The 122,187-nt window shown below is 35.6% G+C and overlaps 2 protein-coding genes across 3 annotated transcripts; one reads left to right on the top strand and one right to left on the bottom strand.

Annotated features, from left to right (window-relative positions):
* The first annotated feature begins 59,475 nt into the window (after nt 1-59,475).
* On the top strand, nt 59,476-87,612 carry LOC149778323 (serine/threonine-protein kinase Nek7-like). 2 transcript variants are annotated; one of them, XM_089939132.1, is made up of 8 exons: nt 59,476-59,570; nt 64,149-64,332; nt 66,974-67,036; nt 68,342-68,452; nt 71,910-72,126; nt 76,393-76,487; nt 77,455-77,568; nt 79,222-87,612. In XM_089939132.1, the coding sequence occupies exons 2-8, from the start codon at nt 64,162-64,164 to the stop codon at nt 79,531-79,533; spliced, it is 1,083 nt and encodes a 360-aa protein (XP_089795258.1). In that variant the 5' UTR covers nt 59,476-59,570; nt 64,149-64,161; the 3' UTR covers nt 79,534-87,612. The 2 variants fall into 2 exon arrangements, with proteins under 2 accessions (XP_089795258.1, XP_089795259.1); XM_089939133.1 differs by having other exon boundaries at nt 59,498-59,603.
* A 4,149-nt stretch (nt 87,613-91,761) lies between these two features.
* LOC149778322 (proteasome subunit beta type-7-like) lies at nt 91,762-121,396 on the bottom strand. The gene is made up of 8 exons (XM_089939131.1): nt 121,291-121,396; nt 114,369-114,450; nt 112,029-112,126; nt 108,919-109,059; nt 106,429-106,544; nt 101,364-101,422; nt 98,176-98,327; nt 91,762-93,279 (listed from the first exon to the last, which is right to left on the bottom strand). The coding sequence occupies exons 1-8, from the start codon at nt 121,350-121,352 to the stop codon at nt 93,165-93,167; spliced, it is 825 nt and encodes a 274-aa protein (XP_089795257.1). The 5' UTR covers nt 121,353-121,396; the 3' UTR covers nt 91,762-93,164.
* Nucleotides 121,397-122,187: the final 791 nt, after the last annotated feature.

The following is a 122,187-nucleotide window of genomic DNA, read 5'->3' as shown; positions in this document are numbered from 1 at the left end:
CCACTTACTATTGAAATACGAATATTAATAGGAATAACATGGAAGGAAATTAAGACCTTTAAGAAATTATGCTGTCTGTTCTCTCTCGGCATCTGCTTTGACAGCGAATTCGGTTGATTGTTTGTTTTGTTTTGTAGGAGTTTAGCGCCACTTGTCAGCACACGACCACCGTCCCACGGGAAGCTACTTGCAAGCTTTCTCACACGGACCGGTTGCTTGAGCTGAGACTCGAACAGCAGCAGAGGAGGCGAACAGACCACTTGCTGGAAGGTCCATTTTTGAAAACTAAGGCTTCCTAGGAAAAAATAAAAGAAAGGGGGGTGAAGATTTTACTGCTGGAAGGTTTATTTTTGAAAACTAAGGCTTCCTACGAAAATGAAAAGTCAATAACGTCAAACTGTCGTTTTTTTACCCGTCGGGACACTTATTGGAGGTCGCGCCTCCTCTGCTGTTATAATTAGATCATTATTTATATCAATAATGGCACCTGGTGCTGAATCTAAAACTGCTAGATTAGCTAGACAAAGATTAGAAGTAATCAAAAAGTTTTTGTCTGTTCGTGATTCTCTTAGACAAAAACTTCAAGAACGTCAAGAATATGCAGATGGTACAGAAAAATTATTTAAACCCATTACAAAGGTTACATAAGAGTTGCAGAAGGAGCTGAAGGTCTTCGCCCAACGTTAGAGTAGACTGCTAAAGATACTAAGAAAACAAAAAACTTTTAAAAACACTTCCAACTGATATAGTTGCTGCTCAGCCACCACCCGCAGATGAATAAATACTTCAAGGTATTAGTGAAATAAAAAAAGTTCTCACACCTAAATCTGAAGTAAAAAATGAAAATATTGAACTGATTAAACGATTGAGAGAAAGTATTGTTGAAGAGCTTAAAAATATTAAAGAAAAAGATTTACCTCGTGTGACATTAAAGAGCATTTTTAATAAGTCTAAATATTTAAAACTCGATCATGATACTGTAAGCGATGATAATTTCGTCAAGTGGGTGTATTGCATATATAATAACAAAAAGTAAGCCAGAGATAATAATCTAAAATATATAAGTTTTGATAGTGAACTAAAGGACTTTATAATGAGGCACTGAAACAATCAAAACCACAAACTCCTCAGCAAGAACCTTCTTTTCGACTTCCTCCACCGCATCAACAAATAGAACGACAACAATCAAAACCACAATCTCCTCGACAACAGCTTCCTCAACTTCCAACATCTCTTCCAATTACTCCACAGCAAGAAGAAGATCCAGAATTGACTATTATTAAAAAAGATTTACATCTAAGGTCTCAAAAGAGCACTTAATTTAACGAGGGAAAGTTTAATAGATTCTGCTGCATTTACTACTGAAATAGTAAATTATGTAGAAAATAAATATTATCATTATTATTCTAAAAAAGAATCAGATTGGGCTAAGGATTTATATTCTGTACGTTATGGCTACGTTCCAGATGATGATAGTCAGAATTTTATTGGTTTTAAGAAAGACGTAGAAGATTATAGAGGAAAAGTAGTAGAAAGGATGAAAAAGAGTAAAGCTAGACAAGAAAAATTAGCAAAACAAGCAAGTTTATATAACCCTCCAGAAATATTGGAACAATTTGGCGCTGACATGCCTCCCGGTGCTACAGGAAGTGCTTTTTCTACTCAAGGAATTCGTTCTGACAGTGTTGTCTCCCACGTAGATAGACTAGAAGTTCTGATTGGAGGAAAACATGCTGGAAATAATTCACCGGAAATAATTAATGAAATATCTGATATTTGTCGAAGATTATTTACTAGCGGTATTGTGGATATCAATGTTTATCGCTCTCTCATCGATGAAATTGCTGATGATTATCACAGCGTCTAAACAACTAATTAATCAGTATGTAATAAACAAAAATGATTATACACAATGCATAACATGGACCTGTAATGTTCTGGATAGTAAACTCACGATTGCCAACTTACAAAGCGATTGATGGAGATGGACTTGGTGATAGTGTTATGTTTTGTTTCAGAAGGATGGCTCCAAAAGCAATACCGATTGTAAAACAATTAGGGATGAAGGCTATTCAGGTTATTCGTGATGAAGGTGTTAATGCTATTGGTAATCTTGCCGGTAAAGCGTTCTCGACAGTCAAGGATAGACTAGCTCGATTAGTACGAAAAGAACCCACAACCAGTTAAATTACCTAGCACCGAAATTATGCCTGCAAATGTCAGTAAAATAATAAATCAAGCTGCAAATCAAAAACTATAAGAGTTGGCTAGTGAAGCAGAAAGAAATATAAAGGGAAATTTAATAGCGGAAAATGATTTTCGTGTTAGACGATAACAGTTATAATAAAATAATCAAACGTGTGTCCGATCCGGCGTTCGATAGAGACGCACCAGTTCTCAAAGATGAATCTATACGTGATTATCAGTTTTCTTCTTACGATGCAAGACAACCAAATCAACGTGGAAGAATCGAATTACAAGTTCAGGATACAAGCAGACACTTCTTGCCCGCTGAAGCATTTATTGAAGTAGAAGGGGAACTTGTAAAAATTTTGCAGCCGATACGCCATATGGTGAAAATCTACGTGTTGGTTTTGTTAATAATGGAATCATGGCGTTGTTTGATAGCGCTACATATATGATTGATGGACGAAATATTGAATCAATTCAGAAAGACGTAGACCTTGCTACAACGATAATAGGTTAAGCAAGATATTCTGATGATTATACAAGATCAGTTGGTCCATCAATGATGTTTGCTAAAGATGTTACCGACAATGCTAATCATGTTCAGTATACTAAAATACGGACACCACATAATACTGCAGTTAATCCACAATTTGATATTATAGGAAGTGTTAATGCAAATTTCAACTTATGATTTGCAACACGTGTATCAATTTTGTTAGGAGCACGTAGAAGATTTTCGTGCGCGATTCCACTGTCACATATTTTTGGATTTTGTAGAAATATTAGAAAGGTTATTTTCGGTGCTAAGCATACAGTTGTACTTGTAAAAAAGGCAATGAAAACGACGCAATCTGGCTGGGCGCTGGTGTTGCTGGTGATGGTAAAGTAAATATAACAAAACTGTCTTTGTGGATGCCAGTAATGACTCCAGCAATTGCTGAAGAACAAAAATTAATTTATTTTATGGACCAAGGTGGTAAATAATAATAATAATAATAATAACAAAGAGGACCTTGTATAGCGCCTAATCTTTACAAGCTCTAAGCGCTTAAAAAATATTAGACAACACCTATAAGATAAAAAAACATATAATGATATGATTATAAAAATAAACACCATGAAATTAGAAAACATTAAATAAAATATGCTGAGAATATTTAAGGTAGGAAACATTATTAGGTCTTTAAGTTTGTTCTTGCAATCGAAATAAGTGAGTTTGAGAGCACTCTTGAATGTGATCACTGTATCTTTGTGTCTAAGTTCAGTGGGTAATTCATTCAACGTTGCTGGGCCCTGGTATGCAAAAGAACGCTGTCCATATGACTTTGTTTTCATAGTGGGAATAATGAGTATACGATTGTCAGAAGAGGAGCGTAAGTATCTTGCTGGTGTGTACACTTGGGTGAGGTTAGATAGGTATGTCGGACTAGAGTCCGACAGTGAAACGTAACACAGAGAACAAATTTTGTGTTTGATTCTGGATCGAATGGATAGCCAGTGTAGGGTACAGAGCAGCGGGGAGGTGCACTGATCGTGGTACTCTAAGTATGATCCGAGCAGATATTGAGATGAACCAGACAGAATTGAGTTACGATAGTCCAGTCTTGAAAGTACTAATGAACACACAAGTGTTTTAGTGGCATCACCTGAAAGATATTTGCAAAAATCACTGTTATCATGGTTAACAATGACCACATGTAGCGTTCAAAGCACCGTTCGAGGTGTATTTACATGGCATGTAGCATCACAACAGGGTGTTTCTGCACCGCGTCACATTTGTATTCTGTTGCAAAATAATAATCGATTAAACTCGCAAGAACGTAGTCATATGATATTTGACCAACTCAAGGTTACCGAGGTTTCTTTAAAGATAAACGGTTAACAAGAGCCAGCTGAGAATATATTGTTATATTACACCACAAATTATGTAGCACGTGCATATCATTGTTTGATGACATTTATGGGACGTGATCAAAATATAGATACTGGTTTACAAATATCACAAATAGATTTGACAAGATTATATCCAATCTATTACTATTCGCTGGAGCATCTTGATTTAGCACGACAAACTGTCGTTGATATACATTTTCGAGCTCGCGTAAACGACCAACCCGCTGATGGTTACTGAGCCATTGCAGTTATTCTTTCAAATAAATCAATGTTACTTGAAGGTGCTGGTTGAAGAATGAGATTTATTGACGCTCTAGTAGAAAATATGTAATTAAATCACTTATCATATTATAAAAATATCGTATAGTCACGTTAGAGTCACTTTGACTTCCGGTCAGGTGAAAAAGTTACAATCAAAATTCGCGAGTAAATGCGGAACAAAAATATCACTAAAAAAGGTCAAATTTCCTATGGTGGACCAAACAAATTATCATTAACCAAGACTCAACTTAAACATTTTAATAAGGTCTTGGAAACAAAAACCGGATTTCAACTTCATCTTTCTCAGAGCGCTAATAAAGTCTCAAATAAAACAGGTGGAATATTTTTACTTCTTGCAGCTATACCAGCGTTGATAGCCGCTGCAGCCCCAGCTGTAGCAAAAGCAGCCGTGTTAGGTACTGTTGGAACCGCTGCTGGAGTGGCATTAAAGAAACCAACAAGACAATGATATAAAAAAGGGAATGTGTCTAAGATTACCGTGAACCCCTTATCGATACGGGAAAGGTTTGAGACTTCCAGGAACAATTCGTTAATCGATCCAATGTCTAACTTTGATTTACTTGATGCTGATAAAAAATTAAATATAAAAAATTTCGGAGGTGTTTTTATGCCTGATCAATTACCAGAACGACCAAACAGTTTTGAAACAGGAACATTAAATCTTGATATGCTCATTGGGTGGCATACGCAATTGATCCACGTGTAATCACTTATTTCGATTCGTATATTTTGGCTCCACCAATTGAATTTGTAAAACATATAAACACAATAAAATCTCCAGTCTGGTATTCATCATTACCAACACAAACAATGACAGATCCGCCGATATGTGGTCCTGACGTAATTAATGTACTTGACGCTATATCAAAGTCTTCCAGTGCACCTCATAAAGTCGTGCATGATTATACATGTAACAGCGTCGTTTTAAACAGATCTTAAAGTACATAATGGTTGATATTTACGAAAGATCTTCTTCTATCAAGTGCAAGAAAAAAGATGATATTGATTTGGCAAATTACGCGACTAAAGTTGAACTCACTGATAGTATGAACCTCTCTGGAGTTAATCGAGATGAGGTCGCTATTTTTCAGGATAAAAACGGTGATTTAAGGACGAGTAATATCAAATGGAATGACATAATTCGTAGAGATCTCGGTGCTACTACGGATAATATTCCAGTATTTACCAATGACGGTAAAATCAGAGACTCGAGTATATCAATCGCAACTATTATAAATAAAACTACAAAAAGTGTTGCTAATCATTTGCGGAATACCGGTGATATAATGACAAGTGAACTCAGCATGAACGGAAATAAGATAGTTGTTTTAAGAGATCCAACATCTGATGAAGATGCTGAGACATAAAAATATGTACATACAGCAGATACTATATTATCCACGCTACGAGCTGAGTATGATTCTTACATAAGTGCGTTTACAAGACTTCGTAGAAACTTTCAAAAACTTAATGAAATCGCAGATGATTTCTTTGGAAGTCCGTTGACTGTTGACGAAAAACTAATTGATATTAAGACGAATATTGAAACAATTAGAAAACAAATAGAAGATGTCATAAGTGGGATTCCTGATATCGTTAAAAAAAATTAGTCTAATTAAAATCCCCCACGGGTAGATTACCAACATAGTATACACAGTATCATCAGGATTCTCAACATAGTCACAGCAAAATAAAACTCTCAAACATACTGCAGAAGTCATTGGTGTGTACAAGCTGTGTGTGTTCAGTGCTGCGAAATTTGAGATATTTACTACGTATCCCTGGCGTGATTGAACCGATAAGTTTTCTGGAGTTGTGTCTATCAAATTAAATAAAGGAAACGAAGAAATATGTATTCTGGAAGCAGCTGATAAGAAATTAACCGCAACATTTTACTGGTGGTGTCTGGAATTTGTGGCTGAAACACCTCAATTGGTTACTGTATAAAATATAATGTGCACTTCAATCAACTTTCAGAAATATAGGTATAATCAAGCACGTGATTGACAAACAAAATTGAAAAATACCGTTGACGAGAATGTAGTTAAAATAAAGAAATATCCGAGACGTGTGGTTATTGATAATATAATTATTTATTCAGGATTTGCTGTTATTGCTGGAACCGGCGTGTTATTATCAACAATAACAATAATGGCACCAGTAGTTGTAACAATTTATGTCTCAACTACAACAACGATTGCCGGTATTCTCGATATCATTGCGAAAAAAAAATGTACTTGCACAAATGCAAAATTGCATGATTATATAATAAAATAACACACAGTAACAGTAGCATACTCCAAATTATCCTCGTTATTACCAACGAGCCTTAGCGATGGAAAAATATCAGATTTTGAGTTCATGGAGATGATCAAAATTTGCAATGAAGCAATGACAGTTACTGATTTAGAAAATCAGGATTTAAATAACAATGACATCGCCAAGCAAGCTACTACATCGAATCGTAACGAAAAAGGCTCCAACAAAAAAAAAACGATGATATCAGTAAGCTCAAATAATCAAGAATTTAGTGTTAACTTTCGAACTGCAATTTCAGTGAAAAAAATCGGATTAGCACAATAACGAATATATTATAGTTGGCCAAATATCAGATCAAAATCATTTGGTGGATTACAGGCGAATAATTCACTTGTATTTGCAAATAGAAATAAAGATGATGGAACCCTCGATTAGTTAGTTGTTTCTGTTCCTACAGGAAGTTATCAGATAGAACAAATCAATGATGCATTTCAACGGAGAATCAAATCTGTAACCGGAAGAGAAGCGAAAATAGTTATAACAGTTCACGAACCAACTTTATCATCCGCGATAGAAACAAATTTTCCAGATTACCTTGCAGATGTTTATCAATCATCAATCAGATCTGTTCTAGATTGGCCTGAAATCCCGCCAGAGTATCATGGGCCACCAGAACCAAAACGAGATGATTTTTCCACAAACGAAATTTTTTAAAATAATAAATCCAAAATATCAAAATACGTGGACATTTCGTCGTGCTAAAGATCCTGGTGCTAAATTTGTTACAGCGCCGTTTGCAATAACCGATTTTGATCGGAAAACTCTTGATTATATTGTTTATGAAGATAATTTCAGACCACTGGCTAATAATATTTAAAGTGAACATATAACTATATCCACGATAGTAGTGCAATTGTTTCAAAATTATATTCTGAAGTATCCTAATAACGAACTAAAGAAGAAATTTATTGAAACAATACAACATTTAAATCGAATTATGTCAGACCTTAAATATGCTAATCAAGTTATTATCGAAATAATAAATGCCAGTCCTTATGATGTAGAAAAAAAGGAAAACAAAATAGGCATCAGGCAACTATATATTGATCATTATAAGATAAATGAAGCGGATTTACACAATTTTATATTAATAACTAATAACTAATAAAATCACTCAATGATATTGTCAATAAATGTTTTCCCCAAATCGTTTAGTCATTGGAGAAAAATAGCCCCTCCTCCAGTTTATTCTAAGACACAATACTAATCCGTACGGTGAAGGTCCTCATATTTCACCAGGAATCGTTAATTTAACATCAACGATTGCAGTCAGACTTGTATGTGACGTAATTGATGGCAGCTATCAAATAGATCTTGAAAAATCAAATCAAGCTCAACAACGATATATATTATATACATTTACCACAAGTACCTCCTGGATACTTGATTTTACAAGAACCGATTAATCCTGTTTATCTACGATGTCATAATCCGTTATTATCAAGACTAAATTTCAAACTTACTGACCAATCCAAACACTTAATTGATCTACGTGGAGAATTTCTGAATTTAAATCTGCATGTCAAATCTTAACAATTTTCAACCTCAGCATGAAATTTTATTCTGATGACAAAAATATTTTTTTTTATATAAAATTGTCAAGGAAAATCTGTCAGATTTCTTAATTCTTGAGGGTGAAAACCCCAGCGATTCTCTAATTGGTTTTGACCATTTTATTTTTATAAATTCTCTTTTTTTTAAACTCATTTTTAGGTGTGTTATACAAGAATTTATCGAAAAAATATCGATTTATCGATAAGTCATTTACAGAATCCATGGGGTTTTCACCCTCAAGAATTAAGAAATCTGACAGATTTTCCTTGACAAAAATGACTAAAACAGGTGAAAAAACGATGATTTTTGATTAATTTTTATGAAACAATAACTAAATTCAGAAAAAATAAAATATTTCAGAAAAAATAAAAAATTATTATAATAAAAATATTGTCCGTATATTTAGTGATCATGCAGAGTGGTTTTAACTAAATCAAGAATTATATTATATAATGTACCAACACGTGAAGTTTTCATACACGAGAGGGAGGTATTGAAAATGCCATCGGAAAAAATAATGACACAGTCTCCAGTAAACACAGAACAATTTAGTGTTGACATAGTTATTGATGAATACGGTAACGAAGACTTTTTATTGACGCAGGAACAATTAGATCAGTCCGGCGAATGCATATTTCTATTATCACGTGTGATAGAGATCAGATTCTGAATTATACACACTTCTGCATTAAATTCGATCAACTATAAAAAATATTGTCTAGTTCTGAATTTTAAAAAATAAAAATATTGTCTAGTTCTGAATTATTTAGTACATTTTAAATAGTAAAAAACTTTTAGAAGTATATTATAACAGAATATTGTATTACTGATTTTTGTTAATCACTCTCACTGTCCCCCTCACTCTCACTGACTTTTGCTAATCACTCTCACTGACCCCCAAGATGAGAAACAGACACTCTACCTCTGCGCCATGTTCCAATCTTACAAGAATCGTTTTCATAAGCGAGAGTATTTTCGCTTATAATTTTTTTCAGTTGTCTCACACGTATGTTTATAATCTTTTTGTCTCGTATTCGTTAGATAATTTTGATCTAATATTCTCAATCGCGACAGAATGAGGGACGAATAGCTCTACTTCTGTTGATAAAGATGGTAACATAATTTCATATATATTTTTTATCAGTTGATCTTCAGATATCCACCCTGAAATTTACGATTTTATAATGATTCAAAATCAGAAATCATCTTTTCAGGATCAAGTTCACCGTCCTTTTCTATTTTTTAATTGCAGAAATAATAGCTCATAATAGTTCATTTTATTATATATATATATATATATATATATATATATATATATATATATATATATATATATATATATATATATATATATATATATATTATATTTAATTTGTATTTTTAACCAAAAGAAATAAACGATAGCATGGTGAGCGGTTCATGGGGTCCCTTCATTGGCCTTTGTGCCTTCGATAGGGTCCTTTTTTGAGTCCTTTCTTATGGCCTTCTTGGCACCCCAGGAGGCTTTTTTTGGCCGACATTCTTTCTGAATGTCCTTGTGCCCTTCAGTGAGATTTAGAGCTCACATCACGCCACGTTTTATTTTTGGGGGCGCCACAAATTCTTTCATAAACATATCTCTACCGAATTTTCTAAACGAAACGAAATTTTAGGATATTCAGAAGGTTGTCTATGCTTTTCAATTTCGTGTACACTCCCCCCAATATCGTACCCCAGGGAGAGTGCAAAACGCCATTCACCACGTTGTTCCACGTGGTGAGGAGTGTACATTATACGCTTTTATGTTAGCGCCGCCAACTTGTATAGAGAAAACCACTATAATCGGTACCGTCGACAGTATGCCGGTCAAGAGATTCGAACTCTGACCCCCAAGATGTGAATCAGACACTCTACCTCTGCGCCATGTTCCAATCTTATAAATATACATTTCAGAAATTATTATAAAGTTACCTATGCTACATTACTATAAATTACAGTGTGGATTTAGTTCTGTTTAGAAACAAACTGTATAGATATATTTCTGCCTTGACAAAATCAGGTTTATTTCTGCGTAACATATATCTAAAAATAGCTTTGTTGTATTGTACATGTTACTGTAATGTAACCACGTGTTCTACCTTGTTTCGCTTGTAAGTTAGAAACTATAATATCCCTTTTCTAATTTGAACTGCTATACAATCATGTTACTTCACTGATATTAATTATGATAAAGATAGTTAAATAAGTGTTTACTAGGACAAATTTAATTACGATCTACGCAGAAAACATATACTACAAAATTATCTCCCTTCCATCATGTCGCTGACCTTAAGAAAGGGAGGTAACAGCTAAATTACTCTATGTCAAGGAGAGGAGAGTTAACTGTCTTGGGAGTAGTATCTAAAAGGGTAGATATGAAGAAATATATACTACAGAATTATCTCTCTTGATACAGAAATATCTCTCTTGGAGTAGGAGAAAAAGGGGTTTCCATTTTTTCCATCTACAAACCCTCCACAATGATTTTTTAGTGTCCCATCGACATAAATCAGTTTAAAATGATAAACTGACAGTTGTATCATAATTAATTGATTATTAAACAATGACAAAAAAGAAATTAAATAAATAGTTTAGTAAATATAGACGGCATAACTACTTAATACCTCTGCAGGAGATATCTTAGCTTGACAGCTATCTCTAACAATACTGAAATGTAATTTTTGTTTATATTTATTAGAGAGAGCAGATTTATATATTTCATTTGCTACAAGTTGTACCGAATTCACTAGAATATCGAAATATTTGGCAGCTGCATTCATTGATTGAAATATTATTTCTTCGCCCGTCTCTGTATTTATAGATTTTACCGCCCTTTTATCAATTGTTTTATATTTACCATTGCCACCACATGCAGAATTCTGATTCTGCGTGATAGCTCTCAGATGAGATAAATTATTATTTTGGGGATTTGAGTCAATATGATTGATCACAAGACCGTCTTTGATCAATCCATTGAAACATTCAAATACGAACCTATGACAAAGATATGGTTTATTTCCAACAGTAAATCTTAGATAAACAGTATTAGTGATAGCATCGACTGGTCTTTTTATTCGACAGTTTCTGATTACACCATCAAGAGATGCTTCGTAATTCCTTATGATAGGATATCTTACAACGTCTTGGTTTGGGATGTTAGCAGAGTTTTCGCTCATTTATATAATAATATTATTTATTTAAATAGTAACTTGTCTGAATCATTACTTTGCATATCTTATTAGATAATCTTCTACGCTTTTTATAACCCTGTCACTGTCAATATTTTTTTCTCATAATATCATTTCAGTTCTCTGTATTTTTTACCACCACCTTGCATACACAATCAAGTGTTTCCTCTAACTCCAATACCACATTTCAAACACGGTTTCGGTCCTAAACTTCCGTTACGAACGCTTTGCAAATGATGTCAGCAAAAGTCGTTTTTACGCAAGATTTGTTACAAGGAGTGAAGGAACCTATCACTAACCATCTGCATTTGTCTTTTGTTTGAGTCATTATATATATATATATATATATATATATATATATATATATATATATATATATATATAATATTTCAATTTAAATATTTGTCTTAATTATAATATGAATGAATTCGAGAGATTATCAAAGATCAAGCCTTCTAAACATAAATTTAATCTTGACAGAATATTTCCTGACTTAACAATAAAAAGTCTAGTTGATCTGAAGAATAAAAGTGTGATTACTAGAATTTACGACGCCAAGAATGAATTTAGCAAAGATGGAGCATTTCATGTCTGGTCAACGTTCAAAATCACCGATGGTGTCGATGCTACGATGAACGACAAACGAACGGCAACTATCATTAATTATCTCGACAATCAAAAATATTTTTTCAAAGTAAAATTTGTTGTACTGACAGAAATGGATAATTGGATTATCCGTGACAAATATGATCCTGTCTTTCATACGAAATAATTGCCATACTGAGTAAAAATTAAAAATTCCTAACCAGGAATGTTGACTGGTATTGACAAACCGTATTATGAAAGAGCGTATCCTGTGACCACGGTTATTTATTGAATTTATCTGATAAATGATAAACCCAGCGCTGATAATCTGACACCGATGAAATTTTCAAAATAAATTGTGTAGCCGAACGAGTAACAGAACATGTTACCGTTTCAACTCGTGGAAACGGTTTAAAAGATAAGAAACGTAAAATAATAAAAGAGTGGGAAGAAATAGTTTAAGATACCGTAGCGTCTACCAAAGACGTCGCTGAGTTAGGAAAAAAACTAAAATTCCCAATATCAGAAAAATACTTCCGGATGGAAGTATCTGCATTGAAGAAAAAAAGCAAATTTGATAAATTTGTAAGGCGTAATGGCGTCTTGCATTGAAATATACGAATGAAAGTGAACAATTAATAAGCAATTGTTTTACTGTTCCGTCGGTTTGATTTTCTTAATGGTATAATATCGAGTTGTATCGAATACGGACACGGTGAATTGTGGAATAGTAAATACGATCACAGATATGATATCTCGGTTGATATGGTTGCATGATATCCAGGAAGTTTTCTTGTTATGGGAGAGTGTTCTGCATATTTTTAAAAATTAGGTCATCCGACACACGAAATGACCAGAGTATTGATAAACGGACCATTGCCAGATTTTGACCTGACTATATTTGCCAAGTATTAATCATTCGAGTTTGCTAAAGGTCTTCATCATATTTGTTATGTTTGGCAAACATTTTTCAGAAAAAATGTAGGCACCAACAGTACTATTACGAAATATGCTCGATGTAAAAGTACTGATATTTTTGACAGTAACTAAAGCAATTATACCATATCGCCCGCAGAAAGAAGTTTGGTTACCACAAGAACAAAAATATATTCTGATCATGAAAATCCTGATACAACCGATTATGAAAATAAAATCGCAAAAGATCTCGGCAGAAAAATAATCGGTAAATTCTCACAAGGGGGATCATATGATCATAAACGACCTTGTACAAGATTGATTATGGACGATGCTGAGTTAGATTTTATAATCGCTGATGCAACGTAGAAAAATACGTTTATAAGTCGAGAAATAGCTTTCTTGCCAAATGGAACTAATTTAGGTAAAATTGTGAATTATATGGACGGTGAGTCACCGCAATTTACTCATTTAAGATCCTCAAGGCTCGCATGCGTTTCGATAAATCTATTATGGATGATAAACGGAGTTTCTAACTTTGCTGTCAGAGTAGCCACGGATTCGTTTAATATCAATACAAATATTCAGGATTGTTGGAAAAATCAAATATCGACACTTATGCATCATGGGGCGAATGGAGAATAAAACAAGAAAATATACTCGATTATTCTGAGTCCGCTGATGTTGAAATCAAATATATTCATTGCAGAAAATATCAGACATTAAAGCTATCATCTGCACCATCAGTGTATGATCCCCTAGCTAGACATAAAACAGTTTATCTTAATGGACCAGGTGGGTCTGGTAAAACAACTCGTGTGATTGAACTATTTCGGAATTTTGATATGATCGTTTTAACCCCTATACAAGACTGGCAAGAGAAATGAGAGAAAGAAATATTAAATCATCTACTTATCACGACTTTTTTCGATTAAAAGGCGAAGCATTGACTCCTGATCGAATGGGAGAGAAATATATTCTAAGGCTAATTGTTTGAAATGAAATATGTACAGTATCGTTAGATACATTAAAAACATTCCTTGATTGGTTATTGACAAAAAATACCGCTGTGATAATGTGCGGCGATCATAGACAACCACCACATTTTGTTGGATTCTCTCTACACGAATGGTTAAAGAGCACTTGATTCAGAATTAAGAGAGTTTAAGAAATTAATCAGACTACAACCGAATAAAAATCAGTGTGAAATAATGCTTGATATAATTTCAGAAACACCTATGAGCAAATTTTGAAATTTATGGAGACCAAATGATTTGATAGTGGCAAGTAGAAAGATAGTTTGTGATACACTTCAACAACAATTATTTATGTTACATAAAGAAAAGTTTTCAAATCTACCCGTACCATTATGTTATCGACCGCTTGATACGCGACGACCGAATATTGACTTTGATAAGAGAAACAAAATCTCGTTCTTAATGATATTGTTTTAGTTGATGTCAATGTTGCTGAAGATGCGCTAAAAATAGACAAATCTCCGTGGACGCTAGGATATGCGATGACGATTCATTCATCTCAAGGGTTAACTATTTCTGATACGCGAGTCTGGATCGTCGATAGTCGCATCGAATGGTCAAATTTAGTTTATCTCGCGGTGTCTAGAGTTAGAAAAATATCTCAATTGCGGAGGGTTATCATAGACGTTACAGAAACCACTGGCGATGTTATTGACATTGATATAATAAGAAAACAATTAGTTAATTATAAACAATGTGACAAAGAAAAACAAGCGCGACCTTGACTTTGATGCTGAATTTATAATGATGCTGAAACAACAGCAAAATAATCATTGTGCAAGCTGTAATACAGTGATATTGTGGCGATACTCGAGTAATGATCCAAGACAATTTACCGTAGACATAATTAATAGTAAGTTTGGTCATAGACGCGAAAATGTGATGCTAACCTGTCTTGAATATAACCGACGTCGAGGTGCTAGTTAACTGAATGTGGTGGTAATTGTGTGTCTTCAGGAATTACTTGTAATTGTTCACGCACAAATCCACGTTGAGGAGCAGTTGAATCTAGTCTGTAGATTGTAGGTCTACCAGTAGATCTTACCACGCTAGATATTTTATATATCGTTACACTCCAAATAGGATTAGTTGCTCTTTTTTACCGCCTTCATGTTCACCGGGTTCATATAAATACCTCACAGTAACATTACCTAATACTGGCTGTTTTGAAACATCATTTCGTTTTATTGGCATGTGCTTTTTTGTAACTGCATTAATTGGTTTCATGGCAGTTGTTCGAGTAATTTCATTATTTAATGCAGCTATCACACTTGGTAATCTTGCAACCCATTCGCGAGATCTCGTGTCCTAAATTATTTCCTTCGCATACTGATATCCAAATAACCGCTCAGCAAGTGTTCGATTAAATTGTTCAACAATTACCTGATCATGATGAATTGCAGTATGTCCTCGTCTAATTTCGACATTAAGTTTTTTCATCAGAGATGATACTGCACCAAGGAATTCCTTGCCAGGATCAACTTGTAATAGTTGTGGCCATCGTAAGTGTCCTCGTTGATAAATTCGCTCAAAGGCAGGTACAACTTCACCAGCTGTTTTAGTTGGTAGTTTATCTGCTTCTTTATACCTACTTGCAACATCAACGACAGTCGACGCGTATTTGTATGTTAATTGACGTCTCCCAATTTTGATAGCATAGTATGGCAAAAATAAAATATCAGCCTGATGAACATCATTAGGAGTGCTGACACCAAAACGTGCGTGCTGAATTTTTTTAGGTGGTGGTGGTACATTTGCCATATTGCCTGTCGTGATAACCAATGTGCGGCGGCAAAACGTTCGACACCTGCTGCATCAGCAAGTTTACTGATTGCTGCTCTACCTCTCCAATATCGTCTTGGACTATAATAAATTGATTCCATTATTTCAATGATTGGTTGATTAATTACCGGCTCCTAATGCTAGTTTACCTTTCATCGCAGATCTTACTAAGCAATTATTTTTATTTTTTTATGGAATCTAACGAATGAATCAACTTCACATCTGCAATTTGTCTATCTTGTAGGTTTATATTTTTATAAGCTACATCATGAGCGTGACATGTTTTATCAATATCATTTATGGGATACTCTCCAGGTCTTGGCTGATCTTGGTTATCAAGTCGGATATCAAGTCTGGTTCCAGGAGCACAATAATTATATCCAGGAAGATGCTTTTCTCCTGGGTATTTACCCATTGAGTTGCTGGAAATTTTAACATTAATGTAGCAATATCACCACCATCTTTACGTTAAATTCTGGGTAAAAACGGAAAAAAATTCTGTTACATATTGCACATCTTCCATCATATGCTATTTTTCTATTTTGCTGTTGTAACAGTGACTAAATCAGCGGTTGGAGTTTTAACTCTGCAACGCAAACAATATAGATTCATACATGTTTATAATATGGATGTAATTGATTTTTCAGCGACACTAAAGCAAGAGCCAATAAAACATAGTTCAGCGTTACCAAATGCTATCAGAATGATTATCATAGGTCCATCTGGAAATGGGAAGACACACTTACTGCTTAATCATATAATGAGATGGTTAAAGTGGGACAAGTTGTATTTAGTTGCACCATCTGTAGATGATCAGAGATGTTATGATGTACTTAAAGATTTTAATGAAAATGCAAATTGTTAAATGAAGTTGGTGACGACATTATTAATTTTATAACCGATATTGATGAAGCGTCGAGTGTTGATGAATTAGATGGATTTATTAATAATTTAGTTGTATATGATGATGTGATGCTGGACAAACAATCAAATCCAGCTAGAATATTTTCCAGAGGCAGGCATAAAAATACAGATATAATCTATGTCACTCAACGATATACACAAATACCTAAAGTGATCAGAGATAACTGTAATATTTTAGTTGTATTTAATGGAGTTGATACAGATACTCTGAGAAATATTCACCGGACTTGGTGTAGTGAGGATATGGACATAATTAGATTTAGAAATTTCTTCTCAAAAGCACAAACTACCCCACACGGATTTATAACAATAAATTTACACGACCCCCGATCACGATATCGTATAGGCCTTCATAAAACGTTTGGTTGATAATTATAGCAGCAGAGGGGGCGCGACCTCAAATAAGTGTCCCGACGGGTAAACAAAAACAATAGTTTGACGTTATTGACTTTTCGTTTTCGTAGGAAACCTTAGTTTCAAAAATGGACCTTCCAGCAAGTGGCCTGTTCGCCTCCTCTGCTGCTCGAACTCAAATGGACGGAGGCGACACCTTAGACTACATGGTCAACAGTGGTTCTAAAGGGTTGATTTATGTCCTGAATGAGGAGTAGCAGATTATCAGAATGGTGCTTATTGTCCTGTGTTAGTTCGCAACACATATAAAACTACAATTTTCTTTCAATCTCTAAAAGGAAACGCTTTCACACGCTGTGTACCTGAACTGATTCAGCGACCTGCCAACTGATTTGACGTACGAAACCGATGGCAAGAACCATCTAAATTCACCCTCAGAAACGGGATGAATTGTATCCTTGGCGGCGACAAAGTGCACCCAAATTCCAGAGATCGTTGCCTCTGGCGACTTACAGACCATAGGCTGCAGATGGGATTTTCCTTCTAAAATTTACAAACGATGATATGTTAAACACACAAAACATACGTCTCTTTATTAACATCTTTAAAACAATATATGCTACCTTTTAATAATACTTAATATTTGTATGAATACTTAAATGGATATAGGAAAGTATGTATTGAAAGTTTTCTTCCGTAAATAAAAGAACAATTTAAGATATATTTGAAGAAGGACATTGATAGGTACCCACGGTCGGATAAGGTCGAGTGTTAAGCGGGTCCAAAATCTCAAAAGGTCCCCGAATTTCCTCGAAATGGCACCAAACAAATAGTCTATGTGTCTATTTAACCCGGGTGTGCAGAATGCCCAAAAGATGTGTACAAGAATGAAGAGATGGTCACATTTCAAGTGACAAATGACTTGTCTGCGTGTACGTTTTTTTTAGCCGGCGGGGGCAGGTGTCCTGAAACCCTGGCTACCCCAAATCCCCATCAGGCCCTGGAATCACATAATGGTTAACTTCACAATATATTTTAAAAGCCTTTGGAAATAAACTGCTGCATAACAACAGCGAACGAGTTCGAAGAAAATAGAGATGCACACTGTTAACACAATTGAACCATCGAACCTCAAATATGAGACTCAGAGACTATCATGGATGATTTCATTTCGTTTTAAACATATTTTACAGCATATGTTAACAAAGCCACAGAGTTCGTCACGAGTTTTTCCAGCTTAGAATAACCTTTCCCGTAACACATACAAAACAAACAATATTTATCCATCAAGTGAAACTTGCAACGATAATCGAAATGATATTTTTATAAGTGTACGAACTAACACGATTTAAAGCAATCGTTATAACACGTGCGAGATTATAAATAAATAAAAGAAAGGTGAGGCACTAAGGGAAAATTAATCACACACCGATAAATACATATATACAAGTATGTGAAAAGTTTTTATACTGAGCATGGTACTGGCATTTTTGGACAAATAAATATTATCATATTTGAATTGTCGTATAATAGTTTCGAATCCATCCAAACAAATATGCATACAGATATATAGACATATATACACATATATACAAATATACATACTTGGACTCTCATGAAACTGCATACATATACACGCATACATAAATGCGTATACACATATGCACATACAAATACACACCTACATATACATACATACTTGCAGGCGTATATGCATACTGCTTAGTCAGTTGATGTTCGTGGAATAGAAAACGTACAAAATCTTTGTACGATAATAATAACGCTCAAGACATATAATCCATGACAAAAATCGTATAGAAAGACACATTTGGATTTAACTTTCTTTGTCTCTATTGTTAGATATATAGGATCAAAATCAGTTAGTACGTCTGAGATAAAGGTGTGCCTACTAAAATATCTTAAGCATTACTTGTGTCATTCAGATTATCGTCTCCAAACAACATAATGTCTGGTTCAATATAACGTGGACGTCTTAGTAGGTTATTCATGAGGATTAGTGGATTATTGGTATAGGGCACATTGAAAGAAATAGTAGAGTGCTGTTACATTTGGTCCAGAGAAAATACACAATGGAACGGCAAAATTATATTTCAAATGTAGATCAGACTTAAGCACTGTAACATTATTCATCAGGGTGCATGTTTGATAGACATTTGCCTTTAATATGTGGAGTCGTTTGATGATGCTTGTTTTTATTTAGTAGTTGTTGGAAGAATGATACAGGATTGGAGTTTCTTATATTATGGGTAGATTGTCATATAATTTGTTAGTTGGGTGCAAAAAGACTTATTTCATAGCTATAAACGACAAATGGTACCAACAATTTTCACTGCTTTTAAGAGTATCTATGACCCTCACGATTAACAACCATGGATAGAATACTATAGTTTAAAAAGTCTGGTGTCATATAAATTGTAACAAGGTTTTGACCTTTCTACGATCTGTAATCGTAAATCAGTAACACTCTCTTTATACAAGAAATCAGCTGACATGTCTGGATGGTCCTGTTACGTATAAAGCGTGTCTGATCCATCGGTATTGTTGAACTATTCGTTCGCTTTTTGGACGTGTTCAGTTTTGTCCAAGATGTTAGAAGAAGTTAATTATACAAGTGTTCTAAGCTCGACAACAAAGGAGATTTCAAGCTGTCGTAAGTAATGGGCATTTTTGAACAACTGTAACCTTGACCCTGATATTGTCGTTCCAATTTCTTTAACACAGACGCAGATAAATCTGTAACGACGACTGGTTTTTTCTATGTTGGAACTTGAGCCTTGAATGCTTAACATTTCAACGTGTACGTGTAAGTCGTAGTTGTAAATTTTCTGGAAGTAATTTTTTAATTAAGTGGAATTTAAAAACTATTTTTCAGGACCTAGCAAACGAATTTCTGTTTTTGGCTGACCTTGACTCTCTAAGTCCTTTAGTAGATGTAGTTGGTGTTGGCTCAGAATCAGTTTTCGTCGCAATCGCATTGATCAACCTGTGGTAATACTTCACGTAGCGTAATCGGTGACACAGAAACTCGTCGTTGCCTCTTGGCTTCATTAGTGTTTTCGTCGGAAAGGTTTGATCTATTAACGAATCGTTCAAAATTTGATTTGACCAGGGTACACATTATCTCCTAATATGCAGAGAATACACTTAACCAGTGAATATGGAAAAGTCACAAACAGATCACACTTCTCGACATACGTAATAACACTTCTAACAAGAATTCAAACAAAACAAACTGGAGATAGAGGTCAAGATACCTGTTATGAAAGTCAACGAAGACATTGCACTATTCTTCAGGGTGGCTCACTAATAAAGAAAACAAACTAAGAAAATAAGGAAGAGTCTTCTAACAAGACATTCGCCTACTCCACTCGACATAAAAGTCAAGATGCCTGTCATATACGTCAGGAACAAGGACACTAGACTCCAGAATCTCCACAACGACAAATTAAAATTAAGCACTAAAATAGAATAAAAGGGAATGAAAATATCTGTTATGAATGCTATAAAAAAAGGAATTGGTCTTTAGAGTGTCCAAGAAGAAAGAGAGCAACGATAATGAGATTTCTTCAGACGCTGCAGGAAAGAAAACTGAAAAAAAACACATCGATTAGATAGAGGATAAAACCTCTTTATTTTTATTGAAAGATTTTGTAGTCCTTAAAAAATATTAAATATAATTCCTAGGCGAAATGAATCTTACCATCAAAACTGAAAATGACTTTAAATGTAGGCTTGTTAATGAAACACAAACAGTATACTTGACTGGATGGAATACAAATGCATCCATGCACAAGACATTCTTTTTAAAGCATTTTAGCTTGGCGATTATTTGAGTTTTTGATAAACATTGTTGTTGGATAGGAACGCTAGGGTAAGAATACTGCATGAGACAAAAGACTTTGCCGTTTGACACAAAATTTAAATCCGACGATGTAATGTTCCCGTCAAACACCTATATATACTAAAAAGAATTGTCTTATATTCCTGGACGAAAAATGCCAGATGAAGTAAAAAAAAAAAGAAGCGAATAGTGGATACTGACGAGAGATTAAAACAGCAGAGAACACATTGAAAATGTCCCCATCTTACAATAGAGCAGAAAATATCAGGTTTACAAGGAGAACGTTTCTTGCAACTTTGAATGTTCAAAGATATATCAGCCTATAAAGAAAACTGGTGTAGACTTTCGAGGTTGTGGCAATACGCACCGTTCAAACTTGTGTTCTAGTCTCTGACTATCCTGATTGTATATGACCCTGTAGTTTCTTGGTTGTAGAACAGATCCGATCTATCTTCGTCAGGTGTCCTAAGATGCAAATGATTGGTTACAGCCTTTTGCCGTGGGTTCCGTCCTGGATCTATGGAGTAGTGTATCCTGGTATCTGAGTAAAGGAGATGCCAATGTTTGCCGCTGCAATGCGGCACACAACGTTGGCTTCTACTTTTGCTAGATGGATGGTCAGAAGGGACCTGTCTGATCAACCCTTAAGTCACGTCAAGTTTCAAATATATTCGGCTCAACTGGTTTGCTTGAATCTTAAAAATTGCCTGTCTGCTTAACCACTATCTTGTTCACCAAACCATACCAGGGATATATTTTGTGAGGGCAAGGATCAATAGATTTAAGTTGTTACTTTGCTTTAGCATAACATCATGTGTAGGCCTAAGAAATTAATCAATTTGATAAAATCTCTATCCCCATCTTGGGCAATTAGGCAAGTGAGGTGCACAGATGACGACACAATCTTCTGACGTTATGGATAAATATCAATATTTCATCCATGTCAGAGACCTGGTCTCAAAAAGGACCATATTTCAAACAGCCACTGTGATGGGAAACTCGCCCATGTGAGGAAACCTGGCCAAGATTTCGCATCGCTGTATTTCGTAATAAAAACGAAAACGAAACAAAGTATTACCATTTGGTATAGCCAAAGCGCTTCAAGGTTTGAATGGAGAGCCACTAAGTGTCAAAATAATAATAATAATAAAAACTAGTTCAGGTCCACTACTTGTAAAGTGTAGCTGCAAAGATCACTCTAATAATCTACCTTGATCAAGAATGTATATGCATCAGTGCTAGTGAGAGGGATCCATACATAGATCAATACTATCGTCTGGCACAAATCAGTTAAAATAGACGTCTATCTTACAATCCGTCAGACAACCACAAAGTTAGATTTATGGGAAAGGATGTGGATTTAGTTTAATTTATGGTTTCTGTACTTGCCTAACAGTAATATGCTCTAGGGGAAATTAATGGGCCAGATGTGGAAATGACAGATGTGCAAACAATGTTGCTTGATTGTCTTGTGTGAATGACAGAATTTAGATGTCAGGAAAAAGCCATCAAATGGCAAGCAGCAGGGGAGTTGTACAGACCAGACGGTTCCGCCAAAATAAAGCCTCCTACGAGAACTTTCTCCGTAGAAGCCTCAGATTTCAAAAATAAGCCTTCCTACAAAAATTAATTTGCGTAAATTCGTCACCGATTGCAATTTTTGTGTGCAAAATCAATGATTCTGGACAAGTAAAAAAAGGGGGGGGGAATTTATTCTGGTGTCGATGAAGTTTGCGAAGTTTGGCTGCGAGTCTCATGAATAAATTTGATCAAGACCGATTCGATATCTACTACGCGGATCGTGAAGATTAATCGTGATAAAACCATGCGGCGTTACCTGGGCGCGGCTGAAGAAAATTTTGAATTTGTTTATGTCCATATCGCCGTTGCACCAAGTCTGATGAATATTTCTCAGCGTGTGAGTATCGACGCCATTGAAAACCGACAAAATGTTACAATTGTCCCTAATTACTTTAGGAATTTGCGTATATCGCTGCGTCACGTAAATAACATCGGTGTTCTTGTGTCGGCCACGCGAGAATATCCTAGCCGGATTAGTTTGCTTATCCAGCATAACATCATCGAAAACGACAAGATTATTAACATCGCCATCTAAATTTTCCACGGATGGGGTTTCATTAATGTCTGTGATGAATTCGATTGTGCCTTCGTCGGTATTGTCGCTAAATTCCTTTAGCACTTGATAACAACGCTGATCATCAACGGATGGCGCAACCAAATACAACTTATCCCATTTTAACCATCGCATTATCAAATTTAGCAACAACTGCGTCTTTCCAGAACCAGACGGGCCAATAATTATCATCCTTATCGAATTTGGTAACACCGCGTTGTGTTTCACCTGCTCGCGTCGCTTCGTGGCTGAAAAATCAATTACATTCATGTTACTAGAATATATGGATTTATATTGTGTTAAATGTCGCACGCGCACAGCTACGATAAATCCAACCGAAATCGTCACACGCAATAACAGGAACGCAATTGCAGGAGAATGCGAAGTTTGCAAGACACGCAAATTCAGATTTGTTAAAAAAAAAATAGAAGAACCGGAGGAGACATTACCGCCTCCATGAAAAATCTACCTGGGCTGCCCTGGGCGAAATATCCCGGAGAAAAACATCTGCCAGGATACAATTACTGCGGACCTGGTACGAGGCTCGATATCAGACTCAACGATAATAATCAACCAAATCCCGGCGAAGATCCAGTAAACGCCATCGATAACGCGTGTTACTATCATGATCTTGCGTATCGCAGCGGGGATTTACAACAAAGACATCTCGCTGATATTAGGCTAATTCACGCACTAAACGCGATTCCTGACAAAAGTTTCAAAGAAAAATTGGCAACTTGGTTGATAAAAGGCGCGATGAAAGGTAAATTAGTACTCGGCGCTGGTAAATAATAATGGAGCAAATATATTATTCTCCGCGAGGTTTTTGGAGAGGAAAATCAGCAATAGCCAAACTCGCCAAGGCAGCAAAAGTAAAACAGTCCGTTGCTGAATCGTGGCTATCGAAACAGGCGGTCTGGCAAATTTATCTTCCTCCGCCTAAGAAAATACCATTTGCGAGTTTCACCGTCAGTGTCCCTAATGAGGTCCATCAGGCTGATCTTATGTTTCTTCCTTACGATACCGTCGACGGAGTCACATACAAATATGTCCTGACGGTTGTTGATATCGCAAGTAGATACAAGGAAGCCGAGCCGTTATCGAATAAAACAGCAACGGAGATCGCTAAGGCGTTTAGCGAAATTTATTCACGATCTCCATTAACATGGCCGAAGCTTCTCCAGGTTGATCCAGGTCGAGAATTTCTTGGCGCGGTTACTTCACTGATGAAAAAGAATAATGTTAAAATCCGTCGCGGTATTGTAGGTGTTCATCACAATCAAGCTATCGTCGAAAGATTCAATAAAACGCTTGCAGAACGATTATTCGGATACCAGTACGCGCGTGAATTTATTCAAGATAATCGATCTCATGATTGGGTATCGAGGTTGCCTCATGTGATTAACGCACTAAATAACGAGACAACGAGAACAATAGCAATGAAACCCGCAATTGCAATTACAAAATCGAATATACCCCTAAAGCGAGATTCCACAATTCCGCCTGTGCTAGGTAGCGTCACGGTCAGGTATTTATATAAAGAAGGCGAGGCCGAAGGAGGAAGAAAAAGAGCAACTGATCCAAATTGGAGCGTTACAACACACAAAATATCAGCCGTAACAAGATCGTCAGGGAGACCAGCAATTTATTTCCTAGATTCGCTAGCGCCACAACGCAGATTTACCAAGGAAGAATTACAAATAATACCGAAAGATACTCAACTACCGCCAGCGTCATTAATGTGAAACCGAATTCTACCTAACTGAGATAATTTTCTTACTCTTGACACGGCTAAATACACTAAATTTGACCAGGAAATTCTATCATCGACGATCCAAACTTGGCCATCCACGGTTAATCCCTGCGAGGAGTGTATCGTTGTTGCATATCCAAGTTTCCATGGCGATCTTTCTGCGTTTATCGCGTCATTAACAAGATTAATATCAACAAGAATAATATCGTTCAGTACCAAGATCTTTTCCTCTCCGCAGGGTAAAGTAACACTAATATTTTGTTTCCTGGTATCAGCGGGCCTGTAACACAACGGCACCTGTAATGTTGGAAATTTCTCGCAATGAAGCTTGAATAACATTTCCTGAATAATATCGCGAACAATTTTCCTACTAGCAACGATCAAATGATCGGGACGCCACAAATTTAGAAAAATATCCATCGGAGTCTCGTCGATTATTCTTCTCATCACATCGCATTGAAACTTATTCGGTTGTAATCGAATTAATTTCTTAAATTCAGTCAGTAAAATATCATCGGATCTATAATCAGCGTCGATTTCCTCATAATAGTCAACGAAATTCCTGAGCCATTCGTGAGGAGATTCACCATCAATCGGATCAGGCTGGCCATGATCTCCGCACATTATCACGGCGGTATTTTTCTCCTCCAGCCAGATCAGGAACGATTTTAATACAACTAAATTTACTGTGCAAATTTCATCAAATATTATAATTTTGTTGATATATTTATTTCCCATGCGAGCCGAATCCCATAATCCACCGCTGTATTTGAAATAACTGTGATAAGTACCAGAATCAACGCCGCGTTGCCTTATTTCTCGCGCTAATCTGTGAGTTGGAGTCAACACTATCATATCAGATTTCGCAAATAAATTTATCGCTCTCGTTGTTTTACCGCTACCACCAGGACCATTTAGGTAAACGAATTTGTTACGTGAAATTGGGTCAAATACGGATGCAGCCGTCGATATTTCCTCGTATTTATCTCGATGAAATTTATCGCAATCTTCGACATCGGCGTCCTCACAATAATCTAGAATATCCTCGTTTTTTATCCTCCAAGTGCCCCAAGAGCCATCGGCGATTAAATTCTTCAGCCTATACTGATATTTCTTATCGATATAAAACGAGTCCGTTGCGACCCTTACCGCGATATCAGAAAATTTATTTATCATCGACAGTAAATTTATACTCACATAAGCGAGCATCGATGATCTCAAATGCGTATACTGCGCTGATTCTCCGTCGAGATAAGTGATTACGGTACCCAATTTTTCTCCGTCAATGATAATATTTTCTCTGTTGCAGAATATTCCACGCGATACCGTATCGGCAATAATAAAGTCCATCTCGGCATCCTTGATAAATAACCTAGCATGCCTGTGTTTATGATCAACGGATCCTCCTTTTAGTAAATTTGCCAATTATTTTTCTTCCTATATCCTTCGCGTTTTCACAATCCGTCGGCAACCACACTTCAGTTTGTTTCCTGTATGATATAATCGCCTCGCTCACCGTCAATGATATTAACATCGACGAATCCAGCATATACCTCAACAACACTATAGGAACCCAACGACGCTGCGATAAATGCCGACCAAACCAAATATAACAAATTTTATGTAAATTTTCAGCAAACTCGAATGAAGTAACACAAGCGAATCCGGTCATGACAAAATTAGGCAACGGTCCGTTAATTGCAACTCTCGTCATCTCGCTGGTGGGATGGCCGAATTTAGCAAAATAATCCGCACAATCGCCGTATCCGAGGAAACTTCCAGGATAGCACGCGCTCATATCAACGGAGATCATATCTTCGAAATAATATTTGGTATTCCACAATCCGCCATGGCCGTACTCGATACAGCTAAGTTGAATATCAGTGAGATATTCATTCCTTGTGGGTTTCCACGAGTTTCTTTCTCTGGCAGCGTGAGCAGCAACAGACGGAACAGTAAAACAATTTGTCAGTAACTGATCAGGATTTGACGAATATTTCACCGCGATATTTTTCATAGATTCATGTAATTTTTCATCACGGTAAATATCTCCGCGCGGCAATATAAATTGATCGTATCTTTCTTCGCTCGAGAATAACCAAACTGATATTGGATCAGACGCGGCTAATATTTTGATATATCGGAACATAGCATCAGTGCCTTCCACGGGATAAAATTTAACAGCGCGATTTCGCGGGAATATCATTACCGACTGCGACCACGCATGTGAATTATGATCAACAATCTCGATTGGTACTCCTCGAGATTTATACGGCGACGAATATAATATTTCTCCCGATAGCGTTTTCACCGTGATAGGAAATTTAAGTTTCTTGCTCAATACAGCAACATCGTCAATCGATGCGCCATCAACAACTGTCTTTGCCCATGAATTAATTTTATTCAACCTCAACTGAGTCAATCCAGATCCGCGACGAGCATTTTTCATATGCTCGATAACGCGCTCGGCAACGCAGTTTATCATCGGCGATTCTTTCATCGCGGGTAGATTTTTCATGTCAGGATTATTATTCAGCCGATAAATTCCATAAACAACAGCGCTAGATGGATACGCCCTGGCATAATAAGGACCATCGATTCCCAATAATAATCCTGGCTTCGAATTTTTATCAAGAACAACGTTTTTCTTACCGCCACGCACGGGATCTCGTTTATCGCGAATAATCCAAGTGTCGTCAGGCATTTGTGCAATAAATTTTATTCCAAAGATAAATCGCTCCTCGGAATGCGAGTTTTTTATATGCTCGATTATCTTCTTGGCCCGTTCCAGATTCATCGTAGCATCAACGGAGTTAGTTTTCCATGTCGACCAAACATGAATCCCCCCATCATCGAAAAATTCTTTTTTGGCACGATCAACCTCAGGAATGATATATTCTGCCTCATCAAGATCAAAAATATCCATTATTATATTTTAGACAAATGTTTAAATTATAATGAATAAATGTTCGTGGATACCAATCGGATCAACAAAATCATGCGACAAATCCTGCAGAGGCGAATATTGTGGCGCTCACATATATGCGATTCGACGAGGCAGTAAAGGACCACAACGGTGTTTAGTTTGCCAAGTTGGTACGCGAGGAAAGACCCGATTGTGTTTGTCCTGTGGAGGGAAAAATTATCGGGAATTACGGCGATATTATGAAAAGAGATCCTCGTCGGTGATAACATGCGAAGAGGATTACATTAATCGATTCAAGGCAAATTATGATTTAGACAGATAATTATTATATAATGGAAATGAAATCAACGATTCCTGCAATGACAATCACATACGAGTATAAATCTCATCCTACGATCATGGGATACGAGGCATCATCGGATGGTGTTGTCAGAAACGCTAGAACGAAGAATCTTGTTGGTAGAGTTGATAACAGTGGATATCTTAAATTTTCAGTCGGCGAGAATAAAAAAAGGAGAAAAACGAGTTATTACAATCACAGGTTTGTATACGAGTGTTATCACGGACCAATAGAGATTGGACTTGTTATCGATCACATCGACGGAAACAAACTCAATAATAAACTATCCAATCTACGCGCAGTGTCTCAGAGTGAAAATTTAAGATCCGGCAATACCGGCGGCGCACGATCAGCTAAGGCCGTCAAATCGATAAATCAGGCAACAGGCGAGGAGATGATATTCACGTCGATGAGCGCAGCTGCGAAATATTATAAAATTAATTCAGCATCGGTACGACATGCAGCAGAAAAAAAATACAGGGCGACGTTTTCATATGACCTCGGTGAATGGATCGAATTTTACTATATCCCAATAATATTCGACGAAGAATAATTGAATATTACAAAATTAATATAACATGAATGAACAAACCATAAGCAATATTATCGAAGCCATTGATGACCTGAGAAATAAAAATATAAATCTTCCCTCGGAGTTGGACGCGAATAAAATCCGATCCGAATTCGAGGCGATTGTTCAGGGGAAACTCGAATACAAATACACGCTACCATCCGAATACAAATTAATAAAGAAAATCCAGATTGCGATGTATCAATCACTTGCGACAGTCAGTGATGATCGCGTCGAGGATTTTGTTAAATTATCTACGCTGGTAGAAAAAGCTAGGTTGATTTTATCAGAAGCATACGAATCAAAAAAAATTACAAGCTCGCGCATCAGACAACTGAAAAAACTTGTCGATGAGAGCAAGGCCAAGGAAATCGCAGATTCTTGAATTTTCCTGAATATTTTCCGCAAACAAAAAAAAAAAAAAAAAAAATTAAAAAAATATATTAATTTTGAAAATTTCCCTGGATTTTATTTATTTTTTTGGCTTGTTTTTCCCCGTGGACAGATTTACGATTTTACTAGTAGATTGATACTAACAGTTTCCCCGCGGATATCAAGCAAATTTCCTTTCTGGTCCGTTAGTTTGAAATTTATCTTCGACAACAATCGATTATGACATTTTAGGTAAAACGGATTCACCGGCTCCTTTATTATCAAATAACCCGGAGATGCGCTAGGTGAAAACGAATACAAGATAAATCCCTGCTGCGCTTGATTTGACTCTGACGAATCAACATTGTAGCTGCCTTCGACAACATCCGCGTGAAGATAAATCGCGATAACTTCCGTTATATTAACGATACCTGGCGAGATATGCCGACCTTGCCCGGCGGGATCGTTATTGTGTTTGAGAATCAATTCCAATTGTACTTTTTTAGTCCACGCGGCATGTAACTTCGGAAATAAATCATCGATGGTATCAGTGACGGATTTTCTCATTTTATCAACGTCATAATCAGGAAATTTGAAATTTGGTAGCGTTTCCTCGGTTAAACCAAATACTCTCATGAATTTTTGTTTTTCTCCTGAATTTCTGATCAACTCGAATTTGCTAATAGGAAGAACATAATCGGCAATTGATATATCGTCGACTATCGCCTGAATAAACATACCATGATAATATTCAACATCATTCGCGAGTTGATTTAAAATCTTCACGCGTTTGATAATTTCGCTACATGAGCCTGATTTATTTAAGATGCATTCATGAAAGGATTCCCGCAATAAATTTAATTGTAATTTATGTTCTTGAATAAATTCGTCGAGGGTTTTTCTTACCAAGATACCGTCTATGGGGGCTATTATCCTGTTAATGTGGGTAGCGTCGAAGATTTTCACACCGGGGGGAATTTTAGGAAGAGGCAACCACGAGAGAATTCTTTCGTTAATAAAAGTAAAAGCGAATATTACCAGGTTAAATTTGTGGTTATTCATGAGGTTGATGGCGCTATCGATCAGAGGCTTGTGTTTGATATCTCCGTACCATCCTTCGTCGGTGGTAAAATTTTCTTTTTTTGGTTCCGGTAGTTCTGGAGGAGCTTCCTCGTACCAACCTGGAATAATAAAATCTGATTTTTTTGGTTTTGCTAGAGGTGCGATTTCAGGCCAACCTAATATGGTCCTAATCGATGATTGGTAAATATCTACCATGTACGGCGATTTCACTTCTATCATCGATGACAGTGTTGGTTCATGCGCAGATATTTTTATTCCCGGAGTAGCATCGCCGGTTATATTTGATATTCTGGTGGTAAATTCCTTATCCAGCTGATCAATTTCGTAACTGCCTGTTGGTATGCCAACGACGATCCAATCAGGCGTTCCATCGGGTTTGTTTTTGTTGGCAAAAACAAGTGAATTATTTGATAATAATCTGCCAAATGATTTCGATCTAACATTAGGCCAGCTGTTGTAGACACGCAATTGTGTTAACGCAATTTCTTTGACGCTGATTGGTGTTGGAAAATTGATGCTAAATTCTGGCTTAGTTGAGCTTAACGATATTAACGTTGTTGTCGGCGGTGTCGTGTTTGTCACGATCTGGGCTAGCTCGGACATTATTAATATTCATTTGTTCAAGCTCCGAGTAAATACTTATCATTGCCGAAAATTCTAGATCGGAGATAACGCCGTCGTTGAGACTCTCCGAAAGCAGCGATGATAATTTCGAATACGCGTCGTTGACCTTGGATAGTTTGTTTTTGTACAACGATAATTTTTCATTCGCGCATGATGAGATTTTTTTCGCTACGATATTGAGAACACCAGCGATTGTCGTTGTTGACGAGATTATTATCGTTGCTACGATCGGCGCGATTGTTGTTACCGCGGATAAAATTATTCCAGCACCAGCGACTACCGCGGATACCGCGTACACAGCAACGTCAATGGTAACTAATCTACGCTGGTATTTTTTTATTTTTGTTTGATATTCGTCGAGGAGTTTTTTTAGCGAATCCTGCCATGATCGCGCCTGATTATAACGGTAATCCGATGCGGTCATTTATTAGTTATTTATCTAGTCAATTGATTGGGGATTCTCTATCTCGGCAACTTTAAATGGCTCGGGATCCTCTATCTCGGCAACGTTGACCGTCTTGGGGGGATTGGTTATGCCCCAACCCGATAAATATTCGAAAATTACAAAATATATAACCGGTCCCATGGTGGTTCTATCCGGTGGCGTTAATTTAAAAGTTTCAGTTTTATTTTCATCTATAGAAATAACGAAAAATCCAGGATGGTATTCATAAATTTCACGAAGAAGAGCCGTCACGTTAAATTTTATTAATGACTTCGAAATAATATATACTCGATATACAGCCTGAAATGGCGCGGTAAAGTTAAAAGAATCATTATCGGGTGTCCAGGTAAAATATTCTGACCTCAGCACAAATGGTATATAGAGAAGAAGATTTGTTGCATATGCCTCCACTGGTACCGTAATAAGCCCCAACATAGGAATATCCAACGGTAATATTTCTACTTTGATTTCGTCGACGCTTGTTGTTACGGCGAGAAGTTTCGCGTTGATTTCTTGAATTTTTCCATCGTTCGCTGATGTATCAACCTTTTGACGCGCTAATTCACGTACCGCGTTAATTTCATCGTTAATTTTAGTAATATCCTCGTCGATTTTTCTTGTTTTCTCATCTGTCAATTCACGTATCGCGTTAAACCCCTTGGTAAATTCGGGAACAACAAGATCGTTGAGTTTATTAATTTCCTCGCTGATTTTTTTGTTGAGATCGTCGATTGTTGCTCTCTGACCTAACGAGATATTTATTTTGGTAATTTCCTCGTTAATGGATTTTACTCTCTCGCTGAGATCGTTATGTGATGTTCTATCGGTTTTTTGAAATATTAGTGCACGTGCCGATTCAATATCTTTGTTGATTTGGGCGATATCTTCGTTGATTTTTCTTGTTTTCTCGGTAAGATCGTTATGTGATGTTCTATCGGCTTTTTGAAATATTAATGCACGTGCCGATTCAATATCTTTGTTGATTTGGGCAATATCTTCGTTTATTTTCTTTGTTTTCTCGGTAAGATCGTTATGTGATGTTCTATCGATTTTCTGACCCATCGCGGTATTTATTTTGGTAATTTCCTCGTTGATGGATTTTACTTTCTCGCTGAGATCGTTATGTGATGTTCTATCGGTTTTTTGAAATATTAATGCACGTGCCGATTCAATCTCTCTGTTGATTTGGGCGATATCTTCGTTTATTTTCTTTGTTTTCTCGATGAGATCGCCGTGTGTAATTGAGGAAGTTTCGATGAATTTTTTTATATCCTCGTCGAGTTTTTTACTGAGATTTTTTGATGTATCGTCTAGTTTTTTAAGATCGTTAGTTAGCTTGGTAAATCTTTTTGTCACTCTGTCCTGAAGATCGTCGTGTAATGCTTTATCAGCCTTCAGAAGCAACGTTGCTGATAACTCTTTGTCGGATTTTTCCACATCCGCGATATTGGCCTTTAGTGGTAATACCGCGATAATATCGGTAATATCAGCAATAGATTTTAATACCATCTCCGATTGGCGAGTAAACTGACTGATATGATCGCGGTATTCGTCTCGCTTGATTATATCAGTTATTTTCACGTTGCTGGTTTGTAATCTTCCTTCGGTATTTTGAAAAACAGCAACTTCGCCAGGGTCCACCTCTGACAGCGATAGAAGATTGTTAATATCGCTCTTGGTTGCGAACTTTGATAGATCGACGTCAGTCACTTCTGCCTTTTCCTTCCTGTAGATAAATCTACCGTAAATATCAACCATGATATTTATCTACGGCGTATTCAAATACAATTTTGTGATACGGACCGGATGATTTTGAAATTGCATCGAGGACGTTAATTGATTCAGGGCCGCATATCGGTGGATCCGCTAATGTCTGCGTTGGAAGTGTCGAATACCAAACCGGAAGATTTAGTTTTGACACATAGCTGATAAATTCATTTGGCGGTGCTAATCCGTACGAATCAAAATAAACGACTTCGCGAGGATTAATTGCGTAGGCAACCCAGTGCGTGCCAGGGCCGGTATTTTTATCGAGATTTATTATTCCTGTCTCGGTAGGGTTTGGTTTTTCTGGTAGTTGATCTCGCATAAATACACCTCTGAAAAATTTTATTTTTTTATTCTTTGCTTCGCTGATCAAATCTAAATTTGAGGCTGGTAGACTCGTCTTAGGCCGGATCCGTATGGGGGGCGTCTTAGATAAAGGCCTGATCCTTTTTGTTGTTTTTGCAACATTTTCGCGATTAGGGGAGAGAAGGCGGGAAATAATCCTCCCTTTTTTTTACGGTATCTTCCTCCGGTAATTTTTCTTGTTATTGTGGAACCTATTTGGGAACCTACACCTGAGAGCGCGCCTAATCCTACTGTTTTTGCTACTGTCGGAAGAATCTCAGCTAGCAGTCCCGGAAGAGCAGCTAACGGGAAAATGCCGCCCGTTTTGACCATGTCTCTGATGGCGCCTATGGAGAGACTCACATGAACACCGGAATTCGCTGATTTGGCCTTGGAATATCGTTCACGCTGACCTCTAGTTAGCGATAGTTTGTTAGGTCCACCGTGAATTTGATCATTTTTCAAAGTTAATTTCATACCGCATCGCTTTGATATCGCTGATTGGAGCTTTTTCATCTGACCTGGGGTCAGAGTTACACTGACGTGTTCGTATGGCATATTAATAATCGCTTAATCTAAATTTGGAATTTGTCACATGTTCTCGACAGGAGCATCGATGACTCTCATTCTGCCGCTGATGCCTTCCAAGATCATTGTTCTATCGCTGAGGATTACCGCGATGGCTCTTGCTGCTCCGGCTGTGTTAATTCTGGCTTTGAAATGGATATCGACAACGGATTGTTTTACCAAATCGAGATGCTCCAGGGAAAAGTAATAGATAGGATAGCGAGTATTAAAATCTAGCTGAGATATTTGCAATCCGGTATCGATATTTTGATCGCGGCCCATGAAACTTAGCAAGCGATGATACGCGCGGGCCGTCGAAAAATTTTCAAAATCGATGGCTATTTCCTCGGATGGCTCTTGCTGGCCGTTTATTCTCAGTGAAACGTTTGTTGCTGCAAATTTGTCGAATATCATATGACTGTGTTCTTGATCGTATCTGTTTGCGGCTTGAAGAGCAACAAAGATGTGTCTAGGTGCCGAAACACCTTGTTGTGACGCAATTCGCCAGGTAAATATTCCGTTGATATTAACATCGCAGGAGTCGGTCATCGTTGTCAACCAGGACATGACGGATTTTCCGCCTTGATTCATGAATGATAATAATTTTTCTTCCTCAAGTATCGATGGGGTTATCGCTGGCATCCACAAGGTAAATTTGTTTAGGATTACTTTACCGACATTAGCGACATCCGCGCTTACTTCTCGCCAGATGGCTTTGTCACTGCCAGCAGCGTCTCGAACGAAAGTTATCGTGTGTTTTGCTCCGTAAATAACTTTTCTGAAATGCCTACAAAATCCAAAAATGTGAGATAGCGGAATTGCACAGGAAAATCTTAGTTCATTCTTAGTCAACATAACTCTTCTCGTGGCAAATCCAAGGTTGTAATGATCATTGATGTTAATTATCATGTTTTCGACGTCAGCGTCAGCATTATTAGCGTTATTTCTCGGTCTCCTGACGATATACTGGACATGATCAGCGTGATCAGAATTATCTTTGGCGAACATCATACTAGGACCGGCCGACCTGGTAAAATCATCCGAGTATCTCGCTAGGCCTATAATCGTCGTTGCTATATCAACGTTATCTGTAATTGATTCGATCTCTCTTCCATCGATCATGTAAGTGGCGCTCTTGAATAAAGCCATGATGCCGTTATTGACAAATCCGATTTTAAAATGTTCGCCAAAGTTGGTATCGTTTGTCCTAATAATTCTCCCAACAACCTCGATATATGCCTCAGATGGAAGAAAATATCTCGTTGTATCGTGAACTTGAATTTCCAAGCGATTATTTGTATTTGGGTCAACTGCGTCGTACGAGAAATACTGGAAATCTCGCACGGATGTATCTCTGCCTACAGGCTCGTCCATGTCAAACACTTCATTTGACACTTGTGCGAACATTTATTATTAAGAATATCATCTAAAACGAAGACCGCTACCTGAAATGAAGCTTGTATTTGCTAGATTTGTCTTAGCAATTTCCTTTGCTAGATTTGTGTTAGCGACTTCCTGCGCTAAATTTGTCTTAGCGACTTCCTGCGCTAAATTTGTCTTAGCAACTTCCTGCGCTAGATCGTTTATTTTTTTATTTGCCGCGTCGTTTATGACTTTGCTGATTTCGGGTGGCATTTCTCTGGTGATAGGCAATTTGACGGGTTGTTTTTTGCGCATTAAATTTAATATTTTATTTTTGACAACATTGAAGCCTTTACTAGCCAAATTACTGATACCAGAAATGGCAGTCTCGCCGATTTTTCCTATTGCTTTTAACCCGAGCTGTTTGATCACGGGTCCAATTTTAGGTATTATTCGCGTAAAAAGACTTCCAATAATATCGCCGAATCCATTGCCGTGTATATATCTATATACGGGCAATCGAGAGTTTACTACGCGGACCTGTCTGGGTCTGCGCTGATGTTTGTGAACAATCATGTTATTTCAATTGTGTTGTTTTAATCGATGAGCTCATCGACAAGTTCCTTGTAAATGTGAGAGTCGATGACACCACCGCGGAATAATCGCTGACAAATATCTGAGGCTTCGTTGATTATTTCACGGGAGTTATTTCCTGCTCGTTTTCCTCCGATTAATACCTCGAGGCGAGATACGTCGTTGACAACACTGTCAGGGCAAATGGTATATCCGCTTCCTGTCTTTGGTTCTGGTGTTGATGGATCGCTAAACCACTCCGTTAACACGTCCTTCTCTTCCTTTTCTTTTTCTTTTTGTTTTACTTTTTCCATAAAATTAAAATATTCGTCATCACGTTTGTAAGGTGGTTTTTTACTAGCAAAATATACCCAGTCGATATATTTGCCTTTTTCAAGAGGTTTTCCACGAACACTGGGGTTAAAATATTTATCCCTATCATCATAATTCGCGGCAATATCTACTAAATTTTCTCCCCTTGCGATTTGTTCATGCATATCACGGGTAAAAACATTTCCGATAGCTTTATGAAGATTTTCATAGTCAGACTTCGCAGTTTCTTTCTCTTGTTGAGTTGATTTTTGCGATATCCCCGAAGATTTTTTTTCCTCTTTTCTTGCTTTTGCGAGATCCAGAAAATCACTATAAAGAAAACTTGTTTTCTTCGCCTCAGGTAAATTATATTTAGCTCGAAATAAATTATTATACCAAGATTCACGCGATTTAATTTTTTTCAATCCCTCCTCCGTTAAAAAAACTTTTCTATTGTCAAAGGAATCTTCGGCAAATATAGCAAATATTTTAGTATCTTTACCAAATAAGTCAAATTGTTTTTGCAATATTTTCCAACCGTCCTCGGTAAATTTTTTTTTAATTATATCTCGAGGTTGAATATCTTTATCTTCCTCTTTTTTTTCTTCTTCTTCTTCCTCTTGCTCTTGTTCTTCTTCTTGCGCTTGTTCTTGCCGTAATTTTTGATCTTCATCTAATTCTTCAGGAATTTGCCCCGTCCTCAATTCTGCTTGTGCTCGTGCTTGTGCTTGTGCTTGTTCTTGTTGTGCTTGTGCTTGTGCTTGTGCTCGTGCTCGTGCTTGTGCTTGTGCTTGTGCTCGTGTTTGTGTTTGTACTATTCGCTCCGGCAATAATCGAGTGTGTTGCTCGATATTCTGTGTCATAGGAATAAGCCCCTTCTTCCTAAGTTCCTTATCTTCCTTTTTGTCGCCGTATGCGACTTGCTCGATTGCTCCAGTGACTGGACTCAACAACTTTGACGATATCTCAGTAATTCCATATTGCGAGTCTTCGTAATCACGAACTTTTTTCTTAAATAATTGTTTTGTTGGGATAAGTTTCTTCACTGCCGCTAATTGCTCTCGCGTTAATCTGGCAGAATGAGGCTCTCCAACTCTACTAGCTTTCCGACTCATATTATTTTCAACTATATTGTTTTAATGTGAGGTAAAATTAGGATCAGCAGCCAAACTTCGCAAACTTCATCGACACCAGAATAAATTCCCCCCCCCCTTTTTTTACTTGTCCAGAATCATTGATTTTGCACACAAAAATTGCAATCGGTGACGAATTTACGCAAATTAATTTTTGTAGGAAGGCTTATTTTTGAAATCTGAGGCTTCTACGGAGAAAGTTCTCGTAGGAGGCTTTATTTTGGCGGAACCGTCTGGTCTGTACAACTCCCCTGCTGCTAATGGCATTAAATTAAAGGGAAAATCGTTTTCAGACATGACCCCGCCCCGGGCCCTGCTGTAAGTGCTCACAGCGCTCCCCTAATCACCCCTAGCTACTGCGACGGGTCATAGGTCCCCCCCCTCCAGAACTCTCCCTCGGCTTCGGCCTTTCGGCCCTTGTATTCTGGCCCTTTGGGTAATCATCGTCGCAGTAGGCGCCATTTACGCCATTGCCTCCGTACGCCATTTACACTTAGTACGACACATTGCATAACCAACGCTATAAAAAAAAAACAAAAAAAAAAACGTTTCTGCTTTAGCTTGTAAATGCAGAGAAAGATACTGTGCAAATTTATTTATGGAGTATGTGTTACTCTTATATTTAATATATGCCTATCAAAGTAGAGTATAAACGAATCCTCAGCATTAATATTGCTTACGGTAACTGGCTTAAAATATTAGATAAATTCTACAGTTATGATTTTAAGAGAAAGTATTCATGTAATTTTAACAAAGACTGTGCTTAGCTTTATTGTTAGATTTCCAAATTTTAAAATGTACATGAATGTAGGACAACATTTGAAAAGTAAGTATCTCTAAAAAAATAAAGTATGTAATTGCATCCACTTTATTGATAACGAATGTTCTCGGCATTTACCTCCACAGTGAATTGGGTTGACTGGTTGTTTTGGTTTTTAGCGTTGAGAGCCATGTGTCAGTATATAACCACTGACTCAAGTGAAACTGCTGGCAGACTTTATCACACGCCTACGTTGACTGAGCTGAGACTCAAACTCACTCGAACAGAGGTGATACGTGTGAATCATCTAAAAAGAAATACATACATACATACATACATACATACATACATACATACATACATACATGCATCACTATGTATGTTTCAGTGATATTGGGTGCACATGTCTAATGTCATGTAAGGTAAACAAGCTTAGCTGGTTTGAGTTCTGGATACAGCATTGATTCTGACCTTAAAATTTTCTAGACAAAGTTTGTTTACAGTTAGATGGAAATTACCATCATACTTGCCCTCAAATTGTGTCTTAGGTTTTTACATTAAAGTTGATTGTGTTCGATTCCTGCCTTAACATCAGGCTTTATATGAATCGAGTTTAGTTGTGTTTCAGTTAATATTTGAGAGGATATTTTTATTTAAGTTATTTAATGGAATTACAAAGTGCTCTCTGATTTTCAGGTCTAAATCACTTTTGTGGATTATTATGAATCCATTTTGCATAATATCATTGTGATACATCAAGACTGCTGGCATTTTTATTCGGAACAACACTGGAATTCAGTCAGAAAAACGCATGATATAACTTTAGGACTATTTGGGATTTAATTCACAATACTGTGATTTTCTTTTAAAATTTTCACTTTGTATTATAGGAAAACACATGATTTGTTGACTTTTATAAAATATGTTGGTTTTCGCTCTTTTCTGTTATTTAATTTAAGACCAAATATTCATAAGGGGACTCGTCCATCATACAGGTTTCTTTAAAATATTTCAGCAAATTTCAATTTGTTTTTTTAAATTTAAATTCACTTTGTTTCTGATTTTTTTTAATCCCTGGTATTTTAGTTTCACATCCTTGGGAAATCGTTAGTGAAAACAAATAGCTTTCATAATGTCACCTAATGTGGAGAGCTTTGTTTTAAATCTTACCGAGGAAGGATTTACAGCCCATGCAAAAGAACGAATAAATTCAGCTTGCCACACATTATGATCTTTCTCAAGCCAGGGCTTCATTAACAAAGCAAGAAATAATAAATATCTGGGACCATTATCTTGTGGAAAAGAATATTTTGGATAGAAGTAGTTTGGCCTTGATTAGTAAGTTTGTATATGGTTCGGATAGGAGCCTAAAAGAATTCCAGCTAAAAACCCAGATGAAAATAGAGTTAAGTAAGCATCAGCTTCAGAAGGAAATGATGGTAATCCGAGATCAAAGAGACCGACAAGAGAGAAATACACATGCAGCCAAATCCAATGCAAATGCAGACAGGAAAAGGAAAGGGAGAGGCAGGGAGACAAAGAAATAAGAAAGGGAAATGCGATTAAGTTTTAAAGAATAAGAAGAAAGGCTAATGACAATGTAATATAACGTTAAAAGAAAGAGGGAAATACTGATGCAGAGAGAAAGAGAAAAGGAAGGTAGGGAATTTAAATTTCGATAAAACGAATTAGAGCTGGCAAGTGGAAAACACTTCCCTAACCACACAAATCTAGCTTTCGATGTTGCAGAAATATTAGGTTAGTACCCCCTTTTAAAAAAAAGAAGAAGTAGATCTGATAGAAAATGAACACCACAGTCTTTAGGACTACATTGAATACAATAACGTTAGGGCTACATTGTAATTATATATAACCAACTTTCTGTATGACAAGACCTACAAGATAACTTGATTATTTAAAGATGAAGATGTGATCATGATGGATTCGGATGCTAAGTTAGATGACTGGTTCAGTTAGCATTGAGTTGCTTACGATTATGACTGTGACAGTCCTGATTGCTTTGATTATATACAAAGCAAGCTACTGAACTAACTTTAGTGGTCAGCTTTTGGTATGAGTGATTATCCGAAAGTATTTACTTTTCGCTTTATTCTATGCAAACCAGATCATAATCGGATCATGGAAATATAGTGCATTTTGTTTTATATAAAATAGAAGTGTTTTTGCTCTACCTTCAGTACAAAACTGTTTTATAATGCATGACAGTGCTCGCTCTCTCATACACCGAATGCTGGCTGATTCGCACCAGTCCTGATTCGGCCAAAATTACGGTCTGATTCGGAATATCTAAAATATTATTTTTTAATAAAGCAATGGAACACACATGCTTGCATTATATTAGTGATTATCACTGTTTTCGCAAACCAGTCAGAGAATGCAAAACGTTGATGTTCTGCTTTTAAATTTACATAAGACAGTTGTTAGTAAATTTCTAGCTGAAATCAGAACAAAATAGATATAAAGTGTAACATTTAGATTTGTTAAAAACCAAAATAAAGAAAATATATACTTTTGGTTTAAATGAAAAGCATTTTAAACTTTTCTTAAATCAGGCCAGTATGGCCACTTCCAACAATATCATTGCATATAAATGTGTACATGATTTTCATTGATTTTTCATGCAAGCCGTGATTTCTTCGCAATGTTTTTATCTCTAAAACATTTTGTAAAGTTGTTGATGAGTAACACAACATTATAACATAATTTACTGGAATCGTTAAATTTCTTTTGAGTAAATTTTCTTTATTTGTAGATACCCCGCAGCCCCGTCCCAGTACAAAGAATTGGTTAGAGCCTAAGGTCTGCACTTCAGTGATTTACATATAATTTTTGTGTGTGTTATGATCCATGTCCTCCCTTTGCCGGGTGTTTATGTATTTTCCCGAAATATAACGAAATAGAATAATTTTCAGGAAACAATTTGGAATTGATGCCTCTTTGGGAATTTTATTTAAACTGTTTCCTGCACAAATTTATCAAATTTTAGGTTTTAAGGCCCGTACTTATTTATCTTCTTGCATTTGGACTAGTTGAACCAGCCTATGTGTCTTCTCCCTTTTATTTTCAGATTGTCTAATCGTCATTGACTTTTGCCATGGATTTCGTTGAGTCTGATTTAGTTCATACTTTTTGTCCCTTTTATGAAGTGCATATGAAGTTACAATTTCAGCACTCATATAAAACCCCTTTTTCTGTGTTTTGTGATGGGGTAGAGTTTTTTGTAGTTCGTTCTCAGTTTAATAAAGAAAAGAAAGATCTCTGTTTTGTTGTTGGTGCGTACGTTTATGTTCTCTCTATCTCTCTCCAATAAGATTTTGAAGCAGTAAACCAACTTAATTTTTATTTGGACCTTTAAACATTTTAAAACAATTTCATTCCACTTCAAGCATATATTAACGCAAGAATCGTATAAATCCAACAAAAGCACAACCCTACTACCCAGATATGTCTGTATAAACAAAAATAATGTAAAGCATTAACAACCAACATATATATATATATATATATATATATATATATATATATATATATATATATATATATATATATATATATATATAAACCCCGTGAAAAGTATGGCTTAACATTTTCGTACGTCATGATCGGTCGGAAGTGATTTGCCATTTTCAAGAGTGATTGATACTGGACTCAAGAGAAACTCGATTTTTCATAGATTCTGGAGATGACAACGTATTTGGGGTAAAGATGATCCTTAATATTACCGATCATGTCATATATATATATATATATATATATATATATATATATATATATATATATATATATATATATATATATATATATATATATATATATATATTGTTATGTATATTTAATTTAATTGTTTGTCTCTTAGTTAAAAAAATATTCCGCTACCTGCTATTGTAATGTAATATTGTTTAGTGGATTTGATATTGTCCGGAACAGAGTTCAGTTCTGGCTGATTTTTTTTCCAGTTTCCATGTAAACAACTAATAAATGATACATTGTATCTTTTTGCCAACCTTGTTCCAAAATCAGTGACAGTTTTGGTAAACAACTCTTTTATTTTTTTAATTCTGTCTCAGAGTAAAAATCATTACGTTGAGTTAAGGCCATACCTGGTCGACGTGATATGTATCATGTAACAAATTTCCATTCCTTCTGGGAGGTTGAACTCTTGACCCCCATCCGGGAATCTGTTTTTCGTTGTAATTAGTCTTATAACTGATGTTATGATAAGATTTATATGAGTCGTGCCTTAATACTTGAGATGTCGAGTTGTTTTATGTTGTGTCCACTTTGGGCTGAGTTTTGATTTTCTTCAAATTATTGAAATTCAAATGATTCTTTTCCCTGGAAATATATAAGTACTCTGATAATTCTTGGACAAAGCTATTCCCTGGAAATTATACAGAATTCAAAAACGGGAATAATATTTTCTTTGAGTCAACAAGACACTGTTGACACATCAGTACAACGTTCATTATTACAGATGTCATCGCCTTCTATCTTGGACTTTCACCAGGATTTGAATTCTGATTCACTTAGAACTTTTCATTGATAAAACTTGTGTTTTTTAATTATTGGAGATTATTTTTGGATTTAATTCGTAAAAAAACCGTAAGTTTTCTTTTTCAAATTGTTCACTTTAATTCTAGGGATATAAATCATTTGTTAAATTTTACAAAGATTGTTGTCTTCACTTTTTTCTGTTACTTTTTTTAAGAGAGTAGACTCGTCTCGTAACAATATATATATATATATATATATATATGTGTGTGTGTGTGTGTGTGTGTGTGTGTGTGTGGTAACTAGTAAATTCGATTATTTTATGCTGATCAATGAATCAATCCCATCCTTAAAAAATATATATATGAGTATATATAATATTATCTGTTATATCTCCATAGTAGATTGGGAAAAAAATCTATGAATTATTTACAACGACCGTTATCACTTATACTATCTATGAGCATTCGAAGAAGAAAAAAGCAGCCAGACGAAAAGTCTGTGTTATATATATTTTAACTTAATAATATTTAATAATATTTCACATGGTCTGAATCAGCCCGGAATTTGGGCTGAATTAACTCGCAATTTGGACCGAATCAGGCTGTTACTCCATAAGCACCAGGGAGGCCGAACAGCCTCTTATTGGTTCACTAGTATTTTCGCGAATTAAGCCTTCCTACAAAAACACAAAAATCGTTAAAAAAGTGCGTATCCTGTTATCGCCGGTATGTTTTATCCTCTTTGTCATCGAAGGAAAAATGCGCGATCGTCGGTGACAATTTGGAGGCGCGCCCTCCCCTGCTATGAATTAAAAATTTATGTTATTGATAATGACCAACATTGGAGAAACACATTCCGCTAGATTAGCTCGAGAGCGACTAGAAGCAATAAAGAAATATCTTCCCGTGAGAAATTCTGTAAAACAAAAATTACAAGCGCGGCAACAAGCACAAGTTGAATATGCAACAGACGTAGAACAATTATTTAAACCCGTTACAACAGCTACTGAAAAAGCTGCGGCGATCACAGAAAGAGCTTTACTGGGAGATACCAAGGATGCGAAAGGTATTCTTCCAATATTAAAACAGACCGCTGAGCAGACTGAAAAAATAGCAGCGAGAACTAAAAAAAAACAAACAAACTTTTACGAGACCTTCCAACTGACATAGCTGCAGCTCAACCTCCGCCCGTCGGCGAAGAAATACTTGAAGGTATTGGACAATTTCGTATTGAACGTGCGTCTAAACCAGTAAAGGAAAATATTAGACTGATTGCAAAATTTAGGGAGGATTTTGTTTAAGATATTAGAAATACTAAAATAGAAAAATTGTCTGAAAAAAATATTAATTAGTATATTTAATAAATCTAGTATCTTAAAACCCGGTTTTGAAAAAGTAACTGATGATAATCTTATTAAATGGATATATCGCATATATAAAAACAAACAACAAGCCAGAGATGATGGTTTAGAATACAGAAGTCTTGATGAAGAAGTAAAGAGACTTTATAAAGAAACACTGAAACAACTAGAACAACAACAACTCTCCCAGCAGGAACCTTCATATCAACCTCCTCCACCTCTGCAACAGATAGAACAACAACAGTCTTCTTCACCGCAGCAAAAGTTGATGTCAGAACTTAAAAGGTCTGAGGAGCTACTTAAAAAAGCAAAAGGAGAAAGATCGCCCTTAAGACTATTTAAGTAAGGCACAGAGACAACAGAAGAAGGAGCAACTGGCAGTGGTTTGGGAAGTGTCCTAACAATATCATCAATGGCGTATCGCGGTTAGAAGTTCTCATACGAGGAAAGCGAGCTGGGAATAACTCACCAGAAATAATTAACGAAGCAACTGACATCTGTCAGCGATTATTTCAAGGTGGTATCATGGATGCTAGTATATACCGAGAACGTATTGATGAACTCGAGAACGGTGTTACCGTCAGTGGCTACTACAGCGACTAGTTAAATACATAACTAATTAAATAAAAATGATCGTACACAATTCTCATCGTAGACCAGTTATGGTCAGGGTTGTAAACTCACGAGTACCCGTATACAGGATGACTTACGGAAATGGACTTGGTGATGTTGTTCGGGGTTTATTTGCGAGGATGGCTCCTAAAGCAATACCGATCGCAAAACAATTATCAATGAAAGCCATTGACGTTGTTCGTGATAAAGCTACTGGCGCTGTTGGTAGCGCTGCCAGTAAAGCGTTCTTGGCAGTCAAGATAGACTAGCACGATTAATACGTAGAAAACCTCCACCGGTAAAATTACCAAGTACCGCAGACATGCCGGCAAATGTTAGCAAAGTAATAAACGAAGCTGCAAATCAAAAATTAGAGTCGCTGATAAATCAAGAAATAAATCAACAAAATGAACACAAGTCTGGCGGCGGGAAGCGGTCTTCGTTTTAGACGATAACAAATTATAATAAAATGTTTAAACGGGAATCCGACACAGCATTCGACATAGATGAACCGGTTCTTAAAAATGAATCAGTGCGCGATTTTCGGTATTATTCTTATGACGCGACAAAACCAGATCAGAGAGGACGAATTGAATTACAGGTTCATGATACAAGTAGATATTTCTTGCCCGCTGAAGCATTTATTGAAGTAGAAGGTGAAATTATAAAAACAGATGACACAGAATACCTCCCCGGGGTTAAAATCGGTTTTGTCAATAACGAAATTATGGCCTTGTTTAGTAGCGCCATATATATGATTGACAGAAGAAATATCGAAACGATTCAGAATGATGTCGATGTTGCTACAACAATAATTGGTCTAGCAAGATATTCTGATGATTATACAAGATCAGCTGGTCCATCAATGATATTTGCCAAGGACACTTCTGATTATCCTAACAGTGATCAGTTTATTATTAGACGACCAAAAAACCGCGCTGCTCATAATCCTGCTGATATTGACGTGGAAGACATGATTCTTAGCGCTAATACAGAATTTAATTTAGGTTTTCATACGCGTAGACAAATGTTAAAAGGTGATCGTATAAATTTTTCTTGTGCCATTCCGCTGTCGCATATATTTGGATTTTGCAGAGATGTCAGAAAGGTAATTTTTGGAGCAAAACATACGGTCGTGCTTGTTAGAAAAAATGATGACAATGATGCTTTATGGCGACCCCTAGGTGACGCTGGTAAAGTAGAAATAAAAAAATTATCACTGTGGATGCCGGTAATGACTCCGGCAATTGCTGAAGAACAGCGACTGCTTTCTTTTATGGATCGAGGTGGTAAATTGTTGTTATCGTGGCTCACAGTAACCACAGATAGTATTCAAAGTAATAATAATGGTTTATTTACTTGGCATATAACATCACAGCAGGGGATTTCTGCACCTCGACATATTTTTATTGCTCTTCAGGATGTTACACGAATACAATCACAAACACGGAGTCATATGATATTTGACAAACTCGGTGTCTCAGAAATTTAATTAAAAATAAACGGACATCAAGAACCATCTGAAAACATACTGTTAAATTTTGATAATAATCAGGTTGCACGTTCATATCAACGTTTGACAAAATATCTGGCGCGTGATATAAATATTGATACTGGTTTACAAATATCACGATTGGATTTTATAACATATTATCCAATCTATTACTTCTCACTAGAGCATTTTGATTTAACTAGACAATCTGTCGTTGATACTCACATTCGGGCTAATGTGAATAGAGGAGCTATAGCTAATTACAGAGCAATCGCAGTTATACTCAGCGATAAAGCAATGTTACTTGAAGGTGCTGGCGGTCGAATGAGAGTCGTTGATGCACCAGTAGAAAACATGTAAATGTTTTTCAAAAACATTTTAATAATATGTAAACAATTAGATTGCTCCCATTTAAATAAAATATCATACAATCATGTTAATGTCACTCTGACTCCTGGTCAGGCTAAGAAATTACAATCAAAACATGCAAGTGTAGCCGGGGCGAAAATAACTTTGAAACAAGATCAGATTACTGGTGGTCCAAATAAGCTATCGTTGACTAAAACACAACTTAATCATATTAACAAAGCAAAGCAGGCAAAGACTGGTGGCCAACTTGATTTTACTTCAACAGCGATCAAAGATATGATTAAAACAGGTGGTATATTTCCTCTTCTCGCAGCAATACCAGCACTGATATCTGCGGCTGCCCCAGCTGTCGCAAAAGCAGCCGCGTTAGGAGCTGTTGGAACTGCTGCTGGAATGGCATTAAAGAAAGCAACTGGAAAAGGATACAAAAAACAAGGACGGGGTCTAAGACTTCCAAGACGGTTCTAGACGCAAAACGTCTCACACAAAGTGTTTTCGCACCGATGTCAAATTTTGATTTACTCGATGTGTTAAACAATTAAATATAAAAAATTTCAGAGGTGTTTTTATGAGAGATCAATTACCACAACAACCGAATAATCCAGAAACTGGAATTATTAATCTCGATAACAGCGATGGTCCAGGAACTCACTGGGTTGCTTATGCGATACATCCAGGTGGAATTATCTATTTCGATTCGTATGGGTTAACACCGCCAGTTGAATTCCTCAAATACGTACAAAATACTCCATCCACAGTCTGGTATTCAACGCTACCAACACAAACACTAACCGATCCATCAATAATATGTGGCCGTGAAGTATTAAATGTTTTTGACGTGATATCAAAATCAACTAAACCACCTCACAAAGTCGTGCACGAGGATACCGCGGGTCGATTTAAACAATCGTTAAAGAATAATGGTTGATATTTACGGAAGATTTCTTCTCTCAAAGACAAAAAAACCTCGTGATGTAGATTTATCAAAATATGCGACCAAGGATGAAATCGACAATCTTTTATCGTTATCCGGGATAGACCCAGATGAGGTTGTTATTTTTCAGGACCGACACGGAAAACTAAAAACCAGCGATATCAAATGGCATGAAATAATTCGTAGGATTATTGGAGCTACTCCGGGTAACATCCCTGTGTTCACTGACAGCGGAAAAATCAAAGATTCGCTGATATCAATCTCGGCGTTAAGAGATGATACGCAGAAAGCTGCAGGGGAACGCGTAAAAAAGACCGGCGATACAATGACAGGTAAACTCAGCCTGAACGGTAACAAAATAGTGGTTTTAAGAAATCCAACATCCCCGGAAGATGCCGCGACGAAAAATTATGTTGACGCCGTTGACGGTAAACTATCCACGTTGCGAGCCGAGTATGACGTTCACGTAAACGCGTTTGCAAATCTTCGCAGAAACTTTAGAAAATTAATGAAACCGCAGAGGAATTCTTTGGCACTCCGCCCACCGTTGATATGAAACTTTCTGATATCAAGAAAACATTGGACACGATCAAACAAACACAGCAAGATATCGTAAGTGGGATTCCTGACATCGTTAACAAAACCAGTTTGATTAAAATCCCACCTGGAGTTACCCCCGGGCATATTACCAACATAGTATACACGGTATCGTCTGGATTCGCAACATGGTCTAAACAAAATAATACTATCAAATATACCGCAACAGTCACTGGTGTGTACAGGTTGTCTGTGTTCAATGCCACTAAATTTGAAATTTTCACAACTTATCCCTGGCGACGTTCCACCGACAAGTTTTCCGGGGTTGTGACTATCATATTAAGCAAGGGAACCGAAGAAACATTTACACTGGAAGCAGCCGATAAGAAATTAACCGCAACATGTTACTGGTGGTGTATGGAATTTGTAGCTGAAACGCCTCAATTGGTTACCGCGTAATGTAAATAATGGCGTCAGAGTCAACGACAACACTGGATGCGCAGCAATATAAATACGATCAAGTACGCGAATGGCAGTCAGAGTTAAAAAAATACCATTGACAAATGCACGAGAAAGTGTAAAAAATACAAGCGGCGTGTAATCGTGTTAGACGCGTTAGTGTATTCGGTATCCGCAATAGTTGCATCTACTGGAGTATTATTATCAGCGTTAACACCATGACGACTGCAATCGCAGTAACAATTACTGTTTCATCATCAGCGCCAATTGCAGGTGTTTTTAATATAATCGCAAAAAACTATCTTCATGCGCGCTAACAAAATTGCACGGTTATGTTACACTGTTAAACGCAGCCACGAGCGCCAACTCGAAATTATCGTCGCTGATATCATCAAGTCTCGACGATACAGCAATATCAGATTCCGAATTCGCGCAAATGGCAAAGATATACGAAGACTACACCAATCATTTAAAAAGACAAAAGATAAATAATGACAGAATTACTTCATCGAGCTCTGCTCGATATAGCTGCAAATACAAATAAGACAGTCGCAAATACAAACCCTGTGAAAACTTCAATGATAACAATAATTTCGACTAAACCAGAATTTAGTATTAATTTTCCAATTGCGATTCCAGTAAACGAGATCGCGTTAGCACAATTACGAGTATATTCCAGCTGGCCCAATATCAGATCAAAATCATTTGGTGGATTACCAGCGAATAATTCGTTTGTGTTTGCAAATAAAAATAAGCAAGATGGCCCTCCCGACTGGAATGCCATTGGGTTACCAACCGGGTCTTATCAAATCGAAGAAATCAATGAGGAATTACAACGTCGAATAAAAAATATCACAGGAAAAGAATCCAAAATAGCAATAACCGATCATGAACCAACACTGCCTTCTGCAATCGAAATAAACTATCCAGACTACGCCGTGGATATATATCAGAGTTCGATCAGAACAGTGTTAGGATGGCCTAAATTTCCACTTGAAGTACCACCGATACCACCAGAACCTAAAAAGTCTGATTATATCACTGACAATAAGTCATACCACGAAGTTGAACCATCATACAAAGATGTTTAGCTTGCCATTAAAAATTCAAAATTGAAAGAATACATTATCATTAATGATGAATTATCAGCACCAAGAAGAGAGGATTGGGACACCGATTCCATATTATGCAGATTTTATTCAGATCCCATCCCCCCGCAGCGCACATCAATAGGTTATGGCATAAGTTTAAAACTTATTAATAATCAATTTGAAGAAATTAATCAATTACATAAAACACAACTACAGCAACTACGGCAGCGCTTCCAAGAACATCTCTTTGATACATCGCTACGAAGTGAAATCATCACGCGAATATAAATACTAAATCAGCTTGTATCCGATATGGAGTATACCAACACGCGATTAATCGGGGTGATAATTAATGATAAAGATATCAGTAAACAAAAATTTCTATCAGCGTACAAAATAACAGAAGCTGAATTGCCGAATTTTAAATTTCCCGGGTATAATGCAGCCGAGTAAAGAAAATCAGTTACTGACCTCATTGATGAGTTCTTCAATGACATACTCGCACAGTACAAAAAAATGCTACCGGAGCCAACTATCCTCAAATACAACAATAACCCATACGGAAAAGGCCGACATGTGTCCCCGGAAATCGTAAATATAACCGAAGTGGTCGCGGTCACTCTTGTGTGTGATGTAATCGATGGCAGTTACAGCACGGACACGACAATATCAAATCAAGTCCAGCAAGGATTTGTTCTTTATTCATTCATCCCGAAAGATATACCACCCGGATTTCTAATCGTGCAAGAGCCGATCAATCCAGTCTATCTACGATGTCATAATCCGTGGCTGACCAGAATAAATTTCAAACTAATAGACCAATCTGGTCACCTTCATGATTTTCGGAATGAAACACTACATATTAATTTACTTGTAAAATCGTAAAGATTTCTCAATTCGGAAAGGTAATTAACATGCGAAAGTAAAAAAGCAAAAAAAAATATCTACAAGAAAACAGTCAAGGTGAACTGACAGACCCTGATTTCTAATTAATCAAGCGAGTATTATATAATGTACCAACATGTAAAGGTTTTCATACACGACAAGCAAATACTTGAAAACTACATCAAAAAGATACTTACACAGTTTCTAGTCGGTCCAGTTGATTTAGTTATTGATGTGTACGGTAACGAAGACTTCTTATTGACCCAATTGCAGCTGGATAAACTACAGCGAGAACGTATTTCTATGATCACGTGTAATAAAGATCAGATTCTAAATTACGCGCATTCTTGCATTAAATCTGATCGACTAAGGGAAATATTATCTGTATCACCTTGACGAAGTCAGGGAAGTAAAAAACATAATTATCTTCTTAGATTTAATGCAAGTCAGATTGATAAAAAAATTTTTACCTTCAGTGACATTCTACTTTCAGTTTCATTTCTAGGTATTTACTTCACAATCTGACATATATTTTTAGTAGTCTTACGCGAGTGTTAATTACTTTCCTTGTTTCATATTCTTGGGATAATTCCAACCTAATTTTTTCAATTGCACGAGACAACGAAATAAATTCATTTATTTGTGCTTCTTCTGCTGTAGCTAGCGATTTATATAACTCCGTCTGGATTTTCTTTATAAATCTGTACTGAGCAGGCAAAATATAACGCCCTGCGCATTTAGCCTCATGCAGTGTTTCAAAATCAGACATGATTTTTTTCAGGATTTAGTTCATCAGATATATTAATTCCGTTTTCTTCTAATTTTTTAATAGCAACAATCACATCATTGATATTTTCGTAATTCATATATATATAAATATTATATATTTAAAAGAAAAATATTTTAGACCAAAAATAAACAGCAGCCATGATGAGCGGTTATCAATCATGAGTCTTGCACTGGTCTATGTGTTTCACGAGGTCCTTTCAGACTTTTCTTTCGAGATTTTATCTCGCAGATTTTATCTCATTTGAGAATTTTGTCTTACAGAACCTTTCTAATGGTTTCTCGGCATCCTCGTCATTCTGTCAAGGGCCACATTCTTTCTGAATGGTGGGACCCATGTGACGTAGAGCTTTATGCATCCAAGGTTCCTGTTTCTTTTGGGGGGCTGCACACAAACATACCTCCAGCGAATTCTCTAAGCGAAAGTGAAACGAAATGTTAGAGTACTCAGAAGGCTGTCTGTGTACTTGTCATGTACATATCCCCCAAGATCAAATCCCAGGGGTGAAAAACAACCCCTCCCCCACGATTCGACGTGGAGGAGATATGTACACGAGGGCCCTGCTGGAGCCCCCCAATTATTATAAAACCCTATAAAAATTGGGACCGTCGACGAGACTCGAACCGCTGGCATTTGATAGAGTCGGGGACGAGAGTCAGCCGCTCTACAACTGCGCCACGGTCTTATCTAATAATACAGGATTTAAAAATTATCATATAGGTAACTATTGACAGACAGTTAACCGCTAAATTTAAGTTCTGAACTGGATTTTAATTCTAAACATTACCCGTGAAAAAATAACACCTACCTGTACTAACAATTTTTAATTTTATCAGACGCGGAAGTGTTAATGTATTGAAATAGACTGTGGCGCAGTGTGTATACAATAAGACGGTTACAATTGGCTGTAAAAAAGATAATAACTGTATACCGCTCTGCCGCGCTGGATATATTGCCTGTAAAAGGTAATGATATGTGTGTTGCACAGTCACCTTGACGAAGTCAAGGGGGAGGGAACTAATTGCATGACATATGCTTAACGGAGTTATCTCCCTTAAATAATGCTATGTACATTTAAAACCTCGGGATTTTAGCGAAGTAGCTAACAACAATGAAAGGTAATCATTTGATTATAATTTTTAGAGATTGCGGATTTGATTATATTTTTCGCCACGGAGTGTATTGAGAATCTGTGAATACCAAAATATTTGCCAGCTACATTCATCGAATGAAATATTTTTTTTCGCTTGTGTTTAGATTTATAGATACACTTGCTTTGGCGCTCTTATCATTACAGCCAGAGTTTCCAAATTTACAATTCTGACTTTGCATAACAGCTCTCAGATTGGACAAATAATTATCGGTTTTAATATTCTTAATGTGATCGATTACAAGACCATCTTTGATCACTCCGTTAAATACCTCGAACACGAATCGATGACAGAGATACCTCTTTTTCCCAGCAACAGTAAATTGGAGATAACCAGTATTAGTAACAACACCAACTGGTTTTTTCAACCTACAGTGCCTAACTATTCCATAACGATTCGCTTCGTAATTCTTGATGACGGGGTGTGGGACAAATTCTTGATTCATTTTATATAATAATGTGTTTGTCTAATTTATAATTTGTCTGAAAACTTAGTTATATAATCGCGCTCACATTTTAGCGCATCATTGTGCTTGTTTTTTTTTTTTTTGTTATAATATCCTTTAAGTTCACGGTATCTTTTACCCTGCAACTTGCACATAACTGTGTTTTACCCCTGACCCCAACACCACATCGCAGACACGGTATTGGTCCTAAACTCCCTTTTCGAATGCTTTGAGAATGTGAATGTCCTCGCAGAATTCTTTCGTGCAGGATTTATTACAAGCAGATACAGATCCAACTTTAAGCCACTTGTACTGATTCAATATATATATATATATATATATATATATATATATATATATATATATATATATATATATATATATATATATATATATATATATATATATAATATTTCTTATTTAAATGTTTGTTTTAAATATAAATATGGAGGAGTTTGAAAGATTATCTGCAATCAAGCCCTGGAAAGCTTCTAGATTCGATCCTGACAGACTAACCCCTGACTCGCGGAGACGAGTCCTGATTGATCTGATTGATATTATCAGGAATGCCAAAAAAGAATTTCGTAATGATGGAGCATCTCACGTATGGTCTACATTCAAAATTATACGCGACACTGACGAAATCAGCGTTGACTCTGTCAAGGACGCTACAATGAGCGATGCACGAACGAAAATAATTATGGATTACCTCTTTGATAATCAGAAATATTTTTTCAGAATAAAATTTATTGTGCAAGAAGATTCCGATACGTGGATTATCCGTGACAAACGTGACCCTGTCCTTGCTAATGGAAAAACCGCTCTGTTAAGTAAAGATTCCAAACCAGGAATGTTGACTGGGATTGATAAACCATATTACGCTCGATCGTATCCTGTGACCGGTCATTTATGCAATCTAGCCAATAAAAAAACCAAAAATCAATAAACTCGCCCCAATGAGATTGTCAAGGCTAAATTGTGTAGCCGAGCGAGTAATGGAACATTTTAAAAATGCGAAGCGTGGAAACGGTTTAACTGATCTGCGACGTGAAAAAATAAACAAATGGGCTGAATCGATTAAGGATACAGGAGCGTCAATAAACGATGACGCTGAATTATCAAGTAAATTGAAGTTTCCAATGATAGTAAAAACGTTAACGGGAGAGGTCTTATATGAATCAGCCAGTAAGTCAAAGGGAGCACCAATTGAAATTATTGACCATAACGCTCACGCTTGGACTAACGCAGTAACAATGTTTCCACGAGATCGTCTTGTGAGATATTACTCGTCAGAGAATTCTTGGGGTGGAATGTTTGATGCTATCAGCCGGATAAGAAAGAGCGACCCTGTGTCGGTGCGGCTGTTTAAAAGTTCCGAAGATGGTGAGTATGATCAATTTGTAAGACCTAACGGCGAATTATATCGTAAAGAATCTCTGCATGAAGAAATGAGAAAACTCGCACAGAGATATTCAGAAACACTGAGCAGTTATTAACTAATTGTTTTACAGTTCCGTCAGTTGCTGCCCACGCTGCCAGAGAAAAAAATTCATGGAGACCAACACGCGCTGAGTTCCTTGAAGATGTTCAGGATAGTTGTATCGAATACGGACACGGCGGTTTGTGGAATACGAAATATGACCACAAGGATATTATTTCTGTGGACATGATTGCATGTTATCCGTGAAGTTTTCTCGGGATGGGCGTGGGTGCTGAATATTTTAAAAGATTTGGTCATCTTTGCCATGAGATGGTAAGACTATCAATTAATGGTCCATTACCCGATTTTTCCATGACAGGATTTGCTCGTGTGACATCGTTTGAATTTACTATGAATCTTCATCCGATTTGTTATGTTTGGTTTGGCAGACACTTCTCGGAGAAACGTTGGGCACCAATAGTGTTATTACGATAAATGCTTGACAGTAAAATATTGATATCGTTGACGGTCAGTGAAGCGATCATATCGTACCGAAAACAGACTTCGGTTTTGGTTACCAACACCGGAATGTATCAGTGTAGATGAAGTCATTGAAGAATATGCGCGAGAGTGTCCAAACGTTTCTGCTGATGTCATTGTTAATGATGCTCCTAATATTCTTAAGATTAAACTCAGCAACAGTGAATAAACAGCAAATGATCTCGGTAGAAGAATAATCGGTAAATTTACTCAAGGTGGTGCGTATGATCATAAACGGCATCACTCACGATTGATTATGGATGATGCTGAATTAAATTTTATAATTGCTGATGCCGCTGCGAAAAATATATTTTGTAATCGGGAGGACGCTTACTTGTCTGACAGAACACGATTGGGCACAATTGTTAGCTACATTAATGGAGAATCACCTCAGTACACACATTTAAGATCTTCGATGCTGGCTTATGTTTCCATAAATTTGCTATCGCTGATAAATAGATTTCCCGACACTGCAGTTAGAGTTGCAACGGATTCATTTTATATCGATAAAAAATATTCAGAATTACTGGCTCGTTTTACAAGCAATGATGAATCATGGAGTTCGTGGAGAATATAAAAGGAAATGTTACATTGTTATCGTGAATCCGCTGATGTTACGGTTAAAGATAGTTAATGCAAATCAGAATTATCAGAAATGTCGTCTGCGCCGTCTGTGAATGATCCAATCACCATACACAAAACCGTTTATTTGAACGGACCGGATGGTTATGGTAAGACAACTCGAGCGATTGAATTATTTCGAAATTCAGATTTAAATGTGCTAACACCTACACACAGACTCGTCAGGGAGATGAAACAACGAGAGGCCAGTTCTTGTACTTATCACAGCTTTTTCAAATACAGCGGTGGTGCGTGGACTCCTGACCGAATGGGAGAGAAATATATTCCGAGGATTATTATTTGGGATGAAATATGTACTGTGTCGTTAGGTATATTAAAATGTTTCTTGACTGGCTGCTAACAAAAAACACAGCTGTGATAATGTGTGGTGATCACGGTCAGCCACCTCCGTTTGTTGGACCATCTCCACATTTGTGGTTAAAAGATTTTGTTGATTATTATGAAGAAGGGTCTGATGATTATACATCTCTTGATGCAGAATTAAACTAGTTCAAGAAATTAATCAGATTACAACCGAATAAAATTCAATGTGAAATTATGCGCAAGGTGATTTCAGAGACTTCAATGAGCGACTTCTGGAAAACGTGGAGACCAAACGATTTGATAGTGGCAAGTAGAAAGATAGTCAGAGACACACTTCAACAGCAGTTATTTCAATTACAAAGAGAAAAGTTCCCGACGCTGCCAGTGCCGATGTGTTATAGACCAGCTGATACACGACTACAAAATATTGACGTTGATATACCAGAACAGTCAGGGAAACAGAATTTAGTATTAAATGATATTGTCACAGTTGATGTCAATGTTGTTGAAGATGCACTGCGCGCTGATAAATCCCCGTGGACGCTAGGATACGCAATGACGATTCATTCATCTCAAGGACTGACTATTTCTGATACATTTGTTTGGATCGTTGATGATCGAATCGAGTGGTCAAACTTTGTTTACTTGGCTGTGTCCAGAGTCAGAAGAATAACTCAGTTGCGGATAATTGTCTTGGATGAGTGAATGGCTAATGAAATTAATAATGAAAACAACAGTGATATAATAAGAAAAAAATTAGCCGGTTACAAACACAGTGACAAAAAAAATAATCGTGATTTTGACCTTGACGTTGAATTTATCATGACACTGAAACAACAGCAGAATAATCACTGTGCGAGCTGTAATTGTATAATGTTGTGGTGTTACACTAATAAAAATCCAAAACAATTTACCGTAGACAGAAAAAATAACAATCTTGGTCATACACGACAAAATGTGATGCTGACATGTCTTGAGTGTAATCGACGTCGGGGTGCTAGTTAAGTGATTTGGGCGGTAATTGTGTGTCCTCGGGAATTACTTGTAATTGTTCACGTGTGAATCCACACTGAGGAGCAGTTGAATCCAGTCTGTAGATTGCTGGTCTACCAGTGGATCTAGCTATGTTAGATATCTTGTGTGTCGTGATGCTCCAGACAGGAGCAGTCGCTCTTTCTTACCCTTTACAAGTTCACCTGGTTCATACAAATATCTCACAGTGACATTACCCAGTATTGGTTGTGCTGAAAAATCACGTCGCTGTGGTATATTTTTTTGGTAATTGCATTAATAGGTTTCATATTGGTTGTTCGAGTTATTTCATTATTTAATGCAGTTAACACGCTTGGTAATCTTGCAACCCATTCGCGAGATCTCTTGTCTTGAATAAATTCCTTCGCGTACTGATATCCAAATAACCGCTCAGCAAGTGTTCGATTAAATCGTTCAACAATTGCCTGATCACGATGAATCTCAGTATGCCCTCGTCTGATGGTAACATTATGTTGCTTCATCAGCGATGATACTGCGCCTTGAAATTCTTTGCAAGGATCAACTTGTAATAGATTTGGCCATCGTAGAGGTCCTCGCTGATAAATTCGTTTAAACGCTTCGGCTACTTCAGTTGATGACTTTGTTGTTAACGGTTCTGCTTCCTTGTATCTACTTGCAACATCAACGACAGTTAACGCGTATTTGTATGTTATTTGACGTCTTCGGATTTTAATGGTATCATGTGGCAGAAATAATATGTCAGCTTGGTGAACTTCATTTGGCACACTAACATTGAAATGTGCAAAATTAATTTTCTTAGGGCGCGGTAGATAAATTTGCCATATTGCCTGTTTGGATAACCAGTCTGCTGCAGTATCACGTGTGACTTTTGCTGCTTCAGCGAGTTTACTAATTGCTGAGCTACCCCTCCAGTATCCTCTTGGGGAATAATAAATCGATTCCATTATAATTAATTACCAGCACCTAGCGCTAATTTACCTTTCATTGCGGATTTTATTAACCAACTAGCTAACCTCTCCTTAAAAGATATATCAGTGATGGAATTTAGCGCGTGAATTAATTTCACATCCGCGAGATGCCTATCTTGTAGATTTTTACTTTTATAAGCTATATCATGCACATGACACGCTTTATCAATATCGTTTATCGGATACTCACCTGGTTTTGGTTGATCTTGGTCATCAAGTCTGATATTAAGTCTGGTTCCAGGACCACAGTAATTATATCCTGGGAGATGTTTTTCTCCTGGACACTTAGCCCACGGAGCTCCTGGTAATTTTGTTGATTTTGCTGCAATATCACCTCCTGGGTTTTTTTTATTTTTTATTTTTTTTTTTACTTGGCGCTGGCTTTGACTTTGATTTTGGTTTTGACTTTGGCGCTGACTTTGGTTTTGGCGCTGACATACCACTGGAGATAAATTTGAACTTTTTTGTACCGCATCGCTCACACTTGCCCGTAACCGCTGATCTGTTATTTTTTGTTGTAATGGTTGTTAGATCACCTGTTGGAGTACGTGCTCTACATTTCACACAATATAAATCCATATTTATTTTATATTATATCTAATGGAAATTACTGACTTTTCTGCAACAAAGAAACGAGAACCAGTTAAGCATCACGCAGCGCTACCAAATTCTGTTCGTATGATTATAAATGGACCATTTGGGAGTGGTAAGACACAGTTGTTACTTAATTTAATAATGAAGTGGATTAAGTGGGACAAGATGTATTTGGTAGCTCCATTTGTGGACGATCAACGATGCTACGAAGTGTTAAAAGATTTTAATGAAAGTGCAAAATTGTTAAATGAAAACGGTGATGATGTTGTTGAATTTATAACTGACATTAATGAAGCGCCAAGTATTGATGATATTGATGGATTTATTAATAATTTAGTCGTGTATGATGATGTGATGTTGGATAAACAATCAAATCCTGCCAGGATATTTTCCAGAGGTAGGCACAAAAACACAGATGTGATTTATGTAATCCAGCTATACACCCAGATACCGAAAGTGATCAGGGATAACTGTAATATTCTTGCAGTGTTTAACGGTGTTGATACAGACACGTTACGAAATATACATCAGACTTGGTGCAGTGGCGATATGGATATAAATAAGTTTAGAAATTTATTTATCATGCCCAATAACCCCGCACGGATTCATAACAATAAATTTACATGATCCTCGAACACGGTATCGAGTCGGGTTCGATACGATTTTTGGGTAATAGCAGCAGGGAGGCCGCGCCTCCAAATTGTCACCGACGATCGCGCATTTTTCCTTCGATGACAAAGAGGAAAAAAACATACCGGCGATAACAAGTAAACAAAGTTGTTTTACGCTGGATACGCACTTTTTTTATTACGATTTTTGTGTTTTGTAGGAAGGCTTAATTCGCGAAAATACGAGTGAACCAATTAGAGGCTGCTCGGCCTCCCTGCTGCTCCATACACCATACTACTTTAGGGCATGGTAGACGTTCCGTACCTAAAATGTGGTTACCTTTCCGTGGATAGTTTTGACAATGATCAATTAAACAAATTTTTGTCAAGAAAACACTTTGTTCATTAAAATATAAGTTTATTTTCCCCCAAAGCGCATTCTAAATGTTAAAATCTACCTATTTGTTATAGCTCTTCAAGAAAAACTAATTGATATGAACGGCCATTGAGAGTGTACGACTTGATAAAATGATATGCTTTAATAAAATAGTCAATCCATTTATACTTTATTCATTAGATTCTTTTAATTTTGAAGAAACAAAATGTAGCAACGAGTATTTTTGTATAAAATAATTTTTAATTTTTTTCTGAAAGGGCAGTTTAACTAGTGTTTCATGGATAAGGTTACAAGTAATCCTTCCTGACAAGATTCGGGTAAATTTCATCGCAACTAAGGGAAAATGCCGAGGTGTCTAGAATAAGGTTAGTTGCCACGAAAAATTTAAGCATGCGTGATATATACTTCCTGTGAAATACTTTCAAGAGCTCGAGTGGGGTTTGACATTTGGTCAAACGCTTTTTATTCCGTCCAAAAGTGAGAATCTGCTTATTGGATATATTTTAAACAGTCAGCATCAGCTATATGCACAAACTTGCTTAGTTTTGAATGTTAAGTCCATACAGTGTAGATATTTCACTTGCTGTGGACGTGTTGGACGGGGGGGGGGGGGGGGACACCTGTTAAAGGTCTCTATAATTTCTTTCATTGGCTAAATACACCTAATCACATTAGAGTTTTACGTGCAATCCGTTGTCAGAAATTCTTGAGCATCGGGAAAATGGTCACGTAACCACGAGGAATAATTCATGAACAAAATAGGAGAGAAATTGCATTTGGTCAAAGAAAATGTCGAAGCATTGACAGCTCTGTCAACTCTGGGGCTATTGGTAATGACAAATCAGTACAGGATGATGGGGGGGGGGGGGCGGAGGTATACTCTGATTGTGGAGAAATGGCTAAAAGTTATGGTAGTAGTGATATCCCATTTCCTTCAGTTAAGTATCCTGCAACATTTAGGAATGAGTGTGTGAAAGAATAATGTATAATAAAAAGAATTCCATATTTTTATGTCTAGACTTTAATGCATTATGTAACGGCAATACAAAGTCTGTATGTTGTGAAAATGAAGTTTTCCTGATACTTATGGATAATTCATTTCGTGGCAAGGAAATTGGATTTTGTATTAAACTTGGAGAAATTGAATGTGAATGATTTTCTGCACATACTGTTTGCAAAAATTATGGATTTTTGTCAGTCTTAAACAGCCACAACATAAGTTCCTAAACCAAAACATTGGAGGCCTGTACTTGTCATAGCAGCATTTTATGATAAAGTCAGTGACTAGCTTTCTTGTTATCCTTGTAATGGGTAAAATGTACAAAATGTAAGACTTTGCTCTAATATTTCCCCATTATGTAGACCACCAGCCACATCAAGTAGCCTCCTTGTATCATGTTCTTTAAAGCACCCAGTGTCTTTGAAAATGACTACACTGTATATTGATAAAAACCAACTGACCCAGTGTTCAGATGTTACACACAAACAATATAAATAACTATTTATAATAATTACAGAAAAATTTTGCTAAATCACCTTCTTCTGAAGTATGCCACTGCTTATATATCTTACTTGATCAGTTTGTAATTATGTTCAAATATATCCTCAGAATTTGAACTACACTCTTGCTAGCAGAAAGTGTCTTCTAACTCACTTGTGGAAACTGCAGTAGTTCTCATACTTAGAAGCAAAGTCACTATATATCCCATTTATGCATGCATAAAAGGTTTATTTAAGATAAGTAGCAAATGTCATGTACTTTTCATTATCTGTAGATGAGTAATAAGAATGAAGGACTGAAGACTAATGTTTAGAAACTACTTTTAATGAGAGAAGAGAGGAAAAGAAGTAATATGTAAACAAGCAAATATGTCATTTTATAGTATGTAGTTTCAGGAAGTCATTTTATAATAATGTTTGAGAATTTTGTTAGCTTCTATCAGTACAGGTGATAACTATAACTTTCAATATAGAAAGTTTGTTAGCTGTTGGGTTACAGTTATGCATGTAATATAACTGTCAGTCAAAGGACCAGGCTGACTGGAAGAAGACTGATATGGCAGCCCCATCACATGGGATCATGATGTTTGCCACATGCATTGTACACAAGGCCTAATGTATATGAAAAATGCAGCACTCATTGCATCTTGCTTAGTCTTGATGTAATATGTTCATTGCAATGCAATAACTCAATACTATCTCAGTGCATTCATCTGTTGCACATAGAATGCAATGTCAGATTGCCTATTTTAGCTCTATAAATATATTTTCAGCAAAACAGATTTAACTTGAACATTTAAATGACATTTTTAAGTTTATAATTTATAGCTTTCCATTTGTTGCATACTATATGTGATATTTGGCTATGCCACACAAACAGACCCTTTCAGATTTATTTGTATTGACAATAGCGCATAATATTTCATAAATTGTTTCATAATTTTGAGCATGGTCTCAGATTAGCCATTGGAAACACTACATTAATATGGTCACATGACTTGTCATTTCAATCCGACCTTGGGTGGCAGGATTCCATACACTCGATGTGGATAAGAGTTGTTATATACATTTATCAAAACCAATGGAATATTGAAATGCTCAAAGGCTTTAGCATTTTGTATTGACAACATGGTACAGTATATGTAAATATACGCATAGTTTCATTAATTATTGAGATTAATTCATCACCGTCTTTCCGTCCCGTCAGTTTAAGGTATGGTGTATGACATTTATGTAAACATTATAATGTTAAAAATGAAAAGGTGTTTGCATGCATCCAATCAGAGTAACAAAAACAAAATGTCCTTGTAAAATCAAACCTGAGAAAGTTGTTTGTAACATCAAATGCAGTAACAAGAGGACAGACCTGGAAACTATTTAAACTGAATGACAGGACTAATTTGAGCCCTAATTTGTTTTCTAGCCAAATAGTTATCTTGTGGAACAAATTTCCAAAGGAGTTAGTGGACTGCACATACATCGGTAAATTCAAGTGCACCATGGTTCATTGAAAAAGCTGCTAAGATTGAAGATAAATTTACAATTAAATATTTTAACCTTGCCCGAGGTTAAAGTGTAGAAATCTGGCCTTCAGGCTTGTTATCTCAGTATAAATCATATAATTCTGAGAAATTATACAAAAATTTCAAAGTTGTAGCTATTTAGATAAAGACCAGAATTTAAATACACTGTATCATAGGGAAACATTGTCTTTATTCAGGTATTCCACACTTGATTGAATATTGTCAGTTAGGTAGCTAATTAAAGTAAGGTCACTTATTAAAGTCATGTTTAATAAAAATTCAATTTTTGCATTTGTTTCTGCACGTAATTCGTTTCTGTCAGGAACAGAAAGGTTACTAAAGAATGTCTTTTTATTGTTTAGGCATTGTGAAGCAGTACCCTTCTTCTGGGCTCATTAACATCAACATCATTTTCAATACAGCTTGCTGGCTGTTATTTCCAAAAGGGGACAGATACAGATTTATAATAACATTAAAAGAAATATCAACTGTCTACTTGCTTTAAAAAAAATGCAGGAAAAAAAAAACAATAAATTTTTTTACCTAATATTTTGTGACTGAAAATTACCAAAGTTTGTGTCTGGATTTTTACATTTTGGCCTAAATCTAATCAGACCAGTCTGAACTGCACACAGACAGATAAACTTTTGCAACAAGTAGGACAAGTTTTGGTGTAAACTGATTCCAGGGCACAAAAATCATGTGTCCAGTATGCAGACAAGCAAGGATGTCCAATTTTCACCCTTCTGCACATGGCTGAAATAGCCAATCAGATACAGTGCCTTTTATACACCTACGTATGCAGTTTAATGAAAGTCTCAAAAAGATATGTCTTTGGATCCATTAAGAAATATCCCCAAAAATGCATTTCCTACCCACATTTCAGGCTCAAAGGAAAATAATTTCTTGGGTAGGGGAGCAGGGAGTGAGTTAAGCTGTGTGGATTTTATGGTTTTAGAAACTACAGTCTGTTTTGATATGATTTAATTAATCAGTACGATTGATAACCCTCAGAAATTAATATTTCAAAGCATAAGATAGTAATACATAATAGATGGTTATTGCTGCTGCTTGTATCTCTGGGAAGTTGTAGTGTAACCAGGGCCAGTGCAAGCTGTGTGGGGAGTGGTTTGCTTTCACAGGGAGCTGTTTCCAAAGGGGCACCAAACTGTAGAAGAAAAGGGGCACAAAAATAAGATAAAGGAACTTAAAGGAAACAAAGCCTTTATATTTCTTGATATGAAAAACTTTTCATTTGATCACAACTATCAGTTTCTTTTGAGTTTATCAGCAAATATTTTAATGATTGGGGGGTGCAAAATGTATTTTACACAGTGCACCATATTGCCTCAAGCCAGTCCGCTGGCCAAGGTTCTGATATGTTACCTTATCTACACCTTGGCGGATTAATTAAATATTTCAGTGCTTTGTCTTAGCAACATCTATTGGATGTCATGATTTGCCTCCCTTAGCATATAATGCCAACTATTCAGTAACATGTAACAGAGGTGCATTGTACATAGGCCTAAAATGGTGGAGGCAATTGACCTCAAAAGGATACTTGGTAACTTTAACACTGAAATTATGACCACATACCGGAGAGAAACCATCACAGGTATATTTGAGGGAGAGGATGTATTTGTACAAACAGAGATCAGCATGTGAAAATTGCTTATTTATGAGTCCATTCCAGTTTTGTTTTCCCATTGTCTTGGTATAGCATATCAGAACCTTGGCTAGTGAAGATGTTTCCCAAGTATAACTAAAGGAAATACCAAAGAAGGACTATATAGTTGGATTTTAGTGTTTTATGGCACAGTAACAAAAGTAATTTATTTAGTATTGGGGCAGTTAGAGTAAAGCACTTTATTGAAGGACACACCATGGTATCCAACCCAGGCTAATGCATTAGTTGCTTTTGTACCAGCAACCTTTCTGTCATCAGTTTGGCATTCTAACCACTGCAGCTCCTGAAAAGAATGTAGTTGTACAAAGCTTAATGGCCTTTCAACCTTGCTGTTTTATTTTCCAGATTTATATGAACAATGGAGAGTATGGACACAGACCCTGGGGCAACATCAGAAGGAAGTGCCAACATATATGGATGTTTGGGAAATATTGAAATAGATAAGAAGATTGGGAAAGGACAATTTTCTGAGGTGTACAGAGTAAAGAGTAAAATCAATGGAAGTATTTTGGCATTGAAGAAGGTTCAGGTAAGTCATGTATTGAATGTCTGTGGTGTAAGTCATTGCTTGCAGGACCTCTAATTTCTGGATTTAGTATTTTTAGCTTTGAAATTGTTTCTAAATTTTTCAATAGATACAGGACTCAGTTTTCATGGAATTTTGGCTCAGGACTTACATTATAAAAATCCTGCAGAGAAGTGTAAATATATGTTACATTGTATACTTTTGATCTAGTTTCACTATTTTATAAAACTGTCAAAATATTCTATAAGTGAACAATTTGTCACTTATCAGGGTCTGTTGATTAATTTATTTATTTTTGCTTCTGATAGTGTTGCATTATTGCAAATGTTTGGTAGGAGTTACCAGGTTTAAACAAGAAACTTTTTATTTCTTAATAACAGGTGACTGAAAATGAATAATGTGTCTTTCTGTCATTCATTCAGATTTTGTGAGCTCTGTATAAGATGTTCATGACAATACTTAAAACAACAGTATAAAAAAAAGCTTTTAAAAGGGAAGAGCAGTAATTCTCAAATAACGTTTTAAAATTGATATAACTTGTTTAGTGACAAAGAAAAGAAGTTGTTGAAAAATATTGTAAAGATTATTTAGAGCAGTGGGTTTATGACAGTAGAAAGGAACATGAATATTAACATTATAGGAGTCATGTTGTTCCATTTGATGTTTTGTCAATTAATATATTCTCAACCCTCCAAGCCACAGTATTCTCAATACTTTGATTATCAAAGTGCTTAAGGAGAATTTTTTTCAGAAAAGAAAGTAAAAGGGTAAAAAAAGACTATCAACGGTAATATCTCAGGAGTTCTTCCATTTGATGTTTTGTCAATTAGAATATTCTCAACCCTTCAATCCACATAATTCTCTATATTTTGATTATCAAAGTGAGCAAAGATATTTTGTTCGACACTTGCTTCTGACAAGTGACTGTAAAAATATTACTAATCTAGACTCAAAATCCACTTCCCTCAAAAAGGGCCATATATTTTACTGTTCTTTTGACACAGTGTGGAAACTGCTTTACATGTTCTTTTAAAAATATAAAAATACTTTTAAATTTATTAATTTACTGTGTGTGGCCCTGTCTACTAAAATTTTGTATCAACTTGATTTCATTGAAAGTAATGTTTTGCAGTACTGTGTAAACCAGTACTCAGTAATCAGATATTTTATGCAGTATGGTGTTTGCAGACAACACCATTTCCTTCAAATTGATTCCATTTCACTTAAAGCAATGTTTCCATCCAGTTCCTGGTGCCCAGTTGCACTTTTAATTTTCTTCTTATTGATTGCATCAACAAAGTTGATGATCTGCATTTAAAAGTTTCTTGCTTTAAACAGTTTTTCTGTATGCAGATGTTATTGTTTGTCAAAATGAACACTCTGCTTTAGAGCATCTCACCTCACAGCTGATGTAATTTCCAACAATGTCATAGTTTCTACATGTTGAGGTGTGGAATGTTTAATAATTGGGGCATTCACCTCTAAATTCACATTTGTCTTCATTTCAGTGTACACTCTGTGTATATCATTATTATCTTTAGGGAAGGGTATTTATGGGCTATGGACTATTTTGTTTTCTGAGTGATGCAGTTATTAGCACTTGTTGCTCAATCAATGCTGAAAACAGAAATGAAGTCAGAGCAGCATCAATCTTATTTTATATCAAAGTAAAACATGTATTCAAGTTTCATAATTTGTTCATGTCATAGTACATTGGATATGTGAAGATTACAGGAAACACTCCATATATCAATACAATCATTGGCTGTCACCTCTGAATGAAATGGATTAAAATACAATGTAATTTTCTCTCTCTTTGATAAGAATATTGAATTTAATGCTTTTATAAATCACTGATTTCCTAGCAGAGATGGTCAGACTATCACTTAGGTACTGCTTTAACCAGCAAGTATGAACAAGGGACAGCTCATTATTATTCATGAAGAAGTGAGCACTAACTATAGGTAACCAATTAAGCATGGAGAATAGAAATGGTTATGTTCCCCATTCAATGGTCATGTGCTTCTCATTTTTGCAAATGTAATAACGTTCGATTAAGGATATGATCTTAATAAGGTTGGGAACCTACAAATGGAGACAAGACAGGTGACTGAGAATGAATAATGTGTCTTTCAAAAACTTAATAATGAAATGTCACATTCTGTTGGTGCACACAAGATTTCTTTGCAAACAAATTAGATAACACATGGGTATAAGCCTGCCGAACAACTAGAATACAGGAGAAGTTTGATCTAGATTTAGAGGGGACACAACTATCAGGCTTTCAGATTTGTTAGCTCTGTACAATAAGATGTTATGACACTATAAATGGTTATTGTTATATGATAAAAGTAAATTATCACTGCTAGAGGAGGGATATAGTTCCATGGCATCATAATAAAATGGAATATCTTTAAAGTCATTAAGTTAAAAGATATCATTGTTGATTTTTACTAGTCATTCGTTATGCTTTCCCTGTTTAGTGCAGTGCTAAGTTGTGATTCATATATCCAGTAGAGATTAGCAACATTTTCTATAAAACTATTTTTAAATATATTACATTATTGATAGAAGACAGGAGATCAGTATGCATTTTCAGTGAATTGCACAGTTAATAATGGCAGGAATGTTTTGCATTTTTTAGATTTTTGAAATGATGGATGCAAAGGCAAGACAAGATTGTATCAAGGAAATTGATCTCTTAAAGGTATTGATAATATACAAGATACCTTTTACAAAAATATATCAGTTCAGGCCGCATTGTAAGTGCCTTCAGAATGCTCCATATTGTTGAGCATATTATGTTATTTTGTCTGTCAATCCAGCGTCCCTTCCATATGTCTGTCTGTTACCCATTTCCTTTTTGCACAAAAATTAGCATTGTCCACAATCTACAGTTAAAAAACTTTTCATTAAGGAGAACTCTTGATTTTAGGGTCAAAAGGTCAGTGATCAAGGTCATTATGGCTGAAAGTAGAAAATGGTTTCTACACAGTTACTTCATTTACCTGACTGTGGATTATCTTGCTCTTAGAGTAAGGAAGAAACCTGTCCATTTTGGGATCAGTGGTTAAGAACAATGTGATAGAAAGAAATAAAAATGGTTTCTGCACAATAACTATAGTTTTAAATCACAAACCTGAACCAGATGTGAATGGTTTACACTTGGGTAAGGAAGAAGCATGTTAATTTTATGATCAAAACATCCAAGGTCAAGGTCATTGTGAGTGAAATAAGAAAACTTGTTTCTGTTCAGTGATATTCTACATCACAAACCTGGGCTAAATGGTTTGGTTGGTGTGGTCTTGGGAAAAGCAAAAGGTCTGTTGATTTTGGAATTCAAAAGGGCAAAGGTCAAGATCTTTGTTTCCAAAAGAAGAATAATGATTTGTTCACATAATTTGATTTGTTGACTACATAGCTTAACAAATGTTCATCAGTACTTGGTATGGACAAGATATATTGATTGAGGGATCAAATCATCCATAGTCAAGGTTATTTCATCACAAAGGATAATTGGTTTTGCAGAATAATGTTTGTTTTAGGTATGTTACTTAAATCTGGTCTAAATGTCAGAGATCAGTGTTATGGTAAGTCTGATTGAAATAAGAAACTGTTAAACACAGGGTTGGTAAATGTGCTGTTCACAGTACTTGTTGTTTTGCAAGTCAAATATTTGCTAAATATAACAAGTTTTCAGTAGTTTCAGAATACTCAGTATCTTCACATAAAGTAAATTATTGAATGAATTATTGTTTTTATTTGTATTCTGCTTATCTAGCTTGAAAATGCAGTGAACTGAAAAATTACTTGCATGAATTGTTGTAGTTGATTTCATAAATTTTCTCATGAAGAAAAGCTTTCTCCAATTTATTCAATGGTCAATATACAAAGACAAAATAAATGATATTAAGTACTAAGTGAGATGTGAAGAAATGTCCCTGATGTAATGTACTTATCAGCAACTCTCTGCAATAAAATATTATTCCAAATGTGTCATATTTATTTTTAGCAACTGAATCATCCCAATATTATCAAGTACTTGGATTCCTTTATTGAGGACAATGAACTGAATATTGTACTGGAACTGGCAGATGCAGGGGATCTTTCACGCATGATCAAGGTGAGAACATACTGAAAATTAATCCATAATCAGTTTTATATGAGCTGATGTTCTCTTGTTATACAATATGGGAGAGGCAATGGTTTTGTCAACAGGGGACTTAGTTTAAAAACATTATATAAGCAAAAATTAAGTCATGTTTAGTGAAAAGAATTTAATTATTACAAAACTGGATACTAAATACAGATAATAACATACATATGGTGAGAGTATTATGTCTTATACCTGCAACATTTGCTTGTCTGATGTATTTGTCGGCACATGCATAAGCAGTACATATTTCTCATTGCTTACATGCATAATCATGTGACATGTAGATAAGAAATGATACATCATTCTAATCCAAGAGCCCTACTGAATTTTCTTTATGCTGCTAATGGTTCACTTTGTGTCCACGATAAAAGAGCTTCCAGTTGAAAGTACCATTCCTGCATTTTCTTCATATGGCTTTGATGCCTGGCAAAAGGTCAAGTGAGTTTATGGTATGTACTTTTGTCCATCTCTCCATCCATCTGCATTTGATTTTGAATACTCTAGAGATTTCATTTCTGATCAGATTTTGATCAGATTTGGCATGTAAGCTTGATGGGTTTGATCATGATGATGCATTCTGATGAGGTTAGCTTGCATCTGATTGGCTAAGCTTATGAACACTTGAATTCACATTTCAGGTCAGATTTAGGAAAGATTTGATACGTTTGCAAATATTTATTGACCTCAGATTTGTTTCATTATGAGCAACATCCAGACATGTCAATCGCCTGGACTTGTGAACAATCTAGAGGCCATATTTCTAATCAGATTTGCTATGCAAAATCACATCATCATGATCTTAGATGGGTTCTTTTAGGAGTGATCTTATTGGATGATTTTTTTTTAATGCTCAGACATATCAATAGCTATGAACCCTCCCCATATATTACATAACCAGGATATGAAAGCTTTCCTTCCCTGCCCCCAGATATTACATAAACAAGACCTGAAATGCTTTTCATCCATTTCAAGACATGCTTCATGCATTGTTGATCCAGAACAGTTTTCTGACCATTATATGGTGCCTAATTCACAGATACATATACACTGCTCCCTCGATAACTCGCGCCCAGATAACTCGCGATCCCACTTATAACGCGGTGTCCGTTTTGGCTCCCAATTTTTTCCAGAGAAAATGTATTTAAAATATCTTTAAAATATGCTGAACGTGAAAAAATTACAATAAGAATTGGTAAATTAAACCTTGATACATTGCTCGTTTTATCATCAAAAATATAATCCATATTTTGAAATTTGCAAGTTCTAAATAAGAATTAATTTCAGAGATCTCAATAGCGCTTAATTACATGTATTTGGACGCTAATTTTTGATCTGGAACGCAGAAAATGACTGAGGCGGGAGTCTTCCGTACGTATGTAATAGGTGCACCGGAAAATTCAAAGATTTGCCAGTCCTGTTTCAGCCACCTGCTTTGTGGGAAAATGTGTTGATTAGTTATCTGTGCTGATATTTACAATGACAGAATTCAGTGACTGAAAGACCCCTTGATGTACATACATGTTGCCATTTTATAAGAGTACATTAAAAAAAAACATGATGCAATAGCTAGGCGGCTAGTTCAAAGGCTTTGACTGGTGGCTAGGTGAGAAAATGTACTGATATTTAGTGATTGAATTCAGAGGCAGAAAGACCCAGTTTTAAGATCCTAGCGAGACCTCTGTTTAAAGATATATATTATATAAGTTTTTATGATAAATAGTTGTCAGTATACTGTAAATAAACAGTCTGGTGAAATAGCAGTCAATGAAAACTTTTGGTAAATGCTAACAGGTGGCAACAGAGAATGAAATAAACACCAATTAAACGTCTTCCTGTGTGAAAGTCACGTTCTAATCCTTTAATTCCGTTTCAGTGTAAACATTATAATCACAACATATTCTGTTCATTGAAAACATGAAAAGAGTCAAACGACCGTCAAATTGAAACCCGTGAGTACTTCAGTGAGAACCTAATTACATGCTGGCTTTGTTTTGATCAACAACTTGGGGAAATGTGTGTTGCATTAAAAAATCGTTTACAAGTGACCTGAGGTGCTGGATTAAGGGTCTTGGAGCTGCCTTTGGCATAAAGCAAAACAATAACAGAGACAGCGACGATGATAGTGACTTTGAAGGTTTCAGTGAAACTGATGTCATTATTGCCAAGGCTGTTTGGGAGAAATTCGTACAGACTCATGGTCCTGAGATGGGCGTTTCTGTTGATGATATGGAGGAGTGGATTTGTGCTGACAGTGATTGCCCCACAGCCAAATACATGTCAGATGAAACAATAATTAATTCTGTAATGAACAAATTTGCAGCAGAAGATGATTCTAACTGGAGTACCACAAGTGTTGAAAGTGATGCAGATGCAGATGTTGCACCACCTCCTCCCCTCTGCACAGGAAGCAATCAAATCTTTTGAAATTGCCATAAGGTGGCTGGAGACCCAAAATGTTGACTACATAAAGCTCATGCAGTTGAGAAATCTGAGGGATTTTGCTCGGCGGCAGAGAAACCAAGGAGTAACACAAAAAAAAAATTAACTGATTTTTTCAAAAGTGAATTGATATGTCACGCGAGGCACAAACGGCAAGTATTAACTTGTTCAAATTTACGTTGTTTTAAATTTGTAGACCCATTAAATATGTTAGTACTGATTAACCCTTGTTTTTTGTTTTCCATTTTACTTCTATCACATTCAAATCTGTCTATCGTTCGATCGACACTGTTTCTTGAAAAGAGTCGATCTTTTGTATATAAAAAACATCTAATTTGGATCAAACAATAAAACTAGAATGTATCCAATTCAACATAAAAATTAGTGACGTAGTACACAATGTGTGAAGTGGTACACATGTTAAGCGAACAGAAACCACGTGGAATAAAGTTTTCGATGATCGCCTCAATATACTGTAATTTATCCTGAAATTAATGTTGACCTATGAGGAAATAATAAACAAAGTACACCGTTATGAAGAGATATTTATTCACAGTTAATCTCAGCATGATTATAAAGTGAGTATTCAACGCTATAATCTGCCTACCCCCCCCCCCAACCCCCCGTTATTTTTCCTTTATGTCATCGATCACTTTATTGGTTTTGGGCTTATTTTATAGGTCCCTCGATAACCCGCGCCTCACTTATAGTGCAGTCGATGTTTCTGGACCCCGATGTGTGCGAGTTATCGAGGGAGTGGTGTGTGTGTATATATATATATATAAAGAGAGATTAAAGAGAGATTTACTAAACACTTGTTTCCAAATTCCTTCTTTATTTATTTCTTTATATGAGATTGAAAAGTTTACGTAGGAAAGTAAATATTATTTAAACCAATGGTGATATTATAATTATCTTTGTTTACTACAAAATAGAATGTTCTAACTTACACATAGCTTCAATCCCACCATTTGTGTCCTTATAGCATTTCAAGAACCACAAGAGGCTTATACCCGAGAAGACGATATGGAAGTACTTTGAGCAGATATGTAGTGCTCTAAATCACATGCATTCCCGTAGAATCATGCATCGAGACATCAAACCAGCTAATGTTTTCATCACAGCTCAGGGGGTCGTCAAGTTGGGTGATCTGGGACTTGGAAGGTTTTTCAGCTCTAAAACAACTGCTGCACATTCCTTAGGTAAAATGAGCTTTGCTACATTATGATTTGCAATAGATAATTTGGGCAATTAAAGTTTTCAGACACATTCTATCATATATCATTCAGGGTATCTGTTAATCAGAAAACAAAAGAATACAAAGTGATTATTCAAGCCAAAATTTGTAATAAGTAACTTAAGCCATCCAGGTTTACTGGTTTACTCAGGTTGTTTTGTTTTCTAGTAACATCTAAATCATACCAACATTGTGGTGTTGGGTGTGAGTTGTATACATTGCTAAAACTTACTGAAAAATGATCCTGTTAAATACTAGGTTTAAATTTTTATAATTATGTATTAATTGACAGTTTTACTTAACATTCAGATTTTTGTTCATCAATGGAACTAAATTTTACTCAAATTATAGATGATTCTTATAAAAATTACAGATGAGTTATCAGAGAAAGATGACTTAGTATAACAGCTGTAAAACAATTACAAAGCTTTCATTCTTTGGTTTAATCAAATTATACTTGGAATTAGCATCTGCAGATAAAATCAGAACTATCTGTGGGGTAAAAGTGTAATGGTTTGAGAATAAAGTGACATTTTCATGGGAATTAAATTTAATTGGTTACACTTTTTTGTATTAAGGATGTGTTCCCCTTACTCCTAAAAGAACTAGAAAATTGAGATAATGTGATTGCATAATTTTGAGGCAATCTGAATAAAGAGTAATGGTGTATATGTTGTAAAAGTTTACAAGACAAATGGTGGAATCCAACAAGGGATCCAAGCTGTCTTTCGGAAGGGACATCATGCTGATTGGTTATGGTGATTTCTGGTACAATGTTTGACATGCATATATATATATATCATTGTAAAGAGATTTCAGATTCTCAACAACACTCAGTGGAATCAGTACAATGTTTAGTTTGCCAACATTCATTAAAAAAAAAAAATGAAGCCAGACTTCACAAACTGTACATCTTCATGATAAAACAATTGTTATACCCCCACCTCTGTAGAGGTGAGATGTGTAATCCATATTTCCTTCAGTCTGCCTATCTCTCCATTTAATCGTATTAGCACAAACTGTTTCAGTTGGAATTGCCATGAAATTTGTAAATATTTATCATCATAACATGTAGATGTCCAGAGATACAAATCACTTGCTCCAGGAAGTTTTGTTGGTGTTATTGCCCTTTTGACTTTTTGCAAAATGCTGTCTGTGACACAGCGTTGTTTGTCTAACTAGTCCCTGTTTGTGTTATTGCTAAATGCTGTCTGTGACACAGCTGTGTTGTCCTAACTAAGCCCACAGTTGAGTGATTTTTATGAAATTTTATAAATAGTATAGTCATCAGCTGAAGATGTACATGTGGACAAATCACATTGCTCCCACAGTTTGTTTTAGAGTTATTCCCCATTTTCTCTGTTAGTTGAATGACTTGTATGACAGTCTTCATAGCCCAGCTAGTCCATGGTTTTTCCTGGATTGCTTTTAGACTTGGCAAATATTATCTTTGTCTTGTAGCTTAAGCAGTAGATGATCTATCTTATTAGAACAGCAAGTCCCATTGTTATTTATGGATAGACAGGACAGTTCCCTGAAGATGCACACATTGCAGGGCTCAAATTTAACACAAATTTCTTTGTAGCCAGAAGGGCTAGTATATTGAGAAATTTGCTAGTCCTGCCAAATCTTTACTTGTCCTGTTCACAAAACAAGGTCACACAGCTTTCATGTATGTTTACTGATTCAATTTTAAAGTTTGAACAACCGCAACAAAACTGGATGTTTTCTGTTTGTTTGTTTTTGTGAATTGCGTACACCAGTTACACCACATAACATTCCTTTCCTCGTCATAATTCAGCCATTCCCTGTCTTTTGTCCATTTCTTCTGAAACTTTCCATTACGCTTTTCCCTATCATAAGAATTATTCCTCATCATTCTCATTCAACTTTTGCTTTTTTCCCGGTGGCTGAACACCTTCCATCAGACGCCACATTTTGCCTGTCCTATGAGGGAACTGTGCATTGTTTTGAAATACGAGATGTTATAATATAGCTGACGCGAATTATTTAAAGCAAGAAAAGGAATGGCACAGTATCCTTTATAAGAAAGTCAGAGCAAGAAACACGTTTCAAAATACGTGTCTTTGCCCTCTCCCACACTTAAATGGCCTCTCCCTAACAAAGACTTAACTTCAGTGGATGTTCTGCATGATCAAAGCAGTGGCTATTGTAAACACTGTTACAAAATATTAGCATCAGAAGATAGTGTTAGTTTCAGCTTGGAAAAGGTGTGTTCCCATCAAACGAAACCATCTGACACTTGGCGCATTGTATTTAACAGCTCCAATTACGGTATCATAAGTCGCAAGTTTGGTTATCATTCCTAATTAATTGAACCTCATTGTATTGTTGAAATTAATAATAAGGCGGAAAATTTTTAAATCTTAGATGCCCATGCTCAGAGATTTTAATTTCCAACAAATGTATGGCATTCTGCTTGGATATCTCCACGTGTATTCAATTATTTGTTCATTTTTGTAAGGGAAAAATATAAAAACTTTTCTTATCATCATAGAAAAAGTATTTGTATGGAAAGGATGTGTCAATAATGTAATCATAATAAACTGATTTAATTCTTATAATTATTTTGATGGAAATGTAAAATATGTAGTTTCCTGTTTGTGACTGTTGGAGCATTTGGGTAGCGAGCAAAAAAAAAGAAAAACCTTAAACAAAAAAACGTGCAAACTAATTTCTTTGAATAGTTTTTGCCGTGTACTTTTGTGTGGTATACCGCTTTGTAGTTTGTTGCTGTGGTCGGGTGAATAAAGTGTGATACCACGTCATTTTTTCATTTAAGTTGTTAACAGATTAATTTGGATCAATTACCAAATTTCCATTGTTAATGACGGGACCATAATTTACACTGTTTAGTGAAATGCACAAAATCGGATGGATTCTTGTTATAGAAACGCACCTTTCCGAGGCAAATTGACTTCATCTTCTCATGCTAATATTTTATGGCTGTGTTTACAATGGCCACTGCTTTGATTCTACAGAACATCGGCTAAGTCAAGTCTTTATTAGGGAATGGCGTAAACAAATGCTGACTATTGATAACCGAAACTTACTAGCCCATTGGACTGTTAACATTATGAAAGTTACTAGTCCGACAGGACATTTGCTAGCCTCAGGCTAGCGGACTACCGCTAATTTCGAGCCCTGCATTGACAAATCCTTTGCTTGTAGCATAAGACAGACTCTCAAGAAGAAAATTTTATTTTGTTCTTTTAAGGATTGATTTGAAACTATGCACATATTATAGTAGTCATTTGAGGATGCATATATTAACAAATCTTAGTGTACCCTTGATTTTGTAAGAGTTATTGCCCTTTTTATCTTGAAGCTGGAGGTTATGTGACATAATTTTATGAATGTAACTACTCTTGAAGTTTTGATTGGATTTCTTTGAAACATTATATATTATGGTAATCTTCATTTGATAGGCATGTTGACAAATCGTTGTTGGTGATATTTTCATCTCCTTCATGGGATAGGTGTGGGATAGGTAGGAGTTTATATATGTGAACACATTGACGTTCATCTAATGGGAGTAATACTAACAACTTCCAACTTAATCCTAAAACTTTAATTGTTTTATGTTCTTTGATCACATAAGAAATCTTTGAACACATAGGAAATGTCTTCATGAAGTTTTTTTTTCAAATTATTTGTGTAAAATATCATAAAAGCTGTTTATAGAACTTAGACCATTTTCTCATAAGATAGAAACAAATGTTTCAATTGTCCTGGTATATTATTACGAAAATGGCTTTGCTCCAAATACTGTAAATTAGAATGAAATTTTGTCATTCTAAATGTATTACATTGAAATAGATACACTGGATTTCCCACTTGTTGCCATGGTTATATATCCAGAACACTTTAAAATAACAATCTGTCCTTACACTGTTCTTCTCTGTTATAACAATATTTGGATCCATAACTGCCAAAAGTGTTATGTAGAGAATCTCTGTAATAGGAGGATTATCAAAATTTGTTAGATATTGAGGTTTTACCAAGGAAATAAAGCTGTAATACTGAGCATCATGTTATTTTCTTTCAACCCACATTTCATAGACCATTTCAATTGCAGTGGTATAATTTTGGTCATGGATTCCATAGAGATACCATGTTACATCTCAAATCACATTAAAATGAGGTGCATTATAGCAAAGTAGAGCTGTATACATTAGGAAATCAGACTTTGTTCTTTTTATGCTTTTAGTGGGCACACCATACTACATGTCGCCAGAGAGGATTCACGAGAATGGGTACAACTTCAAATCAGATATCTGGTCCCTTGGTTGCCTTCTTTATGAGGTACATTGGCCTGAAGCTCAGAAGTGTCGCAAAATATGAAATAACACTAAAGTCATGATTTGCCTTTGAATACAAAATTCAGCACAATCCAGCAGCAAGAATTTTAAGTAGTCCCATGATGTTGATAAGGAGTATTGTTATGACCTGCTGTAATGTGTAATGTTTTTAAGTGTGTCAAAATTCTGTCAAGACTTGTAATTTTTTGAGTAATCAAATAATCAGTTTTGGTGATGGTCAACCCATAATGCTAATTGTGATATATTTTCATTTTTTTAATATTAAGAATGAACAAAATAGAAGTAATGATTGTACAGCATTTGAAACAGCTCTGTAGTAAAAACAATTGCAGAAGAAAGGAAATTAAAGTTAGATATGCGAAATTGTTTCCAGAAGATGTAAATAGATAAATATCTTCCAGTGTCCTCTTTACATTTTTTGCATTATTTTATTTGATTGCCAAAATTACATAGTTTCTTAAAGCTGCCTTCTATTGAACCAGAACTTGTGATAATCAAACTTTTTAATATTCTTTGATTCATGTGTAGTGTCTAACATTTCTAAATTATTTTATATTAGTTAGAAATATTGTAAAAGATAGTAATGATTTAATCCCATATATTGGTGTTTGTCATTAATTATGTATTAGCTGGTTTCAGGGTTAGATGCAAATATCAGACTTTGAAATCTGTTAGAAATGTAAATGTAAGCAGGCAAGTTGATTATATAATTTTGATCTTTTGTGAGTTCATTTATGTTAGTGTATTTTGTGTTTTGGGGGAGGATCTTTTTTTTTAAAATGACATTGTTTTAGATTTATGTGTGCAAGAGACAAAAATGTCTGGTTTGTCCTCAATTTCTATACAAATTTGTTCATCTGTAATTTTTTTTGAGAGAGATTTTAAAGAGACTATCCCAGACTTCATCTTTATTATTGTTGAAAGTCTTTCACATCTCTGTTTCTTTGTAGATGGCAGCATTACAGTCTCCTTTTTATGGTGACAAGATGAATCTTTATTCTTTGTGCAAAAAAATTGATAAGTGTGACTACCCACCCCTTCCAGCTGATTGTTACTCTGAAGAGGTATGAACATTATGCAATTTGTTTTCTTTTCTTTTCTTTGTCCATAATATACTAACAATATCATATTATCTGGAAGAACCAGTATTAGATTTAATGATATACATGTTGGACAGTGGTCCCCCTCGAATGTATCATATGACTAGTGGGAACTCATTTTAAACAACCAAAATACCCAGGCACAAACTCGAAGATTGCCATCCATCTAATGCAACCTTTGGCTGGTGTATTAGTGTCAAATTTACTTCTCTTAGTAGCCAAATAATGGGGTTTACAAAGAGAAGATTTGCAAATATTTGTTGATGTCAAAATTTGACACTGAAATTTATTCAACATGTCCATAAAATACCTAACTTTAATTCATACAAAGAAGGAATGCTGTGTGTTCCTTCAATGTTAGGTTTTGCCAGTTTGATAATTACTGGCAGTTATTACCACTGATAATTGTAAAGATAACAAAGCTAACTGCTGAAAAGCACAGTGCTGTTCCACTTAAGTCATTGTGATATCTGGTTGCCATAAAGTAAAATTGATGTTAGCTGTCATGACTTCTCTCTCTCTTGCTGCTTATTTGCTGCAAACATTGATAAATTATTGTTACTGAATTACTGTGTGAACACCGACATGCACATAAACTAACTTCAACATTAATATTATTAGAGAATAGTTTGATGTGACAATGAATATTGTGAATTCTTCATGTTGAAAATTTTGGTAAGTTAATATTTTAATAAGTTCAACCAGGAGCAGTTTTTATGATTGTAAAATGCATTTTTTGGTCCAGGCCCTCGACTCTAGGATCAGGGGTACTGCCTGAAAAGAACTCTTTGGGGGAGGACCCCCAAACTCCCCCATAGATTTTTTTCAGTTTATTTTATGGAGGACCAAAAGCAAGTCTGGACTACAGGAGAAAGTGAAGATCACTGTTGAAAAATATGATGTCACAAAGATTCAGATGAACATTGTCAGTTATAAATTCTGATATAAAGCATTGGGGAAAATGGAATGAATGGACAGTTAAGTTACAACCAAACCTTTTTTATTAACAAAGAGGTTTTGCACCATGATCAATGATTATTCATAATCTTTTTTTAAAAAATAACAAATTTTAACACATTGAGCCATAGCATGGAAATATTAAATATTTTTTTAAATCAGTTAGGCCTTTTTTATTTTATAATTAATACTCAGTCTGTGGGATCCTTTTCTGGAAAGGCCATTCCTTTTATAATGCCACTATCCTGCTGCACCATTGGTGACCTTTACAAGATGGGAATCACTGTATGTGGTGTCGTACTAAGATTCAAATTTTTACCATCGCAATCTAACAGACCTGTGTATCAGTTGTATTTAAAAATAAACAAGAAATGAAGACATTGAAAGTATTTTTCATAATTATTTTACCTTGTGAAAGTAGCAGTGTCTTTCTTGTCACTGAGAATGTCACATGTCAGGGAACAAAACATGGTGTCTCTTTCTCTCCTGCTGTCGTGCTTTGCTTGATCTTGTCTCCATCATGTGATTTTGTTTCACTGTTTTGTGTAATTAGTACAGTATGTATGTATTGCCTTTGTTTTGGGGAGATGTGAGCTTAATATGCTCTTGAACATTTGTGTATGTCATGTTCCCTCTCTGACAATCTCCTTGATTTTACAGTTGAGACAGCTGGTTGCCTTGTGTATTAACCCAATCCCAGACCAGCGGCCAGATATCAGCTATGTTTATGATGTAGCCAGGCAGATGCATGCTCGCTTTCAACAACAGCAAGGACAGGCCACACAGCAGCATCAGGTGTTACAGCAACCACAGGCGTTACAGCAACCACAACAATTTACTCTACAGCAGTTGCAAATGCTGCAGCAACACCAACAGCTTGATCCACAGCAGTTACTTCAGCTACAGCAATATCAGCTTCAACAAGAACAGTTAATTCAACAACAATTGACCCAACAACAACAGCAAACATAGCATGTGTGCATATGTGATCTTAATTTATCATTCCAGTCAGAACTTCAAGATACCATATGAACTAATATTAACTTCAGTATTAATCATAGGGGACCTGGAGTAAACCCACAGGTCCTAGCTTTCAATACCACAGGTCCTAGCTTTCAGTACTTTTTAAAATGGTATTAAATCATCGTATTGACTGATTATAACACCCACTTATTATGTTTGTCTTAGCAAAGGTATTGGCTGTAAATGGTAGATCGTTCATTTGATTATTTAAGAATGGAGATGTCTCTTAAAATTTAATTCATTGATTGTTGTCTTCTAAAGCCTATGGAAAGGCAACATGTTTCTGGAAAAGTAAATAGGTTGGAAATTGACTTACACATATTAAAATAAATCATATGCCAACATTCTTTGGTTTATTCTGCAAATGTCAACTTTACAAAATCTATTATGCCATGGCCTACTCATTGTCAGATCATTGTAGACTTGATGTTCGTGTTGGCCTTGTCAGATCACTTAAAACATGTTCATGTTGGCCTTGTTTGATCAGTTTAGACATGATGTTCATCTTGGCCTTGTCAGATCACTTAAAACATGTTCATGTTGGCCTTGTTTGATCAGTTTAGACATGATGTTCATCTTGGCCTTGTCTGATCAGTTTAGACATGATGTTTATTTTGGCCTTGTCTGATCGGTTTAGACATGATGTTCATCTTGGCCTTGTCTGATCGGTTTAGACACGATGTTCATCTTGGCCTTGTCTGATCAGTTTAGACATGATGTTCATGTTGGCCTTGTCTGATCAGTCTTGACATGATGTTCATCTTAGAAACAATGATGATTGTTCAGTACAATAAAATACTGTCAGACAAATGCTGTGAACAGTTGTGTCTCAGTTCTGTTGCTGGTTTTATAATGAAATTTAGAGAACAGACTGTACAACAGCATAAAGTGTGAAGCAACTTTTTGTCTGTTTGAACTTTTTTCTTTTTTGTTTTACCTGCAGAAGTGAGCAATTAATGTAGGTGGTGGTGGTGACACCAAGCTATGCTTGTACAAAAATCTTAACTTGGAGACCATAATAGACTGTACAAATTGTAGGTCTTTTTTTTGTACTTGTAGTAGATTGCATTAAATATATATTTTGAAACATCTCAGACTTTAGTTCAGGTTCTGATACTTAAAATTTAATTTTCATTATGTTGTAAAACATTTGCTGGAAAATACAATTCTGAGTTCATTACATCCTCAAGAAGTTTTATTAAAGTTTAAAGTAACTTATGAACTTGCTTGTAAGTCAAATCGAGCAGCGAGCAAGATAGACCCTCTCCTGCCTTCACATAACATGCCAGATGATAGTGGTCAGTTTTGTTTTGTTGTACTGATAAGTCCCAAGAAACTGCATAGGTCCAGATCTGCCAGTACATTTTGCAGCAACAGATCTGGGTCTCTGCAGTTGATTTGACATGTAAGCAGGTATATAGAATTTGCCTCATCTTTTTAAGACAGAGTGGTGTAGTATCGCTCTTTATGAGTGGAATCTTGCAACTTTTGGAGGTTTGCACAAGCACGACACTGGTTTATGGACAAATTATTCTTGTAGATATTTTTTTCTTCTAAGAGATAACTGTATTTTTTGTGAATACCACTTTAGTGGATAGAGGGGCATAGTGGTGACTTTAAAACTGTTTTGATGTTTTGAAAATAGGTTGTGTAATGAGAATTCTACATTAAGTCACTTTCCATCCATGAGTGCCAGAATTCTCTGGACTTTGTGTAATTACTTTTGGAACATTTGTATTTGAAGTTAAATATATTTGTATAAATGTATAAGAAATAAGAAGTATAAGAAATCTCACCTTAAAACTCTATTTTTTGTTAATACCACTTTAGTGGAAAGAAAGGCATAGTTGTCACTTTTCTGCCAACATCAAGAGTTTAATGTTTTTTATTTAAGCTTTCGCAGTAGTACTTTAGTTGTAAGCATGTCATGCATGCCATGTTCAGATGTGATTGTACTTTTTTTAAATAGAGATATTACTATATAGGTTGATTTTTTTTTGCAGTGGAGAACCTTTAGTAATTCACCAGTCTGAGATTCCGATCTCATAAACAAATTCCACCATATTTACTGTCATACATATTGTAACTGTCATTACAATATATGCTACTAAAATTGTTTTCAAATAAAATTGCTTCATTTCCTTATATTTTTTTTTGCATTGGAAAATTTACATTGTAATTTAGCAGTCTCAGTTTGAAACGACAAAGAAATCCCATTAAAATATACACAGGAGCTAATAATGTACATAGTTGTTTTCCAAGAAAGTTTACATAATCTCACTTATTAGCATTGGTCATTAGTGCATAATGGATATTTTAGTGCACTGTTGATGTATCCATTCGACAGCAATGTATTTATTGCATTATGATCATACTTTGATACATATTTTGTTTGTTATTGTTAGAATTTCAGCAATAACGTTAAGATTATTTTATATTCACTATGTGAAGTTTCAGAGACTTTAAATAATGTAAATGTCATTATAATATAGATACATGATGTGAAATATTTATCTTTAGTTAGATACAATACTTCAGGTACAATAATAATAATAATAATAATAATAATAATTTAGGTACTTTAGGTATAATTCAGATATAATAATAATATAAATAATAACATTAGATAATGCTGTCTGGACTTGTTTTTGTACAAGGATAAGCCCACTCCATTTTTACACATACACTAGCAAAAGTTTGTTAAGAATATCTCTAATTTAATTATACCCTCCACTCTTTAGCACACCTCTGAAGTAGAGCAGAGCTATTGTACATAACCCAGCATCAAATCCCAAATCCTCACTTACCAAAGAATGTACATGTGTACTGTCTCACTGCATCTCGAGCATTCATTCTTCATTATTAGTTGGTAACAGTTTGAAGTTGGTTACTCCCTGGGGAGGGGCTAAGAGGAATAAATTAGTTTTGTACAAAACATCAACATTATTTGTATTATCTTACATGTAAGGCCTCAGTTATAGTGGCTAATCAAGGTAATTACTGATGCATGAACTATGCTTCTTATAATGGTCATACTATTTGCACTGTATGGTTAAAGCTTGTGATATTCAACTAATGAAGCATTTGTTCACTAAACTCTCAATATCTTGGAGCCTGCTTCATCGTCATTTGCTAAAATTGTTATGTGGATACATTTCCTTGAAAAACTGTCAGTTCAAGCTGAATTTCATTCTTGAGTGGCTTTTGTATATTCATCTGTTCATTCAATACAACCTTAATATTTTGGACATTACTTCACCTGCAGTCAAGAAAATTATGTGGATGCATCTCAGAATAATTCTGCCACATTAAACTAGGTTTCTGCTATGTGATTTTCATGCCAGAGTGAATATTATTTTTTTCTCTCTGTTTCATTATATTGGACCCTAATTCACATATACTTGTTAAAATTGATAATGTGGAACAAGTTACAGGTACTCGATAGAGCCGAACGCACGTTGACATAAACAGCGCATAACACAATCCTTGTAGAATTAAGTCGAGATAAAATTCCAAGTACAGGCCATACACTTGAGTCAGACACATAATGGCATCAGCTGTGCATAATGCTATCCATGTAGAATGAAGCTCAGTTAAGACAATTTGGCATGCATGAAGTTTCATTAAATTGATAATTTAGGTGAAAAGAGTTTGCATATACAAGGTTCTACACATATAGCATTACAATTGTAGGGTTTGTGCACACAAGGTTCTACACTATATTTAGAACATTACAAATGTAGGGTTTGTGCACACAAGGTTCTACACTATATTTAGAGCATTACAAATGTGGGGTTTGTGCACACAAGGTTCTACACTATTTTTAGAGCATTACAAATTTGGAGACTTCTGAAAGGTAATGCAGTTTTGAGCACAACAGCAAGAGGGTGGCTAAATTACATATAGTAAATATCAAACAAAGGTTTTTTCCTTCAGAAAATGAATACAATATTTTGAATCTACTACATTAGACATAATATCACTATTTGAACATGAATTTCTTAAATAATGTTTTAATTGGTGCATGAACACAGTAACTTTGATGATAAGGAATTTATATCTGAAGAAGCACAAAGCAATATTGTTCTGAAGATCTTAGCATCTGCATTTCTATAAATGGCTTATTAAGATAAAAAGAAGCAGCACACAGTTTATTTCACAGGCACATCTCATGATCATTCAAATCGGATTATTTTCCACATTTTGTTCATACGAGAAGATTTACATAACAATGCAGTCTTGTATTTGCTTTAGCTGAATTACTTTGTTGTCTAAAAAATTCAGGTATTGATATATTAGGAAGGACACTTCTTACTGTTCGAGTCTGTAAGAAATGTGTTTATAGAAAGCAATTTACATTCCAAAATATAACAGGGCTGAAAGATATAAAATGTTTTTATCATGATAGTAAATCTTTCATAGATACGATGAAGTCATATGTGCAATAAGAAAAAGGTATAATGGAGTTCTCGTATATTTTTGTTTTACTTTCTTGTAATATTTCACTTCTTGTACTTCTTTGTATCAGATTATTTTTACATCTTTTAAATAGAATAAATAACAGCAGTATATAAATGATTGATAACAGATTAGAAAATATACAGCCAAAGTTGAAAAGGTCCAAACAATTGGTGCTTGAGAGTCAATCTCGTAAAGCACAAGAGAGGAATTAAAAGGTATTAAGCAGGTGTTCAGATGCTGTAGTTCAAATATGATACTGGTCCCAACACTGTGCAATCATCTAGTGAATGGATGTCATTGTCCTTCCTGCAGTTAAGTGATTTGGCTGTTAAAGCAATAGTTGTTTGAACCATTTAGACTTGGATAGTAATACTATTCATAAATATCTGTATTCTTACATTCCATCAACACCGCTCCAGTAGCCTAGTGGTTAGAGCGTCCACCTCGGATGCGGGAGGTCGTGGGATCGATCCCTGGTCGAGTCATACCAAAGACTTACAAAAATGGTACTAACAGCTGCCTCGCTTGGCGCTCAGCATTAAGAGGTTAGTGTTAGGACTGGTCGGGATAATGTGACTGGGTGGGACATCGTGCTACATGTCTGCGGCATGATGCCCCAGTGCTAGATATCACTATAAACTGTCACAAATTTGTTAAAGCTACGTTAAAAATCCAAATCACACATACCATCAACTGATTAATGCCATTCGTGTATGTTGTAACCGAAATATATTGTTGTTTGGTTTTTTTTTTAGAGTATCCTAAGTTCCATATGATATTTTAATGGTTTATCACTATGGTTGTTTCTTGCAAGTAAACACTGATTGCAGGGAATAATAAAAGAGAAATTGATCTTGGTTGCAGCAATATCTTCAATGATAAAATTATTTGTTGATCATGAAAAAAAAGTATAACATTTACTAAAAAGAAATAATTTCATATAATACCAAAAACAAATAACTTTCACTTTCATCTAATACAATTTAATAAAATCTTTAAGGTCATATGAATCTGTGTTATGCAAACCATGTCATAATTCTTTAAGATGCTCAGTACCTTGTAATTCATGTCTTTGCTGTATTTATGTTGTAATGGGCCTTGTAAAAAAATACATTAGATGTAAGTGCTCTTTTATCTAACATTTTAAATCCATAGAGGAAAAATTCTTGTTTTTGGCTGTTACTGTAAAACATACTTGGGATCCAGGGAAGGCATTTTATATGTTGAATAGTCACCCACGTATGTAATGTAATATTGTGTGTTATTTTCACATGAACTCTGTAATTTGAGTATCCTGTCATCTGTTTTTAAAATGCTGCCTTTCCTGGGTACCATGTATCTTTTAACAGAATATTTAATTCACGCATTTATCTTTATATATGTCCAGGATTACAAAATTTGTAAAATCTCATTTCAGTTAGTAAAATTAATGTATTCATTTAGGTAAATACAGTCTGTCTTCTATCTTGTCACTGAAAACTGCCGATTCTTTTACATTCAAGCAAGAGTGATTAAGACCGCAAAAATCAAATATAGGTAATGTCCATCCAGCTCAATATGATATGTACTCATTTATCATTTGTAACTCGAGTCCAACTTTAAACTGCAAAGACCCAGATCTGCTGGCACATAATGCACCAGCAAATCTGAATCTTCGCAGATTTTTAGGAGTACTCAGTAGAACAAACAACATCAATCCTGATTTGTATGGCAGATCAAGGTCCACATCTGTAATTGAGTATACACGATCCCAACCAGCCCATTCAACTCTCAGCATGAGAGTAGAATGGTGATAATAACACAATGCATATATACTTGTACCTCATATTGACACCGAGTGCAATCTTACCAAGGGTTAAAGAAAGCAGTATTTCTAGGAATTTTGGGGCATAGATGATTCAGTTGTCATTGATAATCTCTGTTCAGTGCACATTTTGTTTTGTTTCATATATAGTCACATGATCATGCATGTTTGACAGCTGAACTTGAACTTCGTTGAATATCGACAGACTTGTATTTCAGTGTAGGTATTTGCTTGTTTGGAAAACATTTTTATAAAACATTTGTATAAAAGCCGATAAAATTTTATATATACTACAAAGATTTATATAATGTACATTGTGATCTACTACACTGCAAACACAATTAGTAATTATTTAACTCGGAAGCAAAGAATGGCTGCAATCTTGCCTCACTCCAACTGCAAGTGTTTGGACATTGAAAACAAGATTATTCTCTTTTTGTCTGAAAACATGGAGGTAAAACAGCACATAAATCATGTTATTATAAAAATGGTTGTCATTCTGTTTGATATGTTTTTTAAGAAGTTTGGATCATCAACGTCCTGTGGTATGGTTATGAATTTAGGTCATGTTTTACGTGATATTGCCTATTTACAAAATTGTTATTGTTTTAAATTTCAAGTTTGTTGGGCATTAAGATGAGACAGTTGAATGTGCCAGTTGTGAGTATTTTTCTCATAAGTTTTGTGTGTATATCTTTGTGATTTATGACTGTTTTTTATTCAGGAATGTGATACAAATCAAGGTACAAGAGTCAAAATATCAAGTTCAAAGAAAACTAAAGAAAGTTGGTCCATCTGTATGTTCAACTTTTATGTTGTAAATTATAGGTATTTGTTGAATTAAGTTGTAAATTTATTACGAATGGTGACACACAGTAAACATTAGTTATCAAGACTAGCATTTGAGGTTTTTCATCATGTTTTAAAATCCATTCCGGTGCATGTTGTGCAACCTACTGGTACAAGCATTGATATATTGTGAAAAGATACCTGAACAAAATTAAGTATTTTGGACCTTACCCTTGCTTATGAATGGGTAAGAAGTAAAATTTTTACATTTATATAACTGTTGAATTTCTTCTTCAAAACTTTACCCCCTAGTGCAGGATAATGTGCCAGAAACTGCTTTTGTAACATCCAGTCTATAATTTGTCTACTTTGTTAGATACACCAAAATGATAAAGGAGAATAGTCTAACACAATACTTGACATTGAATAGTCTAACACAGTAATATTTTCTGTATGCTTGATATTTGTTATCTGCATTGTTATTTTTCACTTTAACATGAAGAGTTTTATTGATATAAATATTCCAAAATAAGTGGCTTGAATCCCCACCCCCAAGTTGTGTTTTTAGGGTTATATAATAGAAAATAACCCATGCAAGAAGTTGATTACAAAATTGTTCACAAATTACATATTGTCTCTATACAGCTGTTATTTAAACGGAATGTATCTTAAACTTGACTCGATAGTTTTTCTTATTGTGTCTCCCGTTTAAAATAAAGGTCATATTTTACATTAAATTTGAATTGTAAAAGGTAATATATTTAATCTTGTGACACATTTTTTTGTAGTTGTAATGCGTCAATTTTTTTTATGTAAGTTGTAAATGTTCTTTTAGAATGCAATAGACACCTTGAATTAAAATGTGAAATTGGTTTACTGTACATTTTATTGATTTGCAACATGCATATGAGTGATGATAGTTTTGTGTGATTTTTACATCAGCATATTTCTCAAATAAAATGTCATTTTTGTGAGTGCTCTTTTGTCAGGGGGATGGTGGAAGTTACATAGCTTTTGTATTGTAAATCTATAACATGGGAAGAACTTTGGAATCTTGAGCCATTTAACTTGCCTTGGTTTATAAGTGCATAGCAACCAACCCTTTAGGCTCGCAATTAGTGAAAATAGGGGTAAAAATTAGTTAATTTTTACACAAATTCATGAAGCTATCTTCGATTCCAGGATTATTTGTTGGAACAAATGTTTAGCATGGCTCCAGCTGATAAAGATAGATTGTGTTCAGCAAGAAAACTCAAACAGTGCTTCAGCATTGGCAGCTTGAGGTCTTCTGTCAATGGCTTAAAATATTCCAGAGCTGAAATCTCTGCGAGTTTTTAATTTTCCCAACCTCTATGTGCTTTTTACTACCAATGTGCTTCTTCACATTGTCTTTGCCACCATGCCCAATAATAAATTTTGTGGCACACTGTGTACGAAAAGGTGTGATGTGTGTTGTGTTTATTGGCTGAATGCACTGCCAGTCTTTGGTATTTTCACCTTTTGTACAATATGTTTCTTTTTCCTTGGTGGTGAAGTCATTTTCAAGATGCAGTGCCAAATGGTAATTTAAATCAGTGTTGATGGCGCATGCACAAAGCAAAATTCCGGTTAGGCCCCATTTTCTCCCAAAAGTATTTGTAAAACTAGTCTTATACATACAGATTAAATACGCTAAAATGCTTGCTACTGGGCCAACTGTACCAATCAGCTATAGTTCCACTAATATCGCGACAAGCAGTACCGGACTGTTTCGACAACTGCTGATATCACATCTAGCGCTTATTAAAGATTTAAAATAATTAAGAATTGGGGAATTTGTGATTTTTTTGTGTGCATACAGCGTGACTTGCTGAAAAATTCGTGAAATTCATGAGGGATGGCAGCTATGTAAGTGTATCAGGGCATTAGTTGCTGCATGGTAGTACATCTGTGTGCATGGATACCAGTGTCAATATTTTTCTACCAATATTTGATCAGTGTGACCTATATATCAAACACTAGTAGCATTTGTTACATTCTGCGATGAGATGAGCTACTCATACACTGTTATCTTGGGTAATTTCAGCTTGATGGGTGGATGTGTCATAGCAAGTACAGCCCTATTAAGGTTTAGTCACTGTGACCTATACTGTAGGATCAAAATTTTGGTCTGTTTATCTTGAAAACTAAGTTTGGTTAGTTTTTCTTGGAAATTATATTCCTGGATTATGGAAATGGCAAACTTTTTTCCAAAGAAGGTTCATTATCTGCTGTCTTTAAATTTGTGGATTTTAGCAAACTTGAAATCAAATACAGTTTGTGCTGTGAATAGCTAATTCACAGTATTTTGTACATGATTGGATTCGGTTTGTCTGAGAATTTATAAATGGAAAGGGGGAGGGGAAGGCATTCATGTTCCATAAACATCTTTTCTGGTTTACATTGAGCCATACAGTTCTTACAGAAGCTTATCTTCTAAAACAATTTTAATATATGCAAAAGAAAGGATAATTTGTTTCTAAATATAACTAATAATATATTTATCCTTAAGAAAAATCCTTGCAGTCCATAGAGAAGATTCATTATAATGAAGTGAATCCCTAACTGTCCATACTGAAGATAATGAAATGAATCCCTTACTCTCCATACCGAAAACTCAGATAACAAAATGAATCCCATACTGTCCGTACTGAAAACTCAAATAATGAAATGAATCCCTTAGTTTCCATAATGAAAACTCGTGAAGTGAATTTCTTACAGTCCATACTGAAAACTCGTGAAGAGAATCCCTTACAGTCCATAATGAAAGCCCATATTATGAAGTAAATCCCTTAAGTCCATACCAAAACCTAAGATTAAGATGTGAATCCCTTACAGTCCATACTGAAAACCCATATTATAAAGTAAAACCCTTACTGTCCATACTGAAAACTCAGATTATGAAATGAATCTCTTACTGTCCATAACAATGATGCATTATAATTAAAGTGAATCCCTTTCTGTCCATACTGAAATGAATCTCTTACTGTCCATAACAATGAAGCATTATAATTTAAGTGAATCCCTTTCTGTCCATACTGAAATGAATCTCTTACTGTCCATAACAATGATGCATTATAATTTAAGTGAATCCCTTTCTGTCCATACTGAAATGAATCTCTTACTGTCCATAACAATGATGCATTATAATTAAGTGAATCCCTTTCTGTCCATAACAATGATGCATTATAATTTAAATGAAACCCTTTCTGTCCATAGTAATAATGCATTATAATTTAAGTGAATCCCTTTCTGTCCATAGCAATGATGCATTATAATTAAAGTGAATCCCTTTCTGTCCATAGCAATGATGCATTATAGTTTAAGTGAATCCCTTTCTGTCCATAGCAATGATGCATTATAATTTAAGTGAATCCCTTTCTGTCCATAGCAATGATGCATCATAATTTAAGTGAATCCCTTTCTGTCCATAGCAATGATGCATTATAGTTTAAGTGAATCCCTTTCTGTCCATAGCAATGATGCATTATAATTTAAGTGAATCCCTTTCTGTCCATAGCAATGATGCATTATAATTTAAGTGAATCCCTTTCTGTCCATAGCAATGATGCATTATAATTTAAGTGAATCCCTTTCTGTCCATATAGAAGATTCAGATTAAGAATTCATTTTTTTTTCATAATCATTTTGTGGATTATGTAATTGCTTCAAACCCCAAACTTTAGTATCCAACAAGCCATGAAAACAAAAAAGGACTTCCTCACTCAGCGAAGGTATTATCCACAATTTAAAGAAACAACACATATGACATTTCTGGCAAAATCATGAACATTTATAACTGCAAAAATCAAAAAAGTTCAATGCAGTTGATGGGTGAATATTAGTTGTCATACTTTTTATAAATGCTGTCTTACTGCAGTTTCTAAATATCACTGATGCATATTGAATCGACTGGAACTAAAGACTGGAGTCTTCTTCCTACCAGGAGTAGGATGTGGGACCTGTATGTATGTCATTGAGATAGGGATGGTCTCATGGAAACACTGGACCTCCCTCTAATTCTACCACGGGGAGGGCTGGATTTGTGAAGTAGTAGTTGTTCTCCTAATGTATTATGATTGGGTAACATATTGGAAGAAGAAACATTTACCACTCTAAATGCCAATGCTTGTTGATGAAGGGGCCTGGAATATCCACTAAAATTGTGTTGCAGCAGCAGGCAGTACTGTCCTACAATTAGCAACACTCTTCATTACCAAAAGTAACACAACCCAAATAAATGTTATGTCTATTTTCTAAGAAAAAGGGAGAAAGGTTATTTAACACATTAACCCCTGGAGGTTTTTGTAGTTTTTGCTTGAAATTCGAGTAGGAAACACATTTTTAAAGCTATTTCTGAAATAATCCTATTAAAGAAAGCAACTTCCAGGTGATTTTCCAATAATATAATGCCTAGTTGTGTTATAAACATCATTTTTCATTGGCTGTTTAGCTCACGCATGAACAAAAGGGTAAAAGTTGGGAGTTCTTTTTGTTGTTTTTTTTTTTGCTTAACGAACTCATTATTTTTGTATCGAGACCACTCTTTATTCCAAATGCCCATCTTATCCTACTTTCTGCAAAGGTTCATCTGTCTGTTTGCAGTTCATACTGGTCTGCCTTAGATCTGAGACCAAAAAGTCTAAAATCCAGATACAAAATCGGATTCTGACCACTGGCAAGTTTTGGGTGGAAAAAAATAGGGTCCAAAAAATGAGGTTTTTCCCTCTGTATTTTGTAGTGCAACTAGAACTTCCAGATTATTTGGTATCATTGTAGAGCTACATCTGTCTACCTTTCTATAATACCACCCAATTTAGTGTATCATACATGACCTTGACGCTACAGAGCTCGACAGTAGGCTACTACCTCCTGCCACGCAAGCTCATCACCAGGGGTTAATGTGTTCAGATTCTCTGACATCTATAACAACATATTTATCCTCCAAAGGTTCAAACACAAACATATCAATACATGTAGTTTATAACTGTTGTACTATTGGAGGGAAAAAAAAATTTTTTTAATACCTGTAACAGAAATTAAACTCTTTAATAAAATCATGACTTCAGGAAAATGGTCTAAATTTAGATGGAAAACTGAGTGTATTTATTTCTGTGAAAGAAAATTTTATTTAAGCACAATCAAGGGCAATACATTTCAAGACAAAAAGAACTGTTCTTTCTTCAACACAATCCTTTCCAGATAGTCCTTCCTTAAGATTAAATATACTGTAACAATTTTAATATTTTATTTTGCATATAATTCAGGATTCTTTATGAGGCTACTATCAGAAACCAAGAAGCAAATTCAAGAGTTATAACTCCATCAGCTGACATGTTTCTTTCCCTGCCAAAGATAATAAATGGATTGTAAAGATTTATTACAATGTTGATTTAAAAATACAACGTAGATATTAATTCTCTACCAGTGAAACTGCATTTTTTTAAAATCTTGCTTCAGACAAATTGTACAGTCCAGTGTTCTGTAGACTGTAAAAGCACAATTTTGAATGACCATAAAACTGGAACTGATTCCATTTACTTTCTATCAGGTTTATTTACTATTATCCTCCTCTGTATGTTTTGTAAGGCAGGGAAATTATATAACTTTAAGTCAATAAGCCATTACTAAAAGTGGCAGTAAAACATGCATCAAACTGAATCCAGAATGCATTGCTGCCATATCAATAAGACAATCATCATTAATTGTGGCATTGTTATTAAAGTCAAATTGCATTTGCTGATTTTGAACACTTCTTAATGGGTGACACCTGCTTGCACAAAGCTTATATTGTGTCATATTGAGTGAAATTATTCAGCAGAACCAATATCTAACCAGCAAACAAAACAAGCGAAGCCAAACATGCAATGTGTGATCACTGTCACAGACACTGATGGATTATACAAATGAAAGGTAGGAGTGGCCGTTCATGTACAGTTTACAGGTAGCATACATGTAAATACTCAGTGTTCAATGGATAAAGGAACATCTCTTTGTCAAATGTGAAATAAATGAAAGTTACTGTTTACTTGAAATATGACTCCTTTTGTAACCATTTCTTTTCAAAATAATTTAAGAGAAATACTGAAGCCATGTGTTTATGGTGTTACACTGGATACTATGTTTCAGAAAACCACCAAAATAGTCCAGTGTAACTTGTCAGTTAAATTAAAATAGTGTAAAAAAATTTAAAATTAAAGATTTTATGTTGCAGAATGTTATAAAGTATTATTTTCCAAAATTTATAGCATAATTGCTATATCATTTTCAAAACAAAATCATGTCAATGTTTAATTTATTTGTAAAGGATTTTTTTTTTATTTTTTAAAAAGGAGCAATCTTGAGTGTCACATTTCCTGCAACTGCATTATTGCCAACCAGGCCTGATGAATAGCTTTGGTCCAAAACATCGTTTCTTTTCCTCAGTTCTTCAAAAAAATAAAGAAATTCTTGCCGGGTGACAGAAGTCATTGAATACACAGGACTACTAATCATTTTTACGTAGCCATTATGTCTCCATTGGTTCAGCCACAACAGTCGATGATACTATTTCATATTCCAATTTCTTCACCTCAGTCTTCAGAACAGCTGTTGTCCCACGCTTGTAGCGATATTTTCCTTGTCTGCAAAGGCCAGATTACATAAACTTATATTACACATAATCATTGCAGTATACTAACTATTCCATTTAAAAATAAAAATAAAAATAAAACCAGAAAGAATTGAACAAATATAACAAAAGCAAATCTGAATTAAATATTTGTTGTTCTTTGCTTTCTTTTAACTTGTAACCTTGAGAGAAAAACAAGAGACCCAAGAAAAACAGTTAATGCTGTTCTGCAAGAATCAGGGTTTGTATGATAATGAATATTTTTGACAATCTGTTTTAGTGACAGCAGCCAAATTAGATGGCAGATAAGCATCAACTGTGCAAACCTGAAAGGTCATGCATCAGGATACTAAGAATTTGTTCTACTTCTTTTGATCTGATTTTGCAAAGTCATTTTAAGTTGGGGGGGGGGGGTGCTGTATCTAAATAACACTGGACATACTGAATAGTGGATCAGCATCGACTGTTCAAAACTGTAAGGTCTTCTTACCATGATGCCTTCTATTACAGTGGCCAAATCCACTTACGCACTTTATGAGAATGAGCTATTTAAAATCTTATGTTACGTGTTTAGGCTCGAATAAACAGTGACATAATAAAGAGTGAAAACAAGCTTTGAAAAATGATTTATTTCCCTGGAAAATTTCTGTAAAAATGAAAAAATATGAACTTATGGTCTTAAGAAACAAATCCAAAAATAATCCAGGAATAAAATTTTAGAAGTCCTAATAATAAAATGTTCTAATGATTTCAAGTTCAAGTCAAGATGAAGAATCCAAGATGGAAGATGATGATGTATGCTATAACCTGTAGTGTGCTGAAGTCAACAGTTCCTTGTAGAAACAAGAAATATCACTCCAGTTTTGGAAATCTGAATAAATATTTATAAGAACTGTCCTTGTTCAAGAATCTCATATGAGCACACATATTTTCCAGGAAAAAAGAATTAATCCTTTTGAATCCAAGCAATTTGAAATAACTCCAAATGACACAACACCTTCCAGTGTAAAGAAAAAAGCCCAATTGTGTTTACTTCTCTAATATGATGGTTTAAAACTTGAATTTTATGCAACGGATAAGGGTCATGTGTACATATAAAAAAAATCTCGTAGCCTCTGTATGTCCTTGATAAGACCCAATCATTTTAATCCAAGAATAAAAGTTGTTTACTTGACTAAAAACTATTTACAAGTCTGGGGTCACATATTCAATACAGCCTCGATCTCACACTTAGAAGTCCCACAATAAAAATAAATAAAAAAAGAACTTGCTGATGTGGCTGTAACTAAATTCTGAATCAAGGTTAAGATCCAGGTCAACACCTGGTGTTTACTAAAATGAACGGGGCCCCGAGTGGCCGAGTGGTCTAAAGCACTCTCCGTCATGGATCACTGCCATCTCACCGCTGTCTGCGTAGGTTTGAGTCTCGGGCTCGGCCAATGTGGATATGTGAGAAAGCTTGCTGGTAGCTTCTCATGGGTCGGTGGTTCTTTCCGGAGGTTTCCCGGGTTCTTCCTCCACCATTAATACTGGCCGCCATGTATAGCCTGTCTTGTGCTGAAAAATGGCGTTAAACCCTAAAACAACAACAACAACAACAACTAAAATGAACATTCAAGGTCAAACTATTTTCTGGAAAAAGTATCATCTCCAGTGAATAAATTTACATTACAACAGCATGTAATGAAAAATAATTTTTTTTTAAACAAACAATTAAATTGAAATAAATATATATATTAAATCAGACATAATTAAATCAAATATACATAACAAAAACATTTTCTATAGTTTTATCTAAAGGTCACAAAATTTGACAGCAAATTGGTAATAATTGTGAAAACTTATGTGCCTTCTTCACACATGCCAACCCCTGGTGAGGAAAAAGTGTAATCTAAGTGAACAAAAATAGTAATCCAAGCAGAAAAAGAGTAATTGACATACAACATGATAAAACTTCAATGTGCATATGTACAAAATGATTTATTTATCCCTCTGGACTTTTAACATCAATTACTGCTTCAAGTTTCCATATATAACACTCTGAGCTTTAAAAAGCAACAGACTCTCATACTGCATATCAAAACACTTTGTACCAGCTGAGATTATGAATGTTTTGCACACCAGTTGAGCACTAAGTACTGGGTTACAGAGGTCAAAAGTTGAAAGTAGAAAGTATGTTTCTTGGAAATAGGGCAGCTGCTATAAATAGAACAAAACTGTTAGGAAAGTGCATGCAAGTCAATGGAAAAGCTTATTCTTATGTTGAAGTTAAATAGAAACCGCCTTTTCTAGAATACGGTACGTGGCATTAATGGGATGTTAATAAAAATGAGAAAACAAATTATTAATTTGTTTTGGAGGGGGATATACCGAAAATGCATAATCTGAATACATTTACACACGAGGTGTAATTAGTGGAAAAAAGCGTAATGGTTGGCCTGTATGCTTCTTCCTGCATGCTTCATATCATCTGATCAAATATTGTTGAGCAGTTTTTAAAAAAAAACTTGTTTGAAGAGTTTTCAATTTTCATCAAATATGACCGTATTTAATACTGCTTAAACTGCACACATTTAATTAGACTTCATGCTTCTATGCAATTTCATTCAATCAAATTCTGTTCATGTCTTTTTAAAAAGAAATCATTCAGAGCTCTTCAAATTTTAATAACAGAAACCACATTTGATGCTGCATTGGCATTTTTCATGCCAAATTAAGAGGACTTCATGCCAGGATATTTAATGCAAAATTAGAAAAAATCTATGCAACTTTTTCAGAGTTTGTTTCAATGATTTTCTATGTTTGGAATATTGTGGCCATATTTGATATTGGCACCATTAGCTCAAATGGGAAAATCATTCATTCTAAAGATGCTTTCTGTAAAATTAGTCAAATTTACTGAAAAGTTTGTAAGATAAAGTCATTCAGGGCTGTTCCATTTAAACATACATGATACCCAGGGAAGGTAGTTTTTCTAAAATATATGCCAGGTATTTTGATTTCACAGAGTTCATAATAAAATGATAAGAAAATTATGTATGTTTTAATGGAACAGCCCTCAAGTTTTTCCTATCTGAGTAAAAGGTTTAATATTCTATTTGCACTCTGGCTTCATCTGTAATAATTATAGTTAACTTTGGTGACATTTTGTTAAAATGTTTTTTGTGAAGAGTCATTCCACAATTTTTGCTTCTTTGAAGTAACAGAAGTAGAGTTTTGATGACACAAAACCTTTTTACCAGGATGCTATATTTCAGGTCTGGTCAAAGATTGTAGAGCAATTATTTTATTGAGAATTTGCTTAAAGTATTTTAAGTTCTTAGATGTTTATGTGGTCTCAATACCATTTTTCAGTACATGATAAACTACACATGACAACCAGCATATCCAGTGGAGGAAGAACCAATGGAAACCCCAGGAATAACCATTGACTGACGAGAAGCTACTGGCAAGCTTTCTCACATACCCACATAGGCCAAACCTGAGACTTGAACCCATGTGGAGAAAGGTGTGATGTCAATGATCTGTAAAGATGATCATCTTAGACCACTCGTGGGATCCCAATTCTTAAATGTTGTTGTTGTCATAGGGTTGAATGTCATTTTTCAGCACAATATAGGCTATACATGGTGGCCAATATAAATGGTGGAGGAAGAACCTTGGAAAACCCCGGAAAGAACCACCGACCCACAAGAAGCTACCGGCAAGCTTTCTCACATACACACATTGGCCGAGACCAACACTTGAACCCATGCAGACAGAGGTGAGATGGCAGTGATCTGTAATGGTGAGTGCTTTAGACCACTCGGCCACCCCTCCCAATTCTTAGTAATAGTGACCATAATTGACTATGGATAAGTATCAGTGATGTAACACTCAAACCATTCAAGAAGCTTCTGTCAGATTTGGTCATTTTCCATAAATATATGGTAGTCACTTTTAGTGGCAGATAAAATATTATTCGTACAAACCTCAAGCCAGGATGCTCTCTGCCAAGTCTGGACATGACATGCGACAAATGAAATAATGTATAATGGTGGATGCTATACTATACCACAAGCTTACTTATACGTTTGCTAATTCTCAAACTCAGGCCTTGTTGGAGTTAAGAGTTGGGTGACTCAAGAAAGAAACCATGTTAATTCTAGTGGTAAATAAAATAAAGGACATAACAACAACGGGTTTGTTGGTTGATAACTAAAGGCAAATCAGTACATGACGGACTATTAAGTGCTGCGGAAACAAGACTCAAAAAACTTCCCCGATAGCCATCACAGCAGCCAACTGGCTGAGCTGGACAGAATTTGAACCTACTGGACCACTGATTGTGAGTCTAGCATAATAGCCTTTGAGTTACAGCAATTCCCTGACAAACAGACAGAATTTAAAGTGAAACAATTCAAAAGAAATTGATGGACAGATATAAAGATTAACATTGGTTTGTTAGTACCATGATAAATCAAGTCTCCAGAATATTTTTCTCTCTTGCTTACACAGCAAAACCTGCCTAGCACACAATTCTGCACTGAGGAACTCTACTGTTAAAAAATATGCATTTCTCTTAAGTATCAAAAAAGGGTCATTTAAAGAATGGGTACTTAAATAACATCAGATTTGTAAATCACACCATCTACTCATGATCAACATATTTAATGCTGCAAATAAATCAATCCATTCTGTAATGTAAGACTGAGTGTGTGTGATTTGGATTTTTAAGGTAGCTTTAACAATTTTTCAGTCATATCGCTACGATGTCTGTAGTGCGACAGTTTATAGTGATGTCTAGCACTGGTGCATCATGCTGCAGATATGTAGCATGATGTCCCACCCAGTCATATCCTGACACCAGGCTGACCAAAAACCGGATTTGTTCTTTCCTAAAATACACATATGACCCATGACCCCGTACCTTTGACCTTTAATGTTTGCCTCATCATATGGCCTGATATAGTCCACTTTGTCCTTGGTGATGATGCACAGGTCCACATTGCTTCCAGATCCCAAGTCATTGAATATACCTGCTGCAATGGCATCCCTAACCAGCAGCATCGCATCTTCTCTCTGAAATGGTAAAAAAAAAGTGTACAATAAAAGAGAAAATTAACTCAAATTTGTGCTACTCTTCTTCACTTTTTTTTACCCAGTTTCTCTTTGCAGATTCACTTCCAGTTTGAAAGAAAGCTTGCAGTGCTGTCAAAAGCTCAGGTAAATGGCTAATCTATTTGCCCAGGAATAACAATCTTGTACGTACATGCTTTAAAACTTTATAGTCTTCAAGATCAAACTGATCTTGTAACAACTTTAGAGGGCCTCGAGTGGCCTAGTGGTCTAAAGCGTTCACCGTTCCGGATCACTGCCATCTCACCTCTGTCTGCGTGGGTTCCAGTCCAAGGATCGGCTAGCGTGGGTACGTGGGAAAGCCTGCCAGTAGCTTCTCGTGGGTCGGTGGTTCTTCCCTGGATTTTCCAGGGTTCTTCCTCCACCAGTTATACTGGCCGCCATGTATAGTCTATCTTGTGCTGAGAAATGGCGTTAAACCCTACAACAACAACAACTTTAGAGCTTGTGTCCTTTAACTACTTTTCTCCAAATAGTAGTAGATACCAATTAGCAAATAACCAATAGCTACTTCTAATTTAACAGCAGCCTTTCCAGCAGCAAGGTGCATCAAATGACGGACAATCTGTTATATACACTAATGGAGACATTTTCAAAATACAGGATGCAACTCCGTTATGAATTCCAGGCATCATTGACACATTATCAGCTGCAAACCCCATACAGTTCTGCCAACTTATGTCATGATTCTTCAAAGCATTATCAAACAAATCAAAAATGTTTTCTCCAGTGGAATCTACTGTTAATTCTGGTAATGAAAGAAGAACACTCACGACTTTGCCCTTTTCATTGTAGAAGTATCTAATACATACTGGGTACACCTTTTTGTCATCATAATCACTAGGAATGTGCAAGCAAGTCCATGGACAAGCGTACTCTTATATCGTAGTTATATAGAAGCCATCTTTTCTAAAACAAATGGCCTGTGGGATTAATGGGATGTTAATGAAAATGAGAAAACAAATTATTGATCTTTTTGGAAGGTGGATATACCGAAATCACGTAATCCATATACCTTTACGCATAAGGCACAATTTAGTAAAAAAGAGCACAATGAAAATGCCAAAAGCGTAATAGTTGGCATGTATTACCCAGATGACAGCTGACACAGGTTTTAACTGCCCTTGATAAGCATGCATAAGTGACACACCACTAGAACAAAAAACCTGATAATACAGAGAATGCATAGTGGGGAATTCACAATAAATTATAAAATAAATACCAATCCTGCGGAAATTTAAGAAACTGAAAATATTATTTCAACAATGACAATCAATATGATCATCAACAGATTGAGAGAAGAAAGGAAATACAATTATGGCAATTATCAGAAAGAATGTTAACAAACAATAAGCATGATCTCAGTATTTTTCAATTTTTATATTAGCCCACATTGAGAAAATACATCTGATCCCTATTTTAGACAAAACTGTTGACAATAACTCTTCAAAAAATAAACCCCAGGACTAGAACATGTGATTGTGATGGCTTTGAATTTTTCAGGCATATCCATGTCTACAGCTGGCTGTTGAATGCTCACTCCTGCCATCTTGAAAACACCTGGACCAAGCAAAATATTCAACCACATGGGTCAGGCTACTCATTCAAATTATTTTATATTTCACAGCTGTACTGTATCACTGACAACACAAAATGTATTTTAGAAAAGTACAGACAACATCTATGACAATGAATAATATTATTTTGTCTTTCGAAATTGGAAAAATACCCTTTCTTTACTTCAATTGGCAGCAAGACCACATCTGCATCCTGTACCATGGAACAGCACATCTTGGTACATGAGCAGTACACATCTCATGGGATACTGAATGTGGTACGATGAAAGAGAATGTGTGTGTATGATTTGGATTTTTAACGCAGCTTTAACAATTTTTCAGTCATACTGCTACAATGTCTGCAGTGTGGTAGTTTATCGTGATGCCTAGCAATGGGGCATCATGTCACAGACAGTAGCATGATGTCCCACCCAGTCATATTATCCTGACACCAGGCCAACCAGTCCTAACACTAACCTCTTAATGCTGAGCTCCAAGCGAGGCAGCTGTTAGTACCATTTCTGTAAGTCTTTGGTATGACTCGACCGCAGATCGAACCCATGACCTCCTGCATCTGAGGCGGATGCTCTAACCACTAGGCCACCAGAGTGGTGAAAGAGAATGGTATATGAGGCATGCATGTAACATGTCACCTCCTAACATAATTTTGCCATTTTCTATTTAATATTTGCTGCTCTTATTTCTCTTATCACAAATCTACAAAAAAAAGAAAGGTCTCTCATTTTCCCAAGTTAACTGCCTAAACGATATAGCTATAATTAAAAAAATTGAGAATAAGCAGTAAGACTTCTTTGTACAATCAGTGGATAGCACTTTTCTGCTGCTTTCTTTGTTTAGTAGCTTTAAACCAAGGAAAAACAATCATCCCTTTTGTATTCCTTATCCAGATATAACCATATACTGCAAAAATTCAACAATTTGTTTTCTTTACTTGAAATAACGATGCAATTAATACATTTCTATATTAGTGCCTGATCAGCTTGTTCAAGAATATCACACACACACACACCATCTCTACTCATTTATAAGTTGTTCAAGAACATCACACACACCATCTCTACTCACATATAAATTTAGTCCAACTGCACATAACCAGATCTGCCATCATATAAAGTGTCAGCAGATCTGGATTTTTGCAGTTGTTAAGATTAATCAGGAGAACAAATAATACAGACCCTGATCTGTCTGTACATTATGCAGTAGCAGATCAGTGTCTATTTTGCTCAAGTCTGACCTGACTTATAAGTACATATGGAAACAGAAAACTAAGCCTTAGTCAACAAAGTTGGTAATTCTGTCCTGCACCAGGAAAACAAAGTAACTTGCAGCAAAATGCTGATAATGTGCTAAATAAAAATGATCCAACGAATTGCACAAACACAATGTCTTCAATATGACCAACCTCCATACTTGGTTTCCAACGATCCTCAAAAACAGCCATGGCTGCAAGTGATCCTGATCCTGAAATACAGACAATACAGGTATCAAAACAAAGGTTCAATTATTCATGGCATTTATGCTACAATCTAATATGCTTAACACAAGTCAGCATCTGTCCTGTAATTTCCAACTGACCACTGTTTTGTCTCCCATTTCCAAATAGGACTGTATCTTCACTGGACTGGAACAATCAAGTATCACAGACTTCTAAAAGACTGAAGCTCTACTGACAGAAAAGAATTTCAAGGAACTCAAGATATAAAACAAACATTTCTTCCTTTTACCTGCTGAATGTTGAAACCATCTTTTATATTCTTCTGCTCTAACAAGAGTTTCAAATTAGCTGTTATGGTGGATATATTGGATGCCATCTTGGCAACGTTTTTTTCTCTTCAGAACAACCAAAGCATCACAAGATGCCTTTTAGTGGAAACCCCATGTTGATAAGACTTCCTGTTTTCTTTAAGTAATAAGATTTTTAAGATGGATGCCATGGTGGCCATGTTACACATCAGACTGGTGCCATTTCCATTTAGGACCAACCAAACATCGTAAGAAGTTTTTTGGTGAAAGTATAATGTCGAGGTGATGTCAATTAGAAGAAGTAGTGATAGCAAGATTTTCAAGAAGGCCACTGAGGCAATCATAAGTCAGATCTGCGCCATTTTCATGGACTACCAACTGAACTTCATAAGAAGTCTTTCCATGAAAACCCAAGCTGACATGACCATTCATTCAGAAGAAAGTGATAATAAGATTTTCACGATGGCTACTATGACAGGATATTAAGTGTCTGAATAGGACCATTATGACTAAATAGACAGCATAAGAATTTCTTTAGTAGTAAATCTTCATGTTGATATGACGATCCATGTTGTGACAATCCTGAAATCTGATTAACACCATTTTTATTCTAGACCAACTACACATCATGAGAAGACTTCTGGTGAAAACCCCACAGTAAAATTGCTTTCATTCAGGAGGATTAACAATAAGAAGATTTTCAAGATATCTACTGTGGTGGCTACATTGGACACGAGGTCAGCACCATTTTCATTTAGGACTAATCAAAAGAAATCTTCTAGTGAAAACCCAATGGCAATATTTGTTGAGGAGGAGTAGTGATAACAAGACTTTCATGCTGGCAACTTTGGCAGCTATATTAGAAACCAGATCTGGACCCTTTTTATTTAGGGTCAACTACACATCATAAAGTCTTTTAGTAAAAACCCAATGTTGATAAGACCTTCCATTCAGGATAAGTGGTGATAAGATTTTCAAGTTTACATTGTGGCAGCAACACTGTCTGTCAGATCAGCACCATTTTCATTTTATACCAACAAGACATCATAATGAGTCATCTGGTGAAATATAACATGGCAACAGATTTTCCATTCTAAAAAGATATTGAAGATAACATCAGATCAGGACCATTTTCATTTAGGACCAACTAGACACCATAAGTGTTTCAGTGAAAAGCCCATGTTGATATTACCATCCCTTCAAGAAGGAGGGGTAATAACAAGATTTTCAAGATGGCCAATGTGGTGGCTATACCAGATATAAGACTGACACAACTTTGTTTTGGGAACAACTAGACATCACAAGAAGTCTTCTGGTGAAAACCTCATGTCAATATGGCCTTCTGTTCAGGAGGAGTAGAGATCAGATTTTGTGGTGGCTATATAGAATATCAGATCTACCCCATTTGTAGTTAGGATCCACTAGACATCATAAAAGTCTTTTAGTGAAAACCCCATGTTCTCAAGAAAATCAAGTAAGGCTGAGTAACAATAACAAGATTTTCAAGATGAACACTGTGATGGCAATATTGGTTGTCTGACCAGAACCCTTTTCATTCAGGACCAACTAGACCATGGGATGAATATGTGTGCATAAAGTCCATGGGAGGAATGCTTGTAAAGTTTTATGCAAATGTTAAAATAATTTATGAGAAGTAGTGATAACAAACTTGTGCTAATGGATGGATGAATGATGGACAGACGACAACCCATCACATAAGCTCTTCTGTTCTATGACCAGAAGAGCTAAAGATGGAAGAAGTGACATTTCACTGAAGATAAAAAGTCATATGTGAGAGCATTATGGGGAGATGCCAAGTAAATTTAGTTTTCATTTGAGAATAGATACATTAAAATTGCTGTGGTACGGAAAAGGAAATTTTCTGCAAGGTTCACAAAGGAATAAATTATCATTCATTCTCTGCTCAAATATTTTAAATGAATATGCTGCATATTTTTCCAGAATTAAGGCATTCAGTCTATTAAAAAAATCTATTCATGGGACTTAAGAAAGAGATACAAGTAATCACAATAAACCTCTATATTGTAAATAAATAAACCTGGGTTCATACTGAACTATGAATGATAAATTCAAAGACTTTTCCCAAACTTTCAAAGACCACAAACAGAGATTTCCAAGACCTATTTTTGCTAACATTGTGTATACAGATTATATGAGAAAACAACGAATGCCAAATACTACAATATTGTTTACTAATTAAAGTCAAACTATAATTAATTTCCTAAAATAGCATTAAAATGATCTGGAAGATAGGTTAATATTTGTTATTTTTTCAGAAATATGTACCATACGTGTCAAGATTTAATACAAAATAAATTGTTCTCTTAACAAACATCAGCACTGCTTTAAATGCATTATTATATTTGCTTTTTTTTCTCTTCAATCATTTTGGAAAGAGATGCCACACTGTCATCTTTTCCTCTGCTCTTCTCCTAAGAGCATTTGACTATGTGACAAGCACAATGAGTCCTTTTAACTCTGCCTCTTCTGCTTTCTGTACAGAGGAAGCATGTAGGCTGGCAATGTCAGCTTCAAGACGCAGCTTTTTGGCTTTAAGTTCTTCCACTTCATCCAAGGCTAACTCCCGTTTCTTTCCTTTTTGGTTTTTCTTCTCATCCTTCTCCTCTGCTTTCTTCTTATCCAGATAGGCATGGTACTTATGTCTTGCAGAGGAGGCATATGTCATCATTTCATTGCTAATGACGATTTCCAAAGGTCCACATGCTTTTCTCATTGTGTCAATGATTAGCCTTTGAGCTCTGAGGCTTCCTCTGCTGAGGTTCTCAACAGATACCTGTTTGTTGACAGAAAATCCTCTCTCCACTGTTGCCTGCCCATGTGACAACAACAACATTTTCTGGAGAACATTCCAAAGTTCAACATATTCCTTTCTTTTAGAAAGGACAGAATAAAACACTTCATCAAGGCTGTCATCTATTCTAGTGAAGCATTTCAAGGGATGATTGTCCTATTGGGTAACTTCATCCACGCTATTTAGACACAAATTTCCATTTAAAAAATGGCTTCTGAAAAAGTGAAATAAAATATAGGGGTACAAACAAACGGGGATGTATAGTCAGACTATAGATAAACAAATCAATTTCGGCAATATGATTTTAAATTTATTTTTTTTATACCACTGGGGAATAAGGTCGAGGGTTGGCAATGAGAAACTGGGACATTCCGTCAACTGGAAACACATTTTTTCATTCTTTTTTTTTTATTTGCCTAATCAAATGACTTGACTTCCTACAGTTAAAGCTTCACAGCACACGTTATCGCCATTTTTTTTTATTACTCGCAATTCAAGAACAACAACTCTTGCTTAACGCTACTATAGTGTACGCATGTGCAATTTGAAACTGTTTATCCATGAATTGAATTTATTACAATGGATGTTTCTATATTAAACCAAGGAACATTATTATGTAGAACAAAATTTTCGAAAATGATTTTGTCCCTCAAACGTGTTAAATAAACCGACGGTATAAGTAAATTTAAACGGGCCCTCTTTTACCACATCTCCCAAATCATCAAACTAAACAATATCTTATTTTATACCCGAAAAGTAATGGGTTACCATTATTTTGCCCAAAACTACCAATAGCTTATACTTCTGCATCTTTGTTCCACTAAATGAACAGTATGTAGTTACTAATTTGCAACTTACCTTTGGCATGACTTGTAGGACTCCTTCTCCCATTGAAGCCAAGTTGGTCGTCTTTTTACACAATGTACAAAACGCCTTTCGCTTACATAATTTATCCTTTTGCAGCCATTCCTTGTATTTCTCTTGTTCAAGCCAGATATTGTTGAAAGAGCAAAGACCTGGCATTTTTAAACACTGAAGATGTAAATCGACTGAACAAATTTTTAATCCTCGGGCGTAATACTTTCGCGCACTTTCTACGGAGAGTGAATTAGTGTAATGAACATTTTGATTGGCCAAAGCTGATGGACTCGTCCAATCAAATTGAACGATTCGTCAAAAGAAAGAAGCCAGGAAAACCAGCTACATCCGAAGCTAACGACCTTAGGCAATTTTATTTGTGACTTCCTTTGATGAAGTGTGTAGCCGTCTTGCTTTGATGAAGAGTGCATGTGCTATTGAAGTCGCCGCCGAGGCCAACTTTGGATGGCCAAACAAAGCCTCTTTTGTTATTGCGGCAGCAATGAAACTGAACGGGTCATCAAAAGAACGAAACCAGGATAACTAGATTACATCCGAATCTAACAACCTCGGATAATTTTATTTGTGATTCTGGAAAGAAATTACAAATTTGTGGGTTTATTTCAATTTTCAAAGACTTTTAAAGACCTCAGGGTAATATGCTCGATTTTCCCAAACTTTCAAGGCCTTGAAAATGCTACCTCATTTTTCCCAAACTCTCAAAGACCTTCAAAGACCGTACGAACTCTGTAAACAGAAGTGTTTGAGGAAAGCTATTTGTGGTTAAATTAAAGCAGCATGGACAAGCAATATCTAAATCCCCCTGGACCACTTTAGTCACACTTAACCAATGTGGACCTCCATAGCCACACTTACCCAATGTGGACCTCTGTAGCCACTTACCTAATGAAGCATAAGTACATTTTTTTCTGCTAAGCCATGTGGATGTACACTGTACAAACATGTATAAATGACATCCATAACAAGAGTAGTGCTGATAATTACATTACTGGATCCATGTAGCTGCACTTACCCATTGTAACATAAGGCAATTTGTCTGTTGAGCCATGTGGATGTATACTGTACAAACATGGGCCTGTGATGTCCACACCACCAAGCACAAGGGCAGCACTGATGTAACCTTGGTACCTGTTATTGGAAAAAGATGGATAAATTCGAAAAACTGAAGATAAGCATGAGATCAGTTCAACTGTTTTCTGTTAATGTAAAATTTATCTTATAAGAACAAATGCTTATAAAGTTATCATGAAAGGATGTACAACTAAATAGTACTGGGAATATATTAAAGAATTCGCATCTCTATCAGATTTTCATCGACATTATGCTGGAATTAACCCAAACAGTCAGTCCCTCTAATGCACATCATATTTTCAATTTCTTTAATAAATCTGAACAGTACAAAATTAATCTAGACAATAAGGAAGTCATTTTAAAAGCTAACTAAAAAAATGGTGATTGAGTAGTGAATCCTCAGAACATGAAGCCACTTTAACATCCGGAATTATCATTTGGAATAACTAAATGTGCTGTCAATAGACAACAAAACAGTGTACATGCTTCACAACTTGCGATCAAGCATCACAAAACAAAGTGAGCCACTAGCTTTGTTAATATATTGATAACAGAAAACAACCTTTCATCTTGAGAAAGTATGCAGAATTATTTAAAAGTTCATTTTGATAACTGTAAAATTATAAGTCATCAGCTTTACACTAAGCCACCATGTAGCTGCAGGCTTCTTTTACATTATTTAACAGCTGGGAAACAAAGGGAGACAAGGCAGTCTGGCATGTCAATTCCAATTCTCACTGAAGTGACTAAACTTGCATGACACAAGTCATTTTAATAAGGATGCAATTTATAATGTATTTTTCCCTTTCCAAGTAAACTAAACTGAGTTTACATTTATTTCTAATAAAGCGGCCAGCATCTTTGTCAAATTTCTTTGCATTCCAATACAGATTCCTCTGCATTTCTGGTTTTATTCAATGGCATATTCCCCCTTGACAATCTCATTCTGGATGCAGTCAGTTCAGTTATCATACGTATGAGATCAAATAATGTTATTAGACTCCATTACAAATACATAAGGCAATGATCACCATATTTTGAGTTTTAGTGTCAAGATTAACCATACAATGCATCTGAGTAAAAGAAAAATTAATGTATGGTAAAGGACTGATGGAAAAAAAAAAAATTACCGAAGCTTGAAGAAAACAATACAAGAAAAACACTGACTGCAGACAGATAGCAGAAAATTCCAGAGAAATCCAACAAATTTAAGGAGGCATACCAGTACAAAACTAAATCTTAAACCTGAAATCATCTAGTACAAATATTAGTACCCCTACTACTACCTCATGGATGTGGTACTAACATGAACATATATGTGTCAATGGAGCAAGCCTGGTGTGATTCACACACAGCACTCTTTTAGCCTAATATCAACAATCTGAACACATTCCTTGCATATAATGAAATAAATTGAGTAGTCCTCTTATATAATACCAAAAGTATTGCAAATCAATGTAGAAATAGTTGTAAAATCTCGTTTACCTTTCTTATCCGATATTGTTGTTTAGATTGTCTGCCATATTAATTCAAATAATGATTATTTCTGTTCTCAGCCTCGTTTATTTGTATGCCATAAAAGGACACTGAGGCCTTATTTGGAAACGTAAACAAATCATAGTAAAAGTATCTGCACATTAAAAGTAAATACGATTTATCGTTAACTTTGAAATCCCACCAAGAAGTTATTATTCACCACCTGAATGATAATAACATAGCATAGAATATCCAAATATGGTCTGGCAAGCATTACATAGAAAATGGGGTCACGGCGGAGTCTTGTGTTATCTGTCATGGCGGACACAGTGAGGTCAGTGTAACCATGCCAATTTATTTTATCGTGTAAGGGCTTAATAAATTCAAAATAAGCCAAACTTCTTTCACAACATGATTATACTTATGTAGTAGATTTCTACAATATTTGTTTTTCTGAATTCAGTGATGACTTGTTTTGCTCCATTACATGATATGGGATCAGTCTGTAGCCTCAACCACAACAAATCAAGTTCAGGCTTATGATATCGTTGCTAGAAATCATCCAGTAAAAAGTAGCCATTAGTGGTACAAATACTCCCCACAAATGCTTTTTTAAAGCATCTGCATTAAATACAAACAAAAACAACAAAAAAATTCCAGGCTGGCAGGATTTAGAAGGTTGCAAAGTTAATTCTAAATGTGTAATGTATTCAATGGATAAAGAAAAACTCCTCTAGTTGTTTTAACCATCTTGCTAACAAGAAAGTGTGATGGTCTGATGAATGGATATATAATTGGTAAACTTTGCACACCTAGGGGTGGTGAAATATGTTGTTACCTGGTATCCTTTATAGATGTCTACTATAACATGTTTCACTAAAAACTACTTCCTCATAAAGCTACACGCATCTTCCCTTTACCCAACTTATTTAATCTACTGCTAACAAGTACTTACCTGAACAGCATTTGCTTCAGAAGGCGGTTTGCCGTGCCAACTCGAGGAGTGCGACCAGTGTTCAAGCGATGTAACTCAATCTGAGAGGAGATCATCTGTGTGGTCATCTCAGTGTCTGCTGCTGTCCCTGCTCCACAGCAGCTAACATGAGGAAAAGTACAACAAACAATTAGTGAAATGGTAATTATAAGTTTAAAAGCAAAAACGTTGGCCAAAATAAGAACAATCCAAACCTTAATTATGAAAAGTGCAGAGAAATGATTTATAAAATAAAATGTTTCTTCAGTGATACTTACCAAATCATTTGTATGACATGAGTTTCCAAAACCTCAAAAAACAAGTCCTCCCAAGTCAAAGCAGACATAAACAATGTCTTTTGGGGCTTGATTTAGCATTAAAAGTGCTAAATATTGTCTCTTTACCAACAAGGAAGGTTTGAAACACAATAAATGTGACAATGTTAGAGACCACCTGTGACAATCATGTTAAAAAATGATAAAACAATGAAGTAAGCTTTGTGCATTTTTTATAACCTTGATGCTTTTTGTTTTTAAAATAAACAGTGGGATGCAAGCAGTTGTGTTGGCTCAAACTATAGATTGTAAAATAACAATTATTTCTCTTTATACATGAGAAGCAGCTTCTTTTTTTCTTCTTCTGGTTGAGATTCAGTTTGGTTGTACATATGCCAATGCTCTTATCTATTTGGACACCAATACAGACCATAGTATAATGGCTCTCCTCTACTTCAATAAGGCGAGTTAACAATCAGATCAGGTAGCAAGCAAATTGACAAATAATAACAGCTGTATGGCTGACATTGGACCTTACCACACCCTCGCTTGTCCTTACAGCCAGTTCAGCTATTGTCATTAATAATGATGCTAATCTTGGGTCTGTACAGCTGAATGGATGTACCAATGTACTTGCACACAGATAAAAAAAAAGGTTTTACTACATGTAGCTCTGCCACAGTGGACTTGACACAGATCTGAAATATTGCCATTACTGCAAGAAAATCTAATCAGGTCATCCACACATGCTTACAAACCTGCATACCAAATTTCATTTGTGTACATCATGTGTGGTTTTCGCTTAACTGTACATATAAAGTTTCTATCAAAAACTTCTACAGCCTCTACAGTAGTCCCCCTTTTGAATGCCCCCCCCCCCCACCAGTGGCCACCCGCTCCTTACGACCAGAATCCGTTGGCACAGACGAGTTTGTGTTCAAAAGTACCCCTCGTGAAAGGCCACCCGGCTAACGCAACCAGCATATTAGTGCAAAATTATAAAATTTACCCCTCACAAGCAGCCGCATTTTATTTGAATATGTATCCAGAACCAGTATTGTATTCATAACATGTGTTAAGTAATCCGATTTCTGTTTCCCGATGTTAGGTTTTCATTACTGAAAGAAGTGTTGAGTAAAGTACATTTACCACTAAGGTTAATATTATATCATTTACGCCTCACGAGAAGCCAAATTTATTCCATAAAAACCGAGAAAGACTCAAATTTTAATCCATACAAAAGGGTACGTACATGTAATCCAATTAGCCTTACTGCTGTGTTATCATAAGATGTTCGGTTTAGTCACTCTGATAATTGTTAAGATTACAATTATCGAACAGTAGTAACAGCTGAGAAGTGGCAGTATCGATGTATAATACCCAAGTCAGCAGGAAAATGGTTTGATAGCCTTTATGGCTTCCCTTAGTAAGATGTTGAGCTTGTTCACTTTGGTAATCAGTGGCTATTACTACTGACAATAATTGTCAAAATTACCAATCCTAACGGCCGCAGGTCAAATCTGCGTGATGTTAATGGTACATATTGAAGCCATTTTGGCTTCTCTCACTTAATTTCAAGAAATGTATAAAAACAATAGGATACCAGACTGTGACTAACGAATCACGTGACAAGATCACTTCCTTTAAAAACACACGGCAATTTGTTTAGATGCATACAAAATTGTTTTATCAGTATTGTAGTTGGCAACATGAATAACTTACTGCAAAAAGATCAACATGTCATCGAGGAAAATAAAAATTCTCAGTTTAGAGGAGAACGTGAAAGTAATTCAACTGATGGGGAGGGCGGTCGTCGAGGATCCTTGCAGAAAACTAATGTCGGGAAGACTCAGATAAACAATATCGTGAAAGATAATGAAACAATTCTGCAGAAGTGGAAAGGTGAAATGGACAGAGAAAGGAAGATTGTTTGAGCCAGGAGACGTTTGTATCCTGATTTGAAAGACAAGAAAAAGCAAAAATTTTGTCAGTTGAATTGGGATATGACGACTTTACCGCAAGTAACGAATGGCTGCACAGATTTCAAGTGCTACACAATATCAAGTCTTCTGTCATTAGCGGCGAATCAGCTGATGTTAATAATGAAGTTGTTGAAGATTGGAACAAAAGACTAAACGATATATGCAGGGGATATGACAGCAAGGATATTTTTAATGTGATGAGACTGGTTTGTTTTTTAGCCAGTTACCAACAAAGTGACAGATGATGTGAACTGTAACATAATTATAAAGATAGTTTTAAAACAATATCAATGGTTATTCATATTATTCTTTTGAAAATGATGACAAAGTTTGTTTTACATTTATTTCACATCATGCATGTGATTTTTTAATTAAAATATTAAATATTTAAAATTAAATGTACTTGTGACTTTTTTCATATGTATTTACTATTCGCATTTGTCATCCCCCTCTAGAAAGGCCACCCGCATTATAAGGCCACTTCCCTGCTGCATTAGGGGTGGCCTTATAAGAGGAGGACTACTGTATTCTGTGATATAATACATAATATTCTGCAAGGAGGTAACAGTGCTTATTTTTTAAAACTTTTAATAATGAATAAATTGCAACTCTATGAGCAACAAAAAGATAACACCCACAAATCTAACCAGTATGTAGACAGTTTTGGCACAAAAAACAAGATAATAAATTATATGGATTATTAATGAAACTCAAACTCAAAATCTTCCACTCTTCAATTCATGTCAAAATTTGTTACCCAAGAATTTCTTATTCTTGGTGTCCTAAAACAATCAAAATTAAGCTGAAGCATGCTTTTCTCCAACAAATCACCTACTAAATGTTCCCTGCTATGTAGTGGATTTTGCTGCAGTTCTTGTCGGCAACAATTGTGTCCTCAGTTGCTCGAGTATCGGCTCCAAGTATGACACCATCCTGCAATAAAGACTTTATATTTATCCGTATCTTTTGTACAATCTACAAAGCCACCAGTTAGTATCATTTTATTCATCTAAATAAAGGTGATGAAATACAAAGGCCCAGAATGATCCATCTCAGAATCGCCTACTTTTGTTTTAATAATTTGCTGAAGCTGGAACTTAGTTATGAACAGATTCCAACGTCATTACCCTACTAGTCATGTTTTCATTGCACTATTGTGAAATCTTAGATATATAACAAAATTCAAGTATTAGATTTTTATAACACAGGAAGAAAACATCTGCTACCACGATGGGAGGGGAAGGTACAAAAATGTCTTTTCAAACAAACCCTCAGCATGAGTAGAAGATGTAACTTCAATATACACCAGACTTGGCGTCCATCCCAATATCAAGGGGAGTTCACTCTAACTCCCACAAAAGTGGACAGACAATATGTAGCTTCAACAGCTGAACTTTTACCCTGAGAGGGCTCAACTTGTGAGGTCATAGTATAACTATGAAAGTATTATATTAGGGTAATGTATCTATAAAAAAAGAGCCAGACAAGTGGAGGAAATGATTTCCAGTAAAGGAAGAGGCATTTTATTTGTAAAGATGTAATAGACAGAACTCTATGGACTGGGTATGAGACACAATTTTGGATATAAAACCCTATGTAAAAACGGCTTTGCTATGGTATATGGGTCCATTTTAATATGTAACACATGACATATAATTCTTCAATTTGATAGTTACATTCACTAGTGATGTTAGCAATGAAACAATACAAGTTATAAAAATGCTATTCAAATATTTTTACTTCTAGCAGCTTGACTTTGTGAACTTTTCTTAAAACACAATGCACCCATTATTTGGGTTCCCTGTTTCATATACTTACTACACGAGTAACTAATCAGGAGACTCAGATTTTACTAGTTACTGGCTTGCCAATTTAGAATTCAATCCAGCAGAAGGTAAACAGTCGAGACTAGACAACACAAATTCAAAGCGCACATAAAAACACCTATTTCCAAAAATTATCAATATGTTATAGAATATGTAAGATTTTATGCAAGTGCTACTTTGTAACGAAAATCGGAAAATGAGTACAATTTTTCTAGCCTTCATTGTCAACATTTTTAAATTATAACAGAGTTTAGCAAAATGTTTAAATTATAACACAGTTTCATAAACTGTAGAATACATGAGCACAAATTTGATGTGTGTGTGTGTGATTTGGATTTTTAACAAAGCTTTAACAATTTTTCAGTCATATCGCTATGATGTCTGCAGTGTGGCAGTTTATAGTGATGTCTAGCACTCAGGCATCATGACGCAGACATGTAGCATGATGTCCCACCCAGTCACATTATCCTGACACCAGGCCAACCAGTCCTAACACTAACCTCTTAAAGCTGAGTGCCAAGTGCGGCAGCTGTTAGTACCATTTTTATAAGTCTTTGGTATGATTCAGCCGGGAATCGAACCCATGACCTCCCACATCCGAAGCGGACCTTTAACCACCAGGCCCCTGGAGCGGTCCACAAAAATGATCATTTAATTTAATAAAATGGCAGTATAGTGCAATGAAATGACACTTAAACTCATCTAGATGCTTCAAATCATACACTTTCACTTTGTTGTACATCATGGCATCAAATGTGATGTTATGAAGCATATTCATATAATATAAAAATAAAATATATGGCTTTGCGGACCAAGATAACACAATACCCAAGTGACAACAAGGATTTTTTAAAAATATGAATGATTTTATCAAAAACCCAAAACCTGATTTACTGGGCAAGCAAGCAAACCACTTTTTCTCAAGCCCAGATTTTATTTAACTACAAAGCAAAAAGCTTTATCATTGAAATTAATTCATAAAACAATTAACTGCGACTTTAATGGGAGCTGAAGTGGCCAAGCTAGTAAGGCACTGGACTCCCATTCCCTCTTCACAATATATCAAATAATGAATTAATAGCGCTGTTAAAACCAAGCAACTGAAAAGGATCTTAATCTAGTTTGTGAACAGATTTATGTATTGACATACACCATACTGATCTTTATATCATGCTTCCATCATGCTGGTACTGACAAAATGTACACTTGTTTTATATTTATGCACCAACATCTTAACAGCAAATCAAAATGGTCTTAAGGATAGTCACTACAGTTGCAAGAAAACAAAAAGCTCAGGATTTGTTAATAATGGGTGTCTGGAAGATTAATGTAAAATTTATGCTCCAGACCTTGTATATGATACCAGCTATTGTCGTTCCAGTCTTGTAAGCTGTGGGAGCAATAAATCCTTGCTTTTCCAGGAAAATATTTCTGAAAAAAAAGAAATGAACTTATTACACATGTACAACACCCCACATTATATTACAGATTGCAGCAGTGATAGTAAAACTGAAACAAAACAAATTTTTAATTAACGGTGGGTATGTACAGTCAAATCAGCCACACATGGGAAAAGGACAAGCTGGCCTTTGTACACAGGTGACATATGAATGCAGGGTCACCTTTCAAATTTTGGTTCATGAACAATTTGCTACATAAACCACTCCCTCGATAACTCGCGAACCCGCATATAATGTGGGGTTAGGCATGGATCCCATTTTTTAAACTAGAAAATACACAAGAAATGATCCCTATTTGTTGAACTTGAAGAAAATCACGATCAAATTGGTAACAGAAACTTTGATGTATCGCTCGTTTTATCGTCGAAAATGGTAGGTAGGACTCAAATTTAAAAATAGGTCATACAACTTTTTACATTTTCTTTCCAAACGACAATCTTAGTATATTGCAATTAACAATATGTAAGGAAATTGCTATCAATGAAAATATCACGCGGAGTGGAGGCAGTACTTTAATAAATAAATACAAAGCAAATAATTTTTTTATCTATTGAAATTTGTGTTCTGTCTTTTAGTTCCTTTTAAGTGTAATCATCATAATTGCAATGTGTCCTCTTGTAATCAAACGTAAAATGCGTTTATCTACTGTAACAGCTATGTCCGCGAGCATTTTGAACTGAGTCTTGTGACATATTTTCAGCTTCATTTGCATGATTAAACTTATCTGAATATATAAATATATATATATATATATATATATATATATATATATATATATATATATATATATATATATATATATATATACATATATGTGTGTGTATATATATTTGCATTATGATTTGCACAAAGTCCACATTATTATTTTTATTATTAGTGGCAGTAGTATTTTTTAATGAAGATCTGATATGTACACTGTGACTACCATATTTACCATATGTTTTTGGACTGCAACAAATAATTACTTTTTTTGTCATCTGAATACATATCAAATTCTTTAATTAGATGTCCGAAAACACACAATTGAAGATAGATTTATCCCCCCCATGTCTGTAACGAAGTTACCGTTAGCTCACATGACGTGCTGCCATGAAGTAAAACAAGTATTTTGTCAAGCACCACGGAAAGGATAATGAATGAAAAACAGGCATTACTTGCCTATTTTGTCTATGTGATACATGTCCATCCACCAGAAAACACAGCCATACATGTATTAGAGCCACGATTGTGTGCGTATTTTCCAAAAGAACCGCCATATTACTATATAATCTTGCAATCCACAGTTTAACCCTCTGCTAATTGGTGATCATTAAAATCTACATTACCAATGCGCGCAAGCTTAATTTCTGTGTAATTAAGATATTAATGCAAACTAAATAAAAAGATTTTGGAATTAAAATTTTTAAGATATTTATGACAGAAACATTTTAGTATCGAGAATAGAAATACTGGTATATGTATGATGGCTAATCTTAGAGCACCAAGGGTGAGAGGCTCCATATGGAGTGAGTGTTGTATGCACGCATAGGAAGGGTAAAAATAACAAGCAAGTTGCAGTATACGAGTCGGCGTGATTAATATGTTGGTATTTTTTTTTTAAATAAAGGTGGTCTATTTGTAGTGGTTCTCTTTTTTTCTCCCCACCTAGCTTAGGGTAGAATCAAAATGAGTAGAGCTTGCTGACTCGAAACAATCGACTGCTCTAAGATTGTTCTGATGTACTGGTATGTCGGAGATTTCAAGGTGTCTAGGTGATAATTGTTAATAATATAACTTGTGGGACTTCTTTGACATGTGTGTTCGGAAATAAAATGCAGCCATCTGGATTTCATTAAAAGTGCACACGATGTACCGAACATTAGCACCCACAATCAATATGTATTGTCTACAAAGAGGTTTACTACCAACAGTACAATAACTATGTTTAAACCTTGGTAAATAATGCCTCAGGGATAAAGGGTTTGTTCTGTTGCACAATGCCAATGAATTTTACTAATCCATACCGACTCTCCGATGTATTGTTTAATGATATAAAGCAGGGGTCATGGTTTCTAATCAAAGCCATAACTGTCACACCTGTTTGAAGTGGTTTTGTGTGTAATAATGTCTACACTGATAACCAATCATATTTTTGTTAGCCAATCAAGCTATTAAAATATAAAGTATAAATAAAATACCCACCACTATCAAAAGTTTATATAATGGATAGCTGTCATTGTGAAACATAATATTGTTAGTACTGTAATAATTTTGATGGATAAGTTTATCATATGTTATGCAACAAGCGAGGAGGCACTGCCAAGTTCATGGAGGGACTCTCCCTTGCCAAAATCATCTCCAAAGAGGCCAGGAGGCTGTCCACAAAAGTGACCTCGAATTAATGGTTCTGAGGATGCATCACAAAAAGAACCACCTACGAAGAAAGCTGCTCTAGATGACGAGTCTGATTATCTTGAACCCGAGAGTGCTCCACCCGGTTCTGTATGTGGTCACTATAAACATTACACATTAAAGCAAAAGCAGGATATCGTTAACAATGCAAAATGTCTGGGAATTAGACCTACAGCAGAAAAATTCAAGATTCTGAAATCCACGGTGAGTACCTGGATGAAAATTGACTTTTCTGCCGATCTGAACTTGAACGGACATTTGCCTAAGTGTGGACGACCCATTTCATATGGACAAGCTATGGATGATAAGATAGCTCAATGGGTGCTCACTCAGCGTGACTTACAAATTCCAGTCAGTGTTGAGGGAATATGTATATATGCCAAGGAGCTTGTCTCAACAGAATTTCCAGAGAGCAAATTCCATGCCAGTCGTTCATGGGGAGAAAGTTTCATGAAAAGACATGACTTTGTGCTCAGAAGCAGGACCTTTCTTGCCCAATGTTTACCAAAGGATTTGGAAGAAAAGATTGCTTCGTTCCACAAGTATGTGATGGATAGACGTGAGGAGGACGAGTTTGACAATAAGTTTATTATTAACATGGACGAGACACCGATGTACTTTGATCTTGTGCCGGGAAAACGGTGGACAAAGAAGGAATGAAAAGCATTCTGATTCGTACAACTGGCGCGGAGAAGAGACACATTACTGTCATTTTAGCCGTTGCAGGTTCTGGCGACGTATTACCTCAAATGAGTATTTTCAAGGGAAAGAGACAGCTAGATCTGAAGGCACCAAAAGGGTGGATTATCGCAGTTCAAGAGAAAGCATGGATGGATGAAACGCTAATGCTGCGTTGGATTGAAGAAATTTATTTGCCATTCACCAGAAGAGAGCGATCACTATTAGTTATGGACTCTTTTATGGGCTCACATCACTGATGACATGAAGAAAAAGTTGCGGCACTGAATCTTCGTGCCAGCAATAATACCTGGAGGCTGCACATCCAAACTGCAACCTCTTGATGTGAGCATCAATAAACCTGTCAAGAGCTACCTCCGCCGCAGCTGGACGGAATACACCAGGGATGCTACGAATGCATTAATATCATCTAATGAAAGCAGCAATGGACGGATCAAGACAGCCAGCAAACAGACTGTATTGGACTGGGTTGTAAATGCCATGGACACATTGAAGGAAAAGCGCACAATGATAATTAAATCTTTCAAGGTGTGCGGCATCAGTGTCAATCTGAGCGGAAGTGAAAACGCGCTGATCAGAAATGACAATTAAACAGTATGGATGATGATAGCGATACAGAATTTGAGGGCTTTTCGCCCGAGGACCAAAAAAAAAGGCTATGGACAAGCTACTTGATATTGAATATATTTAAATACATTACAGCATTAAATCATATTTCTTTTCATTCTTTGATATTGCTACTTATTGTGTATGGCTTAATATAACAACGTTTATCTATCTATCTATCTGCATCCATACATAAATATATACATACGATTAAAAAATTTAAATTATATTAGTTCATGGAAGTTCATGATCACAATAAATAATTGGCTACCAAATGAAGCGAATTTTGTATCAGTTAAATTAACGGTAAACACGCTGTGAATTTTACAATAAAACGAAGCAGCATATCTTCCTAGATTGTGTCCGAAAACATAAATTGTAGAAAAAATTATAGCAAAGCAATGTCCAAAAACTTACAAGGCATTTAAATATTATATTTTCAAAAAAAAAAAAAACAGTGTTCAAAAACAAACGGTGTCTGAAAACATACAGTAAATATGGTATTTGTTTACTTTTCCTCTAACCAGGATGCAGAGATCACACTAGGAATTTAAAACTAAGAGTTCAGGACTCCTACTTTGGCATTTTGTCCAAGTCTCAACATACCTTGATTCTGAGGTCAAACACACCACTTATTCTAGTACAGTAGGAAATGAACACAATAACAAAAGCTAAATTTGTTCATTAGATGTACTTTTATTATGACCTCATGTACACTTCTGCATCTTTCTGCCTCCGAATTCAGTCACTGTAAATATTAGCACATTTTCCTACACACGTCATGAGCTACTCAAAGTATTCTAACCTGCCGCCCAGCTATTCTTTTAATGACAACATGTACATCTTGGGGCCTTTCAGCCACTGAATTCTGTTATTGTAAATATCAGCACCACTAAAATGATCAACACATTTTCAAACACAGCAGGTGGCTGAAGCAGGACTGGCAAGCCTTTGAATTTATTGCCCAACTATTGCGTGTGTAAAGCGGACACCTGCATAAGTTATTTTCTGTGTCCCAGATAACATATTTGCATCCGAATACATGCAATTAAGCATTACTGAGACCTCTGGGATGCATTCTGTCTACATGGATTAGTGCCAACTTTTCCATACTATAAAACATTTCTGCCTAACAAATGAATAACACCTTGGAGTCAGTGATACTCTCATTAGTGTCAACCTCTTTCTTGACTCTGTAATAGTGACTAAGCAGGAAATGACAAGATGACACTATGGACTTCATTATGCAATGTAGAGTAATAAACTGGCGCTATTTAAGCTGCTCCATAATAAAATTATGTTACATTTAGAATGGTTGAAACAACAAGGACTTATTATATGTACATACAAGTAGCAGACATAGGACATGAACATTGAAATAGCAGTTTCTGCAAGTAAATCAAGTTATTTTTCAATGGAGATGCATCCAGGAATTATAAAAATTAAGTCTCAACTGTCTCTGTGATGCATCTCGGCGTGATTTCGGGACATGAAATGAGTGGGGGATGGGCAATTCTCAAATTGCATTTTTGTCAATTTTCAGAAAAACATGGTCCCACTTAATTTCATGACAATGAACAGAGTCTATAACTCTTGTTATTGCCCAAAAATATGTTTATAGCTTCAGTGTTAATTAGGACAAACAATGAAAGATATAACAAATCACATTTGTCGCCAGTCTGCTGAGGAATGTGTGTACCCTTTTCCTGGCCCCATATTTATTTTCATGAAATCTAACACAACTGTTGGACCTTCATTACAACTGTTTCATGTATAAATTATTTCAACAATAGCCATGCTTAATAAATACTAAACTTCAGAAATGAAAATATGTGAAACACACCCAAATCATCGTTTACATCAGTCTTTGTCATTTATCTGTATTATTTTGAATAGAGCTTTCTAGGACTAAATTCCTACAGGAATAATCTTGCCATGACACCGTCCAGTTAAATAAATTGAATACTTACATTTCAAGAGAAGAAACATAACAATATTTTGTTTATCTGAATGAAAATCAATATATGAATATATATGAATGAAATAACCTCAAGAAGTTATTAAAACGAGTTTTGCACACTAACGTCGTTGACCAACAATTGGGTCATTGCACTAAATATTTTTGGGATAACTTCCCTACGCACCGGTCATTGCAGACATGGCCAAAATGACCAGATAGGACACCTGAAATGAGGCTTCGTACGGTAAATAGAGCTTCTCAGAAATATGAAATAAACAAGGATATATTCAAAATTGTTGGCAGCTTAAGACCTAATGTGTTTATTATTATTACCTCCTCTTAATGTATGGAAATAAAACTTTTGAAATTTTCAACGCTTCGCAAAAACACTTAATTTTCCCTCCATGGGCCGCTTAGTACCATAAACATGTATCCGGATGTGTGTTCTGTTGGGTTCCAACACTTTTCCATTCAAAAATGCCAAACTTATCTCAAAATATGCCGTAAAAGCAGACCACTGTTCTGGAACCTAAGCGGCCACAGAAAACGGGAAGCCAGAAACAGTTATGCCCCCTGACAGTCCTATATCTACAAGTAGAAGAAAGGATAGTCCATAGAGCATCATGTGACAGAATAGGAGAAAAAAGTCAATCATATAATATGCCAGGACATCTGTTAAGAGAATCCCTGCTGGTAACGACTGCTAAACATGGAATCCTGTTGGTTATGACTCATAAATACAGAACCACTGCTGATAACATCTGATAAAAAGGTTTATATTTTCGATTTTTTTTTTTTTTTTTTTTTTTTTTTTTAAGTCGGCAGGTGTACAAACAAATCGGGGGTGCGATAATGATAGCACGAATTTGCAACGCTTATCTGATAGACAACTAAAAATGTGGACTGGGGACGTCAAAGTTCACAAGAATATGAACTCTTATCAGTTTCTATCAGATCTCCGCATAGGACTGTGGAGATCTGACTTTAATCATATTGGTCGCAGCCAACACTTTTTCTGCAAGTCATTCTTCATTAGCCTTATTTCTTCCTATAAATTGTTATTATTCGTTAGCGCCAAAACCAAACAATTGATAAGCATGACTTTAACAATTGCTTAACAATCGCATACACTCTCATTTCCATAATTATACAAACCTTCGACAATTTTCAAATGAGAAACCACCGAGTTGCGGTTCTGTAAACAGTACCGCCGCCATGCTTGCCACTTCTATACTGGTTGTTAGACAAACTCCTTATCACTGTTTTATTAAAGAAAACTTTAACAAATGGAGTACCAGTCTGGTGGTTTTTCACAATTTACAGACGATATGCGATAAAAATACAGAATGCGGACTTGTATGGAAGAGGGGAAAAGCAGCAGAAACTCAGATCGTCTTATTTTTCTCCACTGAGAGGTCTACATGTGATTTTGTTTTACTTATGAGAAACAGAAGCACTAACCAACTTACAGGGACAATAATGGCAGGCTTATATTTTAGTAGTATAGGATAATGATCCACACCTCAAGGGAGCTCCCAATGCCCAACAGTGTAAAATGATCATAGCTTCTATTGCGGGAATTTAACACGGCAATGACACTTTGGTGTCAGTGTGAATTTAACACTTGGCCACCATGTTGAAATGTTGTATTTTTGTTTGGTTTTGATATGCTTGTTTTTTGTTTTTGTTTTGGTAGTTTGCTTGTTTGTTTCTTTTGTTTTATATATATATATATATATATATATATATATATATATATATATATATATATATATATATATATATATATATATATATATATATTTGCTTTGTTTTGTTGTTTGCTTTTTTGACATATGGCTGGCAAATTGATTCAAGAAGTTAATAAGTGTTATCACTGTGATAACATACACTGTCTTTGCCTTGCGATTTGTCGCTTACTAAAATTGTTTTGCTTGTACTGAATGCACTCACTAAATGATTGCTCCGAGGTCGCAAAAGATGCGCACGCCCCACCCCGATAAAACAAATGTCTTGCTAACTATACTGACAGCCTTTGTGCTTCTTGCTAAA

Source organism: Sinohyriopsis cumingii, chromosome 17, assembly GCF_028554795.1.
Source record: "Sinohyriopsis cumingii isolate HCF-2022 chromosome 17, ASM2855479v2, whole genome shotgun sequence".
In the NCBI taxonomy this organism is placed as follows: domain Eukaryota; kingdom Metazoa; phylum Mollusca; class Bivalvia; order Unionida; family Unionidae; genus Sinohyriopsis; species Sinohyriopsis cumingii.
This window is presented reverse-complemented; position numbering and strand designations above follow the sequence as displayed.

Bases quoted from the DNA above. Each gene is read 5' to 3' on its own strand.
- LOC149778322 (XM_089939131.1), bottom strand. From the start codon at position 121,352: ATGGCGGCGGTACTGTTTACAGAACCGCAACTCGGTGGTTTCTCATTT. The intron at 114,451-121,290 runs GTTTGTATAATT...CTTTTTTTTCAG, and splicing joins TCATTTGAAAATTGTCGAAG to AAATATTTTCCTGGAAAAGC. The intron at 109,060-112,028 runs GTAGGTGATTTG...TCCTCATGTTAG, and splicing joins TACATAGCAGGGAACATTTA to CTGCTGTGGAGCAGGGACAG.
- LOC149778323 (XM_089939132.1), top strand. From the start codon at position 64,162: ATGGAGAGTATGGACACAGACCCTGGGGCAACATCAGAAGGAAGTGCC. The intron at 68,453-71,909 runs GTGAGAACATAC...GTGTCCTTATAG, and splicing joins ATCTTTCACGCATGATCAAG to CATTTCAAGAACCACAAGAG. The intron at 76,488-77,454 runs GTACATTGGCCT...GTTTCTTTGTAG, and splicing joins TTGGTTGCCTTCTTTATGAG to ATGGCAGCATTACAGTCTCC.